General features: G+C 42.7%; 2 protein-coding genes and 1 long non-coding RNA gene across 4 annotated transcripts; all 3 read left to right on the plus strand.

The window, feature by feature from the left end:
* The first annotated feature begins 34,344 nt into the window (after positions 1 to 34,344).
* LOC104367355 (elongation of very long chain fatty acids protein 7-like) lies at positions 34,345 to 44,838 on the plus strand. Its single transcript, XM_032995055.2, is given in 8 exon segments — positions 34,345 to 36,694; positions 38,499 to 38,676; positions 39,769 to 39,849; positions 40,755 to 40,811; positions 42,227 to 42,391; positions 42,731 to 42,788; positions 43,137 to 43,302; positions 44,658 to 44,838. Coding segments are annotated over 8 exon segments (942 nt in total). The 5' UTR covers positions 34,345 to 36,638.
* An 8,843-nt stretch (positions 44,839 to 53,681) lies between these two features.
* On the plus strand, positions 53,682 to 55,934 carry LOC104367773 (potassium voltage-gated channel subfamily A member 5). The gene has a single exon (XM_032995038.2). The coding sequence runs from the start codon at positions 53,705 to 53,707 to the stop codon at positions 55,562 to 55,564; it is 1,860 nt and encodes a 619-aa protein (XP_032850929.2). The 5' UTR covers positions 53,682 to 53,704; the 3' UTR covers positions 55,565 to 55,934.
* Positions 55,935 to 55,985: 51 nt separating this feature from the next.
* LOC116962102 lies at positions 55,986 to 84,361 on the plus strand. Of its 2 annotated transcripts, none has more exons than XR_004407365.2 (3): positions 55,986 to 57,061; positions 81,104 to 81,234; positions 83,579 to 84,361. It is a non-coding gene; the product is annotated as an uncharacterized LOC116962102 (long non-coding RNA). The 2 variants fall into 2 exon arrangements; XR_004407366.2 differs by having other exon boundaries at positions 83,604 to 84,361.
* Positions 84,362 to 144,179: the final 59,818 nt, after the last annotated feature.

Below are 144,179 nucleotides of genomic sequence, written 5' to 3' on the forward strand. Positions count from 1 at the left end.
GTGGGTCTCATCAAAAGTTTGTGCCCTGTTGTGCTCTGAGTGGGCAGATTCAGATTGTTTGATCTATGAACTGAACTTAGTCACACCTGGCTGAGGTTGTTTCACAGAGTTAAAGCAGGATGTTGTTTGTATTGAGTATTGACTCAAACAAGTGAAACTGTCTTATACGGATCTGGAAGATGGTCATCCCCAACCCTGAAGGGTAACTTAATTTGAAATTGCATAATTCTATTTGTGGAAGACCATCCTTTCTCAGGGATAAGGAAGGGGTCTTTGCAAATATGCCATGTGTACATCAGCTCTGTCTAGCACATATGACAAGTGTACCCTGATCAGATGGGGTTGGGGAGAGGACGTGGAGAAGCATCTTGTGTGCTCTGAGGTCTGATACACCGGCTTTCCCCCAGTGTGTTGTACTGACATCACTTACAGAAAATGGAAATTCTGTGTATGCTGTAGTTTCTGTTTTAAGCCTACTGATAACATTTTATGTCTCATAGGCTTTATGCCTCATTTTGTTATTTATATTTTGTGTTATTTATAACATTATGTGTGATGGTTGTACATTTAAATTACTATGGAATCACAGAGTAACTTGGGTTGGAAGCACTTGTCAAAGTAGGGCGAGCTTCAGAGATCCAGCTCTGAGCTAGACTGGATTGCTCAGGGCCTTGTCCAGTCAAAATCCGAATACTTTTTCCACAGTTCTCTGGGCAAACTGGTTCAGTGCTGAACCATTCTCAGGGGAAGATTTTCTTCTTTATATCTATGTCAAACTTGACTTTCCGCCATCTGTGCCTGTTGCTTCTCATCTGCTGTGCGCTTTTGAGGAGAGTGTGGCTCCCTCTTCTCCTATAATCTGTTAATACGTAGTGACAAGCAGCAATCAGATCCCTCAGTCCTTCTCTTCTGCAAACCAAGATCCCTCAGCTGGGGTTTATTTAATAACCAGTGACATCAGAGCTCTTATTTTTCTTGATTATTTGACACACTCAATCACTCCCTTGCTCTCCCCCCAACAGAGTGCTACAATCCCTAGGTCTCAACTTCGGTTCCCAGCAGGAGATCGCTGCTGGTCTGGGACAGTCAATTCCTTCTGTGCATCTCCTTGCAGGTGCCAGTTTCAGGGGCTGCAGGTCGAGGTCCCTGGACATCACCCAGCATTAGTCTCCACTCAGCAATCTGATCCCTGGGTTTTCCCCCACTTCTAGGATCTGTCCTTCAATCAGGATTTTTCTCTTATTCTTTCTGAGACCCCTGCTTCTTTTTGGAAAACCTTACTTTTAGTGGAACCTCTTCTTTCTAGAAGTTAGGCCCCTGGGTTTTTCAGTCTAAGTAATGTATGTATAGAACAACAACACATGAATGGCCTCCTGAGTGGAGCTTCTGTCTCATGTCTCTTCATCAATAGGAGGATTCAGGATTGAGCCACTTTTGTTTAGTCCATGTGCTATCTAAGTTTATGATCATCCCTTATTGGTTTCAGCTAGCAAGTAGCAGAATTGTGCTTGAGTTTCATCCATTTCAGATGTTCACCAGCCCACATACATGCAACCAGTTATCTGCTGCCTGTAAGCATTTACAGTGTAAGCTACTTTTTCACCTGCGACAACTGGGGAACCCAAAACAGGACACAGCAATCCTGATATGGTGAACAGAGGGTAACAGGCAATTTCCTTGACCTGCTTTCTACATCTTTGGTTGCTATGTAGTCAACCTTTATCACTGCAATGATGCACTGCTGGCATGTGTTCAGCTTTTGTCCACCGGGTCACTTGCTTTTAAAAGCTGCTCATTGCTGCTCTGTGGAGTTACTCTGTTGCACATGCAGGACTTGACATTTGCCTATGTGTAAAGTTATAAAATGACTCTCAACCATAGAGACTCAGAGTAAAACTCAATTTAAAAGGGACCTGTGGAGGCCATCTTGGCCCAACCCTCCTTCAAAGTTAGATCAGGGTGGTCAGTGCCTAGTGTTTTTAATATCTCAAAACTAGTGAGATGTCTATGAAATACATTTAATTTTTTTAAGGAGGGAACAGGGTCAATTTATAGGCCAGCTGGTCAGGAAAATTAAAGATAAGCCAGTAGCACATTGGAGACAAAGAAGATATACTTGCATGATAGTTCTGCAAGGATGTTAACTCTTCTGATTGACACCTTCCAAGACTACTGAAGGACTGGTTTGGATTGACTCTCAAAGTACCACTAAACAAGGATGTTTCTTCTCATTCCTAGCCTTATTTCTAGCAATGTTTTCTTTATCAGAATTTGATATAAACAGATACAATCTCTGGGGTGAAGAAGGGAAACAGGTTTGTGAGACATCATCCACTGTGCTTTGTCACACCAGGAGGGAAGTAGGAAGAATGAGTGATAAGAAATTTATATGTTCTATTTTATTATTCATCTGAAGTCTTCAATTATTAGTGCTATGCTAATGAAGTCATTTTGGATTGTCTGACAGATCTCATGATAAAGTCCTTAACAAAACAATAAAACTGGGAGGATGTCAATTGGCTAATTAGCTAATAATCAATCATCAAAATCCAGCAGCAGCCCCTGTGATGAGATGGTAGACAGATACCAGTCTCTGTTCAAGGGCTGGGTATTTTGTTGGTTCAAATTTCGGAGAAGATACTGCCAAAACATAATAACTGCATTGTATGACAGCAGTTAGGAGAAAGCAACAGCAACCTAATAGTGACATTAATCTAAACGAAGTACTTAGAAATACTTTCTCCTACACAAATTATTATGAAGTCCTTGATCCTGGAAATTCAGATTTTTTTCTTGAGATGGGCATTAGACAGGGCAGATATGAAATGCCCTGGGTAGAACGTTAAATTCATGTCTCCAGGGAGCAAGGCATATCAGCCCATTATACATGAAACATTCAAATATAACTCCACAGTTACAAAGCTGATCAGAGTACACCTTTATGATCTCAGAGTCAACCAGAACAGGATTTACTTCATGTACAGGCATCTACAGCAAAGACATGGACATTTAATTCTGAGCAAGCTATCTCAACTCCCATGATATCCAGAAACAAAAAGCACGAATTGTCTGGTCTAATGGAGGTTTCTGCACTATGAGGGAGATGAGATGTGTCCTAGAAGTTTCTGTTTCTGTTCATTAACTCTAGAAGCCTAGATGGCCATATCAAATGTTAAGAGAGATTAATCTCACTATGATTAACTGTGCCACAAATATCAATGATAATAAGAACTTTCTTGGTGTATCTATTTATATGGTAGCTCAAATAATACAAGTTATGTTTTGCTGACTGACATACAATTGAAACTTTGCTTACTGAATTTCAACTTATTCTAAATGTAATTCAGAGATAGGCATGGGAAAAAACAATTTGGCCATCTGTTTCCACTTGCTACCAATCCATCTTCTTTGAAAATGTAGGTCCCTATATGATTTTACATTGTGCTTCATGGCACTAGGTTGGTGAGAACCTTATGGTATCATGGATGGGATATGAAAATTAAGGATGAGCCCTAATCTTGGTTTAACCACCTAACTATGAGATTTTTTTTTTGGTGCAGAAAATCCCTAAATGTCACAGAATTACCTCCCACACTAGCTGGGAGTGCAGGGGTTCTCTGGGCTTGCATGAGGCGAAGGAGCAGGGTGGCCTGGATGGTCAGGGCTCTGCTAGAGGCAGTTGCCTCCCGTGTAGCGGAGGAGGTTATTAAAAAATTCCTCCTGCAGGCTTCTGCCACTGGTGCAACCTCTCCCGAGGGTTGTGCTGTGCTGCAGAGCACCTCAGCAACTCCCCTCCTTCCCCAGCAGTTGGTGTTGGGCCTGATTTACATTGGCTGACTCCGGCCCAGAAAGGGTGACCGCTGCTTCCACAGAACCTTCCAGCTGCCCGCGGCTGAGAGGGCTTCAAGCTGGGCTTGGGTATGGGAGGAGTGAACAGAGTGCAGCAGGAAGAGGCAATAGTTCCCGACAATGCAGCCTGGTAGAGTTCTGTGACTGTAGGGCCGGTGAAAGACTCGGGCTTGAGGTTGAGCTCACACGTAGAAAATAAGGGTTGGGCAAAAAGAGAGAAAAAGCCAAGAAATCGCATCACAGCAGAAGCAAACAGTTGACACAGCTTGTTGTGTATTAAAGCAGGTTAGTGTTCCAGGGTTGTACTGCTGGGAGAGTTTGACAGGTTTATGCTGAAAGACACCATTTAGAAGTGTTAACTTCTTTTATCTTAGCCTTATGGAGCCTTTTCACTGCAGAGTATAAAGCCAGCTGTAGCCTTCATAATTCATTCTTAAAATGTGAGGTTAATGTGTAGCTACATTGGATATTAAGGGAAACAGATGGAGCAAGGAACACAGTGAATCACGGGGAATATGTTCAAGAATTTTTCTCACTAACAGAATTTTTACTTACTGAGTCTTAAATATCACAGAAAGCTCAAGTCACCATATAAATGCCAGTTCCACTGTCCCCTGGTTGGTATTTGAACTTTCAAGCTAAATGTTGAGTTTGTTCAGGTTGGGACTTACCAAGGAGAAGAAGCAAATTCATCCTCATTGTATTTCAGTTAGATCTTTGTTCCTAGTCTCTCTTGAAAATCGAAGATTTTGATTTCTTTGATGATCATCTGGAATATTATGCTTTGAAAACCTTAATGTTGGGCCATAACATGCAGGTCTGCTTATTTCAGCCATAAGAAGACACTCCCAATTCCTCACACAAATCATACATCATATCCAAATTTACTGTAATTCCAGACTACCCACAGCTTCCTGGCCAACTGCCCCAAGGCAGAGTAAGGCTGTGTAGTTACATAAATAGGGTTGTTGTGAGCATCAAGTGAGGTCAACTGGCATGGTTCCCACAGTCAGAAAGCCCAGCCAGGATTTCCATTGCTCTTCAATCAGATAGGGTGGAGGAAGAATGTCTCTGATGATCTCAACCTCAGCTGGGGTCTAATACCCTTCCAGAGCTGGATAAATAATAAATGGCCTCGGTGATGGATGTCTCAGAAATGTGCTAATAATTTTAATATAGCAGTCTGGATGGTATGGGTTTATGTTTGTGCCCTCTGCTGGTTGGAGCCAAATGATCTAGTGTTTTTCATTTGTGTGTAAGTGTACAGAAAATTAGGGCCTGTTGTGAAACTGGTGGTTGTCCCCTGGAGGAAGCAATCAAGGGAAGTATCACCACATCTTGATGTTTTCAAAACTGGATGGCTTTAAGGGAGTAGAAGTTTTAGCTGAGTATCTCTTGTGCTTGGTGACAAAGTGAAGAGATGAAATTGAAGTCTATGGAAGACAAGGATATCAGACCAAGAGATCAAACGGATCCTTTGTGCTTAGGTTCTGCAGAAAAAAAATTGCCTGTATTTTCTGTTAAGAGTTTTGAGTAAGATGTTTCTAACCAGCCTTTGAACTGATCAAAACCAGAAAAGTAATTTTTGTATCATTCCCTATTTTGACAAAAAGAGTTTTGGCTTGATTTGTTGTCAGCTGGTTTTCATGTTTTGTTTTGGTTTGGGTTTTCCCCGCCCCCCATGGCTTATATCACAGTAATCTGTACTTTTGGAACAAGATGGTCAGAGTTCAGTATCTGCCTTTACTGAAATAATCCTCTTGGCTACGGTGCATGGCAAAGTGGCAGGTCCGCAGTCTTTTGTAGCATTTGACCTCACCTGCTGGCTAGGCTGTGGTAAGGAGCTGTGCTACTTTGCATGCAGCTACAGCAAAGCATCCCCTGCAGGAGGGAGGGACTTTGCACCATCCATTTGGCTGGAACACCGTCCTCCTCTTGGCTTACCTCCACCCAGGCTGGTGATGGGGAAGAGTGGATGTGTCTGTGGGTCTGTCTTCCCACCCATCCTTAATTCCACCTACTTTGTTTCTGGAGTGTGAGGTACAGTAAACCAATTTTAGTCCGGGAAGTAAACATCTAAGACCTTTTTTCTTCCTCTTTAGCAAGGAAAGGAAACTCTCATCTTCTATTAAGAGGGGACAGAAGTCTGTGTTGGTGTCAAGCTTCAGAGCTCCCATTAGCAGACACAGGTAATTGATTATTCCAAAAGGCTCTGTCTGGACTGGCACTTGGTTTCTCCTGAGGCAGGAGAAGACAGAGTTTGCAAAGTCAGAGCTGGAATCTTGTAGCCGTTCTGCATAAGGCCATAGGTTTGCAGTATTGGGGGTCATGAACAGACTGGAGGAGGCAGAGGCAACCTCTCTTCCATCTCTGCCAAGGGGAATGGCATCCTGTAATTTTTCTGTGCTCACGTGGTGACATGCTGGGCTAGGCAATGCCCGATATGATTCTGAAGCTGGCTATCTATTTCTGTTTGTACAGGATGTTGGTTATTTCAGTCCATAGCCTGAATGGTGGATCCCTCAGAGCGGGTTAGTGCTTACATGGCCTTGCAGGTTTGTGTGGCACTGTTTGAGACCTGAAATGTACCGAGTAAACAATAAATAAGGAAAAATGCCTCGTCCTCTTCCTTCTATTGCTCCTTGTAGAATATGCTGTGGTGTCATCCGGTGAGCCAAAGCATAGGGCTTCTCTTCCCTCCTCTGTGTATTGGTTTTCAGCTATGGCATTTACAGATAGCTTGATACATTTCTGCCATCCTGTATTCTGCAAGGTTCCTCCTTTGCCAGCCTTTATGAAACTCGTGACCTTTCCTTAACATTCATGTCACTCCCCAGCAATATCTTCTGGGTGCTTGCAGGATGCAGTGCCATACAAAGCCTACTGGCGATCTGTCTGGGTGGTCAAAGCCCTTTTTAGTCCAGAGGTGGTAGGAACACTGGGCCTGATTGACCCTGCTGTAATTTCTGTGACTTGAGTGGAGATGTTCTTTACCCAGCTCCTCACCAATGAAGTGATGGGAGAGTCAAGGTGAGCATTTCTCCCGTTCTTCTGCAGGTGGGTGTTGTGTGGCATGTGGCTTTGGTACCCTGTGTCACCGTAGTAACAGCAAGTGGTTGTTTCCTGGCAACTGTCAGGGTTGCTAAGAGAAAAATCAGCAGTGTTTTGATGTCTTTGACATCGTCTGCTCACATTACATTGGGATGAGTTTGATGTGGAGAAGAAGACCTGGTGGCCAGTCTCCTTTAACCCAGCTGTATGTTGGTTTTCATAAATAATTACAGTGTCTGTGAGGCATTGGAACAGCCTCTCTGGGAGTCAGGGAACATGTATGCTGTTGTTTGCCCTCCTTGGTCCATTCAATAACTGCAGGTAACACTTTCTGCCCTCTGCTGTAAGGTGAAATGAGTTCTGTGGATAAAATTCACTAGGTGTTAAGTGTTGTCGCTGCTCTTTGGTGGTCTGGTTCCTCCGTGTATTTTATAGGTGGATTCACTGAGAGAAACTTTCACCAAGCTGTCTCTTCTCCCAGTGCTTCATTCTTAAAACATTTGGCATCGTAAACCCACCTGTCCATAGGCCTCTGTGTGAAAGCTGTAGTCTGAGTGGGGAGTGTGTGTGTGGGTAGGGGAAGGAACAACAGAATCAGTGAAGTATCACTCCAGCTCAGCTCTGTGAAATTCAGTGGAGTTATACCAACGCAAATCTAAAGCAACACAGTGATGAATTGATAAATCCTATTTGCCTGCATCTGCCCACTCTGAGCCAGAGCTGGAGACAGTACTATGTGCTGGTGCATGTCAGAGCATGTGCAGAGTGAGTTGTTGTGCTCTCTACAGTGCACAGGAGACAGATGGTGAAACCCACCCATTCTGCAGTGTGCCTACAGAGGGTAGGATTTTTGCAGTGTCGTGGTGCTGGCAGACAATGCAATAGCAATATTCTTACATTTCAGAGAACTGGCTAGTCTCAGAAATGCTATTTTACCAGTATTCTCTTCTGGCACCTTGTTGTTCCGCAGCTGCCCGCACAGCTTGTGACACACATCACTGATGGGGGCTATGTACTGCCCTGGCTGGACCAACTCTGTGATGTAGTGTGAGAACTGGACTATAGGGGAGGAAGCCAGATCATCTCAGCTATTGGGGCATTCTTAGGAGAGAAGAACCAGTGAAGCAGTGTTCTTCATCCCTTCTAAAATTACAGCAAACCCTCTGTTAGCACTGTATGGGCAGAGCTTCTCTTGGCTGGGGTGAGACAAGGAGAGGGCAGAGCAGGTTAATAGAGAGTATGTCTTCTCTACTCTAAATGGATAACATTTCTTTAGCTGTAGAAGTGGGGCTTGTGACAAGATAGTGAAGCCCTGTGTACTTTTGCAGAAGCCATCAGAAATCCCGGGGACATTCAGAAACGCTCAGTTTTCCACCAATTTCCTGAAGTTGACAGTACATTTGTGTTGACCTTGGTTGACAGCACCAGCCTCACAAATGAAAAGGACATGCATCACTAAAAGGAGAATTGAATTTGCAATGAATGGCTTGTATTTCATTTTCTATTACTGTCATTTTTATCTGTCCTGGCTAATCTTCCTGTCCCTAGAAAGCCTGCCCTAGTGTTCCATTTCCTGCAGCAGGAACGATGCCTGCACTCACACCAGGGGTAGATTTCTTCAGCTCTTTTGTCAAATGCTGTCATGTACCCCCTGAGCTCCTTGTTCCTTTGCCAGTGGTGGGGAGCGTGCAGCTTACTGGTGTGGAGTCTTATGCCACCTTCTCAGACAAAAAGAAATCAGCTCTGACTTTTGACTGGAGACTCTAAGAGCAGCACTTTCTCAAGTGAAAGTTGTTCCCAGTTTAGCACATAGGGACTCTGTGTTGGTATGAGAAGGGGAAAAAGTGATCTGTTATATTGCAGTTGTCACTTCAGAGGTTTTCATACCTCTCTCTTATGTAAGCATGAGAGTAAGATAGACAAAAGATGTGGGGGTTACAGGGATATGAAATGTCTTCAGACACCCATCTAGACATCTCTTTCAGACTAGTTTGTGTTAGAAGAGGTAAGGGATTAAAGAACATAGCCTTTTTGTTCTAAAAAAAATGTAGAGTTTTGGTGTAATTACCAGTGAAATAGTGACATCGTGGGTGAATCCAGATGTGATCAATCTTTTCTTCTTCTTCCCTTTTTTTTTTTTTTTTTTTTTGTTTGTTTATATGAAATGTCACTGTAGCCCATTTTCCAGGGTTCTGTGATTACTATTTTGTAGTAATCTGGCTCTGCTCAGGAATTCCTACGTGGAAAATCCGATAAGGTGAGGTTGTCCCTTAGAACCAAGGCACAGTCATCTATAAAGAAGTGGGCTAGTAGTCTGAGCTACTGAGATGTTTGACTGAGTTGCGGAGGCCCACAGCCTGAGTTTTGGGGAAGAGAAATGATTCAATGTCAGACTTGGGTCCTTGGCCTCTGGAGCTGGGCCAAGTCCACTTCCTCAAATTGATCACAGCTGTCAGGGGCATGATGACAGTTGGAAGTGACTAGGTGGTCCAGTAACCTCTGTCCTCCCTCAGAGATGAGGAAGAAGAGGGAGCGGGGCAACTGTGGAATTGAAGATGGATCCCCGTGACAGGTGCCACTTGCTGCAAGCGACTGGCTGACAAGAGAGGGAAAGGCGTGGGTCTGGCCCCTTTCCACTGTGGGCTCACTGACTCTGTAAGGTGACGGTGAGGCTGCCTGCGTGCCGTGCTCTCTGCTGCCCTGCCAGCACTAATGCGCAGTGGCTGGGGAGCTGCGCTTCGGTTCAGCGCAGCAGCCGGCAGCCAAGTCGAGATGACTTTGCAGATGCTGGTGTTGCGCGTGAAATGACCTGAGATGAGCCATGATGCAGCTCTCGGGGCAGGACTGGAGCACTTTACCCAGAGGAACAAGGCAGTGGATTCCTGTTCTGAGTCCCTCAGAAAGGATTTCCTTTGCAAAAGGTTTGGGATTGATGCATCTGACCGAAGTGAGAATGCATTTGTGTTTCAGAGTCAATGGGAGTTTCCTTCACCCTCTGTCAAAAATACGGGAGACAGAGGAGCTTGGGAACCACGAGGAAAATGTTACCAAGAGCTCTGTGAATAGGATAGATTTTGTAGCAGCAGCTCCTTGCTTTCTGTATCCTCAAAGAGATCTAATTCAGAGAAACCTGAGCACAGCAAAGCCCTTTTCTTGGCAGCATTCAGCACCATTTCTTCTCTGTGGAAGTATGTGGCTCCAGTTCTATGCAGACAAAATGTCAGGGCTTCATCTATCTCCCTTCTTATACCAGCTGAGAATTCAGTGCCCTCTCCACATACGGGTACAATCATACTCAAAGCATATTAAGATATGCTCACTGAATAAAGCCAGGTCAGGTGCTGAGGTGTCAGCCTGCTGGCTTATATGTAGCCCTGACTTCTTGAAGCTAGACTTTGACTAGGTTAGCCACAGTAAGGCAGTGCTACAGGTCCAAAAAGTAGGATTGCAAAGGTTTTGCTCCCCATCTCCCATCTGAAGGACATGGCTCCCTGAGCTGGCTGGTACCCTTGGTTTCTCAGTTGTGATCCACGTGCAGCTTCCAGCAGAAGTCCTCAGGCATTTAACTGCCTTATCAAGTCTGGGGCTGTGGTAGCTGCTGTTGGGTAGAAGAGCTGGGGAGGCAGAGTACTTAGTAGCCCAGCAGCAGTGGTGTTTTCAATCTGTGTTCTGAGGTGCCAGTCCTAGCTAGAGAAGGGCATATACTGGTTGGGTGACAGGGGATCGTGAATGAAAATGAACTCTGGTCTCTGTGTTAAAACACATCTCCCTAGCACTGACTGCACTAATCCTGCAGGACTTTGAGTGCCCTTGTCCTGACAAGCAGGGTTTTCAAGGCAGGTCTGGCTGGTTGGCAGTGCTGAATATGTCCTTGCTTTGCATGCAGCAGGCATGGGGAAGAGAGCCTGAGAAAAACAGTAGCTCCTGCTGCCAACTTCGTAAGGCAGCTGACTTCTCAGATGTCAGGCAAGTCTGAAACATCAAAGGGGCTTCTCCTGAACTAGCTGAACTTTTATTACACACATCCTTTTGCTGATACCCATTAGATTATCTTTGCCTTGGTTTTGCTACTGTGTTCTTGACCTGTGGCAACCCCCTTGCTTTGAATGTGCTCCATGATGACAGAGAGGTGGCATTCACAGTGACAGTACTGCTGCAGGTGGCTCCCAGTGGGTGGCAGTTGTTCTTCTCTGAATTTCCTTTTGTATGTGTCTATGTGTGTTACTGGAAGTGCCTCCAAGCATGTGTCACCACCTCCATACTTCAATCCCATCCTTAGCTATAGGTGATCATTAGTTCATCAGACACTGAGAGAAAGTGGGCTTAGCCCCAGGTGAACTATGTATTGCTGTGAATGCAAGAGCTGGATGTGCTTGCACACGTGGTAGGCTGCATCCCAAGACCAGCAACGACAATAACGTCCAGTGGCTTTCTGTCTGCCTCGAGCAGTCTTGCTGAAATCCAGGGGAGTGCTGGTGGAAACAGATGTGAGAAAGATGCTTCTGGGAGAACATGTTGCTGGTAACTTCTGGAGGAAAACATGGTTATGAGATGATGCAATGAAGGAAATCCAGCACAGAGGGAACCCCCCACCTTTTAAACTGTCCAGGGTTTGAGTAAGTAGTGGGGTGTTTTGGTGGCAGGGGAGGGGGCTATAGGGGCGGCCCCTGTGAGAAGCTTCTCGAAGCTCCTCCAGCTCCAAGTCAGCTCCACCTCTGCACCAAAACTGAGCCCATCAGCTGCACCCCTGCGATAACTTATTTAAGAAGGGACGTGGTGAGGAGCAGTGGGACTGGTGAGGAGGAGTTGGGGCAGCTGCATGAACACCAAGGTCAGTGGAGGAACGGAGGAAGAAAGGAGGGGGGAGGTGTGCCAGAGCAGAGACCCCCCTGTATCCTGTGGGGAGACGGCAGGGCGCACCCCCCCTGCCACCTGTGAAGATCTACGGTGGAGCAGACATTGATTTGTGGCCTGTTGTTTCTGCTCGGATGATCAAGGTGCTGTGCCTGAAGAAGGCCGGGGTCTCATGGGAAAAGGCAGCCCCGCTGCTGTAATTCAGTGCTGGGAGGATTGCAGCATGCGGGGGAGTCCCACGCCGGAGCAGCTCGGGAAGGGCTGCAGCCGTGGGAGGGAATCCAGTTGGAGAAAGTTGGTGACCCACAACGGAGCAGTGTGGGGAACGCTGCGGCCTGTGGGAGGGACTCATGTCAGAGAAAGTTTGTGGAGGACTGTCTCCTGTGAGAGGGGGACCACGCTGGAGCAGGGGGAACAAGTTCCAGAAGCTCCCCCCACCGCAGATGGCAGAAGTGGCAGCACTGCCTGCACCCCCCATTCCCTGCCCCTGCGCCCCTGGGGGAGGAGGTAGAGATATCGGGAGCAGAGCTGAGCCCGGGAAGAAGGGAGGGGTGGGGGGAAGGTGCTCTCAAGATGTGGCAATGCTTCTCACTGTCCTACTCTGTTACGTGTTGTTAGTGTCTGTAATAAATGTATGTTCTTGTTTTAATTGCCCTAATGAGTCTCCCTTTGGCCTGTGACCATAATGGGTGATTTGTCTCTCCCTGTCCTGTCTCTAATCCCAAGCCTGACTTATTTTCCCCTTCTCATTGCTGGTGGGTGTAGGGGCAGCGAGCGGCTGCGTGGTGCTCAGTTGCCCTCTGAGCTCAAACCACGACATAAGCACTGTTCTGCTGTGTCTCAGACATGCTGTTGTTGACCCCATCATGCGGTTCTTGTTGAGATGCAGCTGCACAATGCTGCCATGTATGCACATCACCTCTGACTCTGCCCTCAGGGCTGTCTGCAGCCTCCTTCTCTTTCCTGGGTCTGTTGTTGTGGTCCTGGACTTTTTCCAGCCAATGCCTCCCACCTGGATTGTACTCTGTTTATCAGTGACTCCCCTATCACTGATCAGTCTGCTGGAATAACTTGTACCACATAAGCAATTCCTGAAATGTTCATAGAGCTTATCCTTAGGGCAGAGGACAGGCACTTGCAAAGAATTTGAGAATTTCTAGATTAAAAACAGTTCCTCTAGGAAATAAAGGTCAGAAAGCTTGTGTAATGTGTTGCTCAGACCATTAGGAAACCCTGGTTTCTAGGAAAAGGGAGGAAGTGAAAGAGGTGGCTGTGTGACCCTGCTTGCCTTGGCATACTGGACCAAAAACTAAGAATCAGCTTCAGTCTGTAAAAGTCAAGACCTTGGAGGTCTGTTGCATTTACTAGCTGTCATGTCATTTCAGCCAGTCGTGGAAGCTAGAGGCTTGAGGCTGTGCCTGTAAAAATAGATGTCTGGTTCTCTCCACTGTCCTTTTGCAGCCTTCAACATCCATGCAACTTGAGTGTCAAGTCTTTCCTTTGTGATCTGAATTCATCCTGCCTTCAAAGTCAGCCCTGAGGAGGCTACTCAGTACTGAGTCACATTATCCACCAAACTGACTTCCATCTACTTGGATCAGCCCAACATTCATAGTTGGTAAACTATGGTGTGTAAACAAGGTACAGCTTTCATACAGCCTAGCTTTGCTTAGGCTATGAAATAATATTGAAACAAAATTGAAACAATCGTCTTAGGTCATGCAATGAGATATGTGATTTATGAGGATAAACCCAACTCAGTATCATCTTAATGACATACTATTAAATGCCCATTACTAAATTGGGTATGTCCAGGAGCACGCTGCCTGAGATCCAGTGTTCCAGTTGAATTCAGTGGTTTCTACTCATTTTCAAACGCATTGCATAGCCATAGATAAAGAGTAGAAGCACTGTTTGGAAGGTTATTCTTCTGGCTACAGGCAAAGGTATACAATTTACAGAAGTCTCACTTTGTTTTGCCCACCACCTTTGTTTTGCCCACCACCTTTGTTTTGCCCACCACCTTTGTTTTGCCCACCACCTTTGTTTTGCCCACCACCTTTGTTTTGCCCACCTGAGTGAAGAACGATTGATTGATGTTTTAAGGTAATATGCCATATGTAAGCAATGACAGCCAAAGAGCAACCATACATTCACTTCTGCTTCCCCAGCCACAGGGAAACTGACCTCTGATTGCAGCACAGGTGGTGGCAATATCTTAAACAATCACAGCTAAAACCATAGCCAAGCACAAACACAGAGGTACTCAGACTTTCCCTCCTGTAACAAGAAAGGGAAATGGTGTAAGACTTGTACTTACCTACCTAAGTTACTGTGAGATGACCTTTCCAATGCTAATTAAGCTGAGTCAGAGTATAAGGTGTGACATGAATAATTTTTGAACACACAGAAAAGTAATAAACATACATGGAGGCTTCTGAAAGCTTAAATTGCTTTCCCTGATGCAGAGAATGTCTGCCCCATAAGGTAAATGCCACCAAACAACGCTGGATTCCTGTCAAAGTGGCAGCTGATGGCCATTCTGGGAGTATGACTACCGATGGTTCAGCATCTGACAGCTTGGCCTGTTTTGTTTCTGCAGGATTAAGGCAGCAGTTCAAGTTGGTCCCTTTCAGCAGAGCTCATTCCAGGGACTGAGGGGTGGAAAATCCCTTGCATATAGTATACCTTTGATACCCCAAACTTCTATCTCCTCTTCAAAAATTGGAAGGTGTCCTGTGCCTCAGTTTCTATATACAAGGAGATAGCTCTTTCCTATGCTTCTAAGGTTTTGCCGCAAAGACCACAAACTTCTTCCATGCTGTTTTGGTGGGAATCACATGAGAACATGGCACAGATATTTTGCTTATAATTGTGGCTTATGATTTCTGTCCTTCTCATGAACAGCAGCCAGCAAGAGGGATTGAGCAAGTGGTTTAGTGGTATTGGAACTTGCTTCTCTTTGCTTGTGACCATGCAAAATCCATGGGGTGTTACAGCATTCAGCAACCAAGCAAAGTGATATCTGGTTATACTCCAGGTGATACCTGGAATGCAGGGGAATTTGTGAGGAAGTTTCGAGGAATGATACCATCATGTGAAAGGAGACCAGGGTTAAATTACCAAGTCAGTAGACATCATTCGGAGGAACACAGTTCTGAGATGAAGGCAGATAACAGTACCAGGGTGAACCAGAGTTCCTCTGAATTCTGGGGCGCTGCATGTGGAATTAACTGTGCTGTATGCAGAGCAGTCGAATGGATGGGCAGCCAGCAAGCCCCTGTAGAAGTAGGGTAGGCAGAAGGTGTCTAAAGCAGGGCAATAAGTTATTAGTCTCTAGAGGCAAGCTGTCATACAGACTAAGTTGCTGGGCTGGGTCCTGGAAAGAGGACCGCTGCTTCCTACAGCAAATCTGGCTTGTGACTTCAGCTGCAGCACAAATACCACATCAGTGGCCCAAAGTGCTCCAGTAAGAGGAAGAGGTGCCTTGGTAAAAAGATGCAGTAGTGGTGGGATGAGCATGGTGCTGCTGGGGGAGATATGCAGGTCATGTAAATACTCTTGGTATCAGTGGACCTCCATCTACCTACTGTTCGTCACTGGCAAACAGTCTCACTCCACATATGTTCTCTCTTCATCCCCTTCTCCTGATTACGCCCAGAGAGTCAAACAGCTTGGCCTGTGCCACCATATTCCAAGATTGCTAACAGGGAGGCAGTTTGTCTCATTAGTATTCTGCTGTTTGGAAACATGAAGCAGAGAGGAGAATTGAATTTGAATGCAGTGTTTTGGGGTCACATTCTCTGATGGTGTAAATCAGCACAGCCTCAAGGAATTCAATTAACAATGCTGACCCTGGAGTTACAAACATTGGTGAGTCTCCTGCTGTGAGTACTAGAGCAGTGCGCAGAAGATTTTAAAAGAGCAATTTCCACACACACACCCCCCCACCCCAGTTTTTCATAGACAGCAGACATGCTAAAGAAGTTGTCAGTCTTTGGGTCAAAGTTCTTGAACTAAATATCAGATGCAGTGAACACTCCTGTTGTCCTGCATCTCAGAGCAACCCTCACTGTATGCACTAGCCTGTCACATTCAAAGGACTATTTTCACACTAAAAATCCCCATGCGTTAGATTAACAAATGACAAATAAGATGCTCCAAGTTCTTGTGGGAATCCTACAGGATTATACAAGTGTGGGGACATACAAGGACTCTCATTTTTCCTTTGAGGAAATCCTGTCACCTTCTATGCATAGAGAATTTCAACAGAAGGGTCCATATGGATTCATAAAGGAAATGTTTCCTGTGCATTTGAGATAGCAACAGGCAGGAATCCCTCTCGGTATAAGCCCATGAAGGTCCTCTGCAAGTGCATGGAAGTGCCAGGAGGTCTTGGTGTCCACTTTTTTTGGGGGGGGTGACTTAATTTTAGTTTGCAAGTGCAGCAGGTGTCTTCTGAGTCACTGATAGTCAGAAACCCAGAAAGACTGGATGTGATTTACAGTCATTTCCCATAAGAAATTGAGGGAGGGACAGCACAATCAGGATCAAAGACTGAAGTGATAGCAGCTTTGACAGCGACAACCAGTCTTTCATTTGTAGATCCCAATGTATAGCTGACTAGGGTAGCTTCAGATGAATTCTGTTTATAATAGAAAAAAGTTTTAGACCGACTAAGCCAAGTGCTAAAAATCTGAGAATGACAAAAGGTCTGAAAGGAAAGAAAGCAGTCATTTCTGTGCCACCTTCCCTGCAAATATGCCCATAAAAGCTGAAACAGGAAACACAAGAAATGAGTGCTCTTCATTCTACCTTTACTTAGAGCATCCTTATCTGAATTTAATAGCTGACCACAACAGCACATATCAACATGAACAACGGCACAACAGCAGCTGTAGCTTAGATATTCAGGTTTGTATTTCAGAATAAAGGCTCCTGGGGGGTTAAACAAGCCTTTATCCTTCATTTTCCCAGTTACCTGTCTCAGCAATAGCGGTAAACGCAGCATATCCTCCTTCCTCATGTGATTTTTAGATTGGCTATTAGGAAGTGTTTCTTTACTGGGAGGGTAGTCAGACACTGGAACAGGATTCCTAGAGAGGTGGTTGATGCTCCAAGTCTGTCAGTGTTTAAGATACATTTGGGCAATGCCCTTAACAACGTGCTTTAACTTGGTCAGTCCTGGAGTGGTCAGGCAGTTGGACTAGATGATTGTTGTAGGTACCTTCCAAAGGAAATATTCTATTCTATTCGGGTTTATTCTATCCTGTACTATTCTTGCTGTCATGGTTTCCTCTCTGAAGCTGGACAGCAGAGGAAAAGGGAATGAGTGTCCCAAAGCGCTTGGCTGTTCACTGAGGCCGTGGGTAGCAGATCTCAACTGAAGCGGATGCCTGAGCAGTCCACACATGCCAAGATGTTAAGGAAGTGCAGCTCAGGAGTGAAGCACATTAACAGCACTGCAGAGGCTGCCTACCCAGCACCTGCCTGCTTGGAACCTGGCTCGAATCAAGTACATGAGCCTGTGGCTGCTCACAGGTTCTAAATCTGGCATTTAGTTTTGAAAGCCCTGTAGGAACTTGCTTTTCCTCACCCGCCCCCACCTGAAGCCTTTTGCCTCATTGACTTTGCTGTGTGGGCTGGGAGCAGGATGCTGGGAGCAGGATGCTGAATCTTTGCTACCCACTCTGCTCCTGGGTGGGATCGGGAAGGGTGCCAGCATGGCGGGAGTACCATTGCTGCCCTGTGCAGGCTTCCACTTCCACAAAAGACGTAAGCTGTGTTCGCATGCAGGGAGTCTCTGTGTTTTCCGTGCCTGTTTTGTTCAATAGCTATGCCTCTTCCAAGTGCGTGTTCTGAACAGAAAGCTGGTAGAAGCAGAACCTCCATCCACTTAAGAAGAATCGTTCCTTAGTTATATCCATAAGCTAACAAATTGAAATGAGAGGGGAAAAGTGAAACTTGCCATTATTTCAAGTGTACATATGTTTTAGTGCACGGACTCCTGTTATTAAATAATACTCTCTGTGTATGTAAATAACAAGAGTGAGTGTATTTGCATCCGTGTGTCTGTTCTTCCCACCAGTCCCACTGTATTTCTCTTGTCAGGCAGGTGAATGATCACGCTTTGCACTAAAATTATCACTGTCATGGCAAAACATGCATTAGACAGATATTTTTTCAGCTCTGGTAAAGGTACATGATGCTCCTGAAAGACTTGATGCTTCACGTAACTGCAATTTGATGTGGCCAAATGTAACAGATGTTGCTTGTGTTCTTAATGCAGTCTTTATGTGTCTATTTTATTTCCCAAATAATTTGCTGAACTAGGGTTATCAGTATTTAGTGGCTTCCTGGCTTGCAACATTTAAGCTCGGACTATGTTTATGTTCTAGAACATGGGTGTCTCCTGCACACCCCTTGTTCATCTGCAGACTTTCTGGCCTGCTTGTTGAGAGGTGGCTCCTCACTCCAGTCCAGGTCTGAGAATCTCCAAGGATGCTAATTCCACTATAAGTCTGGAAGACCTGTTCCAGCACTGCACCATTCTCACTGGGATTTTCTTTTCCTTATATCTAGTCAGCATATCCCCTGCTGCAACTTCTGAACAATCAACACAGATTAAGCAGAATATTTTGGCTAGGTATTAGTGAGTCTGAAATACCTCTGTGGCTCTGCTGGAATAATTTCATTTTTCAAAGACTACTTTATTTGTATATAGATCTTTTCTAATGTGTTGAATACTTTAAAGTTAATTTTAAATAAGATTTGAAGCTCACCATCATCCTAAAATGAGTGAAACAACATTTTCACTTTTTCACTTAGACAAATTTTGTTTTAACAATTTTAAAAATTTCTGACGATTTTTCACATCAAATATCAGAGCCAACATTTTACTTTTTATAGTATGCTATTTCAGTGTAGTGTGTTGTTTGGTTTTTATTTTTTTTTTTTAAAAAAAAAGGATGTTTTAGTCAAAACATATCCCACTGTATCAGTTCAGAAGCCTGGGGAAATGTCTGCACAACCAGGTACAGATAAATCTACTGCTAACTGTGCACTGATGAGACGTGAGTTAGATTTGATCCAAACCTATTAGTTAGTGAAGGTCCAGGCTCCACAGGAAAACCTGCTGAGATATAGATAGCTATACCAGCCCTTCTAGAAACAAACTCTCTCTTCTTTCATGCGTATAGTCTAGACTCATTCTGCATAACTATGAACTCTAAATAGGTTAGTGATTCCTTGTCCCTCTGTTGCCTCTGAGGAAAGATAAACATCTACAAAGAGCAGCTCAGACCTCATCTGAGCTGCTTTCCCACCAGAAGTGTCTGCCTTCCTGTGATGACTACCCAAGGATTTCAGCTTGATCCAACTGCTAATTTAAATGTTTTACAGAGGTGGCAAAAAATCCGTTGCAACAAATAAGGGCTCAGATTCCCAAAAGGCAACTCCCTGTGGCCTATTGCAGGTATTTTCATAATCTGTGTTAAGATCCTAATTAAGAAGCCACTCGTAAAATTGACATTAAAGAAAAGACCTGGTTTGTTGTACAGAGACTGACGATTGAGATGTCTCCAGAGTACAAATGCTTAAGCTAGTAGTCTCCATCGAGACAGTAGGAACACCTTCGCTCCCAAAGAAGGTGGACAGAGGCAGAGAAGGTGACACTTGTACATCTTACAGTGGTGGTTTGAGCTTGCTTGTGTAAAGGATATCGGTGTGAGAAGGCAAGGGCTTTCCAGAAGGGCTAAAGCAAGCTCGTTGCAGAGTTGAAAATGAAATTTGGGATGGCAGCTTTCATCCCCAGCCCTGGTTGCTGGACTGTTATCACTTCCCTTTCATCTGATGGCTCCTGTTTTTTTTTTCAGTGCAGCGTAGGGAGGGGAACAATTTGCAACTGAGTCGCACTGCTGCCTCTATCGCCAGGAGGCTTGGTTTTGCTTTTTATTAATTATGGGAGTTGAGTGACTGTTTAAAATGCAACAGTATGGCACTGGTGTCCTGTGAAACATGTGGGCCCAGGAGAAAGGTCTGACCTGAGCCTCAGCTGGTGTCCTCTGATGTCAGACCAACTACACCTGTATAGAGCAGCTGAGGGAGCGAGTCTCCTGTGTGCAAAGCTAAGCTCTTTGCCTAAAGGGCAGCCTCTGCTAGGCTGAAGGACTTGTTTTAGGATGAGAGAATGGATGGTTCTGTACTTCCCACGTGTTTTTTGCAACGTTTGCATCAGCTTACTGAGGTAGTCATGAGAAAGGGAGAAAGCAAGCCTTCCCTGATGACTCCAGTGTTGCATGTATTCTTTAGCAATCCCAGGAAGGGAATGCTGGCTTCCTGTGGTGAGGATTTCACGGAGTTAGAAGCTGATTTGCTTCCCAGAGTCACCAAGCGTTCTGACTCTTAAGCATTGTCAGAAGAAGTAAATAGACAAGGTGTGCCAGAGACACGGAGACTTAGATGGTCTCTCTTCTCTAGAGTTACTGCACCAAATACACAGCTGGTAAAAGGCAGCATAATTCTGCTTTGCTGCATTCTCCTGTTTGAAGCTTCAGCCCTGAGGAGTTATCAGCTCTTCAATACGTCAATATGCCATATTTCAATATGAAAATTCAGCGTGTTACAATGCTAACTGGAATGACGTTTAATTTTAGAAGACACCTCCTTTCTGTGTGTAGGAAGATGGGTTTTGCTGTGCGCTGAAGCGCACAATAAGGCTGTTATCGAACATTCCCATGCTGGTGTGAATTAGAAGCAGCACAGTTTTAAAATCAGCAAAGCTGCACCCACTTAAAACCAATCTACTTTCAAAGTCTTTATAGGGGCATTTTGCATTTATTGTCTCCAGTGACTAAGTGAGTACTGAGGGTCATCTTTTCTCTGGAGCCACATCAGTTTATATCTGCTGAGAACCTGACTTTGAATGCATGTTCTACCAAGCATGTCAGATTTGCTCTGCTGTTTTGCAGTAAATTCCTAAAGGCTCGTATGGTGCCTGAAGCAATGCATAATAACAGGACTTGGATACGCCAGTGACCAAGTGGAAAAGATCGCTGAGGAAGGAATGAGAGGGAAGTCATTCACAGGGAGAAGGAGGACCTTTTGGATCACCTCTAAGGGGAGGGAGGGAAAGGGGAAGGAAGGGAAGAATGGTGCATGAAGCTCCCTGTTACAGGAGCTGTGCAAGAGCTACTGCAGAGGAGGATGAGTCACCTTCAGGCTTTGGCTTGGGTGGCAAGGGAGGTGCTTCCAGCTCCCAAACTCCCCCTCCTTTTGCCTTATCACTGCCTTTCTCCTCTCAGGCTCTGTGATGATCCTTGATTCTCTGTGCAGAGAGGGATGGTGGCAGTGCCACACAGGTGGGAAGAGCAGAGCAGGGAAGCACAGGACCTGCTATGGGGATCTCCAAGTCAGGCCTTTCTGCTCTGTATTCGGGAGGCTGTGGGAGGGCTGGCCTAGGGGCTGCTGGTAGGTCTGACTCTCCCATGTTTTACGGAGTCATTTACACCCACAGAAGTGGGGGAGGAAGCACCAGCAATTCAAAGCTTCTCCACTTCTTCACACCAGACTTTGCTTGCTTTGCGTTATATTCCACAGAGAAACTACTGCACAGTGTCCTAAGCAGAGACCTTCACACCCGCGTATTTTCAGTACTGCTGTCGATACACAAGACTGGAGGCAGCGAAAGGAACATTTCGCCTGATTTGAACTACCTAATGCTTAGGCATAAAGTCTGAGTTAATTGTCTACGCTCTTTCTTTTGTTAGTAAAAAATCTAGTCACTGTCAATGGGTGATTCATGCCTCCCTATGGCAGATCTGACAGATAGGCACGGCGACTCACCTCCTAATAACGCTGGTGTGTCTCCACTACTGGCTGTGGTTTTGCTGAAGACATCTAACTTCCAGGTGGGTAAACTTAGGTGAGAGGAATATTATCTCAGGAAGCAATTTCTGCTGCCATCTCTCACCTTCCTTTGCAAACGCTTCCAGTGAAATGTGTGCGGTGACTTGTGAAGAAATGTGCTCTGAAGTATGAAGCAGGAGCTCTGAAATGAATATCATGAAATGCCAGTGGCTCTACTCATGAGTCTGTGTCCAGCTAGTAAGGGAGTAACTGTTACACCTGGGGCGACAGCCTGGAGCATGTCAGGAGTAGAAAACCACCAGTCCCAGTGATCCGTTTATTTGCACCCACAGAGATTCAGTTACAGACTGAGATCTCGGTGGTTCCTCTGAATACACAGAAGAGGTTTATTTATACCCAAGGAAAATTTTGCCCTGTCAGACCAAAGCAGAGTGATCAAATGGCCAAATCAACATGAAAAAAACCTAACAAGCCCAAACATTGTAAACAGTGCTATTGTTTTGGAAATACCCATCTCTTACAACTATTTTAGAAGAAAAAAATATTTCCCTAATAACATTAAGTATAGCCTTCATGCATAGGTGAGGTACTTTTTTCAGACTACCAACGACAGGGAAGATGTCAGATGTGCTGTATCTTCAAATCAAATGCACAAACATACTAGGTGTGAAGATTTATTCCTAAATTTCTATTTATCCCTAACTTGAAACTAGCAGGCTGAGTGTCTGTTCAGTAGATCCCAATCTGAGCAGTATTACACATAGGATCAGTCCGTGAGTTTTAAAGAGAGCTGAGAGAAGTTGCTCATGTGTATAAATAGTATCTGATTTGATTATTAAGGATCCTCTCTTATGATCATATTAAACCACTGTATAGTTGCTTATTTGAACTTGTTCTGTCATTGGCAGAGAGTTGTATTTGGAAGTTGAAATTAAATATGTAGAAACTTCTTTAAAAGCATTATTAAGATTTGTACTCACCGTACTGTTGTGCCACCGACACATAATGTGGATTTTGCCAAATACACAGCACATTACAGGCCTCTAGTGGTAGAAACAAAAATACATAGATTAGGATCTACTCCTGTAACAGTTCCTGATGGTACTTATGTTAATCTGAAAACCACAATGCGAAAGTAAACTAGTTTAAAAAAGATAAAAGTACACGGTGTATAGCCCTAGTCTTGCTCAGTTTCAAGGGCTATTTACAGGAGCCAGGAGAGGTAGAGTGCAAGCTCTCCCTGTCAGTCTGGCAGGTTACAACCATGCCACACCATATATGTGGAGACTCAAGCCTTACCACTGCTTTTTCTGCCAGATCTGTGTGTGCACACGACCCTGCCAATGCATCTCGAAGCCCGGCCATTGCCTGGTTGGTATCACCTCCCTGACAAATTCCCAGGTGTTAGCAGTCACTGTAAAGGAACGTACCATCCTGACGGGCTGACCTGGTAGCATTTAACACTTTATTTGCCCAGCACAAATTTATTTGTTTTGCACAAAGTACAAAACAGTGACTAATCAACTCTCAGGGCATTGTTTGGTGGCTTGTTTAGTTTTGTTTTGCTTTTTTTGAGAATTAAAAATTTTCATTAAGAATAATAGTCTCAAACATAGATGAAGTTCTGAGATAAACATGATGTGAACTTATACCTCCCAAGGCTGGACTTCTGTACTATTTCCAGTGCCTTCTTGCTTCTCAAGCTTGTCTTCAAAAGGAGCTTAGAGCTGCAGGTGAAGAACAGAAAGAGAGATGATTTGGAGGATGTAAAGGTAATGATTCCTGTGTTTTGGGTATTATTAAGAGGAAAATTATAATGAAACTCAGAGAGGGTGCTGGGCAAATTTATGTCTGCTGGGTAGAACAGAGAGATAGGAATACCTGCATATAATATATGGTAACAAGGCCAGTGGTTGTTACACAGTGTCTTTAAATGGAAGGATTTCAGAATACTGAGTAAATGTTAGTGAGCTAGTAAGGCTCACAGGCTGCCTGTAAGGAAATTGTCCCTGTTTTATAGGAGTGATACCAGTGAAAGATTAAAGGTAGACACAGCTTGGCTCACACAGGAGTAACTGAGAGCTGTGGGCTGTAGTGGAATGGGCTGACATGGTGTAACCAGGATCTAGGCTCTCCAAACGGTAGTGCATGCCTCAGTCTCAGATTTTTACTACATTTTTAAGGGAGTTAGTTTTATTAAACATTGTTGATAGGAGTACTCTATTTAACAAAAGTGAGGAGTGTCAGAAGTGATTGAAGTTAGATAAATTATTCCACTCTTCCATTTAGGTGGTCTTTATTGGGCTTCATCACGGGGATACATCCCTGGTCACTGCACTTTAGTGAAGTAGTAGGCAAATTTGAGAGGCTTCAGAAGAGAACAACTGAAACTCTGTGTATTTGGGGAATAAAGAGCTGGGGAGGAAAGCTTAAGCAGACTGGAAAAGGTCATTCTGGAAGATAGGTGACTGAGGGGATGTGTAAGCAGAATCTATATCAAAATCTCTGTGACCTAGGGCCATGGAACAAGTGGTGGCAGAAGACAGTAAAATTCTGTTGAGGTAGGCTTTCAAGTCAGAACATCATATTTGGAAGTGAATGGTTTACTTTAAGATGCATCCTCTTGTGCTTAAATTTCTCTAGATCATCTTATCTCTGCTTATCAGGCAGCAGAGGAAGTTTCTGTGTTGTTGAAGTTTGTCAGGTAGAGTAAAAAAGAAACTGCTCATCCATACATACAGTCATTTATTGCTTTCTTTTGGCCTTCCTTGTTACACTCCTCTATCCTGTCCAGATAATGTGTCAGCTGTACCATTTTGGTACCAATAGCACCAGCATTTCTAAATTGTTCCCACTCGTGGTCCACAGTGAAATTCTAGCAATCTAGAAAGTTGAAACTGAGCTGGGAATTGATTTTTGTGTTGCCTGTATTCACACACCTGGTTGTAGCTAAGTTTGAAGGCAAGTGCAGTGTCTTCAGTTGCTGTCTAATGAGATGAAATCCAGTGTCCTCCTGGAAATCACATCCAGTTCAGGAAATTCTGTGGGAAAAGGGAAAAGTCCTACCATACTATTAAGTAGTACCTGGTTATGACAAAAAACTTCCTTCATTTAGCCCAATAGCAGAGTTGCAAGGCATTGTGCCATTATTGCTAAGCCAACTCATGCCAACTTTTTAAACAGATTGTTTTTGCAGCAGATGCAGCTGTTTAATGTTCCCAAGTACAGAAGAAGAGACTGTGATGTCTGAGACATGAGTAAAGGCTCATGGCCACATGAAAAAAAAAAAAAAAAAAAAAAGTTCGGCTAATAAAATAACTGACATCAGTCCCTAGTCCACAACTGAGCCCTGGCATCTATGGCTGGCCTCCAGGGAGCTCACAGAGAATGAATGTTTGCCTGAAATCTGCAGGATATCTCTGATAATTCACTTAACTCATGTATAAGGGACCCAACAGAAGTGAGTCTGATACTCCTGAGGGGTGGGTTATTCTATTCGTTTAGGGCCACAGCTGGTCTGTCCTCTTTGTGACTAATCAGTGCCTCTCATGGGCGTGGAACCTTCTTGCCTCCCCTCCACTGCTGAGTGAATTCTCTTGCTGGATCACCAGCTTCCCAGAGCATGACTGCAAGCATGCAGATGTCACACAGGCCCCTCGCTCGTCACCTTGTGCTGTGGCAGCTGTTGTTTGGCTAAGCTGCTGCCCCTGGGGAGCAGCTCTGGGCAGATGAGGCTGTGAAATCCCACAGGGATTCTACTTGTAAGTGGGGTGGGAGGGACCTACTGATGGAGGGCAATTAGAGCACTGCACAAGCCAGTCTGATGACTACTTCAGCTGGCAACTTGCTTTCATTTATCAGAATCCTAAATGCGTACCTTTGGATATGCTTTTGCAGGGAGCAGCAGGAAACCTTTAAATCGGTGCTTCTGCCTTACCTACTTGGTACAGAGATGGAACTATCAACGTGGGGATCAGCATATTATTCTAATTTGAGCGCACAGTCTCTTTAGTCTTAAGGAAGCCTGTGAGCTATGTGAACATTTTTTGCAAAAACAGGTTCTTTTTCTTCTATCTGCTTTCTTTAGATCATTAGTTTGGGCATTGCTAGCTAAGCAGTCATTATATCATGTTTTAATTATCTAAATCTCATGACAGAAAGTAATTTGAAAGGCTTCCTTGATATGTTAGACATGAAGGGAACACGTTGTACACCATCCATTTTTTTTTAACAAACAAATGAGACAGAGGTATGTGATCTGCATACTCAGTATAGCTATTTCTTTCCCATGTCAGTGTCTGCTTTGTATTGCATTCTATGTCCTGTGGAAGAGATCATCGTTTTCCTCTCTGGAGGGTAGGTAGTGTGTTGACTTCCAGTTAGCAGCATACACTATCATTAAGAGTGTTTTTTCTATATTGGTATATAGAAGATTGTGTCCCAAAGCACTGAAGGGCAGCAAGGACAAAACTGCAAGCCCAGGAGCATGTACAATCCCGAATGGATCAGATCCAAGTTTATTATGGTAGTTACAATAGGAAGGAAGGCTGAAGTATGTTACAGCTTGAAGTATACTGAGTTACCAAAGCAGGATTGCTAGTCCACATCATCACTCAGGATTTGGTTTAATGCCTGTAAATATGACAAGACCTATAACTGTAAGCTAGGTTAACTTTCCCTAGTATGTAATGCTATTTCAGGGGAATGGAAAGCAGTAGGTTTCCCATTGCTGCATACTGCTGCAGGAGGAGAGAGAATTCCTGCATATTACTCTTCTGGCTGTTTGTTGTCACCCTTATGAGGACTCTACTAGCCAGCAGCAGCAGTGATATTAATGATGCTTCATGTGAACATACTGTCTTTCATCTGAGGATCTCCAAGCATATGTAAACAGTAATTAAGCTTCATAACACCACGGGGAGTTACAAAGGATTCACGTCACTCAATTTTATGATGCAGCTCTACAGCTGTTTGACTGCATATGGCCTTGCTAGTTATTGAGTGATTCACCACTAGCCTAAGGAGTCTGCCAGAACTGGAGTCACAACTGCATCCTTTTTCTGCAATAAATAGAGGGGGGATAGCATTTTTTCCCCAGTGATCATCCACTCTGTTTCCAGTGCTGTGAGAGCAGTATATAAAATCCAGTTGAAGTCCTCCCCAGTAAGGAAGTTGCCACTCTTCCAGTTTGAAGGCAGGTATGTTGCCTCATCAAAGATTTCATCTCACTATGCCTTTTGTTATGAGTTATATTAACTGAAGGCAAAGTCTTCTATTTCACATAGGCCATGCATAGATAGAGATTAAGGATGGGCCAAAATGGAATCGTTTTTGCTATTGTAAATGTAAGGCAGTTTCAGGAAGGTGTCTAGTGTCTTCCAAATGGTAATTGCATCAGAATGACAGAGATCAGAACATTATGTACTACCTATTGGCTACACAATCCACCATTAGAAGTTGGAAAGTTGAATTGTTCATTTTCTGGCTCCTATAAATATCTGCTCTATTTGGCTTCTAGATCTCTGGGAGCAGATGTACCAGATCATTAAAGAGGAAAGAGGATTTCACATCCTCAGTTTTTATTGCTACTATAAGTACTTTGGTAGTCACTGCATGGGGAATTGGACCCCACAGAGCTGGCATCTGCATGTTAGACACAAACAAATGCTCTGCAGACACGAGCAGGATAAAGGTAGGAGTAGAAAGGAAAGTCATAAGAGTTAATGAGACATCCTGCTTTGGCAGGTGCCTGTTGACCACCACATGCCAGCGATTTGCAGGCATAATTAGAGTGAAAGATTTGAAGATGAAAAGGAGTGAGACAGTAGCTGTCCTTATTTCTGTGGGGAGGTTTCTCCAGGTGTAGGGCTGAAACAAAAGGGGATGAAAGCATGGTGGCATCATGGAGAGATTTAGGTAAGACTAATTTGATGTAGACATCTTTGCAGAGGGAAGATGATACTGATATCTAGCAGGTGAACAAAAAGAGGGAGAGATGCCTTAGGCCTTCAGAATCCCATGAAGCTGACAGATGTTGGTGTGGTAATTCAAAGCATCTGATTGCAAAACCAGAATATACATTATTTGCTTCTAATGCCAGCATTTCAATTACAGGAGCATCCTCTTTCCTGTAGTGGGAACCCCTGTCATTTGTAGGTGGCCTGCACAAAATCTATGCACCATTTATCTCTCTCTTCAGCCTCTGAAGTAGCATCTGGTATGACTGGCATGTTTGATCAGCTAGGTGCACATAGTGGAGGACTATCAGAAGGTAGGGGCCAGGCAGGAAAAAAAAAAAATTCCTTCTCCAATAGCAATGGATGCTCCGTGGCAAGTACTATTATGTACTTTCCCTTCGATAGGAACAGCTGGTCAGAAGTAATTTCTTGGTTCAGTGCTGTTGGTGGTTTTGTGTGGGAGTTAAATGTGAGAGGAAGATTCTTAAAGGAACTGAAACATTCAAGTATTACAAAGAGAGAGGTTTATAAAGGTTTTGTATTCCCTTGATTTTGGATGGGAAAACAAGACAGGGGTCATCATTCCAGATCAGACAGCCACAGCACTGTAGTCTTACAATGTAGATAGTGCAGTAATTGCAGCAGTAATTAAATGTATGTTCTGCCCGTGGCTCATGCATATTGTAAATGCTGTGACATCTGGTTTTGGAGACCCATATGCTGCTTATATCAGCTTTGAACTAGCTAGTTTATTCTATGTGCTTTATAGAGTTCTAGGACTAGAATAATATTACTGCATCCCTTGGGTTAGGATCCTTCTCTCCGGTTTTATTGCCCTGATTCAGAGTTCATCATCAGTGATTTCATTCTATAGCAAATGAAGAAAGAAGGGCAAGTCCAGAGGACAACTTCTTTCTAAGAGCGACATCTAAGTTATAGCAGATAAGTAGGTTACTAGAGGGTCCTATTTCTCTGTGCAACTATTCCTGGATCTTGGAGTCACTAGTTCAGAACTGGGCATATAAAGCTAGGTGAGATAATCCCCAACCTAATGTATAAATGAAGACTCATGAGTTCCACCTTTTATTTCTTTTGGCTTCTCACCTCTGGCCAAGATCTTAGTGTGAAAACCTTGTTGCTTTCACCATCCCTAAAGGATGCAGGGTTTTTTATAAGAGGCCGTTATTACTGTATTGGTCAAGACATATTTTTCAGCTCATTTCTGGAAGGTTTTTGAATGATATTTGGGATCAGCATTAAGTTACTTCTTACCAGTCACAGTCCACCTTTGAAACAATACCAATTCAAGACGTCGGTAGATTTTGAGATGAAAGTCAAAGATTTCTGAGTTCTCTAGGCCTAGAAGTTGTTTGGGAATGCACTTTTGAAGACAGAGCTTTCCAAGCTCAGTCACTAAAGCACGTAATGAGAGAAGATTCTCACCTCATAGAACGGGTCAAGTAGCTAGTCAAGACTGACAAAAGGTGACTATAGAAGCAAAGAGGACTCAATTTAGATGCCAAGAGATAGGTATCTAGTGCCACTCGAGATACCTCAAGATAGCTTAGATATCCATGTGGAGCTCACAGATATGGCACAGAACTTGCAGAAATCCTTTGCCTAGTGGAGCAGTGGGAGGTCAGGTGAGATACTTCATGGCATCCTGAATGTCAGTAGGTTCCTATGTGTGGGCATCTGAATCAGTTCTTAGAGCTCCTCTAAGTATAATAGAAGCTAAGTCAGATGTAGACACTCATGGGTGAAAATATTTGATACAGTTATGATATAGTAGCAATTCAAGATTTATTAATGTATGAGTTAGATCAGAAGGTTGAATTTTAGCATCACTTGACGATTGACCAATTTAAAGATTAACAAAGTGATTTGGTAGAATATGTTATAATTAAAATAGCACCTTAATTACAGATTTGAGAATAACAAGTTTCACAGTAACTTACTACAAGGTACCCTAAATCAAAGTGTGTCTATAAATACATATATATATGTATGTATGTATAAACACAAAGCATACACACACAGAGAGACAGCAATATCTGGATATTCAGTGAAATAGCATGCTGTGATCCAGGAGAGCTCAAAGGGTCTTGCGCAGGGTCACTGTTATAGGGTCTTTCATCAGGTACTTTTCCATTTCAGCCCAACTTGGATCACAAAATGTTCTGGTACTTCCCACCAGTCGCGCAGTCCCAGAACATGCTAGATCTTGAAGGTCTGGTGTCACCCTATTTGGGCCATGACCCAGGTACAGATGTACCGGGCTGTCTGGAGGTGACTGATGGTCATTACTGTTCCCAGGTGGGAGGGGAGGAAGGAGCCAGATACCTTAAAGAAGGGGAGGCAGATACCTTAAAGAAGGGGAGGCAGATACCTCAAAGGGGGGGCATATACTTTAAAGGGGAGGAAGATGCCTTAAAGGGGTGCCTTAACACTCTGGTCTGCTGCCTTTCCCAGTCCATCTTGGGTTGGTATGTGACCCAGGGAGGCGGAAATTGCACCAAGCACGGAGCAGCCCAGGAGAGGGTGGGGGAAGTGGTACCACCACAGACGCATATATGTAGACACCTAAATTTAGATGTCTTGTAAGATGATTCCCACCTGAAATCATTTGCCCAAGGTCACAGAGATAGTAGCCTTAGAGCCGCAAGCAGAACCCTGGTCTTGTATTGACATGGGCGGAATATGGCTGATACGGCTGTACACCAGCTGCAGGTCACCTTCACCACAGTCCTGTGAGATAGGCAAGTTTTCCTTCTGTTTTACAGATTTGGAGACTGAGGCGTAGAGAGGCTGAATGACTTTCATGAGCCTAGAGAGTATGCTTCATTTATTGTATGCAGAATAATTAAACTGAAATGTCTATGCTGGTAAAATTAAAATTCTGTTTTTTAAGACCATGATTTACACAAAAGCTGCTGTAATCTTCCAGTCTTATGCATAGAGACAGGCTGCTCAGTGCCTCTGCCAAAACCTTTCTTCCTGTAATCTGTGATAAACCTTCCAAGGTCTGTGCAATTGGTTGCATGGTGTGTTGGGGCACTCAAGAAACAGAATCCCTGTGCCAGAAGGAGCTTCTTCCTTCAACTGTGCTTCACCGTGCATCTTAAGGGCTTCCGTTTTCTCTAAATAGATGCGTTTGGATTTTTTCATCCACAAGAACTTTGTGGACTAGACCCAAACATACTGAAAAGTTTGTTTAGGTTTTCAGACTGTTTTAATGATTGATTGTCACCTGAAATCACTGCATTTCTTCAGAAATGTATATGAGCTGGTAATTGCATATTAGCAAAACAAAGTCATTCAATTATTATTCTGTAGGAAATTCTGTTGCTGTAAAAACATCTATTAGTGTGTTACCCGTTGTTGAGAGAGTACTCATAAAAACAGCTGTTATTTATTTCTGTTGTTAGCAATTGAAAACTGATGTGATTGTTAAAGAACATGAAGTAGGGGAGATTACACGAACCTCCCTCCACAAATATGCTCATGAAGACGCCATTTTAGAAGTTTAGAGCTTTCTTTGGAGGACAGTCTTTCCAAGAAGCAAGGTAGTGCTGCATCTGCTCGTAGTGTTAACAATCTGATCCAGTCTTTGAACTTCTCATGACTTAGGTACACTCACCCTAGGAATTATGTTATTCCATTAGTGGATGTAGACCTTGTTTATCAAGAGTGCAGATGTAGATATGAGTTGAATGAGAGGTTTGGGTTTCTTCACCTTCCTTCCTGTGCTGTGGCATCTGCAGCTCTGGCACATCTTACTGAAGCTTTTCTCCAGCTCCAGGACCCTCCATGCCAGATGAAGCTGGTCAGGAAAGTGCCACCTGAGATGTATGCTGCAAACTAGTGGTGTACATCTTCCTTTGGACTTCATCCCTGGTCAGGTGGCGTAAGTTTTGTACATAAGTTGCAAGTGAATTTAAATATCTGCATATAAAACATTGCTTATGAATATCTGCATGCATAAAACACACGACTTTTGGTTCAGGTAAATTGCATATGAAGTGAATTTGATGCCATTCAAGTTTTCCAAGGGCCACGTATGTGCAAGTTTTAGGTGGTGTCTGGCCACCTCAGATCTTTGAATATGTGTGTGTAGTTAAGGTTGTGGTGCCTTAACTGGTTAGATATTCTTCGATCCAGCTTGAAATTCCTGCTGTTATTATTTGGTGTTTCATAGATTTCAGCAGTTTGGTCATATCACTTGAAAGTGTATTCCACTGCAGAAGGGATCTTGTCTTTCACTGCTGTCATTAACACCCCATGCATCCCTGCAGTTTAGAAGCTGGTAGAGAAAGTCAGTTTGCTTCATTGGTAAACTTAGTCTTTTTTTTTTTCAAGCAGATTTATTGTTACTTATTGGTGTTGTATGAGTGGGGCCTATACCTTTGTAACACCATGGAAATGAACGTAAATGGGATGTCAGAACTGAGACTTTTCTGCCCAATAAGACTTGCCCTGGTTTCAATGGATAACTGAAATAATAACATACTAATAGTTTAGAGATCAGAAAAGTAAAAAATAGGTCTTAAATTTGATGTAACAGCTTGACTAATAGCAAGAAGCAGTTCTCATTTTTCAAGCAGTTGTATCTATACTAAAACAAACTTTTTAGGTGGATCAGTAATTTTGATCTAAGAGAGTGAGTTAAATTGCTCACAGCTGCAAAGAGCATTGCTACAAGAGATGAGGGTAGAACCCGTTAGGTTTTGGACATCAGATGTGCATCACAGTACATCTTTGTAAGAAGTGTAGGTAGGAAAATCAAAGTGCACAGGCCTGTCAGATCTGATAGGCCTCTGCTGTGGTGTTGAGAGCATCACCAAGATGTAGCCTGCACACCCAGATGAAACTGGCCCACTGCTCCTTGTATTTCTCAAGTATTGAGAGAGGTGTGTTTTGCTAATTTGTGCTTTTAGTACAGTTTTCTTTGTAAGGAACAGCAATCAGAGGAACAAATCACAAAAAATTCACTGGCTAGAAGCTCTCGGAATTGTTTACCGTTGTTATTTGTTATTGATAAAGATTTTGTGGCAAATACCTGTGCTATATGCAGGAGATATACAGGTTTTAAAGTAGTTAGAATATGTAATCTTTTAAATCTCTGACTGGCTTGTCTGAGCTGTCACATAGAGTACATAACTGAGTTGCTTATTAGTATGGATGTAATCCACGTTCCCAAAATACCCCTTTTTCTTAACAAGTCACTGAATGAAAAACGCAATTAACTTTGGCATACTATTTCAGTGAAGGTGCAGTGGGGTTTTTTTTTGCTGAAACTGAAAGCCCCAACAACTTTAGTGTGTGGTCCCCACAGAGCTGCCCTCACAGTTGTACTGACATCCATCAAAGGACACCTATTCCCATTCTTGGAGTGTAAAAGTACCGTGTTACTGATGTCATCTCTCCATCTGCCAGCCGTGCTAGTGAACATCTGCAACAGTACCACCGGGAATAGTTCAGCAACAGGGCAGGTTTTAAAAAAGGAAATACGGTTCATGGTATTTTTTTTTTTTAAATTTCAGTTTACATGAACAATAAAATATTTTGCCCTAAATGAAACATGTTTGTGAAAATTCACTTCAGCTGAATTTTTTTCACCGGGGTAAAAGAAGTCTGATGGAAAAGTTTGTGTCAGTAATTCTGAGTCTCATACGTCAATATAAACAGCTCAACAAATGTTACACAAAGTTACCTGATAGGAGTAATAAAATACAGTCCCATCTACACATAATAGACAGATAGAAAGGGTTGGTCTGATTTATTACCTCCATTGATTCACACAGAGTAACCACTGAACCATTTTAAGGACTTGGGCATCAAAACTTCAGAAATTAAATCTGATGGTTAATGAGCAATTAAAAACTTCGAGAAAGGGCCTTTATAGGAAGCTCTGCAAAAAATTATATGTAAAGTTCACTATCATTGTCTCCCTGAGCCTGAATCAACAACTTGGATCAACAAAAAACCCCTAATATGATACCAAAGGTCAGTCAAACCTTCTCCTAAACTGGGTTGCCCTTTTAATGCCCCCACCCCCAAGATGCAAAGCCTACACTCTAAATCACCCTTTCCAAAAGTATCTGTTTGATTTCTTTTATAGTTTCCACAAGTCACAGAAACACAGTAGTTGTCCAGCAGCATCAGCAAGTGATGTGTTTCAACAAAAAACTACCACCACATGATATGTCTAATTGTCCTGCTTTGACAAGCTAATCTTTGGTGGTTTGCCCTTCAGAAGTACTTGTGATGTATCTGGTGGCAGACAAAATGCAGTGGTACAAGGTATGATACTACCTTCTTTTTTTCAGTGTGCTGCTAATAAACTGTTCCCACTGGGAAAATAAGAGGGCATATCTACACCCCGGTGCAGGTACACCTCAGGTGACCAAGCAGAACCCCATCACTCGTCTTTGCGTTGTCTCCTGGTGGGATGGGGCCAGGGTGCTGGTTCTGCATTGGTACCTCCACATGGGACTGATTCACATGCACTGCAATTACTGATTTAAGCCACTGCCAGCTAAGGCTGTCTGCGTTTTTTCCTTAATGCAGTTGCTGGAGATCACGGAGGGGGAAACTTGGCATTGCTATCAAACCCCTCAAAATTTCTTCATGTATCTTTAAAACAGTAAATGTGACTCCCCCAGGGATAGAGACTGGGTATGAGGGGGTGAGTCCAGCTGAGTTTGCTCTGCCTCCCCTGGGTGAGTGAGTGGATGGGTGGGTGGGTGTTCACACCTTTCTCCACTCTCTCATTTTGTGGTTTAGACGTATTTTGAACACACAAAAGGGGTTGACAGCCCCTTGTGACGGGCTGAAGGAATGCTCCAAACAGACTGTTTTCCAGGGTCTTGTCCAAGCATGATTCCTCATCTTTTACTGTTTGAAAAGCTGTCATGACATGTCCTGAAGAAACCTGCAGAAGAAATGCTGGCCTGGTTCCCACTTGGCCAGGCTCCCAAGCGCCACACTAAAGGTCAGTGGTTCACTCCTGTGGAGTCCCAGTCCTCTTCTGCATTAATTTTCCTCCTCTTTCCAGTGTCCTAACCTGATAAATCATTTGGGGAGAGGCAAGAGAGGGAGGGGGAGGAGTGTATGATGTAACCTCTGATCCAGGGACTTTACGAGACAGCACCACAGTGCCTGCAGCTCCCAGGGGTTTTATGGTTGGTACCACTGGGAGACTGAATCATGCTGAAGAGACGTGAAGATCCACCACATCTGTGTGAGACCCAGCAGCTGATGTACTCGCCACATTTGCGGAGAAGGAAGCCAAGTATGGCGTCTGCTTAACGGCACACGCTCTTGCAGCTCCTTGTTTTGCTGCCTGCCGTGTGCACCTGGAGTGAGAGGAGCAGCGGCCGTGTGCCGAGGACACCCCTGAAGAAAGGGAGGCGTGAAGCCAGCCACACTGCTGGGGTAAGTCTGATCCTGCTCCCTGGGTTTTCCCATTCGTTACAGGCTGACGGTCCAGGGGAAGCAAAGGAAGTGGAGTGGAGCGAGCTGAAATGCGTATGGATTGTTGGAGGGCATGTAACCATATGAAATCCCTGCTGGGTTGACTCCGAGCCAACTGATAATCACTGACTAATCTCTCTGCTGGCAGATTCTGCCCAGATTACAAGGGTGTGTGTCTCTGTGTCAGGATGCATATGAGGCGTGCTCGTGCTGAGGGTCTCAGGATCTGTGTCAGAGAAACACACCAAAAAGGGATTTCACTGCAATCACTGCCTGCAGGAAAGAAATTTGTGCAAGTGTGCTTCTGTCACTGACACAGTGCTGTGTGTGCAGCTGCATGTCAGGCTGTGAGCTCTGCAGACAGGGAGGTGTAGGGAAGGCAAGTTTTTTTGGTTGGTATGCTTCACCAGAGTAAATCTGTATACAATTGCGATACAGCAAAACCTTGTTAATTTTAACAGGTTTTATCCAGATGTGCAAAGTCAAAAGCGCAGTTGGTGAACAGTGCCAGGCACACTCTATGCATTTGTAGTTCCAGCAGGACTATGTGGTCTGGGTACTAAGAAACCGTTTATATTCATGTGGCTCCTTAAAACACATTTATACCAGTATAAGAGGCCTTACGTGAGGCTGTAGTTCTCTCTGCCATGTAATGCACGAGCTACTGTGCTGCAGGAACCCAGCGGTCACAGAAGAGTATGGGATAGGTCCAGAGGAGACGTGGGTACTCTTATACTTGGCAGTCTATGAGAAATCAAAGGACAAAATGTGCTTTTCTCAGTGTCTGGAGGAGATGAAATTGGGAGGAAGCTGGTCCTGCGCATTTGCTAATGGAGAGAACTAGGGCAGATAAGGCAAGTTGTTGAAGGTAACTGCAGTAAAGTGTTTTCTAGGTGAACTTCCAAATACCATTGAAAAGGTCTCCCAGCTAAAAGAAAGAAGGGAAGAGGAGGACCATCATACTATATATGAGTATTCTACTTTAATATGCTGTATTATAGAATATATACAAGATAAAGCAAAACAAACTTAATGTATAAACCAGGCCTCAGAAAGCCAAGTAACCAACATAGCTCCGTTAACATCTCTGGAGTTGCAGCAGTACTGAATTAATCCCAAACTGCCTGCTTGCACTGTGAATCTCTCCAAGAATGCTTGCAGAAGGATGCAATTATGCCACCTGGTGTGTGTCCTTGCTTGAATGCTGTGCCTACACTTCTTTGGAAAAAATATCACAATTGATTTCCCAACATGGAACACAGAGCTCATAGCTCTGGTGTTTTGCATGCAGCTACTCAGAGTATTTTTAGAGATGAATCTTCAACAAAACATCAAAATCTGGAAATAGAAGTTAAATAATTAACCAATACAGGGGGAGATTATCTTCGTTCCTTTTTAAAACATGACTCTAATCCTGGTCCAGAATTTCAGTTTCTACAGAGAGCAAACTATTTTCTTTTCATTAGCTGTAGTCCTGAGTCTTTGTCTAAGGAGCCTCCTTATTCAAGACTCAGTCAAGGCTAGGATAAATGGGGTTAATCTGATCCGGGGAATGCTAATTTTAATTTATTTCCAGAACTTGTAATGGCTTCAACTTGGCAGAAAACTCAGGAATTCTACAACTGGGTCCTCGAAAGTGGAGGAAGGTAGAGACGCTGTCTTAAATAGGAATTTCCATATAAATAGCATGATCATGAAGAGCAAACCTAGAACACACATGATCCTCATATGAGCCCATATTTTTTTCACTAGGCAGATTTTCACTTTTCCTTCTCCTCAATCATGAACTTCCTTTAAATCTTGAAATATATCTCAGGGACGCTCCAGCTGCATCACAGTAGGGAATGAAGGGATGGGGGATTTCCCCTGCCCATAGCTGGGAACTCTCAGCAGCTTTCTGTTCAATGTACAACAGATTCTGGCAGGATGATGAGCAATATGTGCTCAGGATTGCCTGTTAAGTCTGGGATATTAAAGAAAGTGAATTTTTCAAAATGCATATTCATGTGTCATGGGAAAGATCAGTAGACCAAAGAGTTACTACTTTGAGGTTTAAACTCCTTGTGATGCCAGTAAAACCTATTACCAAATTAAATACTGACAGAAACCACCCCTTGGATTTGATATTTTGCAGTTAGGAGGCTTCAGATCTTCAATAGCTAGAGGATCTGCAGGTCCAGTTTGGTCCCACAGGGCTCTGTTGGATCCCCAGATTTAAATGTAAGGAAAAGTCACAAAATGGCCTGAAGGTGGAATGGTAAGCCTGCATAAGTGGCTCTGATAGAAGAAGGACATGGGACATAGTGCTCAGGCTTTAAATGTTTTAGGCTTGAATTTCAGGAGACAGTCTAAATTGGGATTCAGAACTTCTGATGGATTGTATCTGCTTGTATCTGATGGATTGAGGTGGAGTATCAAAGGACTCTTGACACAGCCCATAACAGGAATAGTAAAGGACTGGGAGATTCAAAAGGGATGGGAATTAACAGAGTCATGTGAACAGGGATGGTGTTTTATAAAAATAATCTGAGGCCCATGAGCTCACCAGTGAGCCAAGGACTAAAATTCAATAGGGGACTTCTGCAAGGATCCTGGAGCTAGAATAGTGAGAGAGGTCTAGGCCTTGGGACTGGCAGGTCTGGAAGCAAAGGGAGATGCAGAGGGAGTTCAGCAGAGCACTGATCACACTGGGAGTAGGAGAGGAAAGCATGAATGGGGAACTGGGATGTTTTTGTAGATGTAATGTATCCTGCATTTCTGTGGGTCAGGAATGAGGCAGGATTAGGAGGAGGTTGCATGACAGCCATGCTCAAATCTGTTGAACTTCCCTTTCCTAAAGGACTGCACAGCAGTGTTAGCAGGGAGTAGTATTCTGTAATTTTCTAGTGAAATAGCATGCTTTTAAGAGAGTCCACCCTATAAGTAGATACAAAAATGAAGAGGTGGAGAACTTCAGATATCCTGAGCACTGTGGGGCAGGAAGGAAAGAGCACCAGTCATTGAAACTATTATTTAGCTGTAAAGATTTACACTCCTGAAGACTCAGGAACTGTTTAGTTTGTTCCTGTGCATCCCTGCTGCATGTGTCTCGAACTGCTTTCGTCTGTGTGCGGGATGGTCTTGCAGCCTGTGATGAGGAGTCCAGCTCATGACAGGAAAAGTTTGTTCATTACTGTGCTGCAGAAGGCTAGTGCTCAGCAGATCAGCCATCTAGGGACTACAGCCCCAACTCAAATGTTGTGCTAAAGCCTTTTAGCAGAGTCTGGTACATGGAACTCCAGGGTAGGGGAAGGACTGTGGTACTGCTTCGTGCAGACACATGAGATGCCCGTTTTCTTTTTGCCAGAGAGCATGCTGCAGAGAATATGCTGAAGGGAGGTAATTAAATATATCCACCACACAGTGTATGGGATGTGCCAGCTTTGGCTGCTTGTTTTGCTTTTCAGATCCAAGGACAGAGCCATGGTCTCCACTTCCAGTCACACTTCTCTTTGCCTTCTACCTCTTTGTTGTGGTACTGGGGCCCTTCTACATGTGTAAGTGGAAACCACTGAAGCTGTGAGGCCAACTGATTGCCTGTAATCTTGCCATGATGACGTTATCAAGCTACATGGTTTATGAGGTGAGGAGACAGGATTGGCTTCTAGGTAAGTATCCGGGAAGCGTTTGAAAGCCAGAGCCATTTCAACAGCTTTTGCTGATGGACTCTAATGAAGGGAGCGGCAGCCAACTTGGCCATGTCTACATTTTGCCACAAGAGGAGCAGTATTGACCTATTGAAAGCATTATTTTCCAAGTATACTGCATTTCCTCCCATTTCTCAGTCTTTCTCTCATTCATAAAATTAACATTGAAAGGTTCCTGAATGAACGAGCTGAAGGGTTCCTGAATGAATGAGTTGAAAGTTGCGATCTCCCCGATAGGCACAGAGTGTGGAAGACGTGGAACCTCCTCATTTTGTCTCGGGCTTGGATGGTGAGGGACCTGTCTCTGAGAATGAGAACTGCTTTTCCAGACTGAGGCAGCCCTCTCCAGGAGTGTCAAGCACACCAGCTTGCTGCCGCTGGGGGTACTGATGACACTGTTTTCTGCTTGTCACCAATGCATAAGCCTTTCTACAAGCCTTTCCCTGGTTTATGTAGGCCACTGAAAGCTCTTCAAGGGAATATGTCTGAATAGGTTTGAAAAACATCTTGATGTCGGCAAATTTGCCCTTTTAGTTTGTAACACAATTGTTACATTTAGTGAAAGCAAACTGCAGTTTTTTCAAGCAAATACTACTCAATCTGAGGACGAGTATGAAGATTGCTTGTCTGTGCTTGGTGATACTGGTTACTTGGTCCAGTTTTTGGCTTTCCAATTACTAGGCAAATGCAACCAGACAAAACAAAACGTTATTTGATCTTTGTAAAGGAAAACAGCATATTTTCAGAGAGATTCTGAAGCCTAAAACTCACTATTCCTGCTGGACCATTTTCAAGCACTTCAGTGATTAAATAAAGAGTTACCCAGACTGAATTTTCTTTTTCAGATTCCAACAAGGATGTAAAGTTCTTTGGTTATTTACTATTTGCTCAGCTGTATGAATTACATGGATTTTCTGACAGTGACTAGTAGATTGAGGCCCTATTACCTTAGCATTAATATGCATATCTTTTTGGAACAGATGGCATTGAATAGCAAGGGGATGTCTATTGCTTTTCTTTTGTTTCAGTTTCTGGTAACTTTGGTCTTGGACAACTACAGATACCTGTGCCAGCCAGTGGATTGCAGCCAAAGTGAACTAGGAATGAGGGTACAGTTCTATACAAAGCTTGCCTTAGGCCCTGTTCCTCATGTGAGTATGCAAATTATTCTGCTCCTAAATAACAATTTACATTCCTAAGAAGGTTTTTAATCCACTTTGTTGCTTGTGCATCTATTTCACTATATTGTCTGCTTCAACGGTTTCATTTTGCTTTAGTTCTCTATAAATTAATCATTTCAGTCAACATAGTTCCCTCTTTGACCACTGGAGAGAGAGTGATCCTATGATCTGAAGATAGATGTCTAGTATAGATATTGAAAATTACCTCTGAAATATGTGTGATTCTTTCCATTGGCTATATAAGGATTCTGGGTGATCACTATCAATGAGAAAACCGATTTTTATATCCTCAACTTTGCATGGTATAAATCTTACTCAGCATTTCTTTCAGCGGGGGGATTTGGCTAAAACTATTCCTTTTCTGGCCACCACAGGAAGGTTTGGGTCCCACCAACTTCAGCTTTCCAGAATGATGCATGACTTTTTTCTGTTTGAATTCAGAGCTATTATGCTTTGCTTCCACATATAGCCAGACTTTAACCGGATGCAAGCATGGATACTAGCTTCTCAGTTTTTCAGACATTGCCATCAGGCTAGAAATAGTTTCTGAGCAGGTCACACTTGACTTGTCAAAGAGCAAGCAACTCAGCAAACCATTCATCTGACCAGCCAAAGCAGGCTCGAATGCCTTTCCTCCCCCCAGATCAGCACTCCTTCCCGAGATCCCACCCTGACAAAGCAACAACCATAAGAGACCCCCCAAGTTTTTCCCCTTTGCTGTCGGTCCCAGGTGGGCAGCCTTCACATGGAGCTTAATATAAAATCCCAGGCAGCGAGGCTGAGCGGTCTCTCTGATCTGAGGTCTGGCAGCGTTTCCTTGTGCTGCCCGGCAGATGGCAAGAGTGTGTTGGTGGTTCTTCCTCTCCAAAATCATCGAGCTGCTTGATACAGTAAGGAGAGCTCGGCTCGGCTCCGTGCCGGGACTGGTGCTGTAAATAAATCACTCCCTTGTCAGAATGGGGCAGGGTGCCAAAAGCTTGATGTCCTCGCTTGATCCTGTATTGATTTAGTTGATGCTTTTCAGTAAAAGCTGTTTTCATGTGTTCTGCTCTGCCTGTTTGTGGGAATAAGGCTGCTACTGTCGAAGAAGAGGGCTCAGCTTCAGCGTGCTGGTTTTTAACAGCATGTGGCCTGCAAGAGTCCACCGCTGGCTATCATGCTGCTAAGCTTCCTCAAAAGCTCCCTTCCAGCAGAAAGGAATCGCTGCTGTCCCGTCTGCCTGTCTCTGTCCCAGTGGCTGCACACATCCCCACCCCAGCACCCTTCCTGCCAGTGGGCATTCCCTCCTCACCGCAGTGCTAGGGGTGAAGATTTAACCTTGGCCACTGCCCCCAGCGTCTTAGCTACCAGCTGATTGAGGCAGCCAGACAGGATCTGCTATTGCCTGTCTGGCTGAATAGTAGTGGTTAGTTGGGCGATAAAGAAACTGAAATTGTACACGTCCTGGTATTTTTGCTGCCACAGATCATCCCAAAGTTGTGGGTTAAAGGTGTGTGTCCCATGTGAAATTTAAAGTTCACCTGAGGACAGTACCATTTTATAGCTTGTCTTTAGGTCTCCTTCTATATTATAAATGAACTAACAACGAAATCCCCCCTGTCTGCTTGGTCGACAGGGGTAAACCGTATTCTAGCCTAAGACTTCACAATCTAGTGCTCTTTAGAGTGTAAATTGACAACACACTGTCTGAAAAGTGAATCAGCATGTGGAGCCCTCCTAAGCCTATTGCCACTGGGCTGACCTCTCTCTCTTCTCATCAGCAACAAAACCAGCTTTTTGCTGGTCCTGAGTCCTTGAAAAGCAGATTCTCATTTTGCTATGTGTGTATGCATGTGCACACTGAAATACAGTGACCCGACACATACTCATCTGCCAACCCCATCCTTTTTACTAATGCAAATTCCAGAATGGTTTGGGCATTCAAAACAGCACTTTTTCTGTGGATTGTTGTCTGATACCAGTAAACATCTCACCTATGTCCTGAAAATGACCAGACCCAAGCAGCTGAAAATTGTATGGAAGCTCAGTCAGAGTCTCAGATGTGTCCTCTTTGAACCTTGGGACCTGAATCCAAAGGTAAAAATAGTTTGGGCTCTGTGGAAGAAATTTTGCCTTCCAGTTCCTCCCCATTCTAGATAATGCAAGATCTATCGCATGTGTTGAATTTCACCAGTTTTTATTAACAGCAGAGGAAATGAGTTTGGGAGATTCAGATCCATCATTAACTATTTTCATCACTTTTTAGTGTAAACTCTTTTGTCTAAACACATCAACTCAAGATTTTCCTGTGTCTGTCTTCTTTCAGGCTTTCTTTATTCTGTGCAAGTACCAAGAACGGGCGACTTTTCTGCATGTGTACCATCGTGGCACTATGCTGTTCACCTGTCAGTCGGGTCAAATATGTGTCTGGAAGACAAGGGATGCTTCTGTAGACACCTTGTGTTTCAGTTTTTCTTGTGCCGTGGAGACAGCATAAACAGTGCAGATGGGCTGACTGGCAGGTAGGAAGCTTACCTACTTCCAAAGGTGTGAAAAAGATTTACATTTCAGTTGATACCATCTGCTCAGTTCTTTGGGCTATTTAGAATGCTCTATTCACTGCTTCATCCGGAAGGAGCATGTGCCAACAGAATGTGTCCAAACAGAAACAGTAGCATCCTGTACAAGGTCTGTGTGTACCTCCATCCAGACCAGTGCTCCTTCGCTCCCCATTACCTGGGCCTGGTGCAGCTGCCCAGGTTCTGGCTCTCCATGTCCTGCTCAGACTGTGTCCAGCCTAGTCCTCGTGCCCTTTCTGGTTTGTACCCAGGCTGCTTCTCCTTTTTGCTCCACTGAAAGAGAAGCTCCTGAGCACTGGGCCACTAAAGGTAGGCCCTATACAAGATGCTGGGGTATTCTTTTGGAGGAAGCCATTTTGTCTACATGGCCTTGACACCAAAATGGTATGAAACACTTAGGTCAGAAGATCAAGAATTCTTTCCTCTGCCTTTGAAGCTCTTCTCTGTTTCCGATCACTAGATATGGGATGGAGAAGGATATGAAAGGAGAAGGGAGAATACGACATGCTTCCTCAACGGAGTCTGGATTGACGGTTCATGCATAGGAGTGATGTGATATGCGTTTTGGAAGCACCGTCATGGTGACTGTCAGCTCATCACAGGGTTAGTCTTGCATGGTTTGTGTGTCTTGTTCATCCTGACTTCTTTACTCCTCAGCCTTCTTTATTGGGATGCTAAATGCCTTTGTCCACATCTTCATGTACAGCTATTATGCCCTGGCCAGCCTGGGACCAGAGATGCACCGTTACCTACGGTGGAAGTGCCACCTAACCGTCACGCAGCCGGTAATTAGTGTCATGTGTTCCTCCCTGCACTTCCGTGTGCCAGCCGTGATGGCTTCTGCTGTCTGTCTCTGTCCCCTCACTGGCTCAAGTCTTCCTGATTGCTGCCTGTGGAAATCACCACGTCCTTAGGTGTCCTCATGTACCACGAGGAGAGATGAACTGATTGGTGACCTGCTCTGAACGGTACTCTCAGAAAGCTAGCAAGAAGCCTTCAGTGACCATATCAACTAATAAGCCCCCACCTTTGTAATGGTGAGGGAAGAGAAAAATTAGCAATTCGATTTCTCCCTTTTCTGTTGTATATGGCAGCCTTTCCCCCTCTAGAGCCCTAAAAATACAGCTTGATTTTGAGGGGCGTGGGGCAGTAACTTGGGGAAACTTTGGATTCTCAGTAGGGCAGGAGATTGGGCATCTTGCAATCTGTTTCTTCAAAAAGGAAGAGTAACTGCAGGCAAACAGAAGGAAGTTAAAGAAAAATATGTGAGTTTTACTCTTTCTGTAGAGAATCCCTTTGGATTTTCTTTCCCTCATCTCTGAAGAGGTGAAAAAACCTGACAACCCTGTGGTTTTTGAAAGATACAGCATAAAAGCAATGTTCGACAATGATTATGGTTAAGCATGTGCAAGAGTTAGTTCCACAGAAAGAGACGTTATGCAAACAAAAAGTATGCAGTCACCAGAGAAGAGGCAGAAGAGCTAGGGTAAATATAAAATAGTGTTGCACTGAAGGCTGGTCCAGAATTCTTATTTATTCTGAATCGTGAAAACAGAACAAGAAAGCATTGCCTGCAATTAAAAGGTATTTGTAATGCAAAATATAGCACAGGAAATCAGTCTTTATTTAACGTACTTTTGGTAGGTTCGGGGTATTGAGACAGGTGACTTAGTAAAATATAAAAAAAAAAAAAAGGGATTAATGTTTATATGAATAAAAGTAGCACCTGTAGTTCCTATCTGTAAGCTAAATTACAAATCCAAATCACTATGGGTATAATAATCTGATTACCACTGAGGAAGAGGAGTCTCCCACCTTTAGTTTCCATATTCCAAGATCTCAGCTATTGGCCTGTGGCAGAGAAGTGACACAAGGGCAGTGGTCTGCTCCCAGGTAGGAGAGGCTGGATTCCAAACCTGTTCTCCGCAGCAGTGGCCAAGCCTCGATGTTTGGTGCACACCCGACACCCCTTCATGTTGGGAAAACATTGTTGGCCTTGAAAATCAGGTTTCTCGGGGATGTCAGGAGAGGTAAGCAGGTGATGCTGTGGGTTGAGGACACTACTAGTATGTTGTGATACTCTTTATTACGGCCCTAATGGTCAGTCGAGGTGTGTCTCATGCAGGTTCCCTAATCTGGCTGCTTCTTTTTTCCCCCTCTTCCAGTGCCGGTTTGTAGCCATTGCTGCTACAACCTCTTCACAGAATGCCTGCTCCCTGATGGCTTCAGCACTGCAGTCTCCCTCCACTTTCTCAGCCTCGTTGCTCTCTTCCTACACTTCTGCTATCGGACCTACATTAGGGGAAAGCAGGGGAAGCTAATTGAAGGAAAATCAAGGAGGACTGTGAGCAGAGTCTGATGAACTTGCACACCTTCTGCTGCTTCTAGCTTGATTGCATGGAGAAAATGTGTTTGGGGAGTGTGCAATGTGTGAGGCTTGTGTGCGGACTTACGGTTTCCTTCAAACATCTCAAGTTAGGAATGAAAAAGGTATGGCAAACTCAGGGATTAAGGTACTGAGGAGCACAATTAAGCTGATGCAAAGCCAAGCCAAGTAGTCATCAGCGTAGCAGCCTTTGTGAAATTAGCACCAGAAGATCTCCTTCCCTTCCATCTGTTAGCTCCGTTTGCAAGGTCTAGTGTCCAACCGTGGGTCCTTGGCTCATTTCTTAGGCTACAGAGGGTTTCTTTGCATTCGTAAGACTATCTCCGCTTACTGATCTAGATCAGGCAGTGTCAGGTGCCTCCAGCCTTGAAAGCAGTGCCCAGGGAACAGCAGCGGCCAGGAACTGGCTGGGACTGCAGGAGGGACTCACCTGTACATCCCAGCCCTTCCTATAAGGGAAGATCCCACTAGGACTGGCGTGAATTACAGCTATGTGGCCCTGATGGCTTAATTTTATATTAGTATAAGCATGAAAAAAATTGGGACATTATGTTGTCCAGCTGGACAGGTGCCTTTGTTCCTTCACTGTTCTGAAGATAAAGAAGGCATTATTAGCACTTTCATCCTAAGTGAGAAACGAATGCAGTAAGAATCATCATGTACCATTTTCTGGAATGCTTATTTGCATTTGGTTGCTTTCATAACAATAAGAGAATTTTTAATGCATGAAGAGTAACTGGCATTCCCCCTCACAGATGACATATTTTTTAATATAAATAATGGGTTCCCTATTCAATTTGTTATTATTTTAATTTTTTAAAAAATTTTTGAATTATTATTTTCAAATTTTACTTCTCATCAAAGATAAAAAATTGTACACCACCATAAGCAAATACCTCCACTACCTAATTGTACACATATTAATACAAAATGTATAAAGTCAATTCGTTGGCTTGTGCAAAACTGCATAGCTCCATTGACTAGCACATCACTTACTGGCTTCTTTTTTGCTCCTACATTGATTACAGCTAGACTTTGGCACTTACATTCATCTGCAGACAGCTAAATGCTGTTAAAGTTTTGATCTGATAGTGCTTTGCAAATCTTAAATTCAGACTTTAAACTACAAAATGGTATTCATTTATTGCATTCTGCTTTGTTGATTAAAACAAGTTTTATGGAGTAGTGATTTTTTTCACAGTTGAAACAGACAGCACTTGAAGGAGAGGATTAGAATTAGTAACATGGTGCGTTTTCACTGCCAAGCCACATTCACCTCAAATGTAAAAAAGTCTAAATCCTCTGGGAATGTCCAGCTGATTGGATGCTAGCCTGGACCTAGGAAACGGATGTACACAGAAAAAATGGTGTGCTCTCAAGCTGGAGTTTAGTGGCTATGCAAAGTAAATGCAACTTGGGCATCACTGGTGCGTGTTCATATGCCAGGCCTTTCCTTTAGCTACTACATGCACAAACATAAAACAGTAGGCTATCCCTTGCCCTCCTCCACACACATACGCAAAGAATTTGCTTCTGTTACCACAATGATACATCATAAATGTCATTCCATTGATCTGAGCAGTCTTTCGTCTGATTTTCACTGGTGAATATGAAGAGCAAAGCAGGGCTTATTTTACATCTATGTCTTAGCTGTTTTTCTTCCTGTCAACTATTTTTCCACGCTACTTACTGTATAAATTGTACTGCTTTTGCTAACTAGAGTGCTACTTTTGTTAAGGCATTAAATAATAAACCTCTGGGTGGGTCCTCCATTATTCCCTTTGTTTGGTAAGGCAGGAAAAAAAAATCTGCTGTGTATCTAACACACTGTATTCATGTTGAGGGTTTCCCTAGAGGCCTCTCCAGTATTGAAGACTTAGTACAAGTAAAGCTGTTTCATTATTCCTATCCACTTAATGATTCACTTACGGCCCTATCCTGCTTAAACCACCAGTACATTTGGCCCCCCAGTTTCATGGTAAGAGCATGCTTCCCTGCAGCTGGCTAAATTATCTGGGCTTACAGAGAGATCTAATGAACTCTGCTCTTTTTCCTTTACGTGAGGGGATCATGGATAGGTTTGAACCTCAGTTTCCCCTCACATGAGCTTTTTCAGATTGTAGTTACTAATTTCAAGGGCTTCACTACTAATTCTATACCCGAGTAAGCATCAGATTTTGATTTTCCTTGAATCACTCATAATTCATGTCTGCTTAAAAATTAGAAATGAGCAGGAAATTTGGAGGAGATTACTCAATGTTTTTGCAAATCCACTCCTTTTTAAAATATATAAATTTGTAAACATGTCATTTAGCTTTTTTTAAGCAGCCTATGCAGCTTAATTGGTGTCTGTGTATGACAGAGCTTACTGCAATGGATTCTGGACTGTGACTGGCCACATAGCTGGTAACAAAATACTAAAACATGAATTTGCTACCTGACAACTTGAAGTGACTGATCACCTAAATCACACGCCGCTGCACCACTGTAACGATTTGTCCTAGACATGCAAACTTTGATCTATTTATTCCTGTCCCTCTTCCTCACAGCCTGAGTGAGCGGCCTGATCTTGCACTTTTGAATTGGTAAGAGCTTTTTGTCAGCGTGACTTCAATGGCCATAGGCTGAAAATGAAGTATTTTTAGATGGGTGATAAGGATGGATTAAGTTTGCCTAGAAACACCACGCTTTTCATACAGAAATAGATACTGGTATGGACTACAGCCATTACAAAAGCACAGATGCAAACAAAATTCACTTGTGAGAGTATTTGCACTAGCAGTGAAGATAAAATTGCATAGGTACAGCTGAGTGGCTTTGCAGGTCTTGATTCTTTGCTCCTTCAGATTGCACTCACTTGTCTTCATTCTTCTGTATTTTATTGGGTTATCGCAGTTGGTACTGTCCACTTGGGGCATCCTGTTGTGACAAGAGCGAAAACCTGAGAGTAGAGGTACGTGCTCTTGGAATTTAAAAGAGAATAAAGGCACAGAGTGAGATTTCCCCTTTAAGATCACGTCCCTAGAGTTAAAGATTACATCACAGTGATGAACTGTAAGTCAAAAGGGGTGGAAATTGTAAATTGCAAGTTTGGATGATTCATGCGCTCTAGCAGAGTCCAAAGCTTTGAGGGTAAATTGAAAATATCCCATCACAGCTGGATTTATAAAAACCTCTGGGCCAAATGCTGATTCCACCAACATCAATGACAAAGCCTGCAGATTTCACTGGAAACAAGATGGGCACAGCTGTGGGAAGAACAATGCGCTCAGCTACACGGCTTGAGCAGACTGGAGAGTTACTCAAGCTTAATAGATGACTTTTAAGGACACAGTTGTGTGCAAGTCTCCCCTTTATAAAGTGTGGATCATTATATGTTCTTAGAGTAGTTTGCGTTCACAAGATGTAAAGCATAACATAAAGCATAATGTAAGTAGTCTGTTTCAGTGAATAAGCTTGCTATCTGGTAGTGCTCAGCATCTTTCCTACTGTTCAAGTCAATGTAAATTATGGATGTTCTGATCAAATTACTTTTGAATTAACCAGACCATTTACTCAATGCTTACTTTCTCTCTGAAGATAAATGAGAGGGATTCTCATTTTAATCAAAACAAAATACAGAAAAGAAAATCAATTACTATTTAATGTTTTTTCCATCGCTGCATGACGGAAAGTTTCCAGAGGAACTTGGGCTTAAAATTGCAAAACAATATAAAATGCAGGAACGTGTTTGGGTTTTAACTAGTGGATTTTTTTATATATATACTGTCAGAAAATAGGGCAGTGTGTGGTTTTCAAAAAAAGGCAGAATAACTCGAAACAATTAATTAAGCAGAAACTGAATACAGTAGGTTGCTTTGTACAATAAATAAAAATCTGTTGATGTAGATGTAACACACCTCCAAGCCAAACATTAAAAAAGATCAGCCGACCCTATATATAGAGCAGTGTGAATTTGCTGAATTCATTAACGAATAACTTCATGGATTAGGCCCTGGTAGATGGAGCGCTCACATCCAGATGTTTACTGTGATTTGTCAATGGCCTTGTACTTAATCCTCTTGAACAGGAAATACGAGTCTTTTTTCTGGGGTCTCCCTTGAGGACTGTGCCTGTCTCTCTCTCTGGCCTGAATCTTCTCAACACAGAATCAGGCTTTGGAGGAATTAACTGAGTGGAGGAGGCACGGATTTGCTTTTAACCTCTTCAGTTTCTCCTCAGCTTCAAATGACCTCCTCACCATCTGTCATGATGGGAATGTTATTTAGTTATGGTGAAGAAAAAAAGGATTCACCCGTGCTGTCCCATGAGACATATTTGTGGGGTCCCTGTCACCTCAAAATGTGTCAAAGCAGACGCGTCTAGTCCCATTTCCACTGAGGGCTGTGGGCAGATCAAGCCTCTAGGTGCTGGTGCATGTCTCTTCACATCTCAGCATTGTATTTTTATTTGGCGAAGCTGCAGCTTCACAGCCACTGTTAGAGATAGGCAAGGACAAAGAGGGAGTGTTTGGGAAAAGACAGGGTGTCCTTAATCAGGTGTACCAGAGGATGTGTAGTGTGTGTGTACCTGTCTGTGTATGTACAGGTAGATGAATGCAGACTCTGCAGACTACGCCCATTGCTCATTTTTCACCACGTGAGATCCCCACGTGGGATGGGTCACTCATTTCGCTCTGTGGGAGTGTCCCACTCAACAGCAGCTCCCCGCAGTCACACCGCTGCCACTCCTGCTATGTAATGGTGTCTGTTGGGTGCTGCCCATCAGCCCACGACAGCTTAAATCAGCCAGTTCATCTGTCCCGGTACCCAAGAGCAGGGGGAGGCTAATGCAAAGCTGAAAATGCAGCAGAAGATGGGGGGCAGTTACAGGAGTCTCATATGTGGTGCGCATGATCACACAGGTCTGAGCACGAGCATGTATTATTCATGTGCCCAGCACGATGGCTGTACAGGGCATAAGGCTATAATCCTTCTTTTCTCCCCATGGAAGTGTTGGCAAGGTAGCATTGGGGATGCAGCCTGCCTTTAGGTGAAAGATAGAGAATCTCTAGCTTGGACAGTGTTTCTTCTTCTGCAAAGCTTGCCTGAGTCTCAGGTGCTAGTCGGTTAAGTAGGGAATCTTAATGATGCTGCCTAACCAGAGGGAATCCCATTTCCAAGCCACTTGTCCAGCTGCAGGAGAAAACCTGCAAATGAGGCCGTGGGATAAGCCACTAATGGTGCTGTGTGGACCAGGTAGGGGGGTCAGAGAACCAGCATCCCAGTTTGAGGGTGTGACAGCAAGTATTGTAAGTGGATTAGAACTGAGTGGCAGTGGGAGCTGGAGAGAATGGTACGTTTTGGTGTGTATGGGACTCATTGTGTGTGTGCATGTGCTCAGGGTAGAAAATACTTTTTGCTAAATCACAAGTATGGGGACAAATAAATTCTTTGTCAGGGAGTGCCTGGTTAAAACAATAGTAGCACATCTCAGCTATGATATGTCCCACTGTTCTGCATGTCATCCTTTCTCTCAAGTACCTTGGCTTTCTGCTCATATGACTGCTCTTCAAGAAAGCGTTCAGAGTCTTTTCACCACACTCAAAAAGTTAAGGATGCTGAATAGGAATTGCCCTTTAAAATTCTCTGCTTGAAGTAGATGTTTCTTCCCCTTTAACATCATCCTCCCACTTTTTCTTCATCCTTTCCTCTTCCTTTGTACCCACATATACAGATACCATACTAGGTTCTCGGATTTGTTAAATCTGCAAAGAAAGGAGTTATATTCTACTCAGATGCTATACAGAGCAGCTGTATTTTCCTGCTATATCAATTAATAATGCACATTTTCTTCACAGGGTTTTCAGCGAGGCTTTCAGCAAAATGAATGTGGGCAATTCTTTTTCCCTGCACTTTAGCATAATCCCATCTGCCTGCAAATTCAGGATGTGAACACTGCAGCACAACATTTAGAAGGGCTAGAAACTTGGGGTTTAATCAAGGGAGAATTTAAATTCAGTGTAATCTCTCCCAGGCATCAGAGAAGTGCTGCTCCCTGTTGTTGATAAGGAGCAGCAGAATGGATATAACCGTTTGAGAGGCAGCCAGTTTACTAGCCCTCTGCGTGCTTTCTTCCACTCCACACGGTGCCCACCCTCAGCCCCCCTAGGCTGTGTCCCCAGAAGGCTGTCTGCCACAGTCCCGAGGATACTTACTGTCTAGGACAATTTTTGAAAAGTGCCTCTAGGATGGAGAAGGAAAGTGGAGGAAGAGGGTTGCGAATGGATGTAGGTTTTTTATGAGGTGTGCTTGAAAGGGGGGGGGGGGGGAGGTCTGTGGTGGTCAGCTTGTGTTCGTCCCTCTGGGGTGCTGAGGTTTGTCCTCGGAGCCTGCGGGGACTCGTCTAATGCAACGACAGGTCACAGCGTGGTTGCAAGCAAAGGCAAAACGAAGCCCTTCCGAGAGGAGGTCCCTGGAAAGGGGGTTTTGCAGATGGGGCGAAGCAAGTGTATGTTCAAATACATGCAGGAACGGCAGGCTGAATGAAAAAAAGTACAGAGGTGGGGGGCAGGCACAGGTGCCGGCAAGTCATCTGCTTTATGTTGTGTTACTGGTTATATTCGTATGCAGATGAGAGCACGGCCGAGTGTCCGTGGATGCCTGCGGCTGGCCCTGTGAAAGGGGCATATTCACTTAGTGGACTCCGAAGGTGTTTGTTGTGATAGCCTGGTGCCACAGTTCCTGGGGTGTGAGTTACTAATTTTGACCGGCATTACCGCTGGGAGATCTATATGAACTTGCCTAGGGTTGTTTCCTCTTGAAATAAATGATTATTCCTGAGGCAGGTTTTGGAGGGAGAATAATGCATTAGAGGATCTGACAGAGCTGAAAAAACAGAGTATTTTTTTTAGTGTGCAAGCCCTTCCTCTGGTTACAATCCCTGACATATATTTATAACAGATCTGCCATTATTCGTTTGGGTGCCCAGGTGTGATGGGTTGACCCAATACATGAGGTATGTCTGTATTTATTAGTCCCAAAGGGTATTATACTACATTTTGCAGGTTTGATACATTATTCCATTAAGTAAGTCAAAGGGCCATCATTTTCAAAGGGCTGCTCTAGAACACTTATCTGTAATTTTGTTTCTAGGAATTACTTGTGTGACTAAAGTGGTCCTTCACTAGCACAGTGGCAAAACAGGTCAACGATTCTGTGCTCTGTTCTCAGAGGTAAATTACAGAACGTGACCATGTCATGGGCAAATCATCGCTTACAGTAACCATTTAATAGAGTTATGATTTTCTATTTTGGCACTGTTCTTAGTACATTTGGGCATATTTCATGCACAGAGGTAATGTTTTAAATTAAGTGAAAACCCACTGATGCCAGTGAATCTAGGTAAGCTATTCAATGGAGCTGTGATTCAGTAAAAATGACACTGCAGTGATGCCAACTGGAAGGCAAAATGGTTTTTCGCTTAATTTCGTATTTTCTATACATGGTTTGAAACCCAGAAACTCCATGAGAGTGGACCAGTATATATACGTATAGGTTTTAATCCTACACTATTTGTAGACATATTTAGTGCATTCCCCTGTAGACTTTGAATAGATGAGTTCATGGTTTGAATATAGAAAATAAAATCTTAGCATTGATTGTATTACTGAGCTGTAATTGAAGTCATTGTGTAAAGCTGCTTCAATTCATTTTCTCTAATAAAGTGTGCATTTACAGAAATGTATCTGCCTCGGATGTGGGTTTAAGAAGGCATCAAAGGGAAAGTACAGTCCAGGTTTGCAAATGCTAACACGAAGGTAGCCTGGTAGAAATGTTGTCGTCTGCTGGCTTTGGAAGCACCTTCTGGAGCTTCACCGATTCCACGATAAACTGGGGGGAGGAGGAGTGAGAGCGAAGCAGAGCGAACAAAAATACCCAATCCCTTTGTTCTCATTACGCTGGGGAGAGTGGGGAGGGGGGGCACCCGCCAAGGTGCGCCGGGAACCCCCCGGGGCTTTCGAGTACGATTACAGGGGAGTGTGTGTGTGGGGGGGGGTGTTACAGCCAGAGCCTTCCCTGCGCGCAATCCCTTTAGCGAGTAATCCACGCGTGGGGGCCCGCACCGTAATCCCCTGCCGCGGCGGCGGCGGGGGGGGGGACCGGGGAGCGAGCGGTGCCTCCCGCGCCCCACGGGACGGAGGGCGGCCGCTGCCCAACCTCCCCCCACCCCCCCTCCCCCCAAACCCCGGGCACCGGGTGCCACCGCGACCTCCCCCCCCCGCGCCCGGCTTCCCCCTCCTCCGGGGGGGGGGGGGGGGGCCTCCCCCTCCTCCCGCGCCCCCGGCACCTGCGGGCACCGGCGGCGGCCGCCCCGCCGGGGCCGTCGCGCTGCCGGCGGGTGAGATGCGCTGCCCGGGGCGGGGCGGGACCGGGGTCGGAGGAAGCGGGGGGGGGGGGGGATTCGGTATCCCGAAGCCCGGGGTGGGGGGAGGCTGCCGCTGCCTGCACGGGGGCGCGGAGGAGAAGGGGTCCTTTTTTGACGTCAAGCGACCACACTATCACGCTCGCTCGTTCATATCCGGGTCCCCGGGCGGCTCCCCCGGCCCGCGCTCGGCCGTGCGCCGCCGCGCAGGGAGGCGGCGGGCGGGGCGGGGCGGGGCGGGGCGGGGCGGGGCGGGGCGGGGCGGGGCGGGGCGGGGCGGGGCAGGGCAGGGCGGGGCCGGGCCGCCGCCCGGAGGTGGCGGGCGGCGGCGGCGGCGGCGGCGGCGGCGGCGGGGCGGCGAGCGCAGCATGCCCATGCCCATGCCCATGCCCATGCCCGCCGCCTCAGCCGCGCCCGCCTCCGGCCGCCGCTGCCCATGGAGATCGCGCTGGTGACTCTGGAGAACGGCGGCGCCGCGGCCATCGCGGGCGGCGGGGATGCCGCGGCCGGCGGCAGCGCCCCAACCCGCCGGCGGGGCGACTTGCACCACGTCGCCGGTTCCTCCGCCTCGCCGCGGCTGAGCGACGGCGAGGAGGGGGTCCCGCCGCCCCCGCCGGGCGAGGAGCGGGAGCGGCCCCCCCCGGCGGCCCCCGGGGGAGGTGGCAGCGCGGGCAGCCCCGCCGGGCAGGCGGCGGCCCGCGGAGCCCCGCCGCGCCCCCCGCGCCCCGGTGCGGCGGTGGAGGTGGGCCCTCCGGAGGAAGGGGGGCACCGCCGGGGCATGGCCATGGCGGCGGCGGGCGAGGAGGAGGAGGAGGCGGCGGCGAACCGGGGCGCCATGCACCACCAGCGGGTGCTGATCAACATCTCCGGGCTGCGCTTCGAGACCCAGCTGGGCACCCTCAACCAGTTCCCCGACACGCTGCTGGGGGACCCCGATAAGCGCATGCGCTACTTCGACCCGCTCCGCAACGAGTACTTCTTCGACCGGAACCGGCCCAGCTTCGACGGGATCCTCTACTTCTACCAGTCGGGGGGCAAGCTCCGCCGGCCCGTCAACGTCTCCATTGACGTCTTCGCCGATGAGATCCGCTTCTACCAGCTGGGTGAGGAGGCCATGGAGCGCTTCCGGGAGGACGAGGGCTTCATCAAAGAGGAGGAGAAGCCCCTGCCCCGCAACGAGTTCCAGCGCCAGGTCTGGCTCATCTTTGAGTATCCTGAGAGCTCTGGCTCAGCCCGGGCCATCGCCATCGTTTCTGTACTGGTCATCCTCATCTCCATCATCACCTTCTGCCTGGAGACCCTGCCGGAATTCAGGGACGAGAGGGAGATGCCTATGCCCTTGCCCCCACAAAGCGGAGCTTTGAATGGCACAACCAGGGACTCCCCACCCGTGCAGCCACCCAGTAGCCTCTCTGACCCCTTCTTCATCATCGAGACCACCTGCGTGATCTGGTTCACCTTTGAGCTCCTCGTCCGCTTCTTTGCCTGCCCCAGCAAGCCCGAGTTCTCCCGCAACATCATGAACATCATTGATATCGTGGCCATCATCCCCTACTTCATCACCCTGGGCACCGAGCTGGCCCACGAGCAGCAGCAGCCCGGGGCTGGCAGTAGCAATGGGGGCGGGGGCCAGCAGCAAGCCATGTCCCTGGCCATCCTCAGAGTCATCCGCCTGGTCCGGGTCTTCAGGATCTTCAAGCTCTCCAGGCACTCCAAGGGGCTGCAGATCTTGGGGCAGACTTTGAAAGCCAGCATGAGGGAGCTGGGCCTCCTCATCTTCTTTCTCTTCATCGGGGTGATCCTCTTCTCCAGTGCTGTCTATTTCGCTGAGGCTGATGACCCTGAGTCTCATTTCTCCAGCATCCCCGATGCTTTCTGGTGGGCGGTGGTGACCATGACCACTGTGGGCTACGGGGATATGCGACCTGTCACTGTGGGGGGCAAGATTGTGGGCTCCTTGTGTGCCATCGCGGGTGTGCTCACCATCGCCCTGCCTGTCCCTGTCATCGTGTCCAACTTCAACTACTTCTACCACCGAGAGACTGATCACGAAGAGCAAGCTGTCCTCAAAGATGAACACAGTAGTGCTCAGGGCAGTGCAGCTGGGGGAGATGCGAAGAGACGATCCAGTAGAAACTCGCTGAACAAATCTGTTGTGCACTTGGAAAACAGTGAGGGGTTTAATAATGGCACCGGCTCCCTAGAGAAAACCAATATCAAGGCAAAAAGCAACGTAGATCTCAGAAAATCCCTCTATGCTCTCTGTCTGGACACCAATAGGGAAACAGACCTGTAAGGAGAGGAGAAAGTTAGAATTCAAAGATGCAGAAGGATTTGCCGGTGTCAGAAACTTGCTATTATAATTATTCTTTTGGTACCAATTAGTTTTTTAAAACAGGCTATATTTTATAGATTGATCACTGTCCTGAGCAGTCCTCCAGGAATACATGTTTTTATGTTCTTTTTCCATGACACAAAGGGTCGCCTATTTTTAAAATAGACTAAGAATAAGCTACGCTCCATGATGCAGGAGCTGGTAAATCATGACAGTGCAAAATCGAAGTTGCAGAAACTTAATTTAGCAAATGGTAGTTGGTTTTAAATGGGTCATTTGTAACCAATTCAGTTGCTCCAAGTTTAGTATTAAAGAGTTGGGGGATGTGTGTGTGGAGAATGAATGGATTGGGGGGGGGGGGGGGGAGGTTGAGGGGTTTTGTACTGTAGTTTCAAACTGAAATTATTCCAATATATTTTATATCTGTATAACTATTTACGGTTAAAAGGGGATTTCTTATTCCTGTGAAATAAGTAATCTTTAAAGCACTAGGAACATTAGCAGGTCAGCACTTTCAGAGTTTTCCACTTGTGATCAGTACAGATCTGGTTATCTAGTATGTGAAGTGAATTTGGTGCTTTTAACCCTATAGCAGAAAACTTTTGTTGTCATTGATATGTTAGTTTCTTGTGAGCCTTAAATTATTAAATATTGTAGATATAATTCTTTATAAATAATTGTATTAATTACCTTACTGTTTCAGAATTTCTAAGTAGTTCAGTCCTGTGCTTACTGTCCCCACTCAAAAAAATGTATGTGCAGCTTTTTTTTTTTTTTTGCAGTTTTATAGTTTTATACCTTTGTTACATTTTTGAGACTGAAAACAAAATATTGTCTGCTGTTACTGATTTTAATCCAAGTGCACAACAGATCTAAAACATTAGGGAGTGGATAGATATAACAAGAAAGTAGAATATGAGTGCAATATCTGCAAAACTATTTTAATCGTACACTCCAGATTACTTTGGCATGTGTATCAGTCACCTTTATGTATCCGTACCATTTGTGCACACAGTTCACCGTTTTTAATTATTACAGACTGGAAATGGACAGCACTTAGAGAGTCTAACGTGGCATGCTGTGCTACTTAAACAACCATTGCGTGGCTTATATCTTGGACTCAGACGGAAAGCATCACCTTTCATCAAAACACATCCTTGTTTTCTTTTATTTCCAAACTAAACCTTTTCGGTGCTGTGGATTTTACAGTTAAGATGTTGAAAGACGAATGACACGTTATCTTCATCGTGATAACACAGCACTCTGCAGCTTACTAGTGAGGACTGACACAAAGTTGCTTCTTTAACTCAGAGCTGTGCTATCATTTTTCTTGCAAAGGATGTCTCTGTTTTCCCCTAAAACTTCTGTTTTGTTGCTGAAGGATGTTTCATGCCTTTACCGCATACCGTGGCACAGCAAGACTAGCAGAAAGAGAAGTCTCGATTGTCAACGCTCAAGGTTTGTTTCTATCAGATTTTCTAATGCAACTAAGTAAATACTAAATCAGGATTATAATTTATGCAAGTACCTCTGATATATGTACTGTGATAAATTTAAATCAGCTTTGCAAAACAGCATTTTGTCAGTCTCTCGTCCAGATGCAAACTCTGCTTACCCATCCCTTACCATGCCGTTTAATGGTAATGGCCAAATGTGTGATGTTTTTCCTTCCTAGTCAGTAAAACAGGCACGGTGAGTGCCAAGCAGATAGTAATTTTCATGTTTGGTATAAAGAACTGTCACACAGAGCTCAGCCCAAAACCCAGGGGTGAGGGGGAAGAAGGTTGAATCTGATAATAGAGAACAGGATCTTTCACATTAATTTTGGATGTTGGTTTCTTGGTTAGTTTGCTTGTTTATTCAGATGGGGGATGATGCTGTAATATGCTGAGAAAGTCTGCAATAAGGCTGACAGACAAATTGCCCAGTCCAGCTGCATTCCAGACTCGGGCAGATCTCCTGTTTGCTTTAGTGGAAGTTTTTGCATCAAGGTGAAGTGTGGAATTAGCCCTTTGGTGAGGCTGAATCTAAAATGACTCCTAGTGAAGCTTTTTGCTCATGAAAGTAGTTTGATGTACTTTCAGTGATTAAATCCACCTGACCCACCTGAATAAGTACCAAACAATTCAGTGAGTCTTTCGGGATCAATTTTGGTTGTGTCTTCCTCTGACCCCCTACCTTCCTGGCCACTTTTGTCTTCCATAGTTTGCTCTTCCGATTGCGTACTGTGCTGAATTAGACTGTCAGTTCCTCAGAGCAGGGGCAATGTGTATATACAGTCCCTTGTTTAACAGTGGAACCCTGCCTATGGCCAAGACTTCTGGGTGTTAATGATCTGAACTACATAACAGTAATTATTGCAGTTAGTGGAGTAACACAGGTGTAAAACTGAGGCACGTGAAAACAGATTGGGGCTATGGGGAATGAGTTGAGCTGATCTTAAAATCCTTCTAGGAGCTGCTTGAGCTCACTGATCTGGCAGAAAATCCAATGCAGCAACAGCAACAAAGTAGATCTCTTGCTGTCAAATTAGCCAGTTGGAAAGGGAGTGCCGGAGCCAGTGCAGGGAAGGGAGGTGGGAGGTCAGTGGTGTGGGGAAGTGAGGCAGCAGGGAGGAGTGAAATCCTCACCATTCAGTGGCAGTGAACTGTTAGATTATGTCAACTGCTTGTTGAACTCTACCTCATGTTTGCAGAGATACCGCAGGACTTGGTCTTGCAAGATGCTGGGGGCCTTTAACTTCCCTCTGGAGCCAGCCTGCAAGTTCAGCTCTGGATTCCAACATACGTGCCCTGCTGTAACTGAGAGTAGAATTTGTCCCCATCAAGATCAAGCTCTTTGAGAGCAAAATACTGTGATTGCCGCACAGGGCTCTATGCAAGCCTGTCAAATCATTCCCCAACCTTCAGTTTGAACCTGCTGCGTTTTTCCATAATAAAACAAGAGAACCTTCCAATAAAATTATTCTCAAAATATGGTTGAAAACAGTTGTTTGGCTTGGCTTTCTAAACAGTTGTCAAGCACAGTTCAGGCAAACTCGGCTTTGACACCTTTACAAAGATGCACAATTTCTATTCGCTTATATGGCAGTAAAGGATTTGCTTTCTAATGGAAGAGGTTGCTGACAGACACTGAGTAATATGACCAGAAACATGGTCAGATCACAGTTTAGCAAAGCACTTAGCATGGGCTCAGCTTTAAGCACATGCTTAAGTAAAGCGTTGTTCAGCAGGTATTTTAGATGCACAGATCTTTGAGTTTGTTACTCAAAGATGAACTACATACCCTGCTGAAACCTTAGAGCCATCAGTTCCCATTGGGCTTCGGTGCACATGTTTAGGTTGGTGCTACAGTTTGTGAGCCTGAAAACAAGTGGTGCCTCAGGGCGCCACATTCTTACTACAGAAAGAGTGCCTATTCCTGCAGCCACTACTCATCAGAGCAGTCCTCTTGACACAGTCAGTTCCAAACTGAGTACCAGGATTGTCTGCATGAAAAATCGTGACTTTGGCTGGAATGAGAGCGTAATTTCACATTCCATCAGCGAGAACCTGCTTTTGCTGTGATTGATTTTGGTGTCAAGAAGCTTCATTGAGTTCAGTAGTGAGCATGTATCTGTGCCTGGGATACAAACAGTGAAGAAGCCTTGTAACATGCCTGGGCAAATTGCTGCCACAAAAGAATATGAGAGAAAGAGAGAACCAAATCACTCTGAGAAAGCTCCTGTAAATGTGAAACAGGAAAAGATTTTAGGTCATGTACGCCAATTCTAGGCTCATTATGAGAAGGAAATCTGTCCAAACTGTTATTGATCTTATGTTAGCTGACCTGGAATGAAAAGCAGACTAAATAAAATCTCTTTGGACTATTAAAAGCCACAATATATCAGAGCTTAATGAATAGCAAATCATTGCAAACATTAAAAAAACCCCAAAACAAACCAACACTTTTCTGTAAACTCTTTTGACCAGGAGCTACATCATGGAAGATTTCTCACCCTCACATGCCTATATGCCACAGTTATTAATGGCTTGTCATTTTGTGCAGGACAGTATGTACTGAAATGCATTACTCTGCCATTCTTCCATTTTGGGGATGCTGAAGTGAATATTCTTTTGGGTCACCAGTAACGTAAGTTTAGTTTGCTTAGCCTGGCCCCAAGGGGAGTCTACATTCCCATTTTACTTTTCCATCATTCTAAAAGATGATAAGACAGTAACTAGCAGTTACGTAACACCCTTCATGTCCTAGTACTTTATGAACAAAAGACCAATTATCTTCTATAGACAAACATGGTAAAGAAAAGGCTGTGGAAGGGAAGACCGAAACTTTCAAAGGGGGAGAGGGCTAAGAGAGGCACAAAAATGAGTGGGTTTGGCTGGACTGGGGCAGATGTCCAAAATGTGAGATCTCGGGGAAGGGAGGAGAGAGATTCACCCTGTGGTCTCCTTTCTGGTCTCTTGCATGGCTCTTGGTGGCTTTGAAGGCAAGGGCTCTATACCAGCATCTGTGCACTGTGACCCATCTGGTGGGGTCACTGAACACAGGGGGACAGTTAATGCAGCTTTGAGCAGCACGAACAAATCCCACTTTCGTGTAATTTGGACTCTGTAAGGAGAAAATGGCACTTCTGCTGGCTGTTCCCTGGCGCCTTGTGCTGCAAACACTGCTGTTGTGGTGGTGGTGGCGGCGGTGGTGATGGGGGATCTTGATGCACAGCACACCGGGCGCTGCTCTGCAGTAGCTTCCCTCCTCCACGCGCTTCTGTGCACCTCTCGTTGGGGCACAAAGCAAACACGAGTGCACTTTTCAGTCTCACGGAAGGTGTGCGTGCACACAAAAAGCCTCGCTCTCTGAAACGTATCAGGGAAAGCTAGTTCTGAGGTAAAACAGGGAGACTATTTAGCAGCATGCAGCGATGGCGCTTAGCCGTAGTGAGGAATGTGGCTACCTCGCTGAGATTTGTTCGGGTCATTTGGCAAAATGTCCTGACCGGTAGTGAAATCTGACAAGGGCCTGAAGGCAGGTTGCCGCAACGATTAGGGAATAATGAAAGGAAGGCCTTAAACCTAATCAAGACTTTGGCCTTAATACTTGGGCAGTGAGGGGATCGGTATGTTGTATGACAGTCAGCGTGTTGGAGAGACCTCCCTAATAATGAGGAACATGCCATTTACTGTATTTGTAGCTGTTGTAATGCTTGGGGTTTGGGTTTTGTTCTTTTTTTTTTTTTTTTTTTTTTCTTGCTTGCTGTATGCATTAACTGCTTCCCAGTTCTCCCTGTCAGCTTGATAAATTTCTGTTGCTCTTGCCTTAATTTGGGACCTAAGGGTGCTGATTCTCTTCAGCAAACTTGGGTCATGCTGTCAGTCGTCAGTGTGTCAACTCATAATAGGACTAAACACACAGAAATTCTCCAGTAACTACCTGTGAGTCCATTGGCCAGAACATACCCCATATTTATGTGGTGAAACATTGTGAAGAATCTGGGTATTGTATCATTAAAATCATGTGAAATAAGAAGCTTTATTTTAACCGGAGCAGGAAAAAAATAAAGTTCATAATGATATGACTAAAGAATTAATTGGAAATAGAAGTTGCAAAGAGAAATACCAACTTGTTTCAAGAAAAAGAACAGCATTCATACACAATTAGTGTAGATATATTGCAGTGCTTTCTCACTCCTGTAATCTAGTCACGTAGTGTCCTTATTTGGTATTTTTTGATTTCCAGGTATCTATACTGTATTTTTACCAGGGCTGAAAAAGACAAAACCAGAGACAGACCCAGAGCTGTTGTGAACCAGGTGTCTTGAAGATGGCTTGTTTAGCTGGAAGCATTTTTTTTAAATTTTCTCAATAACACCGATTGATGCAATAAAAGTTAATTCCTCTCATCATAAGTACTGCAAGTAAGCATGTTAGCACAGCTTGGTTGAAATCACCTAAGCATCGAAGCCGGTAACTACAGCTCCGGATTCTCACCGCAGTATCAGCACTGACTAACTTTGTTTTGTTCCCCACTGTTATAAATTCATGGGACTTGATTCTGTGCTTGCGTGCCACTTTCCTCTGAATTTACAGCTCAGATGCCCTGTGTACGGTAATCACATATTTTTGCCAGTGTGATGAATCTGACTCAGCGAAGAGTTTGCCATTCTGCACTCTAAAATCTCACTCCAGGGCACAATGAACAGGTAGTCCAATTTAGGACTAGCTTTTTGTCACCAGCTTTGAGGCTTTAAGAAGTTTGTGCTAGGGACAGATACCTGAATTTTATTCTCATTGATGCCTGGGTGAATGGAAAACAGAGCTGTTAAAATCCGGCGGCTCTGACTAAAATCTTGTTTCCGTTGTTCTGAAAGAGATGCGACATCCTTTGTTTTCAGTAGATTTCTCTTTATTTGACTTGGTGTGACCTGAAAACGAGGTTACCCTTTCCAATGGGACAATGTTACTTTGAATTTTCAGCAAATTGACCCGATTTCCAGAAATGACCAAGAAGTAATTACCAAAGTAACGTGCAGACTCTCTTCTGCATTAGTAATTCACTCATGTTCACTGTCATCAGGATAATGTTTCCAAAAGAAATCAGTGGAGGATGTAACACTTGTCTGGCATGCAGAAGATGAAAAAGAATGATATATCCCATTTCTGTGTTTCAGCTACAGTGTGCCATGGAGACTGTCATTTGCCATCTTGTGGGAAACAGCTTTTAAGCAGCCAGGGACAACTGCATTTTTAAAAAAACATTCTGTGTTTTTTTTCTCCTCTGTAGTTTATGTCACCCATTGCAGTCCTTCTCTGTATTAATTCCCCTCTTGGGCCAGTGGTAATTCCACCCTTCTGTAGTTCTCTGACAAAGCTAGTTTGGAGATAAATGTTGAAACACACAGTCTCTTCCGTCAGATCATGTCTCCCACCCAGGCCAGGCAGCGGTGGCTTCCATGTGGTTTGTTTCCTGTAGGAGAGGGGTGCAATGAAACCTTGCAGCTCTTCTCGTGAGAACACAGTTTATAAATGGAATTTAGATTTAAATTTGTAATAATTAATTAAATTTGTAATAAATGCTCATATTCAGGGTTGCAGTTTGTATGAAGATACTGGAGGAATAGGTACAATTTAAATATACTAGATTGGCAGCACAGCTGACTAAAGGTCTGAGGTGTGTACAGGGAGCAGAGGTTGGCAATGTTAAAAGTCCTTCCTTTCTACAGTTGCACTTCAGTGGTGCTGTCCTAGCATTTAGTAATTCCCCCTGAAAATCTCACAAATCCATACCAGGCTTTTTGTTGCTCCCTCCAGAGTTAGTAGGGATTAGTTAGATTCTACCATACTTAATTTTCTCAAGCAAGTTCAACAAATTTAAAGCCTCTTCCACCTCCTCTTCCTCTCCCTCCTTCCTGCTTAATTGTAAGTAGAAATGCATGTAATTGGGGGGGGCGAGTGGGGGCAACTGAAAATTATTTTAATTATTTAAGCAGTGTAGCTGTATAATTTTTTTCTGTCTTGTTTAAAATGATTTGAAAATCTGAGGGGGTGTAATTGAGGGAAAAATTTAATGTGAATTTCCAGAGCAAACTTTATGAGTTCCTTCATTCAGAAAATAGAAAAAACTATAATTTTCAAGGCAGTGCTGCATAAGAGGCTTATTTAAAGAAAGGTGAATGTGAAAACACACATTGTCATTATTATTATTTTATTATTATGAAATTTATTATTTGAATGTTTGAATTAGGAAATACAATATTTAATGTGCTGAGAAATTCTGGCCATGCAAGAGAGCGATGCAAAGAAACAGTTGGTCTGGAGGTTGACAAAGGCTGTTCTGGGAAGGAATACCCTGTAGCTAAAGCTTAGCCACTGTGCTTTGAAGGAGACACCGGTTCCTTGAGCCAAATAGGAAAAGGGAAGAGCAGGAGTCTATAGCTGAGATATCAGGGCATTTGCATAAGAAAGGGATGGTGTCTCCCGGAGTTGGTTCTGGATTTTATCTACTAGTCAAAATACCTACACAGTATCTCTCAGGATCATGTTTTTAAAGTCTGCTCAGTGCTTTGGAAGAAAAGGATACAGGTACCTGTCTCTAGGAGAGTGTGCTGAAGTGTGGATCCAAAGCAGACATTGGCATCTTCCTGCAGGCCTGGTAATAAGTCCCAATAAATGGCAGAATTTTGATCAGATTCCCATAGCCCACTTGTCTCACAGGATATCACTAAATGGTCTGTTCCATGGGTTAAGATGATAACTTATAGTGGTTCTGATGCCAGTGTGTTGAATATTTAGAGATGCCCCAAAGCTCCTTGTGGGCAAAAGCTCTGTAGCCAAGGCATTTCCACCTGGATTTCTCTGGAGTTGAGAACAGCCCTGATTCTTCAGTGGCCCTATCTATGTGACTCATGAAGCATAGAGGAGCACTGACAGATATGCATAGCTTCCTCACATATAGTGGTTGCAACAGATAAACTATTGCAATAATGATAAATATGGGGAAAAAAAAAAGTTACTTATTATTAGAAGCTAATTAATTTTCAAACTTGGTCTGAGAGTTTTGCCCTGGTAGCAGAATTCACTTAACTGCGTAACAGAGTGTTCACAAGCTTGTTCTAGTTTTAGAGGATTTACTTTTTCTCTTCAAATTTTATCTGTCTTCTTGACATCTGAGTTGAAACCATCTTAAGCAGGTGCTGGAAGAATACCAGGGGATGTAAGAAGGGTCTCAGTGGTGCATACTGATAACAGAGCAGAAGCTGAGGAGCATTGGATTTTGGAGCATGAGAGAGAAATCTCTCTGGAAGAGAGGTGCATTTCAAAATGGAATTTGCACTGCTTCTTCCTAGTGGAAAATGGGGTAGGTTCTGTTCTCAATAAGGAAGCTGTATATATTCCACTAAGGAGGAGATACGAATTCTCATAGACATCCTGACTGCATCTATATTAGAAAACGAAATGTGCCCAGGACCATTCTCTGGCACTGAGGCCAGTTGGCATGCAACAGCCTGTGTTCATACTGTTGGACTCTCCCTCTGAAACAAGGTGGCTGGAGGCAGACTGCCTAATGTGCTCAGTTCCTGGCTTGTGCTAATTCCCAGATTGTTCCTAGGAAGCATTTGGGAGAGTGCTCTTTAGTATAGACTTACAAGTGTGACCAAGAGCCTTTGACAGTATAGCTGATTGTGATTAATTGCCTGAGAACGTTCCTTCAAACTGTTTAACTGACAAGTGTAGATAATTTCACGCTTAGGGCTGAGAAATATGCCCTGCTTTGATGCTACATGGCATCTTGCCCCTAGGCAATTTCTTGGAGTATCTTAAAAGCTTAACACATTCCCCATATTGGTACTTTCTTACCTTAAACAATAATCAATCTCTATTCCAATGAGTAGAATAGCACGATTATTTCTGCAGAAATCTGTTCTCATCGAATTCTGCTTCCAGCTGAGCACATGTAGATGCAACTATACTAAAAGTCACCACACAAAACTCCAACTTTTCTAAGTGCAAATGGAGAAGCACAGGTGAATGTGACAGCGAGAGCAGGATACTGTTGCTTTGGGTTTTGACTGATTTTCCTGTTTGCACATCCCTGGACCAGACTAGGCCTTGTGTTTCAGTCACTGCATCTTGTAATTCTGCTTAAGAACTGTGACACAGTTGAGGCCCTGATGGCCAAGCGCATCCCTTGTTCTTGCTATCTGTCAGGCTGCGCTGGAAAATAACTGGAAATTTAAAAACAAAACAAAACAAAACAAAACAAACAACAAAGGAAAAAAGGAAGTGGGTGCAGAGACACTCCTAACTGCATGCTAAGAAATTCAGGCAGGATGAGACCTGCAGAGATCTCACTGAGGCCAGCCTCCTTCCCGCAGGGATGGTCAGCCTCACCTAAATGATCTTCTGCAGATGCTTGCCTGACCCGTACCTGACGTGGACAAGGCCCTTCTGTGCTGGTCCATGGTGTTTACACTGGGGGGTTCTGTTTACTTCGCTTTGCAGATATGCTAAAGAATAATTTGTTCTTAAACTAATTGCGGCCTTAAAGGGGAGTAACTAAAGGTCAAAACAAATATGTACTCTCTAAGCATTGTTATCTTCTAAAGGAGTTTGACTTCTCCAAATCCATTGAGATAGCCTTAGAAGAATGTGCGTGCAAGTAAGGGCTGGTCTGAAAGCATCACGAAGCTTCTCTTACAAAGCATTGAGATTTTGGATAGCAAAACTATTACAAGCATGTGTAATTATTACTGCTTCTAGTGCTGTAGAAACTTTGGACTACCCGGCACGGATAGGAGGTGGACCACCACTAGAATTCCTCTGTAACTTCATGGTGAATCTATAAGCCAGCAGTTGGTCTGCTGTGGTCCTCAGGGACAAGAACATTACTGAAGTTCAGTCAGACGAAGAAGGAGGAGTGCATGTCTAGAATTAAACTTCCACTTGAAATCTTTTCTGACACTGTAATTCCTGGATCTTGGCAGCTCTAAATGCAATAATTTAAGATTTTAATGCTGCCAACCTCCTCAACGAGTGGGTGAGAAGCAAGTCCCTCTGAAGGGACCATTAAGGACAGGTGAACCCATCGATGGGCTTTCATTTTTTAGTTTTTGTATACACAAGCACGCAGTCCTTCTCTTAATGACTCAGTTTTCTCCTTTGTCTCACTAGTCTGACAGAGGTTGACATCATTCAGTAGGAGTGGCAGGACAGGACTTCAGAGTAGTGAGGGCCACTTTGATGATGGCAAGTGATCTGGATGATAGAACTTGCTGGCTGAGGAATTTCTGCTCTGCCAGTGGTTTCCTCCAGCAGATGAGAGGACAGATGGCTTAGCGTAGGGTTCATGTCTTAGATGACTACAGCAAAGACCACCAGAACACGGGGTCTGGAACTCTGAGGTCCACCACTTGGAAAGTCTAATTAAACTTTTTACATCAGGGCATCAGTCTTTAAGCTCTGTTTCAACAATGAGAAAGATTAAAAACTCTGTTTGTCATATTTATATATTAGACAATATTTGGAGACAGGATGCATACTTAAAATGGACATGTAAAAACCATGTAGATTTGCAAGAAAACAAAAGTATAATTCAAGAGCCAAACACAACTTGGAGGTAAGTGAACAAAATCATAATTGGAGCTAGTAAGGGGAGGGAGCCTTTCTATTCATTTTCCCTAGAGAGAAGAGTTGTAAAGTCATTATTGCAGCATTCACGGACAATGAAATATATATTGAAAATATATCAGAACCCCATACTTCTCTCTGTTCACTCATGGTTCAGTTATGGATGGATCAGTCCTACTGAAGTCAACTTCTGTTCCATTCTAGGGATCCTACTCAGATAGATTCAAGGGCTACAGTTATATCCTTTGTTTTTCTTGACTCTTGACAGACCAGATTAAATAGACATCTCTCTTACAGTGATAGCATGCTGACGGCATTTGCTGTGGGCAGAAGAGAGCGTGGAAACAATACTGCTTATTGCCTGAACTCAGTTTGCAGTATGGCAGCACAGCATATTTTGTTCATCTACACAAGTTTCTCAGGCAAAGCAGGTGATGCTGGGAAGGTGTGTGAAGGGTCCAGATTTGGAAGAGAAAATAATCAGAGATGGATGACTGGAACAAAATGCTCAAGCCAAAATGCTTCCTCCCTGGGGAAGCTCTTACACAGTCAGAGGTAGTATTTAGATGTCTGGTTTTAATTCCAGCACTGCAAAGAAAGCATGGCTCTTAAAGCCTTGACTAGGACTTTTTTTTTGCCTGCTGTTGGGTAACGAACCCAAACATTCAGAAATCAGGCCTACATCAGAATCTCACACACCATCCACTTCTCATCCCTGAAACCCATACTATTCCCTTTGTCTGATTTTCTAATTGAATTGTCATGGGTGTAAAATCACACTGTAAAACTTCCTCCTGTTACTTGCATAAAGCTCAGAGTCAGGAGCCAATGTAACATACTTTGAATTTGTTTTCCTTTTTAGAAGGGGATTGCATTTTGGACATTTTTTTTTTTTTTTTCCTGGGCTAATGTACATCTGATGTCAGGCTTCCCAGATGAGAATGGTTAGACTGGCGTTGACATTTTTAGAAATATGTGCGAATGGAAAAATATCCTGGGAGCGCTGCCAGCAGCTGATTCTGTAAAGTTTTAGTTTCTGTTGAATAGGAAACATGAGCCAGGTACCTTTACTGAAAAGAAGCCTTACTCATGAAGTGTCTCTACTCAGGTGTGCTGTGCATGCCTTCTCAATTTAAGGAAAGGCCAGGAGTGAATTCCTGCAGCTGGTGACTCATTCAGGTGATACTCAATTCCCCTTTCTGACCAGATGCTAAACAGCCAATTAGCATCTTTCCCAAAAGGAGGAACAACTACAGCAAAAGATCCTGGCAAAAAAAAAAAAAAAAAAAGGATTTTCCAAGGTTTAACTGCAAGGATAACAAATAAAGTGGTTCAGACAAATCTCCTGCCTGATCCATGGCTGTTCCTTCCAGTTTGGTGCTGACGTGACTGGGACGGAACAGCGTAGGGCTGAGCTGATCCTGCAGTGAATCAAGCCTGCAGCTTTCCATTTCACAGCGAGATGGTAGAATTTGGAAGATGAGTGCAGCTGATTAATGGTGCTATGAACGTCAATAACTTTTATGGACTTTGCAGTATGCTCATTTTAACTGCCTCATCAGAGCAAATGACTTGTTAACAGACAGCAGGCTTTCACACAGTGCAGGTCAAATGCTGCTGTCCCTGGGAGAGCAACAGACCACCCTGAGGGAACAGGGGGCTGTACAAGGGTTAAACCAGTGCAGGACGTGCTCTAAGGGTGCACTATCAGTGCTCGCTGAGAACAGATTGGCTGTGTCTACATCCAGGGCTACAGCCGACTCCCGCTGAGTTGCTGGCTCTGTTGAGTTTGGATCTCAGCGTGAGCCTGGAGCCAGGAGCTGGTGCTTTTCACTGGGGCAAAACAGTGCTCAGTGAGCGGCAGGGCCTTGCAGCCATGGTGTTTACACTGGGGGGTTATGTTTACTTCCCTTTGCAGATATGCTAAAGGATAATTTGTTCTTAAACTAATTGCGGCCTTAAAGGGGAGTAACTAAAGGTCAAAACAAATATGTGCTCTCTAAGCTTTGTTATCTTCTAAATGGGTTTGACTTCTCCAAATCCATTGAGATAGCCTTAGAAGAATGTGCGTGCAAGTAAGGGCTGGTCTGAAAGCATCACGAAGCTTCTCTTACAAAGCATTGAGATTTTGGATAGCAAAACTATTACAAGCATGTGTAATTATTACTGCTTCTAGTGCTGTAGAAACTTTGGACTACCCAGCACGGATAGGAGGTGGACCACCACTAGAATTCCTCTCTAACTTCATGGTGAATCTATAAGCCAGCAGTTGGTCTGCTGTGGTCCTCAGGGACAAGAACATTACTGAAGTTCAGTCAGACTAAGAAGGAGGAGTGCATGTCTAGAATTAAACTTCCACTTGAAATCTTTTCTGACACTGTAATTCCTGGACTGCCAGCATCTTGCCTCTGCGAGCAGCAGAACCTGCTGGGATGCCCCACGGCTCGGTGCTCAGCAGGAGCAGCGGTTCTCCTTGTGTTTCGGTGGACACACTGCCTGCAGCCCTACCTCCCCTCTCCCCTGATGAACGACAGGATGCTTGTCCGCAGCGCGGGCTCGTACGCCGTTGTTCTCCCAGTGCTCCCTCTCGTTTGTAGAGTCAGCAGTCTCATTCATCATCATCACCTCTCTTCGGTTTACCCTGTGCTCACGTGTTGACAAGGTTGAGTGGATGCGGTTGTGCCTGGTGGGGCAGGCACCAGCCTGCGTGCCGTGGAATTCTGGCCGTGGGCCGGCTGGCTCCTGTTGTGGATGGCTCCTCACACAGGGGCGCTGTGGTGGCCTTCGCAGGGAGCTTAGATCCAGCTATTTTCACGCATCGCTTGCTGGTGGGATTGCTCTGTAGCTTCTGCATGGAGCACCACAGAAACGGATTATATCAGCTTTACAGAAAACAGCGTGTTGGACTGAACTGGAATCACTCTGATTCATTCTGGAGAAGGGTTTGGTGGTTTCCAAGGGGAACTACGTTTTTGTAGTTATTCTTTTGTTCATCAGTAACTTTTGAGCTTGTTGGCTATCTTCAACCAAATTTGGCAAAAGGACACCAGACTTGAAGAAAATAATTTTATTTTTTTTTTTAAACTTATTTAAAGGTAGCTGACTGCATGGGGGAAACAAAGACCTAAATCTCTTAGGGAAAAGCAGTGGCATTAGTGCTCCTAAATTGTTGCTCTATCAAAACAGGAAAGACCTGGTGAATGAAATACACTGTCAACCCAGATATGTTCACAGACTTCTTCTCTGAAGTGTAGCAAATACTGATTAGATGGGATTTATAGAATTAACAGCAAGAAGCAGAGCTGTGCTTATAAATAAGGCAAATAGTGACTTGCATATTGAGACAGTTGCTTCCTTCCTTCTAGCAGTACTTTCAGAACATTTTTCAGACTCCTAACTTGTTTTAAAGTGTGTTGTAATTGGGCAGGGATGGCAGGGCAGGGAAAGAAAGCCCTCTTGGTTTCAGTGAGTTTGAGGTCAGATTCATCACGGTCCATTTCATGCCATCCTGGTGTTTTACAAGTTGAGAAAACAAAACCTTGAAATTAAAGCTCGAGTCTCTTCCTGCTGCACTGCAGTGGTGAACTTGGAGGGGTAGGAGGAACAGAGGAAAAAGTTTACAAAAGTCTGGATCTTTACTATTGGACTTTAAATAGTCTGGGTTTAAGTAGATTGGCTTGCACACCCCTTTGCAGCCTTGCACAGTGGCAGTACTAGCTGCAACTCCTTTAATTCCTGGAGCTAAGTAATAGTTCATCCTGTCTGCTTTTCTGAGCATAAGGCACTCTGCAAAGAGTTGGTTGATACTTCCCTACTCACTAATCAACTATCCATACATATTATGCCTGCTGGTGGCATTTGCTATAGGACTTTCTGGCCTATTTGAGAATGGACAGGAATAAAAGCCAAGTATATTACTGTGCTGTGTTTAAGACTGGACCTGAAAAGTGTAACTGGATTTTAAACAACTTTACCAAGATCACACGGTGCTGTGATGCAGAAGAGAGGTCGCATTTCCTGATGGGGAGGCTAGTACCTTAATTTTAAGGACCATGTGGTCACACTTTTTGCCCACATGTTTTACAGTCATAAACTAAAATGGAACTATAAGGTACATCTAGCCAAAATAGCTGTCAATTTACTGTTCTCTAGCAGGATGGCTGTTACATGGACTTTTCTGTGTTATCTGCAAACATGTTTACCGCTCTAATTGCTAGACTACCCTTCTGGTCTAGCCAGTACAATCTGTTTTCTTTATATTCTTATACTGTGTTCAGCAGTATATCCAATTCTGTGGATGAGTCCCTTCCAACGATGCCATAAGAAATGTGGCTAATAGCCCTTGTGTAGTAGTTCTCAGCCTCTCCTTGTGAAAGCTGTGAAGCAGCTGGCGTTTTTACAAAGAAAATATAGATACATATGTATTAGCAATATGTGATTTCTGAGAAGAAAGTACATCTTGGAGTTTGTTCTTTATCCTTCAAACTTTGGCCCTATCCCAAAGGAAGTATTATTCCCTGGTCCCTTATGGTAGGAGGTTTTGCTGTGCTTGAGGAAGAAATTCATTCTCTACCTACTTGGAGCTCTTAGCTGATTTTTTTTAACACTTTGGGCCAAAGTTCTCTTTCCTCAGGGCTCAATTCTAGGGCCAGTTCTGTTCAATATATTTATCAGTGATCTGGATTCAGGAGTTAAATTCACCATTAGCAAGTTTGCTGATGATACCAAACTGGGAGGTGCTGTTGACTCTCTTGACGGTCAAGAGGCCTTGCAGAGGGATCTGGATAGATTGAAACGCTAGGTTATGATTAATGGGATGAAATTTAACAAGTCGAAATGCTGGATTCTGCACCTGGGATGAAGTAACGTTGGGAGAGGAGTGGCTGGAGAGCAGCCCTGCAGAGAGGGATCTGGGGGTGCTGGGCAGCAGCAGGCTCAGTGGGGGTCAAGAGGGCAAACCCCATCCCGGGGTGCATCAAACACAGCATGGCCAGCCCAGCAAAAGAGGTGACAATCCCACTGTATTCAACACTGGTGCAGCCCCACCTTGAGTGCTGGGTGCAGTTCTGGGCCCTGCAATTTAGGAAGGACGTGAAGGGCCTTGAATGCATCCAGAGGAGGGCAACGGAGCTGGTGGAAGGGCTGCAAGGTGTCTCCTGTGAGGAGTGGCCAAGGGCTTTGGACTTGTCTAGTTTGGAGAGAAGGAGGCTGGGGGGCGACCGCATTGCTCTCTGCAGCTCCCTGAGGAGGGGATGTGGAGAGGGGGGTGCTGAGCTCTTCTCCCTGGGACCCAGTGCCAGGACACGTGGGAATGGCTCAAAGCTGCACCAGGGGAGGTTCAGACTGGACATGAGGCAGCATGTCTTTACTGAGAGGGTGGTCAGACACTGGAACAGGCTTCCTGGAGAGGTGGTCCATGCCCCGAGCCTGTCAGTGTTTAAGGGACTTTTGGACAATGACCTTAATAACATGCTTTAAATTTCGCTCAGCCCTGAAGTGGTCAGGCAATTGGACTAGACGATCATTGTAGGTTCTTTCCAACTGAAAATATTCTATTTTCTATTCTATTTTCTGAAATTATGGATCACCTTGGAGGCAGGGCAGTTAAACTTGATTGATTCACATACAGACAGATATGTGTAGGGATTAGAAGGCAATTGATCTGCTGCCATTGTTAAGAAAGACGTCAGCATTCTGTCATCAGTATAGTGATAGATTTCTTGTGAAATGTATTCAAAAACACTGTGAGATGCTCACTAGATTGAACACTAGCACTATTTCTAAGTTTATACCATATGAAAGATACATTATCTCTAACAATCCAAAGTCCCATATGTGAAATCTGATTTTATATTAATTTTATGAAGCTATGAAGTTCCACTCATGATTGTTGAATACTCAACCTATCCTATTCTGTCAAAAAGCATCCTTATTTTGAATGGTAAGAAAGGCTGTAGAAGGGCTGCAGAAGAGGGGCAGAGGTCCAAACATCCTGTTCTTGTAGATAGTGAGGATTTCCAGGTTCTAGAAGAATCTTCAGTAAAAGTCTCGTGCGTGATTTGGTTTCCCGTTATATTCTTTTACCACTGCAAAATAAATGTAACTGCCTGCTGTAAAACAAATAGAACGTAATCTGCCATTTTCTCTTGACCATTTTGAAATAGACTGCTAGAGTAGCCAAAGAATGGCATGCAGGCAGTTTGCAAAATCATTTTGCATGAAGGGATTTCAAAAAGCTTCCCCAAAAGCTACCTACAAGTTATTAACTCACATTTGGAGACCATCTGCCTAGTGGCTTTTCAAAATAATGCCATAAGCACACAGGCTAAAAGCAAAGAATATCTAACAAAAGCATATTTTCCAGAAAAAAAAAGGCAAATCCCCAAGTAGTTGAGCCTTACCTTTTGTTATACCCATAGGTGATAAATCATAAGGTATCTGGGAACAGAAGTGTATCTGGGGCATTGACACAATATATGTATGTTCTGAGAACCATCTTGTGGTTTCTGTTGCAGAATTTTGACCTATTTTGGTGCATCTACATTTGTTTAGGGAAAATTCAGTGTATGTAACAGGGCATTACTATGCCTCTTCAGACTTTACAGTTGGGAATTTACAACAATTTTTCTGCTGTAAAGAATGATCAGGCATTGGAGATAGGGTTTTTCTAAAGCTGTGAGGCTTCATTTACATGGGAACACTTGGGAAGTGTAATATGAGTGAAAAAAAAAAAGCTAGATCTGAAGTACGATGATTTAAAATGGAGCATAATCCTCTGTGAATAATCACATTTGGAAAAAGGTAAGTCTGACTCATGTGTAACTTAGTCCACTTCAGAATACTAAAACAAATTTAATCTTTATTATTTTAAAGGAGAATGACTATGCAGGGAGTAACCAGAATAAATATAGCTTTTCCCTAGATAGGAAATCCCCATTTTCGAAAGTCATATGAGAAGTCAGGAAAGACACTGAAAGTCGTTAGAAAATAGACATGCCATCTCTATAATATGCTGTACACAAAGATCACAACTCAACAAGGTGCTGAGCAGTATTTTTTTAGGTGCTGAATTCCTATTGTCATCTGTGGGTGTTGAAGGCAATTCCTCTCACCCATGATGAAGTACAGATGGTGTTGAGAATGACCCGTGCTGCTCAATATGCAGATATATCATATCTCTTATCAGATTTCATAGGTATTGAATGAAAAGAAACTTAATCCTATAAATTGAAAAAAAAAAAAACTTTACCATTCTTAGCTGCAAAACATATTGATGACTGGAACTTGGGCCAGAGAGATGCCTGCTCCACCCTTATATAATTAAAATTATGTTTGGACTCTGAAGGCCTGTTTCTCTGCTGTAGAATTGAATGGAAATTTTGCAACTGGCTCCAGCAGGTGTAGGATCCAGTAGTACTGCTGCTACTTTCAGTAAATTTTCCCACTGCTGGTAGGATGGAGTAGCAGTCAGTCTGAGCCTTGTTCTGAACTAGTGAAAAAAACTCACAGAGAGCGTGCTTTGTAAAAGGGTGGGGATGAGATAATTGTTACCGACTCTCAGGTCTGAGCCTAAATTATAACTCAGTCTGTTTCTGTGCTCTCGGGAAAGGCATCGCATGTCAGTACATAAGGCTGGATGTCACTGTCAGTAGGTAATTCTTAACCTGGAAAAAATGGAGCTGCAGAAAGTAAAAGGAATTTAAAGTAAATGGGACTTCTGGACTTCCCTTAAGAAAACTTAACTGAGGGGTTACGAGTAACAAAGTGATGTTTAAAGACCATGTGTAACATCACAGCATGCCATGCTGGTACTAAGTATTTGAAAAGATAGCTGGAATAGCAATCTATTCCATGTTTTTACTGTCTGTAGTTTATAACTCTGGATAATCTGGATATTCCTGTAAGTGTCCTGTCCCTTTGGAATCCAGTTAAGTTTTTGGCCTGTAAAATTGCCTGTGTCACCAAGTTCCATAGCTTAATTACATTTTGTGTATAACAGTAATTCCTTTTCCTGTACTTGGATTTCCTGTCTTATATATTAGTCACTGTCCCTGGATTTATATTTTTTTTTTCCAGAGAACAAAAAGTCCTAGTCTATCTGATTTACCAGGTTCTACATAGCATACATTTTGCCCAGAGTCTTCTTATTTGTATCCTTTATAAGGCAAATAATCCAGTTTTTCCAACAATTTTCAGTATGACAGTTTATCAAGGTCCTGGGTCATTGGCACGTTTCCTGTAAGCCACCTCATCTGTTTTGAGATCCAGCATCTAAAGCTGCACACAGGATCCCAAAGGGGGCTGATCCACTGATAAGTGTAAAGATGACGTGACATTTTCAGCTTCATTCTCTTTTTTACAGGCACCCTAGCATCTTTGTAGCTTTGACTGCAGCTTGCACAGTGATCACAAGCCTTCACTTTGCAGATAATGAAGGCCATGTCTACACTGGTGGTCTTTCTCCTTAACTGAAGTAGAGCACTAACCCGAAGTGGTGGCAGCCAGCTCTCCTGAACGTTCGCTGTGGCAAGTGTCAGGCGGGTTCAGATTTAAATGCTAATGTTGAACATTTGAGCTAGCTTCTTTTTAAACAGCTTGTATAGACATACCCAGAGGTGCTCAAGCCTTTTTTCAAAACATATGCAAATATTTAGATCTTTTTAATACATGTGAGGATTTTTTCTTTACAAATTATGCAACTGCAAGTTTCACTGGCCATTTTGGTGTGTATACATCTAGCTCACTCATCTTTCTCTGAAGGACCTCAAGATTCCTTTTTGTCCCAACTACTGTAAATAAATTGGGCATTTGCAGGTTCCTCTGTCTCACTTCTACCTTTCCAGAGGAAATATAAATACTCAGTGAAACAAGATCACCGGGGACCCTTGCCTGGTCTTCTCCCATGATTACACCAGGTGTGTCACTGACAGTGGACATTCAGCCTTCCCTGAAGCAAGTGCAGACATCACAGGAACAAATGACTAATGCATTCACTGGAAGACTGTCCTTTGAATATGAACTAGAAGGTTATGACCTGCTGGGATCTAGTTGTGTTGATCTCGTTTCTGTAGATTTTAGGAGGCCAAGTTAGGCTGCTGAGTGAGAGCAACAGTGAATAATTGAGGGCTCCATTGGGCACTGGCTGTGTCTGTTAGCCGTTCTGAGCGCAATAATTTTATTTCTGAGAAGTTCAAGTGTTGCAGTGAAAGTAAAACGGTGTGTCTTGGCTGGGGGCGTGCGGGACTCTCCTGAAACACGCTGTCATATTTTGCTCTTTCTCAGTTTGTGAATGGCCTGGTTCTTTGTACAACTACCAAAGCCGTTAGTGAGACTGCCTTATCAAGCTGTCCTGCTAGTTTTGACAGCCTCTGTCTAACACTTCCTACAGGCTTCAGCAACACCTGTTGAAGTTACACGTTGTCAGATTTAACACTGCCTTGCTAGCCTGAATTTGCCTTTGCAGATAGGCAAACTGGTGGCTGCAGGACAGGGAATCTGACCTGATACTACTTGATGTTAAAGAAGCTGATATTGTTTCAGCAAACCCTGTGTTTTTCTGATGTGAATGTGCTCCTGGTCTGCATTTCCAGTTCACAAAGTATGCCCTCACAGAGCCTGTGTAGAAGCAGTTGCAGAGGAAAAGCGATGCCTCAGAATGATTGCTCTCATATTGCCGAACTCTCATCAGGGCCAATCTAATTAAACTGCATGCATGGAAATGAAAGAGCTAATCTAACCCTTACCATGGCAGTCAAAGCGTGCAGTTTAGGTAGTTGCCAGTGTCTGTCTTAAAAACAATAGTCCCAGTCCCAATGCAGTTGAAGACACTTGGCGCGGTGCCACTGACTTCATGGGGGTCAGAACTGAGCTCAGTGTTCTATTTTAGACAGCAGAGTTGAAGGAGAGGATACCGATCTCTGTCAATAACTTAAAACTGAATCCAGTTGCCAGACCATCAGATAATTTCTTAGGAAAGTTGGTTAGGCTTTTCAATATCAACACTGGGTTTCAGCGGTATATTTGCTGAATTACTCTTCTGATAAAAACACTTAATAAGCAAGTCTGCTCTCCATCTGGTGCTGATCTTAAAATACAGTGATATTGGCAACTAATTCATTCATGGACAGAATAAGTATAAAAACTGCATAAATCAGTTAATACTGGTAAGACCAAAACTTATTTGTAGCTTCTTGAAAACACAAACTATGAACCTTTCCTCTTAGGACAAAAACTCTTCGTGAGATGGAGGAGTCTTCTGCACACTTCTGGTGCCGAAATATCGATAGTGATGTTTGGTCTTTGCAGACTCCTTTCTTGTTAATTCTTTTTCCAAATATAATACTATACTTGTCTTGAAACTGGTTACACTCATGTTAAGGGCAAAATTTCTGCACTTCAAGGATTCAGTTTTATCTTTAAGGCTTTCATCTTGCATCAGTAACTCTAAGTGCTTTCTAGTGATGCGCTGAGCAAGGAACTAACATCCTTCTTTGTTGTTTTAGTGCCAGATAAAAGTTATATCCAATGGTGGGCCTCCATTTGCCATGGGGATGCAGTTAAAGGGACTACAGTGTACGGGTGTTAGGCCATTTGAGCAGTGCTATCTAGAAATTATAGTGATTATATATATATTAGGATTTAGTTTACCTTCTAGGTCCCTATTCTGAATCACTAAAAGAAAATCATGCTAGTTCTACTTTTTTCTAGAATCTCTACTAAAAGTCTGGTTTAAAATGAGTATGGGAAATCCACTAGCAGATAAGGATGAAACATCCCAGGCATAGGATTAAAAAGGGGATGAGTTCAGAAGAGAAAAGTATATGCATTGCTTTATGGCTTAACAGTGACAGAAGACATTTTTTCAGGTAAGGATGTAAATATCAAAACTAAAAGGCTGTATTGACACACACCAACAGTCATAGTATCAGAGTTTCGCTGACCTTCTTATTGAATTACCTGGAAGGGCAAGGGGTCAACATCAAGGGTCTTGATGTCTCAGGCTATCAGAGATGAATGAAACCCCCTGAAGGCTTGAAGTAGTGAGAAAAAAAAATACAGACTGCTCTGTTTGATGGTCAGTTCACCAAAGTCCTTTATGATCCACATTAGAGTTCACTGCATAATGTATGCCCCATCCAGTAATTTCTGTTTTCCTTTCTCCATAAACTCCAACTGCCTGATTTTTCATATGAGGTGAAAGGGGGATAGCACACCTCATCAGCTTGTGAGACTCAGGTCTATAATCAACATTAGACACTCAGGTTCAAGTTCCTCATCAAAATGCTTCCAACTTGGGGTTTGAACTGGCCCTTTAAAATTCCAAGGGGATATCTGCTAAAGGGTTGGATTTCTACTGTTGCTCTCTTTTTAATTCCCACAAGCAATCCCATCCAGTGCGTAATGTATTAACGAATAGTGGAGGCCAGGCTTCATTTGGTCTCCTGACTGCTGCATCTGGGAGTGTGTCAAGACACAGAAATCCTCCCTTTTAATTTCTCCTTTGTGATCTTCTGCTATATGTTTGATATTGTTCACTGTTACCTTGTGAAGTCACATTGACTGAGACCATTCTTTGCATTGCTGTAGTCAGCAACATGTTTAGTCTGGTCCAGAAAAAAATTGTACAATTACCATCCAAGATATGTGGTCTTTCAGCCTATAGTGCCCCTGTGGCCCATCAGCCACAAGAAGCTATCACAAAGAGATGTTTCAAGACCAGCCTGCTCGAGCTTGTAGGAACTGCAAGCTATTGTCTGCTAGAGGTGGTAAAGAGCCCATCTCCCATGTGACTGAGAAAACCTTCCCCAGCAAACTCTGAATTGAAACAGGCATATTTTAATGAAAAATGTCTCTTCTGAGGACCTAACATCCTCCAAAGAAAACGGTTCACTGAGAAAGTCCCTCGCTTTACTCTACCCCATATACCAGTTGGCTACACATAAGCACAACGGACCCTGCATCTTCCTTTCCTTGTGTTTGGAGGAGACGAGTGGGAGGAAGTGCAAAGACCCGATACCAACCTCATTCGAATGGAGAGCTCCTCTTCACAAGTGGTTACTTGTCTGTTCTGAGCAATTGCTTTCCTGGCCTTTTGTGCCTCTCAGATGGTAAGACAAAGCTGAAAAGTAAGATATTGTAAGATTTCCACTTAATTCATACAGTCAGCTTAGAACAGCTGCAGACAAATACAGATTCAGGACAAGAGAGTGCAGCTCAGGACAAACACTACTCTAAAGGACTGCTGATATGAGTTTGACAAGCAAAAACTTGTTGTTTAAGTCAATAGTACCAAAGAGCCTGTCTATTGAACAGAAAGCTCACAGCTGCTCACAGCAGGACACTGCTGCTTTAACAAGATTTTCTCTGGCTGCTCCAATTCCCTTTAATTTTTTTTTTTTTTTTTTTAATCATCTTTCAAGCTACAGCAGCATTTGTTGTCCTGAGGTGCTGACTCTAGTGGAAGCTTTTAGTTTGAACTGTAGTTTGCACAGGCTTCATTTCAGGTCACTAATCACATCCTCCTCAGGCTCTCCTCAGGCTCTTGCATCGATTGTCCTCCAGCTGGAGGAATTGTCTGAGAGAAATGACATGACTGGTGTGTTGAGGTCACATTTCTTGATTGAGGGTGGAGTGAGGGAAGCTGCTGCCCTTTGGATTCAGGGAAGACCTGACATTTGAATGTGGCGTGGATGCGCAAGCTTGCAGCCTTCCTTCTCTGTCATGCCCATCTGCTGCCCCCCAGGCAGCCAGTTACATTGGGAATGGACAAGAAGAGAGAGCAGATGATGTGATGGGTGACTTGAGCTGGCAACTGGATGCTGAGCAGCAAAGTGTCTCTGCTGAATTAGGCTACTTCACCAACAAAAGACTCATTGACTGTTCTCTCAGCCACCACCAGAAATCCACATGAAGGACTTGAGTTGACAGGGTCAGAAGTTTGCCCCAAGGCAAATGTAGAGAACAAAACACTCATAGAACTAAAACATACTTTATGTTTTCCAGTATTACCTGTATAACCAGGTTTGACAGAATGGAAAAGTAGGAGGCCAGGGGGTCTAAAAGCATGAGATGAAGGGCTAGTTGAGATCCTTTGGCACATTTTTCTGTGAAAGCTGGAATAATGCAATGGAGCTTGGCTAACCTAACTCCAGGACCAAGCTGTCTCCTACCTACCATCTCAGTAAAAAGGCAGATTACTTTGTCTAGATACACAATAGGGTACTTGGAGAGCTCATTGCTCCAGTACCTACACGAGGGGAATCTTTTTTACTGAGTGGAATTCTCATCCCCAAGTTAGGATTTTATTTCCCTTTCCCCACATAAATCCCTTTTTTGACAAGATGTAAATATTCTGTGGACAAGGCTTCTTTGACTCTTTCCAGTGACATTCATTTTTTAAAGTGACAGGGCAAAAAAGTAGAAAGCGTGACCTTCTAGCTTGAGATTTACCAGTTATTTTCTGGTGAGAATATTTTTTTGAAATATGATACGGTGTCCCACTGCTGATTCAAATGGTTTTGAAGTACTGCCTCTAGCCTAGGGAGTATTTGCGTGTTCATATAAAGAGTGAACCCTCTGTGATCTTGGCTTCTGACTGGTTAGAAAACGTCCTCAGGAAGATGGAGATGAAAGTTCAGATACAGGCAGACAAAGGAGGGAATTGGGATTCTTAAGCAAGGGCTCTTAGCACTCAACTAGGAGGTAAGGAAAATTATGCTTACTCTACTCACCCTCATTTCTGGGAAGTGGTAGAACTTGGGTTCCTAACTAGCGAACACCGTATTACTTCTGGATTTAAACAGAGGCCAGAGCCTAGGCACTTGGGAAACTGAGTCCACTATGAGTGCAGGATTATACAGCAACAGACTGAACTGGAATTATGATGTTCTACATTTTGGATCACAGTAGCTATGCATGCAATTAGTAAGGATTTAAGCATCTAATTCCTCTTGTGACCCAGCCTTTTCATCCCACATCAAGGAACTGTGGTTTGGCCTCATGAAGCATAGATCCTTGATGGTCTGTCAAGTGTGGCATCGAAGACCGTATCCCTGAGGTGATAAAGTTAATGAAGAAATGTGTAAGGAAAAACTCTTTTACTGATGTTGAATTTCATTAACCTGTCTCACAAGAGCCCTTTATCGCCTCAAGACGTGTCCTGTAATTTTTCTAAAGGCCTGTGGAGTGTCAGCTTGCCATGTGACTATCTGTAACTTCGAACACTTTCGCCCCGTTACATCCAACAGCGTCGCCAAGGCTATAAAAAGAGGAAGAACTGCAACCCTCACAGACAGTGAGGACGGTTTGCTAAAGAGGCTGCAATAGTTGGACCAGTCATGTGATAAATCAGTAAGTGATGTCGTCTCTCTTTGTTTTTAAGAGTGACCTGGAGCTCATGCAGTAGCGCGATTCTCCAGATGGCTTTCAACGGCATCGTCTTCCGTAACACACCAGTGAGCCACGAGACTGAGACAGAAATTCCAGTGTGGGGAGGGTGTGAGTCATGAGATGGTGAGTGAAAGAAACAGCAGGATAAAAATAACAGAGCAGAATATGATGCAGAATATTAATCTCTTACCCTGTGTTATCCTAACTTGTATTACATATACTATTATGTTATGCTGTAGAGGCTCTACTGGTCAAAACAGATCTCTCTATGCTACTCTGAAAGATTATGGCTCACGATGCCACATTGCAGGGACTTCCCATACTTATGTCTTTAAATTGGCTGAAAATCCTTCATCAAGAAGTTCCTGCAATAGATAATACATAATCAAAGAGTATCAAAATGCTGCTTCTGCAACATTCATGTTTTTATGTTTTGTATGAAAATATCAAGTTCTGTTAACAACAATTGAATACGTTTATTTATTGAAAAATTAAAATTCTATCTCTTTAAAGTCCTTCTATTTTTCCAACCTTCCTTTTTTAATTCTTCTTCCTTCAGTAGGAGAAAATAAAGAAGAAAAGTATAAAAACACCGTGGAAAACTGACATAAAATTCAACTTTGATTCTAGCTAACACGAGTCAGTAGAAAAAAATAGAAAAAGTAGAATCAGTAAAATCAGAAGAAAAGCCAGGTATTTTATTTTGCAATGTGAATCCCTATTTTTCTACTCAAATCTGGCATTCTGTCCTAGCTGAGCTTCATTCTGAGATCACTCAGAACAAAACCAGGAACCCTTCTAGGGAGCTATTGTTTGCAGCTCAGCTAGTTTGAAGTATTTGAGTAAAGCATCTAACCCAGTCACTTTGACATCTTCTCTAATCACTGGAGGAAGGCAGTGATCTTCAGAGAGCTATTTGGAGCCTAGGAAGCCTATTACCATGTTATTTTTCAGTTCAGTCAGGAATCTGGGCATCATAAAGAGAGCAGGATCTTTTCCTTTAACTTCAAAAGGTGCCAGCGCTGGCACTGAGCCTTCGCTGCAGATTAACACGTAGACAGCTCTTTTGAAAGAAACTGTGTCTCTGTTATTTGGGATTGGGGAGAAAAGTTTATTTTATTTCACACAGATTCAGTTCAGAGTATTTCAAAGGGATTTTGCTTTGCTTTTTTTTTTGTCATGTAAGTCACCTTGGGGCTTTGTCAGGACTGTGGAAAACTTTGCCAAAACTGGGGGACGCACGAGCAGATGACGGCAACCTTCTCTGCCAGTCAGTGGGGTGGCTGTGCGGTCCACGTGCTGCAGCACTCGGGCTGTGAGTGAGCAGTCTTTGTAGGGCTTTCCCTCCTCGTTGCCCTTTCAGGGCTGCCTGATGAAGCGAAGCATTTGCACACACACTGAAAAAAAGGTGCTCTTTAATCGTGATCAGTTTAAGGTCATTTGATTTAAGGCAGGCATGTGTATAAAGTAGTATGCTTTACGTATGCCGGTCAGAATACTCCTTGCTCCCTTTCAGACCCAGTTGAAACCAATTTCTTTGATCCCACTAAGTTGAAACTACTTTGAAATATCCCTTTTTTCTTATTCTTTTTTTTTTTTCTATTTTGTCTTACAGAGGCTGTCTGGCAAGCTATTTGGGAATATCTTTCCTGTTTTTTAAATACTATTCTTAAGCAATCTTCTGCTATTTTTTACATTTATAATTCCATCTATTTAACTTATTCTTGTATATCAAGTCTTCTTATTTTCCAATACGTAAAGAAAAAAAACACTTATTTTTGAAGTTATACAAAAATGGAAGTCATTGTAATCATGATTTGATGTCCTTGGAACACATTTTATTTACTATTCAATATCCACTGTTTTTGTTAGGACATTGTTTGAACGTAACTTTAAGCCTAATAAAGTTTCAGGACCGATCTCCTGGGAGAGGATATTTATGGTCTGTATTTGCAGAGAGGGAGACTGGAAGTAGAAAAAGGCTTAAGTATTTAGGCCTCAGTTCAACTCCGAAGTCAGGCGAAATCTGTCCGTTGCAAATAGTCATTTGACCAGTTGAATTAGTTCAATATGCAAACGCCCAGCTTGACGGGAGAATTGAATTCAAGTGTGCTCATTGCAAGCAGAAATGTTGGCCTCAGATTGCATGCATTACTTCAGGGGAACTGACCTATTTTTCTGAAGGGAAAAAAAATCTACCTTAAAAATCTAATTTGCAAGAGCTGTAAGAGTGGAAACAATACTGTTTTTCTCTAGGATATTTGGTTATGCGAACAAATTGATGAAGAAGATATTTCCAGCAGGAAAACCACTGACGGTGCTTGGTGTCACTCAATTAATATTAATGCCCTTGAAAGGAAAGTGAAATAATGATGGATCTTTCACTTGGTCCTAAGCCATAATTCTGTACACAGTGTGAAGCCTAATGATTTGCTCTTGATACTTACTATAGATTTTTGCATTGCAGAGGTCTGATTGCTTTCCTCCTGCAGATACTGACCATTAGGAAGACACTGCTGCGGAGACTGAAACCAAACCCATTTATTCCTTGTTCTCAAGTCATCTTGGGTTAAAAGTTGCTGAACATTTTTCTCCTGGATAAATAACTGCGATGTCCCCATCAAGCATATGTTCTCAGTGAGTTGGATTTCTTCATTCAAACTGTTGAAACGCTGTTCTGCTGGGAGGTTTCTCTCATAGAGGAATTGTTCAGCACCACAAGAGGAGTATGCAGGGGTCCCATAAAAGTTTAAATGTTTTGAACTCACTCCCAGGCACAAGAAGACTATTTGAGATTTTGTTTGGAAATAAATGAGTTCTTGTCATAGATTGGGCATCTTCTACCATGGTTCTTACCTATCAAAATTTCTCATCATTCTGGAAGCAGATTCAAGTATTTGTTCTTTTTCTTTTATTTGCATTCATCTATGTTTATTTATTTTATATTCTTGAGATGTGTTGCATCTCTGGAGTTTGTATTTCTACTTTTAGCATAAAAATTCTGTACATGTAAGTCTAGAATGCACCTGAAGATTAGTCTAATTTTTCATGTGACTTTAACTTGAACATTTTTCTGTTTATGTTTATATTGCTATTTCAAAAATGTGCATTACCTGTATTCTTTATGCCTTTTTCCCGTCTCTAAGTCAATAAAATTATGTCCCCATTCTGCAGAACCATATCACACGTGCATAACAGTGATAACAGTTTTTGAATAATAATGACTAATAAATGTAAATGGGTTAATCTACATCTATATTTATATCTATATCTAATCTATATCTATCTGTCACAGCCTGAAATTCTTCTGATGTAGGATTTGAGATGGTGAAAAAATTACCAGTGACCAGTAAGCTCCGCTAAGGTATAATTTTTCATAGGGATATTTGGACTTGAAAAGTAGATTTTTCTCCTCCCTAAAAGGTGTATGCTCTTTATTTCAATTCTCACCATGGCTGTATTTAGAACTGGTATTAGCCATGTGAGTCAATGGAGTGTTCCCCATTTCATCAGGCTGCACGTCTTTTATGTCACTACAGCTCAGAGATAAATAAATGACTGCAATATGTCCTTTGTCACAGAATATACAAGTTTCTAAGGAGTGCTAGCTTAACCTTTCAGAGCCCCCAGTTACTGTATGATTAAGAAGGAATATAGTGCAGAAGATCTGCCACTGGCCTGCAAAGGCTTGGGTTATGTTGAATGGCCTAGCATGAGTTTTCTTTGTGAGAGCAGGCATATTAGATGAGTTCCAAACATGGCTCTCATCGGAAGTTGATAAATACTAATTTGAGTACAGATGTTCACTGCCAGGAGAAACTTGAGGCCATTCTACAACAGTAGTTTTTTAGTGCTGTAATATTCCTTTGGGTCTTCAAAGTTTAGTGAAGTCAATGGGAAATTTTCTACCAGTTTCAATGTGTCTGGAACATATCCTTGCTGCAAGTAAGGCTCTATCAAATACAGTTATTTACAAAGCATTCCAAGAGGGAAAGACATTTCTCATTGTTTTCTGTCTAATGTTGTATGCCAAGTCTGTGTTCAGGATTTTAAGTCATATAAATTGAAAACTGCCTCATTTAAATAGAATGAAGTCTGAACAAATTCAATATGCTACTCTATAGGACATTTGCCACAGGGAAAGGGAAAGAGGACCTCCAATGACTTGTCTGAGGACTGTGAGAGACGACAGTGGTCATGATGACAGGTGACTAGTCTGACTCTACAGACTTAGGTACACCAAGACATATCTTCCTCACTGCACTGTTGATTGTAGTTACATTTTCTCCTGTACCCAAAAATGACAGCTTCTGACTCCTGTTACATCTTGGAGATATAGTATATACAGCTAGACATCTCCAATCAGTAACAAGATATATTAATATAAACAAACAGCTGGGACTGGCTTATATTTAGGGTTACTAGTTATAGGACATCTTTCTTCTAGGTGAACTACTGCTGCTGTTTTGCCAAAAGCACGTTCATTAATTTCTTTCTAACTTCTCCTTGTCATTATGAGAGGATAGAAAGCAAGTTTTGACCTCCCGGAGGAATTTGTTTGCTTTCACAAATTGCTTTTATTAGGTATGGCCAATGGCCTTTCTCTTTATTACCTTTCTTGCTCCATTCTTCTGATAAATGCTACCAGGACAGTCACAGCTTACAGTGTCCACTCTTAGCTGTTCTCAAATCCAAAGATAATACTTCTGTTTATAATTCGGTTGTTACTGTAACTTTTGCAGAATTCGGACAAATGCATGGAATTGCAACATATGCACAGTAAAAAAACCCAGGACTTTGTGTCTACTTCTTGTTATGGTAAAGCCAGCAGGGCACAGCTTGGATAGAAATCTTAAAAAAGGAACAGTTATCATAGGGTACAGCCCTTATCTCAGGAAGTCCCCTAAAATTGATTGACTGGGCCAGGAGGGTATGTGCTGATTCTAACATTTCTCCGAAAGTATCTGCCATAGGATGAGTAGATACTTGTTTTGCTCTAGTACAGAATTTTTTGTTCAAGGAAGAAACTGGTAAGGGGGTTCAAGCAAAGGATACTGACAACATGATAACAATTTGAAGGATTGCAGCTTAGCTATGTGGGCTGCTCTGCTAGGAGCTGTACATCTAGATGGATCAGTATTTCCATGGTAGACTTGAAAGCCTGTGATGTTGCCTGCCAGGATCAAGGCACATAGGTAGCTGAAATGGATTTACTCATTCTTTGAGAATTAAGAAGTTCTGAGGATGATTTCTACTTTGGGCTGGGATGAAAAGCTGAAACAGCAAATACGTTAATTGTTTAAAAAGCTTATATATCAGACTAGGCTAATCAAATCACTTTGATTCTATTTATCAGCTTTTAATTTACAATGAAAAAATCAATTTGGATGAAAATATCTTCAACCTGAAAAGGGGAGTTTGCTTAGAAATTGACTCTGTCCCTTACCAGCTCCTAGCCCTATGCTTGGTCTTTGTGCCTGTAATTTCAGGGAAAAAGTTCAAGGTAGGCAGGAAACACAACAGAAAAGTCTCCTAATAATAAGAAAGGTGATAGACTGAAATCCACAAAGGTGAACGTGGTGCAAAGACCTGGCTACGATAGGGTGTTTAATCATAGGATTTGGATCTATAGACTTGCGAGTGTGTTTGCATCAAAGAAACCTTGCAGGGCACGTGCCCACAATATGCCCAGATGGATCAGCTGCCAGCACTCTACTGAACACTAAGTTCATTCATTATTATTGCTGGGTTTTTAGGAGACAAGATGAGCAAAATCAACATCAATCTCCAACAGATGGGACTAGAGAAGGGCAGCTGCAGGCATACGGTGTACTACATAAGGCATGCAAGCACACGTGGAATCCTCTGCCCCCAGAGCTCTGGCATTTCCGTTACACAGGCAGTAGGAAAATACAATTATCTGAATTAACTGTCACTCCACAAATCCCTTTACTTCGTGCTGCTCAGTCAGGAAAACAGGCAGGACTCAGGGAACACTTGGTACAGAGATGCAGTTTGTCACGTGGCAGCAAGAGCAGCAGTGAAAGAGCATATTACTGCCTACGTGAGATGAGCAAGGGCATTCCTGTGAGCCTCCTGCCTTTTCTTTTTTGTTCTTGGTATCTCATTTTATTTTTTTAACTTTGGGGCTGAAAAGCTGGTAAATAAGATTACAGCACAGGCATGCAGAAAATAAAATACAGTGGAAACGTGTAAACAAGATTACTAGGCCAAAACAGTGCCTCTCAGGACGTTAACTGTACTGTGGGGGGATGTCCAGCTGGGGCAGGCCTTGGGGCATTTTTGCCTGGGTACAGCAGATGCAGGCGGAAAATACTAATGCAGTGCTCTTAGGAGAGCTGCTCTCATCCCTGTTCATTGAGTGTAGACAAAATGAGGGTGGGAAGGAAACATAAGGCATTTGATTTGTTTGGGGTTTTTTTATTATTCTTTTCCCCCACCCCAATGCCCCTGAAAACACGTTGGATTTCCACAACTTTAAAAGGAGCTCAGCTGTCATTTTACTGTCTCTCATGCATGTACCCAGTACACTTTCTGGTTCTATCTCTGCAGGTCACAAAGGTAAGACATTGGGAGTTACATTAGGACAGGAAATCTGATAATGACCAAACCTGTTTTGTGGATGATAGGGAGGGGATACTTTTGGGTGGGTTGTTTGTTGTTGATTTAAAATGCTTGAGGTTGTTGATACAGCCCCTGTCTGCCCAGTCTGGTAACCCGTCCTTAGTAAAGGTCTGAAGTGCTGTGAACTCCTATCTGAGCGCTCTCCATGAGGAAGGGGCCACAGGAGAATAAAATTAGCTTGTGTTTTAAAAAAAAAAAAAAAAACAAACCCACATCATGACAAACCCTCCACCTTTCTGCTTGCTGGCAGAATCTCTGCTCCCTCCCACGCAGCCCCAGCTGGAGAGCCTAGCCTTGCAGCAAAAGCTACTGTGCTCGTGCCAGTCTCTTTCCCCTCGCTGCTCCCTCTCCCTTCCTCCCCCGTAGGTAGCAGCAGCTGCAGCTGCAGCAGCCCTCGTGTCCGACTCCAGAGGGGTGCCCCCCTTATGCCATTTGCAGAAGGCAAAGGAGGAAAACATTTATTTGGTGTTAGGTGGGGTCGGGGTGATCTTCCTAGCCGTAGAGATTACCAAGTCCAGTTCTGCAGTGAGCATCCTACTGCAAGGTTGGAGTAAAGTCTTTCACCCAGGCCCTGAACCTGCCTCATCCATAAAGTCAAGGCAGAGGAGCGCTGTGCTCATGTGCTTCTGAGTTTAAAAATGCCTTTCAGGCTATGGGCGAACCTGATGTTTTGAGTCAGGCTGAGTTAATGTGTTGTGAGGATGATGGCCATGTGGGAGCTTTTTTGCACGTGACTGGCAAACTCTGGTCTACTTTGACAGGGGAAGGATCAGTGCTGTGGCAAAGGGGTCCTCACATGAGAGTGACCCCTTATTCCCCTCTCGGTCAAGCCGGGGAAGGAGGGACTAAGTATCTTACTGAACCATGCTGAGTCCTGGCTGATTCAAGGGCCCTTAGTTTTTACCCATAGTGAGTAAAACTTCAGTTAGCTTTTGGGAAGAAAAGGGGGCAGAAGTCCGGAATTAACTTTCCTGTGGTAACCCTGGGGTCTGCCCCTTTCCCCACCCATCAGTGAAATGCATGCTAACGTGGAAGTTAGAAACAGATGTGTGCTCCACTAGTTAATGAAGTGTGAGTAACTGCTTCCCTTCTTGCTTAGGAAGCACAGCAGAGCACTTGTTTTTGTGCCACAGGCAAGTCTCCAGTCTGAACCCTGACTCTGAAGCTCCAATAAGGCTGCTAGAGAAGAACTGTCAAGGAGTGAGGAATGAGCTGGGCAGCCTTTGGGAACTGAAGGGGTGGCAGCAGCATTGGTTCTATTTATATGTAGCTAAGATCTAATTTATAAATGGACCACAGTTATCATTCCTTAGCTGCGTAGAGGTTACAGGCCTCTGTGAAGGATAACCAGTAACTGGGATTAATTTATACGAGATAACTCACTGAAAGAAGAAATGCAAAAGGCCATTTTGAGAAGAGTGTGCTCCTGAAGTGATGGAAAGCTGACCAAATTGCCAGGTATCTCTTATTTACTTTCCTTTGAACTCACCAAAGTACTTAGAAACCTGTTTTTCTTCACATATTTATGTGATTCAGCTTCTTGCAGAGCTGGAGGTTATAATGACTTATTAATATGGAATGTCAAGTAACTGTGCAGTAGGAGTGTTATTGTAGCCATTCTGAAGGAGCTTTAAGATTTAGAGGTTGACCAGATATGAGTAACAGAAAAAGACCCATGTAACTTAGGTGAGCAGGGACATATCGTGGTTACTGAGTTACAAATAGAAGCTCACTCAAGCTTTAAAATCACCTTCAGGAGTCTGGAGCTGAGATATCCATATAAACAACTCATTGGAGAGGCACAAACAAGACTCTGGAGGAAAAAAAATCCCATCTGTCAGTGGGGAATTCTCACACAATCACCTGATGACTCTGCTAGAATTCGTTACCCTGATATCCTGTGAGTTTCTTTCAATACTTTCTCTCATTTTCTCTTTGCAGCTCAGGGTAAAAGGCAAATAGCATGTAAGAGCAAACCCTTTCCTATCTGTTTACAGAAAGAATTACCTTTGTTCAGTGGTGCATCATGAGAAAGGTGTACTAGAGAACAAAACTCTCTCATTTGCCATCCTGTGTCGTGCATCCCTGAGCCCCACTGGCAATGCACATGGAGAATTCCCAGGCTCAGCACCCCACCCAAGGGAGCTTCTGGGTTGCTTCAGCTTTGCTTGTTTTTTCCGTGCCCTTCGTATTTCATCAGTATGACAAAAAAGCAGCCTGCTCCCTGCATGTATTTGTTACACAGCCGTAGAGAAAAGAATAAAGATCTTTAAATGATGAGGGGCATATTTTTCTCCTTAGCTTTTTCCAGCCTGCTTTGCCAAACTGGCACTTCCAGGTCATCCTCTGTTGGAAATCACAAATAAAGCCTGTACTGAAAACCTTCAAAATACAAATAAACATAAAGATAATGAGTCTGACAATTCATAGCTGACCAAACTTTTCTTCACTTAAATTAGGGTTTTGTTAAGCCAGGCTTGGCACCCTGGAAGAGAAAACTCTAATAGCAAAATAACATTAACTTTTTTTTTTTTTTTTTTAAACTCTGTTTAGAGCATTTTAATGCAGTAGGATGCAGTTCACAACATATATAGAAGCAGCTTTTATCACTTACTGTTCATCTAACAGGTTTTCAGTGTGGAATATGAACAAGAACTGATGGGAAAAAGAAAGGGACAGGCAACAGAGTTAATGCTAGTTTTTAAAACTAGCAATCCAGGTTAGTACAGCCAAGTAAATGTGACAGCTAAAACTCTGACTTCCCTGCCTTTGTCTATATGAATTGCTGGTAAAACAAAATATCTTGCCTTCCACTGAGATGAACAATTATAGTGGTATATGTCCTGAAGAAGTCCATGGTGAGCATTGCCATTCTCTGGATTTGCACTGGTGCAAATAAGAATAGAAATTCCTCCTCACAACTGTCTTTATTCATGATGCAAGGAGATTTCAAGAATAAAATCTAGCTAATTATCTCCTGGCCCACCCTCTAAAAAGTGAAGCTTAAGCCTAAAAGATACTTTACACTTGTGGTTGTCTAGTTTAGAAATTGATCATTTTTATTATGGTTCTCATAGTGTTCAGGGGAAAATCTTTCAAAAGTCATCCTCTTGAGAGCTACAGTCTAAGTAAAAGCAGAAACACATGAAAAAGTGTGTGTGGGATAGGGGATACTAATAGATTCTTTTGCCAAGACTGAAGGCCAGGAAGTTGGGATGGCTGTTAAACAGGTGAATCAGGTAAGAATATTCTCTTCTTTGCCCCTTGGACACAGAAATATGGCAGGTCTATTCTGAAGAAGGTGCTTTGATTAAATTGAAGCTGTTTTCAGGCTACATAACACTTCCCTTTCTCTGTGTAGAAGTGAGCACCAAAGATAGTACAACCCATTTTAGCAAATAAATGTACCAAATTCCTAAAGGGATAGCTTACTCCAGAGCCTGCAAACAGCATTATAAAGAAGGTACGAACGTCTTGGAGGAAGAGGAACCTTATAGAAGGTTGTACAGTGGGGAAGAAAGTAATAGGGAGTAACTTAAAAAAAAAAAAGTAATTGAAGCCCCAAAAATTCAACGCAATGAACTGCACTGCATCTTGGGTATTTCCCATAGAGAGTAGTCAAGTACTCAACCTGTGAATTTTAAAAATAGGCAAACGATGTTTAATACTCCAATTCACAGTTGATATTATAAGGCCAATGAGATCCCTTCAGACAGCATTATGGTCTCTCTGCCTTGTGCTGAAAATGTGGCTCCATTAGTCACAGAACAATGCGTGCAAGAAAACTGAAAAGTGGGAAAATCTGCACCAACTAGCATTCCAAAGCCAATCTCCTCAACGCAACTTTTGGAAAAAAAGCCTGATATTCAAGTCATCTAGGGCTTCGTGGTTTTTAGGAAAGGTGTTTCCTACAAAGGACTTTCCATGCACAAACACAGAAGTGTTCGTCCCTTAGTCTGCGTTTTTTTTTAGTGAAACCATCTGTTATGCATTTCAAACGTACTAGCTTGTGTCAATGAACACTCAGAGCTGTAGCAAGCACAGTGTCTGCCTACTGAAAGGGCTTGCATAGGTGTTGGTACACATTGAAGTAAGTGCACGTCAGCTACCTAGTGCACACTGCCTTGTAATACATCTGCAACAGCAGCCTCCTGGCTTTTAAAATAAGAAGTCCAACAAGAGCTAACATAGGATTGCACACACAATGCTGGGATTTATCGCAACAGACTGTTAGGGGAATGGTTATACCTAGTGAACTCATCTTAGTGAATTAAAAGGCTGATGCTGACACAGTGTTATCTTTCTTTAATAGGGTGGATTGATTTCATCAGTCTTTTCCTTTCAGTAAAATGCCTGAGTACAAGTGAAATTAGTATATCTGAACTGGATTCTGCAGATAATATGTCAGGTGAAAAAGCTACAGGATGTACAGGAAATTTCCTTAAATCTATTGTCTCAAGTAGCCATGTTATTGAAAGCAGTTTTCATTACATTTCCTGAAAGAAATTGCAGAAAGCAGCTTCGCTCAAGGTCCACATTGCCAATGTAAGCTCTTTTTGAAAGAGCCTAGAAATAGTGTAAAGACTTCAGGTCCATTCCAGCATAAATTTCTGATCATGAGGCATACCATAGTTTGTGTGACTTAAGTCACAAACTGCTTCAGAAAGACTTTTGGCTTTCTCCTGATGTGGATTAATGCATAATAGTAATATATAGAGAGTCACTTTTTGTATCACTTAGGAAATTCTTACTTCTCATATTTTGATTTTTTTCCCCTTACATTTTGTCCCAGATTTAGAGCAGGAGTAAAAATACTTAATGAAGGAATTGAAAATTTTGAAAGCACAAACTGAAATGTTGTATGAGTTAGCAATTTTTTTGGTAAGTGAAATGAGACACAGAATGCAGTGAACAGGATATGTATGAATTTATGGTTACACTTAAATAATCTTATTTTGATTAAGTCTCATAGAAATCAGATAAGAAGGTGAAACAAAAATTTATTGTTATGTTGGATGAAATGTCTTCATTCACCCAAACCATGTTAATCATCAGAATATTATTCTAATTTTTCCCACTAGCTCCTTTTCTGCTCAAAATTCCATAAGATATCTCCCATTTTCCAGGAAGTTAAAGACTGAGAAAACTGCAGTGATGCTCAAGACAGAAACTGAGAGTAGATAAGGTCTTCATTTATACTACTGTGGAAGATGATCTGGCTTGATGTGTGTGGTCAGTTTTCTGTGGCTCACATCCAGGATCCCCGTCAGCCTGTCTGTAGGCTTTCCTCTGTCCTTGTAGCCTCAAAGCACCTCCAGCAATTCATTGGAAATGATAGAAAAACAGGTCCTGCACTAAACATGCTGATCTAACTCTGTGCTGGAACAGTGATGTGGAAATATGAAGAATAATCTGTGAGGAGAATAGTCTCATATTTCTGATCTCTGTTCTGGAATAACATAATTCCCTTCCAGTGATATAGTTCCTCAGATACCCTAAATTAAAGTGAATAAACATCCCATATCTCAAAGTGTGTTTGTCAATGCAATAATATAAGGAGGAAAAGTATGAAACAGCTGAGACTTGTGGTAGAGTTAAGAATAATGGATAAGATTAAAAAAATACCAACCTTACTGATGTAACTGCTCTGGTGTGCTTCACCCTAGTACTATAGCCCTTGTGTTTCTTTCTCTATTGTCAGAAAGCTTAATGGCAGATGAGGTTTCTATCAGTACTTGAAATTTTATTTTGATATTTCAGATACCACAGAACATAACTCAGGGAAATAATGCAATTCCCTTTAAGTAGCATTGATCCAGTTTGGACCTCATGTTATTTTGAGCTCTAACAAGTCAGAAGAATTGTCTTGATCACAAAATAAGCAACAGAAATGTCTTTACTATACGTAGATTAAGATAAAATGGTGTGATTGCATCTCATTCCCTTACGTAGGTTAAGGTAAGAACAGTCTGGCACCAGGACAGTGCTGTGATAGTGAGCGCTATTTATGCAGACACTCCCACCTGCAAAAGCTCTAGCCTTCCCAAAAACCTAGTCATTGAGCTTTGGTAAATTAGGTAAGATTTTCTGCCCTAAGCGTTCTTAATGTCCTTCATTTTTTTTTTTTTTTTTTTTTTCCTTCTGATTGTAGTTATTTATCCTTTCTTCTTAAATTGTAAGGAGAAACATTTTTTTAAATCTACATAATCGCTGATTGATTATGTTGTCATCTTATTGTATTCCATGAAGTTTCCCTATCTCTGTGGATTGTTCTTTATTAACTCACTGTATTTCACACTTAGATGTTTTACAAAATAATCTTATAATCTATTGCTGTGAAATTTAGGTTGAATAATTGTGGTTCCCTAACAATATTTGGTGGTCAAATTGGCCCAACAACAATTATATTTTCACACAGTATTCAATTTAGATCGTTCTCTACCCTAACACTTATCTGACAGTATGCAAATACAAAATGAGTGTGAAAGACTACAAAGTTGCACTCAATCTGTGTAAGTGCAAATAAATGCACAAAGGACTAGTGGAAAAACTCCTCCTCTTTGTCACACTTAGAGATGTTTAAATGCTGGCCTTCAGATAAGTTAGTGTGGTTCACATCAGGTGACTGGGAGAAGATTCTAGGCCAGAGAGACTGAACTGATCACAACATGAAGAAAACTTGACCTGACAAAACCAAAATCTGCCCTTACATTAGCTGCAGGATCAGTGACCTCAGTGGCTCTTTCCCCTTTCTCGCCAGTGATTTGCTTCATGCACCATGAAATGTGCATTACTTTGACAGCCAGCAGAGCACTGAAAGATGGAAAACGAATATTACAAATGTAAAGTTCTTGATTCATGGAGTTGATCTGGGAAAGTAGATGTGTTCTGTTGTGTATGTTGTTCTTTAAACTTGAAAACTATGAAATGACTTTAAGAAGAGACTGTGACAAAGAGAGATCTGTTTAAATCCCTACTTAGCCCTCTAATTTCTGATTTCTTTGCTTTCTCTCGTCTGCTGTCCTTTGCTTACAGAACACTATTAACCAGAAGTCACATGCTTGAAACAGCTCAAAACATTCAGTGTTTCCAGTAGAAACTTTGCTTCTGATCACTTGCAGTCAATGCTGTTTGCTCCTTGTCTTGCTTGGAGATAAAAGATTTTTTCTAAAAGCAGCTGCCTGGCTAAGAACAGAACATGGAAAGCTGAAATTCCGGGGATTAAATTGGATTTTCCCATGCAAGAGCACGTATACATGCCATTCTGTTTACTCCTCTATAGAGTGCAGTGAAGACAGCTTCAAAAGCTTGCAGATAGCTCACATACCAGGAAAAGTTACTTCTTAGTGATGAATCCATACTAAATTTATCTCAATTCCAGAGCAGCAGTTTATGGTGCTATAGTTTATAGCAGTTTATATTTTAAAAAAGAACCTTCTTTCTTTGCCTTCTGAGTCTTAAGTTTCACTTGGGAAACTTCTCTCAACAGCTCTGGAGTTTTTTTCTCTTTCAAGTAAAATCATGAGCTGCTGAAAGGTCCCAATTTAAGTTCTGTGGGACAGCAGGGCCCTCCAGATGGTGTCTGCAGAAATGACTCTTGGCAAAGGCCACACTCCTGCTCTTTTGTTTAATTTCCTCTGTGAGGGTGAAATTCCCACCACAAGGACAGCCATGGGCTGGAGGAGGAAGATACTATATAGTCCTGCAAGACAAATAGTCAAAACATTAAAAAGCTTCACGTCAAAGTGATGGAAGGGAATACAGGACTTGATGGGTACGTGAGGCGGATAGGTAGGGTATGAGTTGTGGGGATACAATAAGAAAGGCAGACAAAAAGAAGAGTATGGGGGACTGTCTTCTACTCTGTGAAAGAGTCAATGCAGTCAGTGGAAAGCACCGAAAGGAAATCTGCCGGGGTACAGGGTATAAAAAATAATTAGGAAGAGTTCTCATAGTCAGATAATGTCTGTATAGGAAATCTTCTGGAATGACTGTTTTGAATCATTTTCATTACCTAGTAAAATAGGAGTAAGATACTTAGAGGATTTGTAATCATAGGGGTTTCTCATCATTCTCAGACTATCCAGCTGAGTATAGAGAAAAGAATCTGCAATCAGACTGAGTATGCAACTAGACTGATATCTTTCTGATATTTTTTTTTATTTTGAATAGTTGGCATATCTATTTTGTACAATGGGTACCCGGTTGTAATAGCTGGAATGTAAAATGGCTCTGCTTATTTTCCTCCAATTTCTCATCTGAGACTTAAGCCCGGAATCAGATCACTGTAAGTGGACCTTTTCGGCCCCTGTAGGCTCACACTCCCTCTTTCTCCAAGTCTACTGACTTTGCTGGATTTTGAAGCAGGTGCCAAGAATAAATCAGATACAGGTGAAAAGTATTCATTTTCAGATATGTAATGTTTCAATGCATAGAGCAGTTTTGGTGGTTCTAGGATGCTAGAAAACTTGGTTTTAAGAATAAATTAAAAAAAAAAAAAAAAAAAGGTTTATTAGAGAAATATTATCAATAGCTTCATCCTGAAAACAAACCAAAGGAATTCTTTCATTTATTCTGAAGACTCTAAGAAGAGCCTGTAGGTTTTAGGGATGTGGGTAGATTCCATACAGATGTCCATTCTGGTACGTAGGTCTGTCCAACTCATGTCTGAGGTAAGTGGGAGTAATTCATGTCTGAGCTGAGTGGGAGTTCCTGAACATCATGGTAGGAGACATACATCTGTAGTGCAAGTATCAACACACTATGCAATAGAGCATGTGTAAAATACTTTGGTTACATGATGTCAGTAGGTACATGGTTAAAGAGCACCAGCTCTCGTGCATGTTTTGCTCTATATGACACTGCAGAACAAACAAAAGTTACGCATAAAGTTGATGTAAGAAGCCCAGTGGTAATGCAGCTGTTTATTCAGATCCTGTTCCCAGCTCTGCAGTGACAGAAAGTATTTCTTTGTTGCAATCCTGAAAGTGAACTCTGAGTTAAAGAAGAATTGTAGATTTGTGTGGAAGCACTTCTTTCCTGGGAGAACCACTCTATCCCTGAGATGTGCAGCTGAGTAAGGTAGGGTGAAAGTCATGAGTCAGCTTAATCATAAGAAGCAGAGACAGCAAAAGGGCTGCAAGAAGTTTGGGGAGCCACATTAGAATTCAAGGTAACCTTTGCAGGTCTGGAAAAAAAGACCAAAAAATTAGGGTGTAATTCAGCAAGGAAATGTGTGTGGACTTAAACTCATATAGTTGCCAATTTTCATCTAAATGCAAGCTGAAAAATGACTGGTGAAACCATGTTTCTGTAGAAAAGGACCAAAGAGTTATACTGGGGTACAAATTGACCATTAATCTGCAACTTTGTAATAAAATGGGAAAATCTAAAGTTACCCTGGGATATATGAATAACTATGTTGAATGAAATATCCTTGAGATAATCCTTCCTTTGTATGGAGCATAAACATGATTTTGGCTGGTGCACACTGTCTCCAGGTCAAGGAAAATGAGGACAGATTGGAGGAAGTCCCCATGTGAGCAACAGGAATGAGGCTCAGAGGACATGCCTTCTGGGCAAGAATGGAAGAGCTGGATTTGCTTAGTTTGGAGAGGACAAGTGTGAGGAGAGCTTTAATGTCAGGCAAAGAGGAGGATAACATTATTTTGGGGCATTTTGGAAGTAGGACAAATGCTGGAAGATGTTTGTGAATGGAAGCAAGACCAGCAGAGGAGCACCAAGGTGATTCAGGACAGGAGGAGAGGATGAAGGAACTGGGTTTTTTTTCAGCTGGAAGAAGAAAAAGTTGAGGGATATTAGTGCATATCTCCTGTTACCTATTGGGTGGTTACAGAGAACAGAGGGTCACATTCTTCTTTCTTGAAGATGGAAAGTGATAGGCTAAGGGACAACAGACATAGTTTGAAGCAAAGACAATTCTGATTAGATATGAGAAAAAGAAGATTCATAATGAAACCTATCAAAGATTGGAAGAGGTTGTCTGAAGAAATTGTGGAAATGTTCAAAGTTGAACTGGAGAAAGCCCTGACCAACCTGATCTAGCTTTCAAGTTAGCCCTATTTTGAGCAGAAGGTTAGACAAGAGAATTCCAGAAGTCCTTTTCCACCTAGATATCTCTGTGATTTTATGAAAAGAAATTCAGGTTAGAAATCAGGTGTACTTTTTAAATGGTAAGAATAGGAAGAGTCTGAAGTAGACTGTGTGGAAACAGTGACATGTCTCAACTGCCAGAGGTTTTTAAGAACAAGGTAGACTAACATCTAGAGTGATCTAGAGAGAGTAGTTCCCAATTCGGAACTGAAAAATGGTCTAGGTGGTATCTTAGAGTCCCTTTCAGCCCTGTTGTCTCTGATTCTCTGAGAAAGGTAACAACAATGTGGTTATCCAAACCCTCATAGCTTTGGCTTATCTATTTGTCCTAGCTATAGAGAAAATGGCAAAATTAGTTTCTGGACTGACGTAGTGAATGCCTGACAGTGACTCCATACATTTAATTGGATCTCAGATATGTGGGTTGAATCATAAATTTTCAGGCACTGGGCACCTTTAAATCCTCAGTTGCAGAAATTAAGCTGTGAGAGGGACAGCTCCAGCTCTTCCTTGCTTATGTCTAAAAGACCTTCCTGTCTTTAGAGAACATGTCAACCATATGAACAGAGCAATCTTTAAGGAGGCAGAATGCAAGCTCCATCATTTCCTCTAGTTGGGGTTAACAGTAGTGTGAGAGTTAGGAACATCAAGACTCAAGAAGCAGGCTTGCTCTTGAGTTTGTATTGTGTTAATTAATTACCCTAACAATGACAGTCCTCAGAAAAGGAAAGAGCTTGTCATCTACAACCATATAACACAGAGTGTTAATGGCTTGCACTAGAGGTACATTTGCTTCCCATAGGATTTTTCCAGTGACACCTGTTTGTATATGTTAAAAAAAGTGCCTCAATACCTTGGATCATCCTGGTATTCCAGGAGCAAAACAAAACAAAATCCTTCTTGAAACTATATCAGAATTCTTCTGACCCTGTGGAAGAGATTGCCTGTTAAAACCAGAAAAAAGATAATATTGAACTCATGTGAGGATTACCTGAACTGCTTCCCTAGCCCTGCATGCTGTCCCATATGCTAGAGGAATAAACCAAGATAACTGATTGACGATGCAACTTCACCCATTCCATTTAGAAGGAAATTGTGGCCTGTTAGATTCTTGCCTGCTTGCATTTAAATAACAAATACTTACAGTCGCAAGATCTTAAGGGCTGCAATATTCTATACAGAGAAAATGATCTTTAGTTTGGTGATGAAAAAAACACTTTATGCACTGATCTTCCTGTATGTTGCAGAAAATTAAGGTTTGGGGAGTGGAGTTGGGGGCGTGAGCTCTGCTGGGAGAGAAGATTCAACAAAAACCGTTTCACGTAGTTTCACTAAAAAATATTTGTCTTTTTATGGACCGGTAGCTTGCATGCAAATTGCCTATTATTTTTACTTAAAATTAACATCTTGTTTTAACAGTTCTCTTTTTGTACCTTTTTGTATCCATCTCCTCTTGTGCTGTTCCCAATTTCATATGAGCTATATTGTGTCAAAGCAATGTTTCCTCTGCTGCCAGAATATGTGCAAGTTCTACTGTGGTTCAGTGCCAAGTGTTCTTCACTTTAAGGTGAGGAAGGCAGATTCTCATCTGGGATTTATTCTTATTCCACTTCTTTTGTGCACTTGAGATGAAAGACTTTTGGAATTAAGTTGGGAAATCGTGTCTCTGACGAAATACAGAAAGAATTACGGAGACGTGTGAGATGACTCCTATAACTGTAGTGTTGGAATGGAAGGATACAGGCTCTTTAGTAAGAACAGGCATGGGAGGCAACAAGGAGGTGTTGTACTCTGTCAATGACCAGCTGGAGTGTGTGGAGCTCTTCCTGGGGATGGATGAGGAGCTGACCTAGAGCTTATGGGTCAGGATTTAAAGGAGGGGAAGGATAGGTGACATTATAGTGAGGGTCTGCTAGAAACCATCCAACCAGGAAGACTCAGCGGATGAGGCCTTCTATAGACAGATAGGAACATCCTCATGTTCACAAGCCTTGGTCCTCATGGGGGACTTCAACCACCCAGATAGCTGTTGGAGGGAAAACACAGCAGGGTATAAGCAATCCAAGTGGTTCCTGGAATGCGCTGATGATAACTTCCTTCTCTAAGTGATGGAGGACCCAGTGAAAAGAGGCATTATGCTGGACCTTGTTCTCATCAAGGAGGGGCTGGTGGGGAATGTGAAGGTCAAGGACAGCCTTGGCTGTGGTGACCATGAAATGGTGGAGTTCAAGATCCTTAGGACAGCGAGGAGGGTGTGCAGTAAGCTGGCTACCCTGGACTTCAGGAGAGCAGACTTTGGCCTCTTCAGGGACCTCTTTGGTAGAGTACCATGGGATAAATCCATGGAAGGAAGAAGGGCCTAGGAAAGCTGGTTAATATTCAAGGATCACCTCCTTCAAGCTCAGGAGCGAAACATCCTGACAAAGATGAAGTCAGGAAAAAACACCAGGAGGTCTGTGTGGTTGGATAAGGAGCTCCTGGGCAAAAATACGAAAAGGAAGCCTACAAAGGATGGAAGCAAGGACAGGTAGCCTGGGAGGAATATAGAGAAATTATCCAAGCAGCCAGGGATCAAGTTAGGAAGGCCAAAACCATGATAGAATTAAAGCTGGTCAGGAACATCAAGGGCAACAAGAAAAGCTTCTGTAAGTACATGGGTGATAAAAGGAAGATTAGGGAAAATATGAGCCCTCTCTGGAAGGAAATGGGTGACCTGGTTACCCAAGATATGAAGAAGGCTGAGGTACTCAATGGCTTTTTGCCTCAGTCTTCACCAGCAAGAGCTCCAGCCACACCACCCAAGTTGCAGAAGGCAAAGGCGATGACTGCAAGAATGAACTACCCACTGTAGGAGAAGATCAGGTTTGAGACCATCTAAGGAACCTGAAGGAGCACAAGTCCATGGGACCTAATGAGATGCATCCACAGGTCCTGAGGGAACTGACAGATTAAGTGGCTAAGCCACTGTCTGTCATATTTGAGAAGTCGTGATGGTCTGGTGAAGTACTCAATAAATTGAAAAGGGGAAATATATTCCCCATTTTTAAAAAGGAAAGAAGGGAAGACCTGGGGAACTACAGGCTAGTCTCACCTCTGTGCCTGGTGACATCATGGAATAGATCCTCCTGGAAGCTATGAGAGGGCACATAGAAAATAAGGAGGTGATTGGTGACAGCCAACATGGCTTCACTAAAGGCAAATCGTGCCTCACTAATTTGGTGGCCTTCCATGATGGGGTTACAGCATGAGTGCATAAGGGAAGAGCAACTGACATCATCTACCTGGATTGTGCACAGCAGTTGACACTGTCCCACGTGACATCCTTGTCTCTCAATTAGAGACACCATGGATTTGATGGATGGACCACTCGGTGGATAAGGAATTGGCTCGATGGTTGCATTCAAAGAGTTGCAGTCAATGGCTTGATGTCCAAGTGGAGACCAGAGATGAGTGGCATTCCTCAGGGGTCAGTGTTGGGACTGGTGCTGTTTAACATCTTTGTTGGAGACACGGAGAGTGGGATTGTGTGCACCCTCAGTGAGTTTGCTGATGGCACCAAGCTGTGTGGTGCGGTCAACACACGGGAGGGCAGGGAAGCCATCCAGAGGGACCTGGACAGCCTGGAGAGGTGAGACGGTGCCAACCTCATGAAGGCCAAGTGCAAGGTCCTGCACATGGGTGGGGGCAATTCCATGCACAAATACAGGCTGGGCGATGAGTGGATTGAGAGCAGCCCTGAGGAGAAGGACTTAGGGTATTAGTAGATGTAAAACTGACTGTGAGCCAACAGTGTGCGCTCGCAGCCCAGACAGTCCATGGACCATACTCTGGACTGCATCAAGAGAAGTGTGGCCAGCAGGTAGAGGGAGGTGTTTCTCGCCCTCTCCTCCACTCCCATGAGACCCCCCCTGCAGTGCTGGGTTCAGCTCTTGGGCCCCCAACGTAAGAAAGACATGAACCTGCTCGAACATGTCCAAAGGAGGCCATGAAGATGATCAGGGGGCTGGAGCACCTCTCCTATGAGGGCAGTCTTAGGCAGTTGGGGTCGTTCAGCCTGGAGAAGAGAAGGCCCTGGGGACACTTTACAGCAGCCTTCCAGTACTTAAAGGGGGCCCACAGGAAAGGTGGGGAGGGACTCTTCATCAGGGAGTGTAGGGATAGGACAAGGGTAAATGGTTTTAAATTCAAAGAGGGTAGATTTAGATGAGATGTAAGGAAGAAATTCTTTACTTTGCAGGTGGTGAGACACTGGCCCAGGGTGCCCAGAGAAGCTGTGGCTGCCCCCTCCCTGGAAGGATAGATAGTGGAAGATATCCCTGCCTTTCCTTGTTGAGGCACTGTCATCATGACCTTCAAAGCAAGTTTATAATGTGCAGATGCACACATCATGACTTGTGAATTAGTGTTGTGATGGCAAAGCTAGGTTTCAAGGGCCTTTGAAATTAAGTTGACTGAGACTTGCTTTTCTTAAGAAAGACCAGCTGTTGTGCTGCACTGTAGTCACCTTTGTTGCTGATTCTAATGAAAAGCATTTACAATGATATGTGATATAGCCTGGTAACGTTTTGGAGAGGTGAAAGCCAAAGGCGGGTATGGGTTTTCAGTTAAGTGATTTCATAAATTAACTTTAATGTGACCTGTAGTTCCTTTGTCAAATAATAGGTTAGCAAATTAATTTGAATATGTATTATCTGAAAGATGAAAGCTAATGTTAGCATCTGAATGGGACCTGGAAACCTGACAGGTTTTATTGAGCTCCAATCTTCTTATCATATCTGGTGAATAATTCATGTCCCGAAGGTGGCTATGGCAGAATGGTTACATAAGCAGACATTAGACAAAACAAGAGACATCTATCTCATCCCATTCTCACCATAAGATGTGTGTTCAGAGAAGAACAAGACTCAGAAACTAATTTCCTGAAGTATTCAGTAATTCACGGCATCTTGATGCAGCCTTCCACTTAAGGTAGTGGACTGCATCTCTGTGGCAGAGAAGACAGCAGAGGTAATGAGGCAAAAATGCTCGTGTTTGAAGTTGAGGTGGTATAGTTTCCTACATAGACAGCACTCCACTGTACAGTGAACCCCTCATGATCCCACTGATAAGGCTATGCCAGGAGATTTACTTCATGCATGTGACATTATCCCATCCTAGGTGACAGGTGAGAACAGAAACGATATGGATGTGGGTTTGCACATTTAATTTGATATAATATTGATGTGTATAATTTTAACATATAGTTTATGCAGCTGTTGCCCCAAATTCTTGCAGGTTAACACAGCAGAATGAACTAGTCATAATCTGGGAACATGATCAGAACAGGCCTATGGAAAGAAAAGGACTGTCTTTTCCTTCTGCTCATGGAACATGATGACAAATGCTTCTACTAAGAACTAAGCTGAGATCACAGAGTTTCTTTTTACAGCATGTGTCAGGCAGGAGGAGCCACGTGTCTTGTTCTGATCCAGGCTTGACCTCACTTTGAAAAGCTATGGGACTCAATGGCCATTCTCAGGCCTATTCAGCCTTTCAGCATGATGTGGTCTGTTGCAAATAAACTCTGGCCTTCTGGAAATCACTTAGTGGAGAATTTTTGAATTATTTTCTCAATGAGATCAAGGAAAGAAAATGCTGTTAAAACACAAAATAATTGGTTCAACTGTTTGAAAATACCCACTGAAACTGATGCCATGATTGAGACCAGTTTTTTATTCAGAAAGTAAAATGTGAAATTAAACACAGCTCTATTGATACATCAAAAAAGCAGTTCTTGGTATAATGCCAATATCAATAATTATAAAGGGGAGACAGCAGGCTAAAAGGCATGGCTGGCAGCAGTTTTAAAATATTTGTCCTTGGTGGGACTGGAAACTGATTTAGTTTAAATTTAGATTCCAGAGCAAACGAACATCTACAGGGCATAACATAAAACTTGCTAGTTTTGAACAAGATACAATAGAACAAGCTTATATTGGCTTTAAAATACTGTAACAGTGCTGCAGTCAGATGAGCAAGTCAATTCAGTTCACAGTCAGTGAGCATTTAGACTAATAAATCACAAGAAGTGGGAAGTGAAAACAGTAATATGAATTTATGAAAGCAGATGTTTGTTTAACAATACTCCCTCAAGCAGTGATAAGCAAGGCATCAAAAGCTCTGTATCCAGTGTGAGCCTTTATGATGAACAGGCAATGGTCTTTTCATCTCCTGCTGTTCTCAGGTGAAACCCTCGTAGAGCAAATGAAAGCTCTGATTTTTTTCTGGTTGGGACTTATCAGTGGCTACATAAACTGTCACTGGTCAAGGGATGACAAGGCATGACCAGGGGAGTTTTTGAGGCTTTTGCTATGCAGGTGATCTAACAATCCTTTCTGAATCAAAATGCTTTGAATCTCTATGGTGGCATTATACAAAGTTAAATTTGAGCATCGGTTGGTTCTCAGTAGTCGGAGAAAGGCTTGCAGGGCATGATTCTGCATGAGAAGAGATGGAGCACTGGGTAGATTTCAGGTTGTAATTGTTTGTTAGAAGTTTCTATGTGAGACTAAAATGTCCTGTCTTTGAGGAAGAGATCATGTTTTCAGATCTCTGTCAGTGTTCATGAGCATGTGGTATGTTCTAGACAGTTCCAAAAAAAGGTGAAGAAAATAAATTTAAATGGACAGATTCTGTCTCAGTTATGGCTCATCTACTTATGATTTATCTCAAAAGGAAGCAGGTTCTGAGTGTGGAAGGCTGACAAAAGGTCTCGAAGCAAATATAAGCTATTAAAGTCTATTGAGTGGAAGTCTGCTTTTAGTTTATCAAGTGGTCATACACTTAGACAGTTAAGGCAGAACCTATTGCCAGTGGGTGATCTAAACATTTTCTGGAAGGTCCTGAGAGAAATCAATATGACTGAGGTTTGTGAAATAAAAAAACTTGTTAGCTCATTTAACATTCTCTAACCTGTAATGCACGAGCCAGTGACGGATCAGAGTGGCACAGGTGAAAAATATCTGGAGCAACCCAACTTGTCACAATAAGCAAAAGAAAGTTTATTGTAACTTCCCGAGGCTCCTACTGTTGCAGCCTGCTCTGTTCATAAAGCAGGGAACATGTTGCACTGGTAGGGAGCTCATCTCTGGGGCAGAGAGAATAATGTCTGTCGACACAATGGAGGTGACTTAGTCCTTGGGACCAAGTCCAACAGGACTGTGAGGTACAGTGGATTATCTTTCCTAACCATTATTTGATAGTTCCACTCTCTCAAAGTCATGCCCCTCCAAGGAATAAAATAAATAATGGTTACCCATTCAGGGCTAGTGCAACACTCTTCCATGCAGCATGCTTTTCCAAATGTATTTTGTCAAAATTTTGTCAGAATGTCTAGGGAAGAACTTTCTACAACTCTTCTGTAACTCCTCTTAAGAAGACAGTGTTCAAGCTGGGATTCTTGGAGGAAGTGATTGCCTAGTAGCTCCCTTATAATATAGTTCTCTTAGAACTGATCTACCTCGATTTCTGGGGAGAAAGCTGTTGTTGTTTGTGAGTGCTGCAAGAGTGCTTTTAGTTTGCACCGTGAAATACTGCCTTCATTAAGATGTAAACTAGTTACAGATGGTCTCTCATATCTTGCTGCTTCTCAGGCAACTTACAAAAGGCTAACTAAACGAAACGTGTTCTACATCAACCTGATGCCTACTCTAATGTAATGACAAATGCTATTTTGAGAGTACTGTGTCTCTGTCAGAGATGTTTCGTGTTATCACAACGCATGGCTCTAATAACCCATATGAGACTGCAGGATCAACCCTTGATGAAGAAGATATAAATTGCATCTCCCCTGCAAACTTGGCATCTGGAACACTTGCTAAACAATCTATTCATTCTATAGGATGTTTCTTGGGATTGGAACTTCCTGAATACAAAGCATGGTGATGTAATTAAAAAATAAAAATACATCAAATGTCCTTTGGTCTTTCCCCGCAGCATCACATCATCTTTTTTGACTAGCAGTCACCTGATCTCATATACTGTGCCCAGTCCGATAGTTAAAACAGGAGTCTTTGAAGGTCTAATGATGCCAAAAAGGATACTTTTCCAAGAGAACATGCTCCAAAGTTATTTAGAAGTCTTAATTTTCATTCAACGTAGGAAAAAAAATCAAAACAAAAAGCTTTTATTGTGTCATTTTAAATAAGCAGTCTAAAATTGCAAGTGTGGCAGCCTAAATACTGAAAAAATGCTAAGTATATTAACTTCCCAGTAGTTAAATTTGAATTTGCAATACATTTTTATAATTATAGCATTTATGTTTTCTGAAAAAAAAAGATACTTCCCACTTACTACAGTAGATGTGTAGTCCCAGTGGAGATGTCACATGTTGTATAAAGGCCTTTTTCCTGTGTAGCCACAGTGTTCTGTAATCCATTACCTTCCAAGTTGTGAAATTACTCTGCAAATGCATATTTTTTAAGGAATTATTTAAGATTGTCATTTGATTGTGTTCTTTTCTAACCCTACGTGAAAACTTGTTCTCTTCTACCTACCACTAGAACTGCAATTTCTTTTGAAATTTTTAAAATATCCATAGCATCATGCCAGGTCACATCAAGTCATTCAGGCTTTCAAGACATAACATAAGCCTACACAATGTGACATACTTGCTGCATCATGTCACAAATCTTCAGAGATATAGGGTTTTTTTTTAAAAAAATAATGTGGAAGTTACTGTGGCTATAAACCCTTTATTCTGTTCAGATTTGAAACATTTTAAAATATCGAGTAAACCACTCTTTCCTTTCCAGCAACAACACAGCAAATGTTTCAAATGTGCTTATTGTCAAGTTTCACAGACGAAGAAACATTCAGCATATTTCCATGTTTTTTTACCAGCTGTAATTTCTCTCCTTGGGTTAAGCGTAAGATATGAAGAAAGGGATTTTGTTGCTGTGTAAATAGCAACTAAGAGTACTAGAAAGAAGTGTTTCTTAGCTGCTGTAGATCAGGATGAGTCCAGTTTACACTTGCATACTCAGTGGTCTGTGAAGGTCAAGGGTGGGTTAGAAAATCACAGTCTCTGGAGAAGGAGGCAGTGCCCTGTGAATGTCAGCTGTCATTCCTGCTCACTGATGGGTCTCATTCTTTCCTTAGAGTTAATCACAGAGACATTGGTGTGGAGCAGCTTGTAAGGAAATGCTCTGCTCTGTCCTATGGTGAACAGTTTCATACCCCACCATAACACTGGTGGGGATTTGCCAGCTTTAGCAATGGAGGTGTTTTACCTCCTTCCGCAGGTTCTAATGATGCTGCATTGCAATTGCTATAATGAACAGAGAAGGGTAAAATAGTGCAAAATGTCAACTCTATAAACTTGAAGCCTATTTACTCTCCTGCCTGTGTGTAAAGCACTTAGCTGAATGTAAGCTTCAGAATGTTTGTTCAGAAATGAACTAGAAGTCTAGTCCAGACTTCTGCATCTGATGGTGGCCAGAACTAGTTAGCCTCAAGGGAAATGAAAAAACTTTGAGGGAGAATGATGTGGGTTATTATTACCCACTTGTCTTCTCCTGACACCTCACTGTAAGACTAGCACTGATCTCTACTAAGAAGAGACCTTAAAGCAGGTGGTTTAATAAAATTGGAGGGAATCTCTTTGTTTCTCTTAATATGCTGCTGGTTTCCCCTCTTCCTCCTCATTTCTTTTTCTTTCCTCTTTTTTTGAAGGCAGAGGTTTTTATTTTCAGTATTCTGGTGTCCTCCCCTATCATGTTCCAAAGTCTGACACTCTTTCCAAGAAAACTTGTAGGACTCTCTTCTGAGCTTATAACCCAATGTTCAGAGTTTCAGAGTCTGGGGAGGAATGCATACTGGGAAAATAACATCTGCAGAAAGAAGGTAATTTTCTAAAGTCATATCACCAAAGGAGGACCAGTCACAGCACTCCACACACCACATTGCAATGACAAATTAGCCGCACTGGGTCTTAGTCTTCATAGAATTATAGATTCATAGAATAGTTTGGGTTTGAAAGGACCTTAAAGATCATCCAGTCCCAACCCCTCCTGCCCTGGGCAGGGACCCCTTCCCCCAGCCCAGGGGGCTCCCAGCCCCGTCCAACCTGGCCTTGAACCCTTCCAGGGAGGGGGCAGCCACAGCTTCTCTGGGCACCCTGGGCCAGTGTCTCACCACCTGCAAAGTAAAGAATTTCTTCCTTACATCTCATCTAAATCTACCCTCTTTGAATTTAAAACCATTTACCCTTGTCCTATCCCTACACTCCCTGATGAAGAGTCCCTCCCCACCTTTCCTGTGGGCCCCCTTTAAGTACTGGAAGGCTGCTGTAAAGTGTCCCCAGGGCCTTCTCTTCTCCAGGCTGAACGACCCCAACTGCCTAAGACTGCCCTCATAGGAGAGGTGCTCCAGCCCCCTGATCATCTTCATGGCCTCCTTTGGACATGTTCGAGCAGGTTCATGTCTTTCTTACGTTGGGGGCCCAAGAGCTGAACCCAGCACTGCAGGGGGGGTCTCATGGGAGTGGAGGAGAGGGCGAGAAACACCTCCCTCTACCTGCTGGCCACACTTCTCTTGATGCAGTCCAGAGTATGGTCCATGGACTGTCTGGGCTGCGAGCGCACACTGTTGGCTCACAGTCAGTTTTACATCTACTAATACCCTAAGTCCTTCTCCTCAGGGCTGCTCTCAATCCACTCATTGCCCAGCCTGTATTTGTGCATGGAATTGCCCCCACCCATGTGAAGGACCTTGCACTTGGCCTTGTTGAACTTCATGAGGTTGGCACCGTCTCACCTCTCCAGGCTGTCCAGGTCCCTCTGGATGGCTTCCCTGCCCTCCCGTGTGTTGACCACACCACACAGCTTGGTGCCATCAGCAAACTCACTGAGGGTGCACGCAATCCCACTCTCCGTGTCTCCAACAAAGATGTTAAACAGCACCAGTCCCAACACTGACCCCTGAGGAATGCCACTCATCTCTGGTCTCCACTTGGACATCAAGCCATTGACTGCAACTCTTTGAATGCAACCATCGAGCCAATTCCTTATCCACCGAGTGGTCCATCCATCAAATCCATGGTGTCTCTAATTGAGAGACAAGGATGTCACGTGGGACAGTGTCAACTGCTGTGCACAATCCAGGTAGATGATGTCAGTTGCTCTTCCCTTATGCACTCATTCTGTAACCCCATCATGGAAGGCCACCAAATTAGTGAGGCACGATTTGCCTTTAGTGAAGCCATGTTGGTTGTTATCAATCATCTTATTTTCATGTGCCCTCTCATAGTTTTCACTATGCTTTTTGGTAAAAGCATTCTTGGTAAAAAGAAGCCTCTAGGTGCTGGTTCCATATTTTTATAGTAAAAAAATCACAAAAATTTACCATTGAATTGCCACAGTAACTGTTTCTTCATTTTTCTCTGAATGTGAAGGAAAAATGGAAAAATGAGATGTGTAGTCTCCTACTTAGTCCTGCAACATTATTTTTTTTTCTTGTGAAGCTGTAGTGTGGCCTTACATTGATCTGAAGAGGCTTCTAATATGCTGTGGAGGCAACTTCTTCTGGGAGAGAAATACACTACTGAAAAGGGCAGAGAAAAGGTAGATAGCTCTTCCACTGATTACAACAACTTCTTGTTACCATGTTGCAGGAGTACAAGTGAGCAGGAAAATGCTGGGAATAAGTGGCATGAGGGTTACGTATATTTGAGGATCAGATGTGGACAGGCAGTTGCTGGTACCTTCATTTTGCTGATTAGAAGCACAAGGGCACATCTGGAATAATATTCCTCGTGTGTAATTCTGGAACATGCTGTGGCTGCTTTTACTGGGGTGAAAGGAAGAAGAAATTACTTATCTGTTGCCTTCTTAATTTTCATTTGTTTTTAATTATTTAGACATACTTTTAATTTAAGGTTTGTCTTATTGAACAATTGATCTTTGTTTTAGCTAAAATACATCATGTTATGCCAAGTTTTTTTAGTAGTGACTTTGAACGTTTTCCAAAAGCAATTAACGGGAAATTTTCTGGAATTTGACCAGATGATTTAGTACTCCTTGTGACAATTCTCTAATATCCATATGATGTAGATGTGAAATCTAGGAATTTTAAAATTTTAATTCTGTCATCCTTTCCCTCTATGGTTTTTGCACATGCTACTGCTCAAGGGCTCTCCACTCAAAAAAAAAAAAAAAAAAAATCCTGCAACCCACCTACCCTAGAAATTTTAAATTATTTTCTTTATTGCTAGGAAAATTGCTAGGACTAATTGCTAGGAAAGTAGCAGCTGGCAGGATAGAAGAGTTTGAAGGACAAGTTTTAATAGAAAAACAGCTATATTAGGAACCTTTTTTCTGTTCTTCCTCATTGTCATCATAAGCATGGAACAATTTTTAGTGATTAATGTGGTTTAAAAAAAAATCTCCCTTCTCAAATGAGCATTCAGATGTTGATGATCTCCATGTAGATAAGCCTTCTATCTGTCCAACAGCAACTACGTCAGACTTGCATAGGTTTATATATCAGAAGTCAGTGTGCAGCCTCTGAGTCCTGCAGCTTTCACTTAACTTTTTTGCAATGTATTTTTCCTTTGTATTTTATTCAGTTGTTCCTTCCTGTGGTTAGTTTCTGTAAATTCCTGTGACTGATCTGTTTCTTGGGTGGTTCTTTTTGTAGAGGAAATTCATTGCCTGGCTGAATGAGACTTTGTCTGAATCAGTGAGGGCCAATGGCATCTGAAAAGAAGGTTGATGAAAGTGATGCAAGTAGCCAATTTAAAATGTCAGGGAAGGATAACCCACGTTCTGGTTTCTCTCCCTCAGCAGTCTCCTCACAATGGGTTTGAAGGGACCATTTTCAGTTGGTTTCTGTTCTGTGACAATTGCATTTCTTTATAATCCATCACCTGAGGCCTTTTAGCTTCTGTAATTTTTGCTATCAATTTCAGAGGGAAACCTAGATGGGCCAAATTTAATTAAGGCTTTACTGGAATCTGATTTCTTTCATTTCTTATACTCACTCTATCCGGGTATGAAGGGACTTAAGGTAGTGTAGTTTAAGTATCTGGGAACTGTAAAGAAAAGAGAAATGTTATCATCCTCCATTAAGTAGTTCTTTGGTTTGTAAGCAAAACCTAATTCTGAAAAGAAAGAGCAGAAGGAAATGAGTTATCTCATTAGACTGCAATCCTCACTGCAGGGCAGCAGGAGTTCAGTTACTCCTTCGGGGTTCCAGTCTCTCATAAGGCGTGATAGTGGCTCATACCTGCTATGCGACACGCTCACCTGTACAATGTCATTGTGTACAATTTCCTTGAAATGTATTGATGATGTGTGCATCTCTGCATGTGTCTGCGTAAACAGGTGGATGGCATAATTGGGGGTAGGGTGAGAAAGTCTTTTGGAATTTACCCTTCCTTGGTCATTTCCAGAATTCCAGAAATCGGGGTTTTTTTTCTGCCCATTGTCAAGGAACAGCAAAGCAGGCTCCTCCAGGAGGGAAGGGACCTGAGAGCCGTGGCAAGGCAGACAGGAGCAGCACCCTCATTGACAAGTGCACAGTCCCACCGATCCAAACAATAAGATCAGAGAAGACCCGTGATGATAACCAAGATTCTTGGGTCAGACGAGAATCCAGTGATCACCCAGCAGGTCGCTAGTGATGAGGCAGGTCTGAGATCCAGCTAGGAAATCAAGTCAGTGATGGAGGATTGGGGGAGCATGAGACACGGCACAGGCATAGACACAGCAACCATGCAGCTGCGGCCAACCAGACTCCTGGCAGCAGGGTGACACTCTGGGCTCTGGCAATTTTTGCTGCCTATTGTGCTTGCAACGCAAGTGCCAGCCACGAGTGAAGCTCCGCTGCAGCACGCAGGACAACAAGGCATGCAGGCTGATACTCACAGGACCTGCCTCTGGGCATCTGACTGAGGGGCTTAGTTATCAGGGCCCTGAACATACAAACAGGCTTTCATTGCCCCGACCCGAAGCCTCCACCCATGCCCCAGGAGCTTTACATGAGCTCAGGCCTGGGGACCCAGCTGTGGCTTTAGCTATGCTATAGGTGTGCCAGCACCCAGCCGTGTCCTACTGAGTGGATTTTCAGGGCTGACCTTGGACTTGATTTGTTTGCCTTGCCTGATGATCACGGCATCATCAAGGGAACCTGTTGCTGTCACCCTGCTGCTCTGCTCACCCTGCTCAGGCCTTGTGGGACTGTGCCTTGGTCATGAGGGTGCTGCATCTGCCCATGTTGTGGTCACCCTTGGTTTCTTGCTTGCTTTCCTTCATAAAGCAGCCCTGTTCCTCTTGCTCCCTGGTACTGCCTTGGGGAGTGTGGTGCCTTTAGACCCCGCTTCAGTCACTACCGGGAGAGACAGGAATGTGAAGAGGCAGTTCTGTTCTGAGGTGGGTTTGAACGGTACTTATGGGGTGCCTTTATTCCTCCTGTCCCTACAGAGGACACCTAGGAAGGCTAGTCCCCAAGCTAGGTATCATGAAGAGCATGAATGTAGTGAATAGAGTAAACTGTCAGGAAACCTCACGTGAGCGTTATGATAAACATGTGTGCTGATTTTGAGAGAGTGAAAACAAAAACTAATAGAAAGGGACAAGGAGAACAAAACAGTAAAATAATCTCGAAATTGGATGGAGCTGAAAACATTACAAGGAGAATGCACCACAAGAGCTGAAAATTGCCAACCAGCACAGGATTGAGAAAGTCCAACCGCAGACATGTTGAATGATAAACCTTTCTGTGGTTGCTTCTATCACTGTGTATGAGCACAACATCCCTGTGTTGAATCCTCTTTCTGCAAATTTCATCTCAAGCCAAATGGCACATGTTTTACTCTCAGGACTGAGGAGGTACTGATTGTGTCCTTTTTGCTCTTAGGAAATCTTTCTTGCTCATGTATGGTTTTTGAAGAAAAAAAATAATCCTGGTGGGAACTACCGCCCAGAAATGCTTCTGCATCTACTTCTGATGCATCAGTCCTGTGTTCTGAATCACTATCTGTGAAAAAGATATTCCTGCCCTCTGTGCTTGTTTGGCTTTTCACTGGAGTACACAGACATCCTCAGCAGTAGAGTCAGTGTAAGGATGGAAGAGAAGAATCCACAGTGTAAATACATTCACAGCCATTGGCATGTGGAAAGTGATGGGGAAAGGCTAGTTTGAATGAAAAGAATAGCTGGGATTTGTTATGTCTGTGCTTGTTCAGAATAATTTCCTGGTGGTGGGATCCTGGAGCACAAGAGCTACGAGGTGCCCCAGTCACAGGAAAGGCCCAGCCCGGCCCTGCAGTGTGTCTTCTCCTTTCCCATACGAGGATGTGTTTCACTCACAGACTTGCTGACCTCAAAAACTTGTTTGACTCAGTTTGGCCACAGCAAGGTTACACGTGTTGTTTAATATAAAAAGTAAGTATCCCTGCCAGTGCTTTTTAAAGACCTGGCAATAGCACATAGACACAGTTTCATTACGCTGCAGAGCGGTTCTTCTTATGAGTAAAATGCAAATGCAACCAAAGCTTCATTTTTCTCAAGAGGGACCTAATGCTGCCTAAAGGATCTGTTTTTCTAACACTCCGCTGAATGATGACTGTACATTTCTATATGAGAGCTATTTTAAAGACACTGCACTCATTACAAGGTGCTCCAAGTATGATGTTAGTGTTATGGATTGGATTCTGGGGAGTCATTTGCCTATAACCCCTTAGTCAGTCAATAATGTAGAAACGGGATCATTTAGTGGGCTAGACTTGTGGGTCCAAGCTTCACAGGTTGAATTTTGACTTATCCTGGAATATTGTGAAAACTCTGGTCTGACTTCACCATGCTCTGAACTATGCTGTAAATCCACTGCTCCTCTACCCATGACCAGGCAGCTTTGGCTTTTCCTGGAGAGCTGATGATGGTGCTCTGTGGAGAGGCTGAGCCATGTCTGTAAAACTTTACTGGTGGATGGTGCCTTCAGTTCCCATTAAGATGAGTGGAAGCATCTGCTGCTCCTCTTCCTCAGAACAGCACCATGTAAAAGCAGACTGCTGGTTTAGCTGTTCTTCAGTTCAGCGATGCGTTGGCCACTAATAATACCAGCAGGCAAAAAGTCTAACCGTCTGATGAATCGCTAAGAGTCCCAGTCTCCTTTGAAACATTACACTGTGGAAAACCTGGATGTAGCTCTTGAGAAATTTTAGGGCAAGTGGATGCTTCTCTATCTGAGCAAACTATCCCCTAGCCAGGCAATCACAGATGATTACAGCCACTGCACAGGAGCTGATGAGTGGTTTATAACTACTACGAGTGGCTGCTGGGCAAATATTCCCTCTGCAACCATGAGTCCGAGTCAACCGAGGGAAGAGGTCAGGATGAAGAAGCTTGCTACAACATCAGGACTCTGCAAAGGTGGTTTTAAGTTAAAACTTTTAAAAGGAAACTTAAAAACATTTTATTTTTCACCAGGGTTTGAATTCCTGGTCCTAGCTCAAAGTCTGGCCTTTGTAACATTTGCTGCCTCTTTTATTTTAAAAGGTTCTTTTGCTCTGCGTGTCTATTTTTAAGCTTCCATATGAGATCCCAACATACAAACAAATTAATAAAACCCAAGTATTATTTGTTCACTAATACCTGCTCTTGGATATGTCAGGGCTGACTCCACTGGAAACAGTGGAGCAACATCTGTGCCTCTGATGTACTGATGCAGAGCACTTAGTGCAAACAAAAATAGCAGATGACAACAGCAGAATTGTACTACTGAGCTCTTAGAAATCAAACTCCTTCAGATGATTTAATGGTAGTGACAAAAGCTGTGTCAAATGGTTTCCTTGTTTCTCTGATAGCATCTAGATACGTCAGATAGTACAGCTCCATTGTGCTTGGCTCAGCGCTTATATATGATAATAAATATTCCTTGCCCCAGAGCTCTTGCTGTGTGAACATACAGTGAGACACAAACTGACAGGAGGACTGCACAGTAGTTGTGAGCTGATTAAGATCAGTATAATGAGCAGCAGCCATGGTACACCAGCTGTCTGTCCTTTGTCTAGAAAGAATGGAGCAGGGGCTAAGTCTTAAAGAGATAAGTGAAGAAAGATATGGCAATGGATTTTCATATTACGACTGGAAGCTTTTCCCATATGCAGAAGATAGAATAAAAAATTAAAAGGTGAGAATGAATAAAATCTAACAGAGAGTCAACAAAGGCAGGAGTCAATATCTGCTGTGACAATATCTACCCATAACTGAAGATCTGTTATCTGTATTTTCTTCCTTTTTGACCATAGTAAATTATTCTGGATCTCATTTTCTTTGAATGTAACATCCATATCCACCATATACTTCAGCCAAGTAATTTCCAGCCTCTGGATTGTTTGTGAACTGTTAGTTTCTTTGCTTTGCTCTTCCTCCTAAGTTGCATGCCATTTTTTGTCTTTATTACATGAGTGATGAAGGTTAAATAGAACAGCATATAGTCACTGATGAACACTCCAGAGTCCCTTTGTTATATGAAGTATTCTGAAGTGCATGAGATTTCCATTAATAAAGACCAAATTGTCTGTATAACCAATTAAAAGAAATACTTGTGTTCTTCTAATCTCAGCGGGCTGATTAAAATCCTCCTCAACTTCCTCTTTCATTTACAGAAAAAATCATGTCTGTTTTGCTATCCGAGCAGCAGGGCTTGTAGCAGCTATATATTCTCTCTAAAATGTGTGTACATATCTATCCTCTGTGCTAGAAGCCTCCCAAAACATTCAGCTATGAACAGCAGAAAAGTTAATCGAGGGTGATATCCAGTGTGAAGGGAAACAGACTCTTGGCCTGTACAAGTCAGGGGTCAGCTCTCACATATCATGGTCAAGTCCACCAGTCCCGTGTTCTTCTAGCAATGTGACTGGTCTTGAGATACTTGGTTGCTTTGGTAACTACAGCTTATTTTCATGCCGAAATATGTGGGCTTTAGCCAGCGAGACAGTTTATGTTCTGCCACTAGCAAGTTTCTTCACAATAAAAATAAGTTCTGCTGCTAGCTCATCGAATGGATTAGCTTTTGCCTCTATTTTCATTTTTTTCAGGCCTCTGACATGACTAGCGTTGACCTTCTGGTGGTGCTTGTACATCCTCTAGTATTTATCTTCTGTGATAGTTTGGATGGGATAAATTTATTTGTTTGTTTACTTTTTCTCAAATAAACTGGTAGCTTAGATTTTCCTTTTTTTTTTTTTTTTTTTTTTTTTTTTTTTACATTTACATTTTTAACGGCAAAAGGACTCTTCTCTGTGTTCTTTCCCTCCAAATTTCAGGAAGGTCCATTGTAAGGTATCTATCTACATCAGGAGACACCATACTCCCACGTGGTGCTCGTGGCATCACAGGGTAGCTGAAAAGTAGCCGCAAACACGCTCCAAGGGAGGCTGGCAGGTCAGGGAGCCACACAGCTGTACTGCAGTTCCCTGCCCCAGCACATCAGCCCTGTTCCCCTGCATCCTGTTCCCTGCAACGTTGCTGATGAGCACAGCTCCCAAAGGTTTTTGGCTTGTGCAGAGCGCGGCTTCCGATGGCAGGGCAGTGGCTGCAGGCATTCTCTGAGCAGCTCTCTCACTTACTGTCCTCTGGGTGAGACCCCAAATGCTCTCGCATCAAACAAATCCTTGCAGCCGGGTCTCCTTTTGGAACTGACCCCTTGGTGGGTGTGCAGCTGTAAAAGCAGAGTCAGTGCTGCTGTGCAAGGGGGATGTCTCTGGGGCAGGTGCACGTCTTGAAATGTGTAGATTTGCACTCTTTTTTCATTTGTTTTCTTCAGGAGCTTCAGATCCCAGTTTCAGTTCCTGTCCTTCTATCTGGTTCTTTTTCCTCTTGTTGGGGAAGTGGTATGACTGGAGTGCTCTGCTGGCACCTCTGGCCGCTAATTTACAGGGTTTCACAGGGTGATGGGGAAAAGGAACATACCTGGCTTCTGTTCTTGGGAGGCAATATGGTGTAGGGTTGTATGAGTTGCAGATGGTATGGGAAAGGTTTTGCTTCATCAGCTGTGGAAGAAGGTGGGTTTCTGTGTTTTATGGCCAAGTATTTAGTGCAAAAAAATGTGCTATTCACCCTCACCTCCCCCTGTTTGCCCTACAAGCATGTGGAGATCAAGGAGAGAGTGAGGGTGAGGATATTTGTGCTTGTGCACATAAAAACTAAGGTTAACTCTGTGCTCTTCTTGATGAAGTACAGGAACAGCCAAACTTTATCGCATGAAAAAATATTATAGTTGTTTATTATTATTGTTATTATCATAAAAGCTTCTCTCAAAGCTATTCTAAGTACAAGTATTTAAACATTAAACTTTTTAAAAAGAATGAAGAAAAAGATCCTTGTTTTCATTCTGCCTGGGGCTGTAAACTTAATAAGATGAGGCCTCCTTTTGCCCCCTTTACTGATCTTGACAAGTGCTTGACTGAATGTAGACTCATGCTGCTAATAAACATCATCATGTCACGGCCCTGGCCTCTCCTCTGTGCTAACTGGCCCCATCCGTCTTGTAACAGCCTGCTTCTGGAATGGACTGTGAGGACCTGGGCAAATGGTGGGAAACTTCTGGCCTGTCCACACCTTTCACATGAGCACAGGGGCTTTTTATGACTTGACTTCAAAACTCCTTCAGGCTCAGTGGATCTTATGCTGGAGCTTGTAAGGTCTGAGATGAAGTATATGGCTTTTAACCACCTCGGTGACATGTCATTAGAGCCTAGTGACTTGTACCTTAATCATGCATCTCATGCAGCTGACAGGTTTTGCAGATGTCATTTAAGAATTGTTTAGGTGAAGACCGTTTAAAGGTGGGCAAAGGGAGTTTTAATGGTCTACAGCAGAGGTCTCTGAAGAGCTTGTAGCTGCCTGACCCATTACAACTCCCGTAAATACTCTCTGGACTGTGAAAGCATCTGGGCAAGAAACAACCGTTTGGTTGTGAAAGTCCATGGAGAATCGTGGCTTTGTAAGAGAAATAATATCTTGTGCGCCTAACGCAGTCAGGTGGGAAAGGGTTGTGAGCTGACTGTGTTCAAATCAGCCTGGCCAGCTCTGTAAGCGTGGGCACCGCTTGCGCTTGTCTCTGATGTTGTATCTCACCTCACTCACCAAAAATGTGAGCCGCGGGTTTGCTGGGAGGTGCCCTTCAGAATGTGTTGTACAAATTCCCATTCCTTAAGAAGGGTCAACGCTAGACCTAAGCAGCTTGGCTGTGGTCCTGTTAATTCAGTAGCTGTCACTGATTTAAAGGATGAATCAGCAGGGGCTTCATTCATTGCTGGCTGAAAGCATCAAAGCAGTCAGCAAAGCTGCCAGGATGTGTTTATTCCTACATATTTCTGCACTGTCCCCTACATGTGACACAATTTTGTGTGGGGCTGAAAGAAGTCTAGCTCCACAAATCTGACATGAAATGTCAATACCGCAGACCATTTCTGACATGCATGAGCTTATACTAATCCAACTTAAGGTTTATGCAGACCCAGTCATTCATAAGTCACCCAGCCCCTCACGTGCTCTGAGCCCCTGGAACACACAGGGCCATCTGTTGTTTTAACAGAGGATTAATTTCTAGGAAACTCCAGTGTGTACTATAAAAGCTGACATGCTTACATCCATGTCTGGCCAATTTTTATATTATTTTTTATTCTGGGCAATAGTTGAATCTCATTCAAGATAAATAACACACATACATCTCTTGAGATTCGGCCAGTGTGTGCAGCTTACAGAGCAATACAGTCAGGTTTGCTAAATCCCGTGACTCCAGGTGAAGGCTTTGACAATTACTGTCCCTGTTCTGTAGATGTGTATGGAGATGATCAGGCATTGTGTCCTTCTGAGGAAGAAAAACAATGCAGTAAATCACAACGTGATGACATAATGAAGCTGATTTATCAGATAAATCTATTTACTCCATTACTATTATTTTTAGGAGTAAATTAGAATGTGTGTAGTGCTAAACATAAAACGCTTGTAAGAGGACAACGAGGAAGGCACTGTCAGTGTAAGGTAGGGGCCTGCAACTTCATCGAGTGGTGCGACAACTGGCTTTTTCTTTTCTAAACTGGAAGAAATTTGGAAAAAGATAAATGTATCTGGAGGCAGCATTTAATTTTGCAAGCAAACTTTACAAGGATCTGTAAATAAAAATCTGTAGCTGCTCTGAACTTCATTTGCAAAGTACATTTGCTGGGGACTGTTAGCACTGCTTTTACCCAGTGAAATGCAGCAGGAACTGGTCAGGCTGCTACTTCCCACAGCAGCAAAGTATCCTCATAATCATCAGCTCCTAGGAGAGTGAGATGGTTCTTCGTGTGCCAGGAGAATCAGCCCTGCTATGCTTCCAGGTCTGTACCTGCCTGTACCCACTACTACAGCACGTGCTGTAGTGTTAGGAGCTGGCACAGCATCCATACGCTGCCATCTCCATATGGAGAGTCATTTACTTGCTTCACATGGGCCTGGTGTCAGCTCAGTCAGATTCTGTATCTGGTGACAGTGGTCAAGACTCAGGCAATCTCAAAATTCTCTTGGGGTTTCTGGATGGAAATTCAGCGCTGAGTTTAAATATGCTGTTTTATGGAAAATATCTTGTTTCCTCAAGCTTTGTGTTTTTCCTTGGGGGAGGTGGTCGGGCTAGGGGGTAGGCACACATTTCTGGAGGTTGCTGTTGTTTTTCTTTGTCAGCATTTTCTGTGATAACTTCTTCAGTGATGATTTTCAGTGTATCTAATACACAATTCTAACTCCCATTCATAAGCTATTCAGATGAGGATGGCTTAAAATCCTGAGCGCTTGGAGCTCTGACTGGTCTCATGGATTCAAACTGTACCTGAGCACTCCATCTTCAGGCAAGTTTTAGCAGGATCCAGCATTAGAAACTAGTGCACAAACCCAGGCTATATTGGGATATGGAGATGAGTGATCACATAGGCCTTTTTTTTTTCATTCCAAATACTGTCAAAATTAAACAACTTCTTCAGACTTGGTGGGATGTATCTATTTTAACTGAGGGATTGAATGCCATACCATGGCCCTTGTTAGTTCTTCTGAGGCTTATTGAATAGCTACCAAATTCAATAGCAATAGCTTGCTCTCTTCCAGAAACAGTCACCATCTTTTTTGGCTGTCCTCACTTACAGCTTGGCTACATCAGTAGATGAAAGAGCTCTTAAGTAAGAGCTTGAGTACTGATTATGAGTGAACTTTAGCCTCTGTGCTTTTGTTAAAGGCTAAAAATGCCTGTCTTTCTCTTCCTCCAGATTGTTCTCTGCTTTTTGATCTTGCTTCTCAGTCTTTCCTTCCTGTTCTTCCATCATTTGATCTTCAATAATCTTCTTTCCTCTCAAGTTTCTTACCAGTTTCCCATATGTCTATACTCTCTCTCCCCCTTGCTTCCCATCCTTGGCATCCATTCTACTGCTCCTGCCTCCTCCAGCTCCTAGTTTTCCTCAGGTGTTGAACAAGTCTATGATTCATGTTTCTTGAAGTCCCTGGCTGCTGTCTCCCCTTGCAGAGGAAGGAAAGTTCCCCGTGCCATCTACTCCACACCTCACTGGAAATGAATGCAGTGAGAAATGCAAGAACGGTCCTCAGAGCAGGAAGTGTACAATCATATTTGCAAGAAACACTAACTTGGGGAACAAAAAAAAGCAAAAAACTAGGAGGAAGCCAATTATGTTGGAAAGACATAGACCGTAAGAGGACTTTTTTTTTTTTTTTTTTTTTTTTAAATAGGATATAAGAAATTGTTAAAAGGGTTTGGTATGGGCAATAACCTAAATAACCCAGGTTGTTATGTAAAATTACAGCTAATGATAAGGAATACTGTAGAAAGGATACTACATACTATTTCTTAGGCCAATTTCTCTTAGCTATCAGGATAGATTATGACATTTGTGCACAGGACAGGGTGAAGGTGACTGTCCAGGCAGATTGTTCTACTGCAAGTTTGTTGAGCTCTCTGCACAGTTTCTGAAAAAAAAAAGGTGACAGGCTAGGTGGACCAGGGTCTGTGTCACCCACCATGTTCCTCTGAGTCACACCTTTTAGAATCCCTGGCCCATACAAACTGATTTGGGCAGTGCTCTTGTGACCCTAAGGTGCAGCCGCACCACAGTCTGCGTAGCCAAGTCTTGCCAGAAATTCTGCTGGCAGAAAAGCTGCAGGGAAGGTGGGCGGGAGAGTGAACAGCCCTCCTCTCTTCCCCTGCTGATGCTGGATCGTGCTGGTATTGCTCTGTGGTGTGACCCAGCTGCTGCTGAAACAGAGCCTGTGCCGAGACATGTTGATAGTCTGTCAGTCATCTACTTCTTGTGACTTCAAATTCGTTAAAAAAAACAGACAAACAAAACAAAACTGAGCAAATCTTTGATTAAAAGTGCAGTTGGTCAGACTAGCCTGACCTATTCCATTCATTTTAACCTACCCTAAGCAGCTTGCTTTCTCTGGTAACAAGAAATCATTCTGCAGCAGTCTGTCTGCATTAAACCCAGGGTCTCTGTCGAAATATCTGAAAAGTAGGTTAAATCTGATAGAAGTATCACTTGATGTTTTTTTTTTAATGGAATGTTTTTGAAATAGGGTGATTAATGCTGCTTGAATTAAATAAAAAAGGAGAGAGAGGAATGATAACCCAAATATAAAATTTGTAAATTGGGAATGAGAATGCTGAGAACAGATTTGCCTTGACCTGATGTCTTTAATCTCTTCTTTTTTTAATATTCTTCCTGAACCTATAGAAACAATCTCTTGTACTACAAATGTATATTTTGTTGTACTGAAGCACAAACAGGCAACTAATTTAGGATCATGCTGATTGTCTGACTGTTCTTGTATGAACGAAGGAAGACCTTAGGGAATACAACACATATCTTGCCATGAAATCCTAGGCCTTCACATTAGAGTAAAGAAACCTTCTATTTATATTACTTTTTAAAAATAATCTGCCCTCACACCCCATGGGTCCTCCCACCCTTGTAAGTTGTTTTGTTTTTCATGCCATCCTGAGGTGTGTGTAAGCATTGCATGTGTGATTATTTTCAGTTTTATTTTTTAAGCTTTGCCTTGCTCAGTTCAGCATTGCCTGTGGGGATCCAGGCGTATGTGATCTCTCCAAGTTTATGGCTTGATTTCCTCCCAGATGCGCAAAGTCTGTTCTGACTGACTGCGCTTTCAGAAGCTACAGCCAGCTAGCCTGCTCCAGACTTGCAGTAGCTTAGTAGCTCTGACCTTGTATTTGCTCTGGCACTGCACCACGCAGCCTGGTTGTACCATCTTCTCTCAGTTTGGCACATTCTGATGGCTGCAAAAATTAAAATGCATTTAATGCTAGTATCCAAAAGCAGTAGTGTAACTGGGCAGTGTCTGGAAAGCTTTGAAAAGATTTGGCAATCAAGAAGATGAATATTTAATGTAAGCATGTAAAAAATTGAAGGATGCCTTAATATCCCGTCATTAAGATGCTACTGTATCTTATTATATATTAAGATATTAAAAAGATAGTCCTTCCTCCTTTCTTCAACCCAGCACAGATGTCATCTATGGAAAAGGATGTAAATAGGGTCTTTCCTTTGGACTGGCTTGGAGTTTGCTGTGAACCAGAGATGGCTGAACTGCAAAACAACCTTCATCAGGTAGCTGATGCTGGCCGTTGGCAGAGACAGGATACCAGCCTATGTGAGACACTGGTGATTTTTTAGGTGGAGAAAATGAAGTGGAAGCTGGCTAAGACCTGCCACAGTGCCGTTTGAGTCATATGTGTGGTCCCCCTCAAAGGGATTCAGTGGGGATCAAAAGCGAGTCCCTGGCTACAGCAGTAGTGAAGTCCAAGCCTTTATTTTTCCCCACCATTTGGAACAATGTGTGTCCAAGTGCAGACCTGCTGGCTTTTGGAGTTTTCAGCCCCCTCCTTGGTTTTTCTGCACCACAGGCAACAAGGACAAGGTGAGGAAGAGGGATCGGATTATTTGAGAATGGATAGGTGGAGAGTTGCTTCAGGCTGCAGCCTGGCACATGTGCCTTTGAGTAAGAGACCTGGAGGACCACCCAGTGTCCTTTTTGGGGCGTTGTGTGTGTTTTGGGGCCCGCTCCTCTGCTGTGGTCCACACACTGCCATGTTCAGAGAATCCGGCTGATACGCAGCATCGTCCTCCCCTAAAAGGGCTGAGAGGCAGCGGGTGGTTTTGGAGGGTGGCCCCAGCTCTGCCGTTTCTGAGCTCCTAGCTGCTCTCTCTGCTGCGAGGGTGCAGGGTGTCCCTCTGCTGAGAGCCTGATGCCAAAGCTGTGGTGGCTGGGAGGTTTGCACAGGATTAGGATCGGGTGACAGATGCACAAGGTGGCCTGAGGGCTTGGACTGTGGGCTGGCCAGGCATAAATACCACAGCAGGCGGTGCACACAGCTTAGGCTGCAGGATTCTGGAGTCGGAGAGGTCTGGGGGACGCAGGAATGCGGGGCAGGGAGGAGCGAGTTGGCTCTGTTTGGTAAAAGGGAGGAAGGTAGCAGATGGGTTTTAAGAAGGTGGAAGGGACGAAGCCCTGATTTAGGGCTTTAGATCAAGGAGAAAGAGCCAGCGTAACAGCAGGATGGTGAAATTCTGGTTTGGGAAAATGCAGTGGGCTCAAGACAGCGTGTGAGGACATAAACCTTGAGCTAGAGGCGCGTAAGGATTTCTGGAGCAGTGCGAGGCGTTTTGCGGACAGACCCGTTGGATCACAGCTCCTGGCGTTAGCGCTGCTCTGCCTGGCGGGTCCCGTCGCCCTGTGTGTAGCAGAGGATGTCCCCAGTGTCCCCGGGGAGCCCGCAGCGGGGCCGGGCTGCCCCCAGTCCCACCCCGGCCGGGGGCTCCGGCGGTTTCCCCGCGGGCGGCGGGGGCGGAGCGGGGCCCGGGGCAGCGGCGGGCGGCCGGCGCCCCCTCCCGGAGGCGCGGGACGGAGCCCGGGAACCGGCTGGGAGCGCCCCCGCCGGGTCCCTCGGCCCGGGGCGCTGCCGGGTGCTGCCGGGTGCCTCGGTGGCAACCCCCGTGGGACAGTGTGCGCCTGAAGTTTAGCGCTCGGGGAAGCGCTGAGGATCACCGAGGTGTCTGTGCCGTGGGGGGAGAAAAAAAAAAAAAAAAAAAAAAAAAAAAAGGGGCCGTTCCTCGTAGGAAAACAAACAAACAAGCAAACAAAAAACAAACAAACAAACAAACAAACAAAAGACAACAAAAAACAAACAAACAAAACAAAACAAAAGCAAAAGAAAAAAAAACAAACAAAAAAACAAAAAAAAAAACAAAACAAAACAAAAACAAACAAAAAACAAAACAAAACCAAACCAAACAAAAACACAAACAAAAAACAAAACAAAACAAAAACAAACAAAAAAAAACAAACAAAAAACCCCAAAACAAAAACAACAAAAAACACAAACAAACAAACAAAAAACCAAACAAACAAAAACACCCAAACAAAAAAAACCCAACCAACCAACCAAAAAGACAACAAAAACCCCACACACACATACAAAAAAAGAAAAAAAAAAACAACAGTAAAATGAGCACCTTTAGTTCTAGAAACCCAAATAACCGTTATAAGACATCATTTTCTTGGGGTGGAAATGCACTGTGTAAAGGTGCTCGGTGTTGCTGGCTGTTCTTCCTTATCAGTCTGCTAGCAGATGGCTGAATATGTTGTAGGATCCTGAAATCTGTAAAAATTATTTGTTTTCCAGTATATTATGCGGAAGATGCCACTTGCTAAAATATTTTTTTCTTCCCTTGCTTATTAGTTTTCCATTAATCCATTTATTTTTTTTTATTTTACATTAAAAATCCTCCTCACAGGATCTAACATTGCTGTATGTTAAACAGGTTCTGTCTTTCTGCCAGACTTCAAGTAGATGAAATAAGGTTCTGCAGCAAACTGAGTTTGAAAAACCTCCAGCCAATCTTTGTGAATGGATTTAATGAGCACTACACTGTAGGTAGGTTATTGATGTACAACAGTGGTCTTTTTCTTTTTTCTTTTCTTTGGATTTGTTTGTTTGGTTTGGTTTTTTGTTTGTTTGTTTTTTTTGTTTGTTTGGTTTGGTTTTCTGTTTGTTTGTTTGTTTTGTTTTATTTTGTTTGGGGGGGTTGGTTGTTTTTTTTAATTCTTCTTTGATGGAGGGTGAGGAGTCAAAAGAAATCTTCCGTCTTTCCTTGCAAAATAAGTTACACTTCTGTTTAGACACCCAGTTTGGGCAGCTTCCCAAGATGTGAGCTTTCAGTAGCCCTAAAGTAGTGAGTTTTGCACTAAAAATGAAGACTGGTTTGATTATCCATGTCTCAACCACATAAATGGACAAAGATGTGGTCACTCAGCTGTGTTACTTTCTTCCTTTGAATCTTTTTTTTTTCTAGTAATGAAGGTCTGAGGTTTAGTTGATAATCCTCTGGCCCTTTATATGAAGAACATAATGTATGAATATTGTATCATGTATTGAAACACAGTTTTGTTAATTTTGAGATCAGAATTTGTAACTTGCAGAATTGCAGGCCTGTATAGTGCCTCTAACTGGGAGTCATTATGAACCATGTGTATTAACCCATTAACAATATCATCAAGAACAGGAGTAGTGCCTTGAGGCACATCACACTGTTGAACACTTACACATCCTTGCTGCAACATGTGTGTCTCTGTTTCATGAGTCATCTGCAGGGGCAGAGACACAAGAAATTCACTGAATAGAATAAAAAATGGAAGACTTTTTTTCAGTTGTGTTTGTGTTTCATACAGCTGGCATACAAGGTAGCCACACAGACAGTTGGATCAAGCTGTTTGGGGGCGGTGGAAGGAAGGATGGGGACTACAAAGAGGTCGAGAGTCTCTTATAGGGTAGTGTCGGTGTATAACTGCATCCTGAATACCAAGACTTACAAGTCAGAGGTGGTGTAGATTTTTTTTTTTATATACCAATTATAGCTTTTATTTATACCCATTAACAGAGCTGGAGCTAAACTCTATCAGCTGCTTTAATAGAGGAGAGCCCCTTTTCCTGCAAACCTTTCCACTTCTGTCCTTGGATCATCCAAACAACGCAGTTCATATTGTCTGCACCATAAATTTCATCTTCATCCCTGTCATTGATCTGCAAACGCTCCTATTGCGGGAGGTTATAAAGCTGTTAAAATGCAGAATATTGTAAAGGTCAGTTTTCCTCTGTGTGCTTTACTAAGCCAGGTAGACAGAGTCCTCCACCATTTTACTGCATGAAGTGAGAGAGCTTCAAATCAGCTTATTGTCATTCCAGCATTAGGCGGGGATTTTTGTGCTTCTCTCTGCTAGACGCTGAAACAGGAAAGTTCTGCAAAGGTTGATGATTTAAAGGTGCCAGGAATGTTTTCTACAGAACAAAGGCCTTTTTAAAAAGTGGAAACAGCAGAGAACTCAGAAGGTGTTAGTTACCAATATGGGGGAATTGGCTGGGAAAGCTTACACTCTTCTAGATCTCGCACAGACAGATTGAGAGGGACTCTAATGGATGTTACAGGAATTGGCTTCAATTATCTCCCATAAAATTTGCAGTACATTCTGTCAGAGGGAAGTTGTACTTCTTAACTTCATATGAGATAGCTGCAATTCTGACTGGAATTTGGATACTTGCTGCAGCCTGTTAAGCAATGCAACGCACTCCAGTACCTTGGTCGAACTTGTCTTTTCATTTAACTAAGATTTTAATTAAAAAAAAAGTGAAAACCTTGTGTGACCATACTTTTAAATAGATCACATTGTACAGAAGTAACTAGAGCTCCTAAGTGCTTCAAATTCTGCACATGCATCTTGGCATCTTCAGTGGGGAATGATTTTCCTTCCTCCTTCCTTCACACCCCTCCAGTGTTTCATGACTCCCCGGACCTCAGAGCAGGAGAGAGGCTAGTACACCGAAACCTTGGTAACCAGTGATTTCACATTAAGGTGATTTTCTGACTGAATACAGTACAGAAAGCTCATCGTTGGAGATTTCCTATTTGGTGGAACCTTTAAAAAGCAGCTTTCAAAGTAAAATTCCAAGCAGAAAAAAAAAAAAAACCAACAAAACAGTTGTATAGGATGCAGTGTGAATAGCAAAATTTTCCTAATTTTGGACGAATGAATATGTAATTTTTTACTTCTTTCTGATTCTCACTTTGTTCTGAAACATTTCTCCTGCACCTGACATGGGAATTCGTAAATACAAGCACTTGATATTTCTTCCATATTTGGCCTGGTAACTTTACACTTTAAAGAACATTTGCTGACCTCTATTTCTGAAAAATGCTGATTTAAAAACTTAAACTTTTTACAGAAAAGCTTAGCTTCTGAAAAAATTCAGACTCAAATATATTATGAGGAAAAAGTTTCAAGATGGTCTGTATTGTGACTTAAAAGTTTTGAGGATCTGGGGGTTTTTTTCCCCTTCTTAAAACCACTTTGCACAACATTGTTTTCAAGTTTAAACTCTAATTTTTAATTATTTAAAAAAAAAAAAAAAAAGATTTAAATGGAATACTTTATTTCCTGAAAAAAGATCTTTTTTCTTGCCAGAGATCACCATTCCTGAGATCTTTGGGGTTTTATCCTAATGCAGGAAAGAAAAACATAAAAATCACCTTATCAAAATTGTTAATAAGATAGGAAATGATTTCCCAGCTGGAGCCGGGGGCACCTGAGTCTACAGGCCCAGATTTATGCATTACAGTTGGAAGTTCTTGTACTGAAGACTCTGGATCAAGTTATAATTTTGCCATGTTTAGAGAAGAAATCTGATTTGGATTTCTCTTGTCCCAAGACATTGTCCTTCCAAAGAGGATGTTGTCTGAGGTCTTCAGCAGGTGATTGATTATTCTTGTTCCATGTTCAGCCTGAGTAACCTGAACTGAAGCATCATCTGCAAGTCTTACACAGTTCTGTAAGACATTCTGATGAAATGACGTGAATTAACTTTTTACTAGCTCTGCTGCCCCTAACACGTATCATGAAAAGGAGGTGACAGCATCAGAAGGCATCTTGTCCTGTGTGTGTGAGGTAGAATCCTTTGAAGGTATCTTTGCATGGTGTCTTTTTACAATGAAAGTTTCAAGTTCATTCATGGTAGAGATATTCCAGGTACATCAGTTACACCAATGCCCATATGTTGCTGCTGTTCTTTCCGAGCAGGCTTGTTGGAAAGGGGATGGAGCCTGTTCAGCCTGTTTACATTACTTAGGCATTTGTGTCATATCTTCTGTGTCTCTTTTCATTTGTGAAAGAATAGGATGAAAGTAAATGAAATGTGGGGCCATATTTCCTAAGTACCTTGACAGAACTTGGCATCTCATCTTTCAAATCACCTTACAAATGAGATTCAGCAAGTTTTTCAGTGTTTCCTGCTTCTCACAATCACTTTGAGTTTGATGTCCTTTTTATTACAGACATGTTTCTTTTGTAGCTTGTGTCTTCAAAGGTCCTGTCTGTTCCTCGTGTTTCTTCTCCATTTATTGCCTCTTATCACATATTCAGAGCACTGCTGGGGCTGTTTGACTTTCCTCTTTGTTAGTCAGAAAGTATCTGCTATGTGTGTGTTCCATCTAGGGAGTCTCTAAGGAGTCCTGGGAAGGACATGAAATATAAAATTACCCTGCTCTGTCTTAAGATCATCGTGATAGTCCTCTATCAGGATACTTTGCTTTATGCAGATGAATATACTATCTGAATAAGAAACAAGATTCCAACTCCAGATCAGTTAGGTATTTCTGAGTGCCCTTCCAATCACCAGGTATAAATTTGTGCGAGGTCATTTGAGAGAAGGTTTACTTGTAGCTAACCTTCTGGTAGCTAACAAGCTGGTAGCTTGCCAGAGAATGTGGTTTAAGATTATCTGTCTTCAAAGTTCTCCAGGGGAACATACATTTAAAAGATTCCCTAGGGAAAGAGGTAGGACATTTGGTAGGAGGGAAAACTGGAGATCTGGTCTAAACAGACCAGATTAGCTTTAGAAAACTTACCTAGAAATATTTTTTTTTAATTGTGAGAAAGGGTCTATGCAAATGCAAAGTTAACATTGACCCAATCAAAACACTAAGGAACACCAACGGGATTGTGTTTTTTCAAATATAAAGTTTATTTGTGACATATTTGGTAAGATAAGGAGAGAAAGTATATTACAGCATTTTCCAAGGGAAAGGATTGCCTGTTACAGAGCTCTGTTTGTCTTCCACTTTGGCCATTTTCATGATCTGGTCTTGCTGCTATTGACCTTCCCATGAATAATGTTGCCTTGATACTATGAAAACTTGATACTGTGAAAAAGTATTACTCTCTCAACACGTACTGACATGAACTCTTAGGCTTGCATCAGATGGGCGTGATGAGATTGCTGTTATTTCCTTGTTTTCCTACCACACAGAACAGATGCTCAAAGGCCATCTTGTTTGTTACTTGGAGATCTTGTCCTTTGTGGCCAACTTGGACAGACCCAGTGGTGATAAAGATCTGACCTAACTAGATTCCTGAGCAGGACGCTGGGATTTGGAGTAGGGTAAAGTGTAGGGTGAATGGACAAGTGATCCCAGAGAATGAAACTAAACAGAGTCCTGTTGTGCTGCTTTGCTATGCTTATTTATGCATGTGGCTATGTGCAGATTTTCCTGTTTCCCTTCCCTTTTTTGCAGTCTCGGTATTGGTGGCTCCATGCTTATGAGAACTTTAACGTTTCTGAGTGGAGAAGACCCAGTGTCAATGCTGACCAACACAGTGTGACATTTTTTTTTCCACAACCAGAAATAAAATAATAGCTCAAGAAAAGGGCTGGAGTCTTTTTGTTTTGTTTTCAAAAGAGATTTAGCTGGATTGATCCTGGCAGCAGGCAAAGACTGCAGATGAAGCTGGCCCTTATGATCCTTTTCCATCTGTTCACCTGCATGTGCTGATGCTTTAATTTTTGAGCCAGGGAGCACCTCTCTCTTCTGTCTAGGTACCTCTGAGAGCAATGGGTGCTGGTCAGTATGATAACTCTGCAGTTCTGCAATAATCCAGAAAGCCCTTGCTCATAAATAAGTAGTGACTCTCCCAGACATTAGGAATATTTCAGTGTTCTTGAGATTCTCCTTTGCTTTTTCCTCTGCTTTAGCTAATATTTATTTTTATTTCTGAATAGTTTTTTGCAGCTTCCAGCAGAAGTCTATGCAACCTTGAGTCTTGGAACTCAAATGTTGGTGTTACAAGTCCTATTTCTGCTCTTAGTACTGGCAGGGCACCCACAGTGTGTCTGAGATGGCTTCAGTTTATACTGTCCCTGGTTGTCATGTCTGTATGCTAGACGGAATAACTCTTCCTCTTGACTAGCTTTCCTGCTTATACTTTTTTCATGTTTTCAAGTGACTACTCTACTTCTGGATTTAGGCCACCTGATAATAATTAACAGTGCAAATGGCAGGCAATTAGTCAGTCTTTTCTTATGCTCCCTTGGTTCTAAAGGGATCTGACATAAATATAAATAATAAAACTACAGTGTAATCTGTTTATGGACAAAGTTCCTAGTCATGCTGAAGATTTCCCAGTGGGAGCAGGAAGGAGGAAGTCAGTGCCATGAAGAAGTAGCACCATCCTATTGAAAGGAAATTTTCTGGTTGCACTATCAGTCCCTATGGAGTTGCTGTTTTCTCCTGCTGCAGAGGGAGTGGCTGCTGGTTTTGTGGAGGTGAATTAAAAACCACTATGATATTGCTAGGCTTTTTGCCAAATAGCCACTATGGCCTGGTGCCCCAGGGCTGGGCACATGGGTTTGTTGCACTGAAGGAGGCTAAACATTTCCTTTCAGTCACTTCCTTCTATGCTCAAATATTCACCAGCAGTGAGACTTTGTCAGGCTCCCTGTGTTTCAAGTGCAGTACGCCTAAGAATAGGTGGAGCTGGATTTTCCTGAAAATAAATTTGGACATAATCAAAAATTCAAAGTTTGTAGGGATTGAAAGCTTTGCCCCATTGGCCTCAAGGACTCAGGCCCCTGGTGATGTGGCTGGGGTGGGCAGATGTATTACAAATGCCTTTTCAAGCCTCCTGAGTCTTTGCTCCACATGAAGCTGTGTTGAGAAGGGAGAGCGAGGGAGGAAGAGAAAGAGGCAAAGAAGGAGCTTTCATGCAGAGGAGATTCATTTTCTGCACCAGTGGTAGCAAAAGCCAGGGCTGCAGGAGGTTGCTGTGGTCTTGTCATGTTCCCTGGCACTGGACAGTGGCTTTTGCCACTGATGTCCTTTCAAGATGACATCCAGTCTTCAACACTCAGTGTCTGGCTCTTTAGCGTATCTGTCTTCTAGATATATTGGATTGCTTTTATTGTTATTAAAATTAAAATTATCATTTCCAACAGGAAGCAGACCAGATGTCCTCATTTAATCAGAACAGATCCCTTTTTTATGTGTAACATCCAGCTGTCCTAGCACTTTTCAGAGCAGACCCATTAATTTCCATTTTCTTGGTGCTGAGATTCCTGAAAGCTGTCAAGAATTGCTCACTAATAATTGCATCTCTGATCCTTTTGTTAGGAGTAAAATATGAGTCAAAACTCTAGAAAATACTGGTTAGGGATCAGGACTTCTTTAATAAAAAAAGGAACTGATAATCTATTTGCAAGCAAACTCTTCAGTCCCATCCCGGGTGTATAATACTTTTAGAAGAGTTCATTATGAAAGTATTTTTGGATTAGCTGATTTAGCTTGTGCACTGTTCTCTCAGGCTGTAGGAGCGTGGTCTGACTGAATGTGTATAGGAGAAAAAAATACATATTTTTACATACTGGAGGGCTTGAAGGCTGTGCAGAGAGCTTGCTTTAGCTTGTCATTATGAGAAGGAAATTTTTCCTTAAGAATGATAACCACTGTTGAAAATAAGACTGATCCACAGACTGAGTAGCGTGGAAACTAACTCCTTGTCTCTGCTAACAGCATAAACAGCATGATTATGTTGAGAGGATGCTTGAAGTTATTTTTATTCCGACCATAAGACTCTGGTACATTGCATAATTATTTCGATATTAAGTATTTTATAATATTTGGTTTGTCTGTTTTCACCAGTTTGGAATAAACTACTTTGGGATAAATTGTGCTTTCCACTTTTGGTGTGGTTTTAATTGAAGTAGTGTATTTAATTAACAGACATTCTTAGTGCACATAAGTGTTCAGTCTGAAAAGGGTAAGAATGAGATACATAATCATGGGCAGCTACCAAAATGGGTGCTTCCTGTCCCACAGAAATCTGCCACTCTGCTCAGATATTTATTGTGCACTATAATTATGGCAAATCTTTAAATCCTTTCAGAGGTTATTTAGATGCTCTGGGGGCTCATGGTGATTGTTTTCAAAAATTGTCCCAGGGTGTCTGATTTCCATTTGGCGAGATAGCCATGGTAGGCAGAATATGGATTAGATTTAAAGTCTCGGGTGACTTCCCACAGCAGCACCTTATTTACACATATTTACTTGACTGGAAAAATATGTTCTCATCTATGGGAAGATGATACTTTTTGATAAGTTCATTGTCTATGTTTGCAGTACCTGACAAATTCCTTAAACAGTTAATAAAAAGAAAACAGGCCCTAATTTGTTAGGACCGCTATTGACCTGGTTCTTTTGATCCAAGCCAGCACAACAGAAGTCCAAGGAGATTCCTGATAGTGGCAGAAATTTGAGCAAGATAGCAAATTTTTTGGACATTGTGGTTTGCAAGTACATTACAAGTGGCTTACATGGCTATGATGGTCTACTCACACGGAGACATCCAGCTATAAGGCCAGAGGACAGGGTAAATGCGGTAAACTCAGGTGCTCTGCTACACAAGGGAAGGCTATGAGAAGGGAGACTGAAGCCTTTTTCATCACAGAAGGGAAATAAATTTTCCGGAAAATTGTTCTAAACAAAGTATTTAGTGTGTGTTGGGGAAAATGAGTGTGTGCTGCACAAAACTTAAAAAGGACCTTTCATTGTCAAAGTGCAACAAAGGCAAGGGAGGAGTATTGTCCCATGGATGAGGAATCAGTCATGGTATATTTTAAGCAGCCAGCAGTAGATCCTTTCATACCTAAAAATAAAGATGTGTGGGTCTCATCCAAAACCCATGGAAGCAAATGACATTATTTTCATTGACCTTTGAATTGGCAGCTATAAATAGATAATTTTTCTCTTTTTTTGCTTCTGCTGGAAAGGAAGTCACAGATCTTTGAGTTATGCTGCTGAAAGACCGTCTGCTGAGAGTTACACACAGATCACTGTCCATTCCCATTCTTGGGAAAAAGAGCACTGCCAGTGGTGAGGTGAGCTTAGAAGGGATGAATCATAGGAATGACAGCCTCCAACATGCCTAAGAATGAAGAGAAGGAAAAGATTTTTATGCAGAAGACATCAACTGGGATAACTCTGGTGTCATTGGTGGGGGTGAGAGAGTTGATTTTTTTTAAGGCAGGAACAGGATGAATCTTCAGATACCTGCTCTGACTAGCTTTATAACATGTGCTATGAAGCCATGCTTGGCAGTGAGACTAGAGTTTCTGTTTGAGCAGTAAGACATCTTAGAAAACTGTCTTCTTGATTTCAAAGCAGTGTATGTTTAAATGACAGAAAGTGTAAGGTGTCTGATTACCATGTATGCAATTCTGCATGGAAGAATCTGTCCCTCCGTGGATTTCCAGAAGCCTGTGCACTATGCAATTAGTAATCTCCTACAGTATTATTGCTGTATTGCAGTATTGTTATTCCTTGTTATACTAAAAATCAGTGCAATGACTTTAGTGCCTATGCACTAACAGGCTTGGGGCACATGGAAGCTTGAGTGGACAAAGGACAGATCCTGTGTTGGCTTCTCAACATGATATTGGCAATCTTTCTTCTTGAAGATAGATCCTAGTTCTCCCATGTCCCTGCAGACTGTCTACGTGGATCACTAACTCTCCCTATAAGAGGTGCCTGGAAAGGTTTTGGATCTACACACAATGGTCCCTAGTTTGCTTAACATTTCAGTCCAGTCACTGAGTTTTGTTGCTCCGGAAATACTTAGCCAGTGTTGGGAACCAGATTCCTGGCACACCATCCCATCTCTCACATATAGAAAACATCTCCAGTTGGGTATGAATATGACCATGCTGTTCTACTTGTCTTTAAAATCATTGCTGAACTGTCCTACTGACACTTCTTCACTTTTTCGATGCTCTAAACTTCCTTGTTGGCTCTAGAGGTTTGGGTTGGGTTTTTTTGTTTGTTTGTTTGTTTGTTTGTTTTTTCATGTTTTGCTGTTTCTTTTTTAATCCCTTTCTCCTGAAGAGAGAAAAAACTAGGACGTGTAGTGGAGTCAAAGCATCCAGAGCAGGTGCGGTAGTGTGATGACTTCTTTCTTTGAAGAAGAGGAGAATTTGGGTAGAAAAGAAGATGCATTATAACTTTCTGTATGAAACAGAATAGCAGCAGCAATGACAGTAAATGAAGCAACAATTAGTAAGTTTGGAGTAACAAGTTCAGGCTGAGTACATAATTAATGACATCTTTTCCATATTCAAAAACAATATTTTTTTTTGCTATTTCTTTAGAGTGATGCTTGAAATCCTTTGGATTTGGGGAAATTAAGAGCAATGCACTCAAGGAAATATTTCTCTTCAAGGCAGTGGCCACCGGGAAGTGCCGATGTGGAATGCCTAGAGTCACAGCAGAGCGCCTTTGGCTGAGTGATGAGGGTTAGATTTCCAAGGAAATGGAGGCAGGGCACATGTTATACTGCCCCAAAGAGTTATCAGGACTTGATTGCCCGAAAGCTTTTTTGAAAATCCAGAGCTAATATTATTAGACTAGGTAAAGCCTCAGGCATTAGTGTTGACTGGAAGATGACTCTTTCTAGTCTCTGGTTATGGCTTCATACTCTGAAAACTTTTTACAACTCCAGGTGTAAGAGTCAATTAACTAGATATTCCTAGATTCAGCCAGTGATTGCTTTTGCTAGAGCTGAATTCAGCTTTCATTCCTACCCTCCCACTTTTTAAAGCTTCTTACAACTACCTTAGACATATTTCAGACTATAGGTTTCCATACGAGCTTTCAGCCTACAGCATAAAAATGAGAATATTGGCTTGTACATCTCTCCTTTTGTGGGGGACATGGGAGGGTGTCACATGCACTTTGGATAACTGAAACCTGGAAGAGGCCTGAGAAATGTTTCTAGATCATTCTCTCACAATTTATTGTAGCTACCATTGTCCTTTCACAAGATTACATTCTAGAAAACGAGTTACAGCTGTGCTGCTGTGTAAAATGTATGGGATCTGTTCTCTGTCTCTTATGCAAAATGGCATGGCACAGCTCACATCCATGCAACTAGGTTTTCTTCCTTTCCAAGATAGATTGGAACCACCTGCCCACTCAGAACCACCCCTGGCTCTTGTCACCCGCCTTTCCCAGGGAGAAAGTGTGTTAACAGTTTAAATAGCATGGTCAGTATTTGGAACTATGTTCTGGCTCTATTTTATCTATAAATACAGACTTAGCCACACACAACGGTGCCAGAAATGGCTATATTATTGAAGTGCGTACTTCAACAAATCTATGTCAGTGTAAAGCAGTGCTGGACTGTTTCCTCCCTCAATCCCCATAAAGAAAATTTAGAGGCCTGGCCATCAGCTCCTGACAGATAACTGCAAATGCTGGTGTTAAACGATTCGTCCTCTCAAGAAGTTAATAGAAACTGCTTCACGTGTGAACTCCAAAGCATGATTCTCTTTATTTACTCTGAGAGAAACTACCTGATAGGAGTTTTAAGTACATGGTTAAGTTCAGGCATGCAGCTTCCCACGAGCCAGTCATGCTCATGCTCAGAGATAAGTACTTACACTGCAATTCAGCAAGCTGTAAAAGTAAGCTTGCCAGGCTGAATGAGGACAGTGGGAAGAGTCCTGCAGATAGCCATGTCCTTTGATATAAACAAACTGGAGCTGTGATTTATCTCACGCCCTGATTCTGTCCATATTCTGATGCTCTGATTCTGTCTATCATAACCCTGAAAGCTGGTGTTTGCTCTTCAATACCAAATTCATATTTGTGTGGCAGCATCCCAGTCTCCAAGCATAGCCTTGGAAGATACAGATGGTTACCTGCATTGTGCAAGAAAGCCAGAAGGTAGTGGTTTTCCTTCATGATACTGTGAGTTGAGTATCCACATGCCTCTCATTTTGCCCCAGAATGAAAACAGTATTTGAAAGTTTATTTAGTTATTTCACATGAAAAGGAGTTGTTTTGAATTTTCAGCCAGCTTTTGTTTCAAACATTTATTTGAAATTGTAGGACAGATATTTGCTGTCCTATAGCAACTTACTGTTATTTAGGAGAAGCTGAATTTATGACATGGCTTTTTTATATCACTGCCTGGCATTTTAGGAGAAATACTCTGTGCTGTGAAGCTTATTATTAAATTTCATTTGTTAGTAATGCAAGAATTTGCTATTACAAAGGAATGGAGAATCAGGCCTTGGGAAGGGTATTCTAGCACAGTTCAGCTGGATTATTGAGATCTAGGCTCACATATTGACTTTCCTTTTTTTCTTTTTCTTTTTCCCTTCTCCTATCAGATACCATGCCACCTGCTCAGAAATCCTTGTTTGCTGTTGAACTGCCTGGGTCTACAGAAACTTACTTTGCCTGTCATTTAGACAATGTTTGAATCACTCTTCTTTTCAAATGCAATGAAAGAGGGCTGTAAAACACTCAGTAATTTGCTGTGGTCCTGGTACTACTCAGGTCAACTTTTCTGGCTCTGTTAATTTACTATAACTGGCTTGTGAAATCTCTCCAGTGATAGTGTTCAGGAAACAAGAACAGCAGAAAAACTCTTCTTCTCATACAACAGTGGCAGAAATCTGAGCTGGTAGTTAACAAGTTGCTTTGGGAAGCTGTAAGATCTAGTACTAATTTGTAACCTCACCTTAAGCATGCAGCCTTTGGGTTTCAGATCTCCATCTGTCAAGGTAACACTTCACAGAGGTGCCATCATGAGCGCAGAGCTCTTCACGACCTCATGTGGTAGGTGCTATGAGAGGCTACTGTTTCATGATTAAAGGGGTGGGTGATAATCATGGAATTTTAATGTAAAACTAACTTACGATACATACACAGGACCAAAGATGTTTGTAACACTTGGGTGTTTTTTGTGATGTGGAGCCGAACCTTTTGAACTCCAGCCAGCATTGCTGGTCATGCTCCTGACACGCCTCCTAGCTGATTCCATGGAGATTTCCATGCATTTTGTACAGAATGCCTCCTCTCAGATGGTGTTTCATATTCTCATGACTTCAGTCTGCCTGTTCTGAAATACCAGCATGCCTGCTGGTCACTCCTATATGCTCTAGTGACTCAGTAATACTGTTCTCTGGATGGTGTGGGATTTCCTTCTGTTTCTCAGGGATACAGTGTCAGCTTAGCTGTCCTGAGTCTACGTGTCCTGAAAGCCTTTTTCCTCACCACTTGTCAAGCCACATCTGCCTTTTCTCCTCCTCCTACCCCAGACCTTCTGTCTTTTTTGAGATGCTGTTAGAGTTCCAGCGCCTTGAACCGTTCACACGTGGGACTTACTTGAAGCTGAAGCAAAGGTGGTTGAAGGAGGGAGGGAAAGGTTACATCCATCATATTAAAGGCTCTTCCTAAACAACAGGAATATTTATTTTACCTAAACAAAAAAGGAATATTTATCACTGTAGTTCTTCTGCAATTTTGGGGTGGGAAAGGTAGTCCTCTTTTTTCAGACAGATTTTTCAGAGCCTTAATAGTAAATGAAGTATGTCCTTTAAAATATATGATTGCATGCAATGTACTGGTGTTTTCTTGCTGAAAAGGCTATGCTCTTTGCAACAGCTTTTTCCTCTGGCTCAACTTCACAGCCATCAGGAAGTTCTAACAGTGGAAGGAAGGCAATTTGGTTAGTGCCTCTGTGTTCACGCTGGGCAGAACCTTGCCCCTAACTGTGCAATGTTCTTTCCTATTCCTGTAGTCCTTCACATTTCACAATCAGTCCTGCACAATCTACATAAAGGAAAATGGAATAAGCATGACAGGGAACCTGAGAGAACACCATTCTGCCCTCATGAGAGTGCTTAAGTAACTCTGGTGTGGCAGCAGATTTTCTTCTTGATGAGGGAGAACATATTAGCTAAGTGCCTTAATAACTTACCAAGTATCCTTCCTAACTGAGTTTTCCACAGCACATATATTTCTTTATTGTGCCTATATTTTATATTCCTCTTCTATGAGCAAGATTTCTGTTGCAGAACTTTCTACCTAATGTTGGACTGTCCCAGCTCATAAGTAAACCTTCTCCCCTCACCCATCAAGTTCATGTGCTGTGCCCATTGTACATTTTCTTGTACCACCGATTTCTTTGGATGGACAAACTGAGGCACCAAGGGGAATATATGATTTAAGACTCTGCAATGAGATAGCAACAGATGAAAAAGTAAAGACTGCACAGGTCTATTCTCCAACGCTAAACCAGTGAGAATATACACTATGTCTCATGCCACAAAAAGATGATAGTGAGAGACAAAAACTGCTACCATAAAATGAACAATTTAGGGTATATGTATTTCCTGACATTTAGAATGTTCTCTTTCCATATATAAGAGATGTAAGTGGGTTCCTCTAGCTCATCTATTCACGCTGCAATGTGTCAAATATAACATGAAATTGCAAAAGTCTGATGCTGAAATGATGACGAATGTGTGGTAAAATTGTGGGAACTCACAAACCTAAATGCTGAGTTCCCATTTACTCTAGTAACATGCAGTGTATGCACCATGAACTTCATTATAGCCATTTTTCTATTATATTTATTTTTTTTCTCCTTTTCTTTTTTATTTTTCTTTTTTCTTCAGGTTGTGATACTGGTTATTAATCTTAAGCAGTTGTACAGGCTGATTACAAGGGACAAGTAAAGTACAGAAACAAATGATTATTCAGTACCTTGCATGACCACTGCCCATAATCTTGCAAAACATTTTAATCTGTAACATGGCAGATACAGTTTGTTTGATATGACAGCTTTGAAAGTAAAATGCTTTTGTGCTCAGTGCTCTGCAACTTTAAATTCAGCAGGCACTCATTTGTACTAAGGACCATTTTGTCCCTTGAAGGCCACAGCCTTTACCATTTGAGGCAGAGACTTTGTTCCTTCACCAGCTGCCTCACTTTTCTAATTTCCTTTAATCATTTTAGCTGGAACTTTTACTTTACAGTCTGTGGAAGAACATTTTCTGCTGACATCCATCTGACCTATTCCACCTGCATATTTGAGTTATGCTTTTTTTGATTTAAATATTTTCATTTTAACCAAGGAATAAAAACATTGTGATGCATCAGATAAATATTACTGGGATCAGGAGAGCAAAAGAAAATAAACCAGTCTTTGCTACAGATCCTTGTAGCATTAGAATTTTACCTTGTTTTTTCACTACAACATTTTCTTATTTGTGAAAAACCTCACTGGGATCTCATAAGAATAATTTAATTCCTGTTGTGGTAAGCCAGGACCCCCATCTTCCTCATGGTGTCTTCTTCTCACAGTTTGGGTGAGAAGCAATGTATGTTACAGCTGATCATGACCTACCTGTGGGAAGACTCACGGAACAGGAGCACTAACTGTTTAGCTCAAGTTTATGTGCTCCCCTCACATACTAGGGCATCAATTCATCTTTTTCTCTCTTTCCTTCTCCTACTGTTCCTGAAACTTGTAAGAAAGTGGGGTCTTTCAGACTTCCATTCCTCTGATAAATTTGGATAAAAATGGGCAGTAAACTGCAGAGAAAGGGAAGGGACGATGCCAGCTATTATGCTATGACTGTGTTAGCTTTATTGTTTTAGGAAATCATGCCTCAAGATTATTCTAGCTCATTCTGTCCACAGATAAATCCCTACAGAAGTGTAAAATTTCAGTCTATCCTACTGGCGTTAGAAAGTCAGAACTTATTGTCATCTCAGTAAATTATTGGATTACGATTTTTTAAAATAATTTAGGTAGTTTGTCATTCAAAGTCCCGTTTAAAAATAGTTAACCATTCATAGCCTTAATTTCACTAAAATGCTGAAAGGATTTAGAAAGCCTAGCCTATGAAAGAGGTTCTGTGATGCACCTGAATAGGTATCTGAGTATCTTTAAGTAACTTGGACTGCATCTCTTTTTGAAAAATAATTCTTGAACAGGTGGCCTGGTACCCTTCCCCTTGTCAGGAACATACCTTCTGTAAGAAGAGACCAGAAAACAGATTCCGAATGCTTTCCCACGAGCTTCCATGGTAAAGGAAAATGAATCAGGCTTAAAGGCTATGCGACAGCAAATGTGGTACTCTGAGGCAAGTCAGTCCATATCTACAGTGTGCCATGTTTATTGTACTTCTTACAACCTCACTATGAAACTTTCATCCTTCTGGGCATGAATATTATCCCACTTAATATTAACCATATCTCCATCCTTCTCTCCCAGTGTTACCTTGTTGATTCATAGCTCATTAATTCATTGCCTTTCATCTCCTTATCTTACTCCTCTTGCTGGCTTGCTGCTTCCAGAATGAGCTGGTCACATTTGAGCCTGAATACGTCTGTGCAGTCAGCCCATCTGGACGCTCTGGTACGCAGCGTCATCCAACCAGTTTTCCCAAACTCTCTACTCCTATTGTTCTGGTTTCCCATCGCTCTTCTCCGTCTTTCTGCCAGATGCTGCCTCATTCTGCGTCTGACTTGAGGATATTCAATCAGTTCTACTTTCTGCGGCCTGCATCCCACAGCTGTCATTTGATCTCATTTCCCTCTTTTTTTTTTTTTTTTCCCTCCACCCCTTTCAGTTTTGATCTAGTTCCAGAGTTTCATTAGCTAATTGATTAGTTCCAGTAGACTTTTAATTTCTTCATCTTTTAATAGGTCTTATGAGGATTGTTTTTTCACTTTGGAGCTTAGTGATGGCCACTTTTCCCATTTAATATGTACAGGCTGCCAATCACTTCTACTAGACTTCATCTCACTCTCCACCAGTCGCTATTCGGTTCATGGTTGTTATCTGTCCTTTCCCAGTAGTTGTCTGGATTAGAACCAAGAATGCAAGCGTACACAAATGCCCACGTGATGGTCTGCCAGTGACATTATAAAACTATTATCAGTTTACATGGGATTTGCACTCTAGAAATGCTAGGTGTCTCTACACGTTTCAGGCTACGGTTAATTTTTGAGGTGTGTTTTGAGACAGACTGGAGAAGTTATACCTCCTGCAATAAAAGCATGTTGGGTCACCTTCTTGCTGAGTTTCAATATGCAGGTATCGACAGAGCTGTGTGTTATCTTGGTTGTGACGGAACGGTGGTAGACCCTGAGAGCCACCTGCTGAGAGGTATAGGGTTTTTGTACAGAACTTGGGTCTCAGTTTCCAGTCATGTCTCCTAGTTATACGTATATTTCTTTTCTCTTAACAAGAGGATCTTTGTTTCATCTAGGGCTTCCAGATACTGCTGTAATAAAAGTGAAATATACAGGTAATTTTAATGAGTAAGTGCTATTTGAATGAACAAGGATGGTGACTAAGAACTTGAAAAAGTTGCATTTTATATGAGTTACCTCTTGCCCAATGCACACTTTTTTTTTTAGGGTTCTTCAGGAATATTTTGGTCTACTAAGAGTATAGTATTGCTTTGATATACATGAATAGCGTAGTGGGAGAAGGACATACTGATCAAGTGAATTATGTGATTTTTGTTTTTTGTTGTTTTGGGGTTTTTTTCATATTAATACTACTGATTTCTATAAGGACTCATTATCGATATTTAGAGCTGCTTGGAGAACATAATTTTTTTTTTTTTTTTTTTTTTTCCTTTTTTCCTGCAGAACTGGCGGTAATGTGAAGATTTCTAAACTTCTATACAGTCCAGTCTTACATTGATGTCTTGCAGGTGTTGGGTGCTGCCCACACTGTGGTAGCAGTGACATTTCTCTGCTACTATTTAAAGAACATCAGGGCACCACAGTTTTAGTCAGAAGCTGAAATTGTTCTTATCCAAGAAATGTAGTTAAACCAATTTATTTTGTTCACTGTGCATGGTTTTTATTACTTTTGTCAGTTAATGAATTCTTTGACTGAAATTTTGAGTTGCTGTTCTGTAGTGATGGAAGAGAGAGTCATACCACTTTGGTCTCCATATTTAACTGGAATTTTATTTTACTTTAACTCCAGATAACTTTTTGGATGGAGAAAAATCCTGATTCAGAATGAATGGGTAAGACTGTCAGTTGATGTGAATTGGTGTAGTACCACTGAAGAAGATGGGACAACTATAGATTATTGCCTAGATGAATAACACAATATAATTGTAACAAAAGATGTCTTTCCCAGAGCTGCCTTCATGACAGTTTCTCCTGTTAGTGGGGCAATGTTTCACAGGTTCTTTTAGTCAAGCATTTTTGGTCTACCACCAAGTGACTGCTCAATGCTTCATCCATCTCCTTTTCTAGGATAAAACGTGACTAGCCATCCTCTCACAATATTGCTTTATTAGTAAAGTCACTAGGGTCTGGAGGGACAAAGCATGTTAGAAGTATGAAACATATCCAGTTAATTTACTTCACACTTCATTTGTTCTGGCAAAACAAACAGAATTTGTATTGAAAGTCCCTGGAAGTTTGAAGGAAAGCTCCTTTCAGCTCAACTAGTAACAGGGCTCAACAGCGGTGATGGCAGATGCTAGTTCAGAACAGTTCTGCAGGTACTTGAGACTGTTCTTGTGAGATGCAAAAGGTTTGACCTAAATGTAACTCCCAGCAGCTCTCAGCCTCTCTTGTTCTGCTGATCTTTCTCTAGAAGTCTAAGACAATTCAAAATGGTGAAAAGCATTTTTGAATGTAATCATTAATTTTTCAATTAAATATTAGTCTGTAAAATCAGTTAAAATCAGGCAAATGTGTCACAAAGTTTAGATATGCTAATCATGAATTTGAGCAAGTAACAGTCACAGTTGCAATTGTCTGAAAATCAGTGAATTAAATGGGAAATAGAGGAGATCTGTCCATTAGCTAAGACATCAAATTAATACAGTCAATAATCATATAATGAAAGTAACACAGCATGAAGTCAGATCTGTAAAAAAATAATCTTTAGAGAAGATAACTTCCATTTAATGATAAACCTTTCACAAGAACATTTAAAGCAAAATGATTGACTGAATTAATTAAACATTTTTAACATCAAAGCCAAACTTGTTTACCCATAAGTACTTGAAGCAAATTTAGACTCCTGGATCTCTTTACACTGAATACAATACTGTTGATGTGGTCCCTCTCAATTTACTTGCTTTTTGATACTGTAGCAGTTACCTGATTTCACTTCCTCATGTAAAGTACAGCATGGCCTTTGCTGGATCTTTTCACTGTCAGATACCTGGCAGTTTTGAAAGTAGGAATTGCGTAGTTTATAAGTTTAGGAAATGGTGACGTATGTCTTTTACATAAGAACTTGTCTGTGTGTGCTGAAATTGAAACACATGCTTAGAACTTCAAAAGTGTCAGAGAGAATGGTCATGGATGATATCCCACCCTGCAGGAAAACAGGAAAAAGATACAAATAGTTCCTGAAAATGGAAAGAAAGACTCAAGCCTTGATTTGCGTAGTCTTTGGATGTTTGTGGTAGCAGGCAGTGGTTTGGAGAGTATGCTGACATCATCTGTTCATGACTCACCTTATGTTGATGGCATCATTTGGGTGCTTAGGCTGGTTGAGTCATTGTTTCATCTTCTCTTTCCACAGGATCAAGCTCAAAAAGCAGGTATCACTCTTTGTTGATGCTGCAATTGCCTGAGAAAGAGCACCATCTTCTGCCTTCGGCTTAACCTTGAAAGTTGTGATTCTGACTTGTGCTGCCCTGTAGCACCTCCCCTCAAGGCCTCCTCGAGGCATCAGGAGGTGCAGACACCTACAGCTCCCCTCTTTCCCCCGGCTTAGTCTGCTTGTCCTCATAACTGGCGAGCATGACCCTTGTCAGTTGGGAAGACCTCCCTGAATCTGGCAGTTCCTTTTCAACGTCCCCTGTTACAGCCACAAGCAATGCAGACTCCCAAAATAAACAAGGAGTGGGATAAACAGGAGGTGAATTTACGGAAGCTGCCTCAGCCCCCACTTCTTGGTAACAGCTAGAGGGTACCACTTGATACCAATGTGCAGTCATTTTCCCTCCCCCACACCCTTACATTTAAGAGTCTTGACATGTTCGGGAGTGTGACTGATGGTCCAGTCAGTGGTTTCTTTACCTTATCCATACATCTC

The sequence above is a fragment of the Tyto alba genome, unplaced genomic scaffold, assembly GCF_018691265.1.
Source record: "Tyto alba isolate M040663 unplaced genomic scaffold, T.alba_DEE_v4.0 Super-Scaffold_21, whole genome shotgun sequence".
NCBI classification, from domain to species: Eukaryota; Metazoa; Chordata; class Aves; order Strigiformes; family Tytonidae; genus Tyto; species Tyto alba.

What these genes read in the sequence shown, in the direction of transcription:
- LOC104367773 (XM_032995038.2), top strand. Translation starts at nt 53,705, where the DNA reads ATGGAGATCGCGCTGGTGACTCTGGAGAACGGCGGCGCCGCGGCCATC.